Source organism: Somniosus microcephalus, chromosome 8, assembly GCF_052327205.1.
Source record: "Somniosus microcephalus isolate GS21.2 chromosome 8, FLI_Smic_1.0, whole genome shotgun sequence".
Classification (NCBI taxonomy): Eukaryota; Metazoa; Chordata; class Chondrichthyes; order Squaliformes; family Somniosidae; genus Somniosus; species Somniosus microcephalus.
The window spans coordinates 15,128,916-15,250,811 of NC_140994.1; the positions used below are offsets into that span (position 1 = coordinate 15,128,916).

The 121,896-nt window shown below is 46.7% G+C and overlaps 1 protein-coding gene across 1 annotated transcript; it reads left to right on the plus strand.

Moving 5' to 3' along the window:
* The first annotated feature begins 38,983 nt into the window (after positions 1-38,983).
* got1 (glutamic-oxaloacetic transaminase 1, soluble) lies at positions 38,984-117,933 on the plus strand. Its single transcript, XM_085994279.1, has 9 exons — positions 38,984-39,247; positions 54,842-55,023; positions 56,384-56,507; positions 59,824-59,936; positions 64,872-64,976; positions 70,217-70,367; positions 88,771-88,936; positions 97,386-97,528; positions 115,021-117,933. The coding sequence occupies exons 1-9, from the start codon at positions 39,127-39,129 to the stop codon at positions 115,164-115,166; spliced, it is 1,251 nt and encodes a 416-aa protein (XP_085850405.1). The 5' UTR covers positions 38,984-39,126; the 3' UTR covers positions 115,167-117,933.
* Positions 117,934-121,896: the final 3,963 nt, after the last annotated feature.

A 121,896-nucleotide genomic window follows, 5' to 3' on the forward strand; every position in this document is an offset into this window, starting at 1 on the left:
GCCCACCAGCCGTACATGTAGGGAATTTGGGCACACAATCTGCACAATTGTCTGTGGTCTCATTGAAAAGGAGGAATACCTTTATTCAGACATCAAAGTAGATTTAAATGAAGCCTAGTATGACTTTCCATCAAGTTCGGAGGGGATTGAGGGCAGCATGAATGGGTCTGGGGGATGTTCCAAGACTGATGCAACTCTTAACAGGGTCCAGGCTTGTTAAACCTTTTGTTTTTATTTTCCAGTTTTGCAGTGCATTTTTAATATTGGCTGCTGTTATTAACTCTTGTTGAAATTTTTGATGAAAAATAATTCCACCTGTTTATTTTTTGCCCCATCTGTACACAATATTTATCTGGAACCTAAAATAGCCGAACACTATCTGTTAACTCACGTGGAAACTCACTGTAATTAGAGCATTTACTGGACGAAAAAGAAGGGACTTGGGGAAAAGAACTCTTGCACTAGGAAACCAAAAGAAATCTCAGTGAAGAGTCTTGCTGTGGCCAGCCAGTCGAGTTTAGAATTAATGTGGGTGCTTGGTATTGAAGCACCAGACATACAGTATTATATTGTTGAAGTGATATTGCCAGGGAGATCACTAGGCACTAAAGCTGGACTCCTCACACGTGCCATTATGCCACCAACCACTTCTGCCAGCCTGACACACTGGCATTGATCATGGGGCACTGGCTCTGCTAGTTGGTCTGGTCAGCATGGAACCAGTTGCATATCTGCACTAACTACAGCAAGTACAAGTGGCAGTCACCTCCTCCTGCAACTATTTTTTTTGTTGCTCCGGCCACCCTCCAGGCTAGCACAGGGGTTCATCTGCCGCATTAGCCAGAGTGCTGCCCGTACAGCTAGAAAAGCAGTGCGTCGGCCAGCACTGAACAGCAACACCAGCGTGACAAGGCCCGCTCATTGTGCTGCCCGGCTGCATTTCCCAAAGTACAGGGGTCATTGATGGCGGACCGAGGCCAGCCTGAGTTCAGCAATAGCAAAGCTGTACGCAGGCTTAGCGTGGGCCAATGGTAAATGTGGAAACAGATTGGCAGGGCACCACCTTGTGCATGCGCACATAAACTATGTCTACCTGGTAAATGACACTGTTGGGTGGGCATACCTTGGCAGCTTTTTCGGGGACTATACACAGTGTTGACTCTGGCCACCATCTCCTGTCAGGCATGCTGTGCTGATATTCTCTGGATAGGATACCCTAGAGTGGGGAAGTAGGACAACTCACCTCACACCCATCCCGTTGCAACCAGACACCATCTACAACAACAACAACTTGCATTTATATAGCACCTTTAACATAGTAAAATGTCCCAAGGCGCTTCGCAGGTGCGATTATCAGACAAAATTTGACACCGAGCCACATAAGAGTTATTAGGACAGGTGACCAAAAGCCTGGTCAAAGAGGTTGGTTTTAAGAAGCGACTTAAAGGAGGAGAGAGGGGTAGAGAGGCGGAGAGGTTTAGGGAGGGAATTCCAGAGCTTAGGGTCCCAGGCAGCTGAAGGCACGGCCACCAATGGTGGAGCGATTAAAATCGGGGCTGCACAAGAGACCAGAATTGGAGGAGCGCAGAGTTCTCGGAGGGTTGTAGGGCTGGGGGAGGTTACAGCGATAAGGAGGGGCGAGGCCACGGCAGGGTTTGAACACAAGGATGAGAATTTTGAAATCGAGGCGTTGCCGGACTGTGAGCTAATATAGGTCAGTGTGCACAGGGGTGATGGGTGAACGGGACTTGGCGCGAGCGAATTGGGATTCGGGCTGCAGTGTTTCAAATGAGCTCAAGTTTACGGAGGGCGGAAGGTGGTTCAGGCGCTGCATCATTTACCCACAGACTCCATTTCCTGCCTTCACATTTATTTTGCCAGCTACTGTTTTTTTCCCAAGTATCTTGTTTGCCCCAAAGAGTCTTTGTAAAGGATTAAATGTATACTTTAAAATACCTGCAGCCTTTGTTAAAGCTGCAACGTACATAGGCGGTCATCTACCTTTAAGTGGCCACATCCGTTTAAATTTTAACTGCAGTCTTTCGATGGTTGTTGTCACGTGCAATTTCCCACCCTTATCCTCGGCGAGATCCCAGTGCCAGGCCCCGTGTGAGCCGGAGGATAATTCATCGCAGCCAGAAAGACGCAGCAGTTGAGCCAGACAAGAATATCTGCTACATCTCCAGCTTTTTCCAGTTCTGACGGAGGGTCCCAGACCTGAAACATTTAACTCTTGTTTCTCTCTCCACAGATGCTGCCTGGCCTGCTGCGTGTTTCCAGCATTTTTCTGTTGTTATTTCAGATTTCCAGCATCCGCAGTGTTTTGCTGTTTGTTTTAGTGTTTGGTTCACCGCCACCTCTCTTCCAGGAATGCCCACCTTGAAGAAGTTCTGCTCTTCTCTCCGACGGGGTTTCCGTTTGTCTCTTCAACCTTGTTCATCTTCATTGCTTTCTGCACCTGCTTAATATCTGTTACATCTCCAGCTTTTTCCAGTTCTGATGAAGGGTCCGTGACCTGAAACGTTAACTCTGTTTCTCTCTCCACGGATGCTGCCTGGCCTGCTGAATGTTTCCAGCATTTTCTGTTGTTATTTAAGAATATACAGGTTGAGCATCCCAAATCCGGTGTTCCGGAATCCAGACTCTGGGACGATTAGTGGCAGGGGTCCGGAATCTGTAAAATGTTACAGAATCCGGACACCCTGAGGGAGGCTTACCGAAAATGCAACCTGGACCCAGGCATTTCCAGACTTCGGAACGTGTTTCTGATGTCCAAAGTCTGGAAATATTGCAACCTGGGCTCGGGCGTTTCCAGACCTCGGACATCAGAAACACGTTCCGAAGTCCGGAAAAACCCGAAAACCGGCTCAGCCTCGGTCCCGAGGTTGCCGGATTCTGGACACTCAACCTGTATAGCATCTAACAACCCCTTGCTACCTCTCTGTCCATAACTTTCAAAAGGGAATTGGATATATACTCAAAGAAGAAACATTTTCAGGAGAGCGGGACTAATTGGCTAGCTCTTTCGCAGGCACAATGGGCCAAATGGCCTTGTTCTGTGCTGTAAGATTCCACGAATTTCCTGGAACGTTTTGGCGTAACTACGGTGTACGAGCAATGTTACGCCATGTTTTTCCGAGGAATCTCACGGGTAACTGATTTAAGCCGGTTTTACACCGAACGATCCTATACCTGTAAGATCCTATGATTCAAATCCTATCTCTTCAGCCATGTATTTGGTCTATCCTCCCCAACCCTTCAAGTCTCCATGCCCCTCATAAGCATATAAGAATGTAGGAATTTCTAGACGAACAAAGACCGAGGTCCATCCAGTTCACCTTCTCCCGTCCTGGCAGTTCCATGATCCCACGATAATGGAGTTGTTGACCAATCACAGCGATCAATCTCCATCAATGAGTCTACAACAGACCCAGACATGAGGCGAGGAAAACACCCAGTGGGGGGGAGCTTTGGGAACCAGAGGTCCAAAGTCTCCTGTTCCTCCCGAGCATTGCTACACTCACCACACGTCAGGCTGGATTTTCATTGAGGAGTCAGGTAGGAGGCGGGACTACAACTTTCGGGGTTGTAGTCCCGCCTCCATCGAGTTCTAGCCAACCCACGCGATTTTGACTTGATTGACCTTGTTGAGCCGCCCAGCGGGCTCAGCAGGCCAATTAAGGGCCACCCGGCAACAGGTGACGTCACAGATTGATATTTCATCTGTCAAGACCTTTTGACAGATGAAATATCAGCGTTTCACAGCTGTTTGAAGCTGTCAAACACTGACAATCTGTACTCCAGGTTAATTCCTCCCTCTCAGGCTGATTTAGAGATCTCTCCAGAACAGAAAGCTGAATGCTGCAGATTTTGACAGCTCGCGGCCATTCTGCTTTCTGTGCCGGTGAGATGAGGGACTCCCGAGACCTGAAGGAAGGAAGACTGTAAAAGTAAGTAAAGGTAAGTAAAACTTCTTTAAACACTTTAAACACACCAAACACACTTACCTTTGCACTCATGCACCCATCACTCACCTGAACACTGGCCATCTCGACCCCTCCAAGCCCTTCATCCCGACGGCCCGCCTCGCTAACTTGGCGTGGTTTGGAGCCGTCGGGAATCCCACACTTCAACATTAAAAATAGGGATTAGGCTAAAAACTGCCTGTTAACTACCTGTTAACAGGCAGTTAATTGGCACTAATCCCCTTCACCCCTCGGGGAAGCGGGTCCCAGTGCGGGTCGGGTATCCGCCTCCTTTGAAACTGGCATGGAGGCGGGTTGGGGGCGGGATGGGTACGTGCCCCCCCGATTTCGGGATTTTAACCCCCCACACGCCTCCAATCCCGCCTCCACGGCCCAATGAAAATCCTGGCCGTCATGTCTCAGATTACTCAGATACTGTGTCCCAAGATGTTATTTTCTGAAAGGAATCTATCTGATAAAGCGTTCCAAGATATTCTGCTAAGGGACGGAAATGGCAAAAATGCAAGTTGTTGTTGTAGTATTGGTCAACTTGACAAACACACAATTAACCAGGCCGGGGGCTGGGTGGTGCGAAGGATACAAAAAAGGCCAACTTCCTGCAGTATTTTCTGCTGTAAACCCTTTGCTCCATAGTGGCAGCGGCCTGTCCACACAAATACAGACAGCAGCAGGGTGTTCAACGCGAGTCCCGCCCTGTTTCGTACACCCAGGCAGCAAAGGGCTAGCACGGTAAAACAATGTTGCTGACTGGAGCTGGAAGCTTGGCGGTGAATATCTCCTAAAGTTTGTGGCTGTCTTAGTATTTGAAGCTTTGAAAGGTCAGGGGCCCTCCAATGGCGATGATGTTATTGAAGGTTCTGTGCATTGTGTACAGTGGTACTGGAGTTTTTCAAACGAGATTAAGTGTATAATCCTTCACTGAGAACTTAATACCAGCCCTTGCATCAGGCACCCAATTCAATTCAAGGTGAGCGCTGAGGTCACCTTTGCGGAATTCACAGCTGTGCAGATTCCCTTGGCCCCCGAGCGTTTGAGAACCTTTCATGGTTCTAGCACGGAACTAAACAGGATTATGATTGAGGAATCAAACACTCATTCAAGCATTGCCTTAAGTTTCACCCTATTAAATAAAGAAGGACTGTTTTCACTTTTGCTAAACGAGAAAGCGCAAATGAAAAGGTAAAAGCCTGCTGCTTTCTGCAAAGATGCATAAAATGCAAAGTGAAAGGAAAACGCTTCAAAATACAATGAGTTAATTTGAAATGTAAGTGACTTTTGTTACCTACCACCTCCAGCCCTACAACACTCCAAGATCTCTGCGCTCCTCCAATTCTGCCCTCTTGAGCATCCCCTATTTTAATCGCTCCACCATTAGCTGCCGTGCCATCAGCTGCCGAGGCCCCAAGCTCTGGAATTCCCTCCCTAAACCTCTCCGCCCCTCCCTCCTCCTTTAAGACATTCCTTAAAACCTACCTCTTTGACCAAGCTTTTGGTCAACTGTCCTAATATCTCCTTATGTGGCAAATTTTGTCTGATAACGCTCCTGTGAAGCGCCCTTGGGAGGTTTTACTGCGGTAAAGGCGCTATATAAATGCAAGTCGTTGTTGTTGTTGCTCTTCTTCCAAATAGTGTCAAGGGATCTTCTACATCCACCTGAGAGACAGGGCCTCAGTTTAACATCTCATCTGAAAGACAACACCTCTGACAATGCAGCACTCTCTCAGTGCTACGCTGGAGTGTCAGCCGCGATTATACGCTCAAGTCTTTGGAGTGGGACTTGAACCCAGGACCCACTACCTCAAAGGCGAGAGCCACAGCTGACACTGACAATAACTTACCACCACATCGTCTACTGCCCCACAGGCTCATAGCAGTAGCTAGATATGTATTAGATCCAATTTCATTACAGACATATATAGGAGTTGGACGCAGTTCAGCAGAGCTCGAGTCTGCCGGTGGGAATTCCTCTCATTTACACTGCGAGGCACAACTCATGGTGTTCACACTGAAACACCTACGCACAGAGCTGGCTCGTAGACAAACTATGGGTAGCAATTTGCAGCTTATGCACACACCAGGGGAGGTCCTAAACTAGCACACCCTCTAGCCTAGTGCTTTCTGGTTCCCATCAGCATAAAAAAGAATTACAAATTGCAAATGCACCTTTAAACTTCTTTACCCAGAGAGCGGGGAGAATGTGGAACTCGCTACCACAGGGAGTGGCTGAGGCGAGCAGCATAGATGCGTTTAAGGGACAGCTGGATAAGCACGAGGTTTTTTTTTATATTCGTTCCTGGGATGTGGGCGTCGCTGGCAAGGCCAGCATTTATTGCCCGTCCCTAATCGCCCTCGAGAAGGTGGTGGTGAGCCGCCTGCTTGAACTGTTGCAGTCCATGCGGTGATCATACTCCCACAGTGCTGTCAGGGAGGGAGCTCCAGGAAGGTGGAAAGGTATAGAAGGATGTGCTGATTGGGGTTGGATAACGGTGTTTGTGCTCGTGTGGAGCTTAAACACCAGCAGAGACCAGTTGGGCCGAATGGCCTGTTTCTGTGCTGTAAATTCTATTTAATTCTATGCAACAAGTGACGCTCCGAATCATTTGGACTGATAGTCTTACTGGCGCCGAGATGCTGCCAAAATACGCTTGAACATCTCATGTGCTTTCCAATGCCCGTGGGATGCATATGCAATGTACAAACTTCGGTTTGAGCACCCCATTAATCCTGCATTCATGTTACGGCGATGCCGCTGGATGAAGCTGATCAAGATGCTTCTGGCCACCAAGTTTCCACCTGGACCAGCGATGAAGCTACCAAATGTTGGGCATGCCCGGTGGTAGAACAGAATGGCAACAAGCAGCCTCCAGCGCCACTACCAGCGGGCGGGGGGTGAGGCGGGGTGCTGGGGCGGGGGGTGGGGGTTGTATTCTCCGTCCCTCCACCTCCGCAATGTGCAGAGTCGATCCAGCTCTTCAGGTAGGACTCTCTGCCACCGTGGCACTCGCACCACCTCATTTATATTACAGCAGGGAGGCTGAGCGGCCTCTGTAGTGGAATTGCAGCCTCAGTGGAGTCAACACCGTTGGATGTCCTTTGGGCCTTAAAAGCCAAACTGTGAGAATAAAACCCTAGAATTAACCCAAGTGTTTTGACGAAGCTTAATTAAGACATAGAGTTGAAGCTGAGCCTCCCGATTGCTGTAATTACTGGGGTAAATTCTCCTCTTCACCCCCATGGGTGGTCACCTGGCCGAGCGGATTGCCCGCCCGTTACACAACCCGCCATTGAAATTATAATCGGACGGGTTCTATAGCAGACGGGTAATCCACTCCACCAGATTACTGCCCGTGAGGTGAAGACAGAGATTGACCCCACTCAATCTCTATAGATGTTAAATTAGTTTCCTTTGCAGGATTGTTAGCTCCTTTCACAAGATAAACACGAACAAAGAAAATGGTTCAGTCCTATCTTAGATCATCCATCCAGAAAAAGCCACACTTCCCCCCATCTAATTTGTCTCTTGATCCATTTGTATGCTGTCACTTGTTTAGATCAGACTCTAGGAGCCAGCTCCCAACATTCACAACAATCAGCCTTGCTTGGCAACAGAATCATAGACCCCATTTTGTCCCCATCCTTTTTTTTCTTCCCCTCTGCCAGTTCCTGCAGCTGTTTTCCCATTGCCATTCGTCCATTTAGGCCCTACTACTGCCGCTACTGCCGCTACTGGTAGGCCGTCCCGCACACAATTCCACCTCCTTTGCTTTGAATTTCCACGTGTTCTTTTCTCAGTTGGGTCCCATTGCGCTGCCCTCCCAGGGCGCCGGTCTCCGCCATATTTCCTGTGCGCCCTGCTTGTCACAATCCCTCCACTGCAGCGCGCTCTCGTTACTGCGTGCAGGCCACTCCCTCGTTGCTTCAAGGTCGCTCATCCTGCCCTCCCGGCTGACGTTGAACATGTGCCTTTGACAACATGAAGCAGAGGCCAAGAGTCATACCACATGTTGAAAATCTTCTCGAGACTGCATGCAGTTTGGCTTTTTCATGACACGCAATAAGTATTTACATCTATTCCTCAGACAGTCCTTTATTTGAGTTGTGAAGTATATACAGTGCTAAATGCCATTTTGTGTTGACATACAGTTTGCAGCGTTTCAGTAGACCCAGATGTGAATGCTAGTGTTTAATAAAGAGGGTGACATTAGGACTGTGAGTATTAATTACCATATTATTAGTTAATTGATATATAAAATAGTTCCCATATATCTTTCAAATAAAACTGGCATGTTCAATATTTTGTGCTCAATTTGTTTGCCTCGCTCTATTGAAGAATGTGTTGCTTATCTTTAGCATGATTTTGCGATGATTTATAGAAATAAAGAAAGACTTGTATTTATGTAGCGCCTTTCACAATCACTGGACATCCCAAAGCGCTTCACAGCCAGTTAAGTACTTTTTGAAGTGTAGTCACTGTTGTAATGTAGGCAACGCGGCAGCCACTTTGCGCAAAGCAAGCTCCCACAAACAGCAATGTGATAATGGCCAGATAATCTGTTTTAGTGATATTGATTAAGGGATAAATATTGGCCCCAAGGACAACTCCCCTGCTCTTTTTCAAAACAGTGCCATGGGATCTTTTACGTCCACCTGAGGGGGCAGATGGGGCCTCGGTTTAACGTCTGATCCAAAAGACAGCACCTCTGACAGTGCAGCATTCACACTGGAGTGTCAGTCTAGATTTTTGTGTTCAAGTCTCTAGAGTAGGATTTAGAAACCACAACCTTCATTGACTTATAAGCAAGGGTGCTACCAACTGAGCCACAGCATACTATGTTTACATGGTTGAAATGAGTGGAATGGGTTCTGTAATGTGCTGATGCTCCCAGTTCTATGGGATCTATCCTGGACAGAATTAGCGGTGCGTTCCAGCGCCAGCGGCAATAGTGTGTGTGTGGGCATTGCTAAGTTCATTCCCAGTTGCTGGACCTTCCCTGATGATGTGGACTTGATGGGCCAGCTGATCTTTTCCAGCCCGGCATTTTTGTTTATGTTTGTATGTTGGATAGGCCTTAGGTCACTCTCGTTGTATCTTGTAGCTGACTGCCAGGAGGTCGCAGATCGCCCAGGTACGGGTGAAGTCCTATTCACGCATCACCCTCTGTGCTCGCTGACCTACATAGGCTCCCGGTCCGGCAATGCCTCAGTTTTACAATTTTCATCCTTATATTCAGATCCCTCTATGGCCTTACCCCTCCCTATCTTTATAACCTCCTCCTAAAGCCCTACAACCTGCCGAGATCTCTTCCCTCTTCCAACTCTGACCTCTTGCGCATCCCCGATTTTCATCGCTCCACCATTGGCGGCCGTGCCTTCAGCTGCCTGGGCCCTAAGCTCCAGAAATGGGTTTTTTTCCAGTGGAGTGGAGATGGTTAAGGAGGGAGGAGTCTAAAAGGGGCTTTCAAAATTAAGAAAGGTTTTGAGAGAGTAAATAATGAAAGTTTGGCCTGGGATTTGCGGCGGGTGATAACGGCGAATGAACTGCATTCGCTGTTATTACCCCCTTTGAAACTGACCGCAATTTCAGGATGTAGCGCATGGGCAACTAAATGAGGAAATCCTGAAGTTATTCACTGATCTTTGGAATTCTCTACCCAAGAGAGCTGTGGAGGCGGAGTCACTGAATATGTTCAAGGCGGAGATTGACAGACATTTGAACTACAGGGGAGTCAAGGGGTATGGGGAGAGAGCGGGAAAGTGGTGTCAGCCATGATCTTATTGGGCCAGAAATTCGGGTCCCCACGGATGAGTACGCGCTGTGTACTCACGCGTAGGGCCAACGAAAGTGCCGGTTTCGTGCATGCACTGTGCATGCGCTGGAAACCGGAACTTCCGTTCCCTTAAAGGAAGGGGTTCACAGGTCAAACACGTGCGCCGGAGAGGCAGCGCGTATGCCTGGAACTTCCGTTTTTCTTACAGGTTTCTCCGGGAGGGTAAGTCTCCAGCAGCTACGCTTTTAAAAAGCAGGCGCAAGGCCTGCTTTTAACAAGGTAAGTGGTGAATTAAGTAAAATTAAAACATTTTTTCCACAGGTTTATTATTTTTAAATACTTTAAAGAAAGGTAAGTTTATTTTTAGCCCCGTTAGAAACTGTAATTAATTTTTTCAAAAATTTTAATTATTGTTTAAAATAGTTATTTTATGTAATTTATAGTTATTTTAAAAATGATGTTTTTTTAAAAATGTATTTGAAGTTTTAGTTAGGTTTTGGGGCCGATCTCTATTCATAGATTTGACAGGTCTTCCTGTCAAATTTATGAATGGAGATTCCCTGCTACGATTGGCTCTCCATGTCCCACGTGATCACAGGGGACGCTTACATAGAAACATAGAAGATAGGAGCAGGAGTAGGCCATTCGGCCCTTCGAGCCTGCTCCGCCATTCAACGAGATCATGGCTGATCATCCAAACCCTAGCACCCAGTCCCTACACCGACAGCCATCCCACACAAGCCCTATCCCCGTAACCCCGTAACCCCACGTATTTAATCCCCCCTAACACTAAGGGCCAATTTTTTTATCATGGCCAATCAACCTAACCCGCACATCTTTGGACTGTGGGAGGAAACCGGAGCACCCGGAGGAAACCCACGCAAACACGGGGAGAATGTGCAAACTCCACACAGACAGTCACCCGAGGCTGGATTTGAACCCGGGTCCCTGGCGCTGTGAGGCAACAGTGCTAACCACTATGCCACCGTGCGAGCACTGCGTGCCGGCAGCTGGAGGAGGCCCAGGATCGGAATCCCACGCGGGCCCACAACACAACGGCCGGCGCGCTAGGTAAGTGCAGGTCGGGGGCTTGCACCCGCGGGAAGCCTCCGACCCGAATTTCTGGCCCATTGAATGGCAGAGCAGGCGCGAGGGGCTGATTGGCCGATTCCTTGCCCCTGTTTCTTATGTTCTTGTGTTCTTATGCTCTGACACTGACTGCGCTGTGGCCCTCCTCCCATAGCCGGCAATCAGTGTAATCAAGGAAATCTGTGAAACTGATGAAAACATGGGCTTTTCCGCAGTAATATAATTGTTAAACACCCCATTAAGTGTTGGATTAGGTGTAACAGGGGTTTTAGTAGCGTATTGACTGCTAAACAAACGTTATGGCCCTGAAAACCAAATTCTAATTTTGTGGAGTGTCAGATTTCTCCGTTATGATAAAAATTACAATGTGTAAGAAACTTCAAATAAAAATATATTTTTTTAGAAGTTTGTTCATCTTTATTGCAGGTTTGCCTTTTCCCCCATGTGAGAGCCCCAGTCTTTCTTTGCTGTAACATTTTTGAAAAGTCCGTCAAAAAGGAGCTTCTTCACTTCCTGGTTTCCCGGTCTGTGAGAATTCTGCATTGTGATTGGCTGCTTCGACAGCTTGTTGACGCCACAGCAGCTCCACGCCGTGGAATCCCCGCTACACTGCACTGACCTCAGTTGCATGGCCGAAAAAAGGCAAACTTCTTGCCACGGAGAGCGCAAGGTCTTTGTGGGAAGCTTTCCTTCGGGGGCCGGCGGCGGACGCCTTCGCTTCGCCGCTGACCGTGAATTCCATGTCACTGTTTCCACCGGTTGGCAAATCAGCAACGAGAGGGCACAGACTCAGAAGAATGAAGGGGGAAGTTAAAAGAAAATTTTTTTTGTACCACACAGAGGGCCATTAGAACATGCCTTACTACCAGTGACTATTGAGGAAGCAACTGGAACATCATTTCAATGGCAAGTACTTGGACAGGAAGAATATACAAAGGATATGGAAAAAGGAGTAGGAAAGTGGAACTGGCAAAGCCGCTGACGTAAGAAAACCACTAGGCACTTGGTCTAAGCGTTAAACAAAGCTTTAATCAACTGTTTTACAACATGGAGGTCTAGTTGTGCCCTTCACTAGTTCCTGTTAAGAATGTCCTGCGCAAGCTGGGCCCGTGCCCGAGTATTTATACTCTCCCTGGACAGCGCCACCGTAGGCCGCTCAGTATTATTTCATAAGTCTTTCTTTCATGAATGACTGATTCATGTCAGGCGCGATGGGCAGAATGGCCTCCTTCTGTGCTGCAAAGATTCGGTGAGTGACCCAGCGGCCCCTGTTGCGTTTGCTAGCCGGTTGCAATGGTGGCATTTGGTTAAAAATGGGCATCGAGCTCCCTTGGAACAGTGAACAGGACCGGCGAGGTGACCCCCAGGAACACAGGATCATCAAGTATTTCTGTCAAGAGATAAGAGACTCGAGGGCCGAATCTGCTTTGCTAATCCAAGTTGGGACAGCGCTATCAACTTTCCCCGGCCCTGACGTGTTGCAGAGCAGCCCCTGTTGCATGTGTCCAGACGGGCTTCCTTATTCCAGGGTCTATCAGTTAAACAGCGCTGACAAGTTGAGCGACACAAGAGGCTGGGAGACCAATACTGGCATAGGTGACATGCCATTCAGACAGCAGCGATAGCCTCGGAGGAGGGGGGGGGTGAAAGGGGGCTATGGCTTCTTTGACCCTATATATAGAACATTCTCAGCCAGTGCATGAAGAAAATATATAGAGGTCATATCAGTCCTGCCGTTCCCGGGTGCTTTTTGTCTCTGGTTCGAAGCCATCTTTGACTTGCAATGAAGGGTTTGGGGGCAGGATCGGGGGTATGGTCTCAGATATTGTGAGCCAAAACATCTAATGCAGTGAGCTATAAAATAGATGGTATGTAAAATGATGTCTTGTATGTATCTGTTGTGCTTCCCTGTTCTCATTCAGTTAGTTCAGTCATTTGGAAAGTGCAATTATTTTGAAAAACAAAAGCTGTTTTCATTTTTCGAGTGAATCCCACGCTTGTGATTTCTGACGCTCGCCGAGATATTTAAAAAAAAAATTATTCTGGCCTTTCTCCCTCCAGCCCTGCCCCCGCCCTCCCCCCGCCACGCACACAATCTGTTCAATTCAATTCAATTCAATTCAAATCGCTTTATTGGCATGACAAGTTACATCTTATGTTGCCAAAGCATCGGAAAACATTCATGTTTGTTCACAAAAATACAGATCTATCCATACAGTGTATAAACAGATATATCCCTGAGTGTATAAATATACTTTCATATAATTTATATATACTCTTATCTTATCTTTAGTGGTTGTCCCTCTGTTTATGGCAAGCTGTAACATAGTGTGCCGCTAGTGTTATGCAACTTCTCTCTTCCCCTAGTAGGTATGGGAGTTTTTGGTCGTCATTCAATTTTCTGAATTCCGGGCATATTTTTGTAAATTTTGGGTAGAAATTCTCCCTTATGCCCTGATATTTTCTACAAGCTGTGAGGAAGTGCATCTCTGTCTCCACTATTCCCTGACTGCAGTGAGAGCATATCCTGTCCTCTCTTGGTAGCCGGGTCTGCCTGTGTCTACCTTTTTCGATCGCCAGGCTATGTTCACTAAGTCTGTACATTGTCAGGATTTTTCTCAGTTTGCTGTCCTTTACCATGGTCAGGCAATCAGCTATGTTGTATTGTCTGTTTAGGGCCAAGTAGCAATTGAGTTTGCTTTGGGTTTTTGTTGTTTCTGCCCAATATGTCAGATATTTTTCCTTTTGCTTAGCGACGATTGTGTTGGGTCGAATTCTTTGTGTTACGCTGTCACTGTCCTGGGGCTGGTTATTGTTAGTAGTGTTAGTAGTTACTTCACTGAGTCCAAGGACTAGTTGACTGAGGGTATTCTTCTTTATGGTCAGCTCTTGGCATTTCAGGGCGTCGTAGTGATAGCATTGGGGGTTGCTCATTTGTAGGTGATTCCAAAATTTGGTGGCTCTTTTTTGGATAGTGATTATTAATGGATATTGGCCTAGTTCCGCCCTGCATGCATTGTTTACTGTTTTCCTTTGAGTCCGGAGGATACTTTTACAGAATTCTGCATGTAGGATCTCAATTGGGTGTTTGTCCCATTTTGCAAATTCTTGTTGTGTTAGCGGTCCCCATACCTCACTGCCATAGAGTGCAATTGGTTCAATTACTGATTTGAAAATTTTTAGCCAAATGCTAATTGGGATTTCTATTTGGATTGATTTTTTAATGGCATAGAAAGCCCTTCTTGCTTTCTCTTTCAGTTCATTCACAGCCAGTTTGAAGTTTCCCATAGAACTGATTTTTAAGCCCAAGTATGTGTAGTTAGTGGTTTGTTCAATTTTGGTTGTTCCTAGTGTGAAATTTATTTTGGGTCCCTGATGTCTGGATCTTTGCTGGAACACAAGGACTTTGGTTTTTTGGGGATTTATTGTCAGGGGCCAAGTCTGGCAGTACGACTCCAGCAGATCCAGGTTCTGCTGTAGACCCTCCTTAGTTGGTGACAGCAGAACCAGGTCATCTGCATAGAGGAGGAATTTAACCTTGGATTCATATAGGGTGAGGCCGGGTGCTGTAGATTGTTCAAGTAGTTTTGCCAATTCATTTGTGTAAATATTAAAGAGTGTCGGTGAGATTGGCGAGCCCTGCGTCACCCCCCGCCCCTGTGGGAAGTATTTTGTTTGTTTGTCTCCAATTTTAACTGCACATTTGTTGTTTGTATACATTGATTTAATTACACCATATGTTTTTCCCCCTACCCCGCTTTCGATAAGTTTCAGGAATAAACCGTCATGCCAGATGGAGTCGAAAGCCTTCTGGAAATCTATAAAGCATGCGTAGATTTTGCTTTTGTTATGGTGAACGTGTTTGTCAATTAGGGTCTGTAGGGTGTGAGGAGGCGCTGAACCTCAGAGCTAATGAAAGCTCTGTCCCCGGAGCTGTACCGCCTGCTCTTGGTAGCGACGGGTTTGCAGTCGGGGGTGAGGTTAGCGAACAGGGAAGGTGGCGGGACCTTGAGGGTGGATAGGCCGCAGGTGTTACGCGGTGGGCGATTTAAAGGCTGCTGGTTGTCGACTGTGAGCGGGGGGAGGGGTCCACCGTATGCTAGAGTGACGCTTTGGAGGTGGGATTGAAAATCCAGCCCTAGTAGGACGGCAGCGCATAGCTGGGGCAGGACGAGGAGTTTAAAGTTTTTATACTCCGTGCCCTTAACCGACAGGGTCACAACACAGTAGCCGCTGATGTCTGTGGCGTGGGACCTCGATGCCATCGAGATCCGGTTGCGCGTTGGCTGGACAGTGAGGGAGTAGTGGCTCACCGTGTCTGGATGTATGAAGCTCTCCATGCTTCCGCTGTCGAACAGGCAGGTCGTGGCGTGGCCGTCTACTTTGATGTCCATCATTGACTTGGACAGCTGATGCAGGCGAGCTTGGTCTAGTGTGACGGAGGCTAGTGTGTGGCTGAGCGGGTCGCTGTAGTCTGTAGGTGAAGCGGTCGTCAGGTCTGGAGGTAAGGTGGCGGTCGAGCGTGGTGGGTAAAATGGAGGCGCCCACGAGGTGGGGCAAAATGGTGGAGAAGATGGCTGCCCCCACAACCCACATGAGGCACTGCTGGCGTCGGTTGCCTGGATCAAAGATGGCCGCCCCATTGCTCATCTGTGGCCTTGATAGAAGATGGCCGCCCCCACAGTTCACATGAGGCACTGCTGGCCTCTGCTGCTCTCCCTCTGCAGGCCTTCGCGAAGTGGCCTTTCTTCAGGCAGCTGGAGCACGTCGCGTTTTTGGCTGGGCAGCGCGACCTCGGGTGTTTCGCCTGCCCACAGAAGAAGCAGCCGGCGGCCCGATCGCGGGGGTCCGAAGTCGCAGCCGGTACCGGGGGTGGCGGTCCCGATCGGGTCCGGGACGCCGACGCTGAGGTAGGTCCCGGGGGCGGCGCTACGAGGGGTATTACGGTCGGGGTCGGGCCCGAGTCCCAGAGTCGCGAACTGTACCTGGAATACACCTCGAGGTCCCGCTGGGTCACTTCTAGGGAGTAGGCCAAGGCTGCAGCTGTGTTCAGGTCGAGGTCCTTTGATTCCAGCAGTCTCTGCCGTGAGTAGTCGGACCGAAGGCCTTTCACGAAGGCATCGCGGATGTTATCTTCAGTGTTTTCTGCAGCCGATACTGCTTTAAAGTCACAGTCCCTGCCGAGTGTTCGTAGTGCCCGTAAAAATTCAGCTACAGACTCTCCTGGCTGTTGCGGGCGGGATCTTAGGAGGTGTCTGGCATACATGGAATTTACCGGGCTCCGGTACTGCTGTTTCAGTAGGTTGATAGCGGCCTCGTAAGTAGTAATGTCCTGGATGAGTGCGTATACTTTAGGGCTCGCTTGGGCGGTCAGAACTCTCAGTTTGGATCTCTGAGGGACGCCGGATTCTTCCAGGTAGGATTCGAAGCAGCACAGCCAGTGTTTGAAGTCGAGGGCTGCGTTTGTTGCTTGTGGGTTTAGATCCAGGTACGGTGGTTTGAGGGCTCGCAGCCAAGCCGGCTGCTGTGGCTGTTGTAGCTGGGCGTCTGGCTGGTCGTTTGGCTGCTCCGTTGACTGGTTGTTTGGCTGCTCAAGTGACGACATTTTAAAATTTAGTCAATAAAATTGATATACCTATCAATTCGTCCAATGAAAAGCGACGAGTTAAGAAAGTAACTATAGGTTTTTATTGACTAAATAACAGAGCCCACCCTCGTGGGTGATCGGATCCAAGAAGGAGGAATACCAGCCAGTCGACCACCTTTATACCCGGGCTGGTAGGTGGAGCCATGGGCGGAGTCGGCAGTGGTCAGCCCAGGTATAGCAGCGTGACAAGAGGTGACCTCGTACAGTGATACAACAATGTGAACAGTGATAACTATAGGGAAACGATCTAACAGTGATAACTATAGTGTAACGATAGTGAACGGTAAAAGTGGTTTACCACAGGGTGAAGATATGATCTGATGTTCTATAGTTTGGCAGGAATCCAATTTGGCTTTTACTCAAGACATTGTGCTCCTCAAGGAAGTTTATAAGTCTTTTGTTTATGATGTTACAGAATACCTTCCCCAGGTTACTGTTTACACAGATGCCTCGATAGTTATTTGGGTCGACTTTGTCCCCACTTTTGTAAATGGGCGTTATGAGTCCTTTGTTCCAGATATCAGGGAAGTAACCGACACTCAGAACCAAGTTGAAGAGTTTTAGGATAGCCAGTTTCATTTTGTCGTCTGTGTGTTTAATCATCTCGTTTAGTATGCCGTCTGTCCCGCAAGCTTTTCCTGGTCGCAGGTCCTTGAGTTTTTCAAAAAGTTCTTTTTCTGTTATTATGGAGTCTAGCGGGTTTTGGTTATCTTTTATGGCCATTTCTAGCTTTTCCAGTTTTTTGCATATTTGGTGTTGCTCTGGCCTTAGTGTGTTTTTCTGGTATAATTTTTCAAAGTGGTTTTCCCATGTGTCCCCATTTTGAATGGCCAATTTGTCGTGTTGTTTTTTGTGTAGTGTATTCAAGTTGTCCCAGAAACAATTGGAATCAATGGATTCCTCCATGGAGCTGAGTGTATTCTTAATATATTGCTCTTTTTTGGTTCTGAGTGTGTTTCTGTATTGTGTTAGTGTCTGACAATAAGTAAGGCGTAATTCCTCGTTTTCTGGATGTCTGTGTTTTTAGTTTGATATTTTTCTAAGTTTTTTCCTCATGTTATGGCAATCTGGGTCAAACCATTATTCATAGTTTTTTGTTCACCTCTTCACCAGAAACCAGGGTTCCACACAGCTGAGGCCCAACCGTGCTCTCTCACAGCTTCAAAAAACACCAACACGCACAAACTAGCAGGGCTCACCGGATAAGGAACGGGAATCCTGCATTGCCCGCATCCCCCCCCCCCCCAAAGTCAGGAGGCAGTCGGGATGGGATAGATCCTGGCTTTGTGCGATAGTGTGAAGCGGGGGACAGCGAATCGGTAGCCCGTTTTACATCTCTCCCGGTTTTTACTTCCATGGACTTCAATGGAGAGATGTGAAACGGGCTGCCGACTCACTATCGCCCGGTTTACACTGACACACAAAGTCAACGTCTGCCCCAACCACTTTCCAAACCTTCAGACCCACAAACTTCAAACAGGTCAAACCAACGAACAACAACAACACTTTGCATTCATACAGCACCCTTAACGTAGTAAAACGTCCCAAGGAGCTTCACCGGAGCGATTGTCAAACAAAATTTCAGACAAAAATGGGCCTACATTCTCTGGCTTTTAGAAGAATGAGAGGTGATCTCATTGAAATGTATAAAATTCTGAGAGGGATTGACAGGGTAGATGCTGATGGTCAGTTTCCCCTGGCTGGAGAGTCTAGAACTAAGGGTCATGGTCTTAGGATAAGGGGTCGGCCATTTAGGACTGAGATGAGGAGGAATTTCTTCACTCAGAGGGTTGTGAATCTTTGGAATTCTCTACCCCAGAGGGCTGTGGAGGCTCAGTCGTTGAGTATATTCAAGGCTGAGATCGATAGATTTTTGCACTTTAGGGGAATCGAAGGATATGGGGATCGGGCGGGAAAGTGGAGTTGAGGTCAAAGTTCAGCCATGATCTTATTGAATGGCGGAGCAGGCTCAAGGAGCCGAATGGCCAACTCCTGCTCCTATTTCTTATGTTCTTAAAATTTGACATCGAGCCACAAAAAGAGATAATAGGACAGGGGATCAGAAGCTTAGTCAATGAGGTAGCCTTCAAGGAGTGTCTTAAAGGAGGAGATGAGGAGAGGTTTAGGGAGGGAATTCCAGAGCTTCGGGCTCAGGCAGCTGAAGGCTTTATTGGGATTACAGAGACATGGCTCCAGGGTGACCAAGGCTGGGAATTCAACATCCAGGGGTATTCAATATTCAGGAAGGACAGGCAAAAAGGAAAAGGAGGTGGGGTAGCATTGCTGGTTAAAGAGGAGATTAACACAATAGTAAGGAAGGATATTAGCTCTGATGATGTGGAATCTATATGGGTAGAGCTGAAAAATACCAAGGGACAGAAAACGTTAGTGGGAGTTGTATACAGACCCCCAAACAGTAACGCTGAGGTTGGGAATGGCATTAAATGGGAAATTAGAGATGCGTGCAATAAGGGCACAGCAGTTATCATGGGTGTCTTTAATTTACATATAGATTGGGCTAACCAATTTAGTAACAATACTGTGGAGGAGGAATTCCTAGAGTGTATACGGGATGGTTTCCTGGATCAATATGTCGAGGAACCAACTAGAGAGCAGGCCATCTTAGACTGGGTATTATGTAATGAGAAAGGATTGATTAGCAATCTTGTTGTGCGAGGCCCCTTGGGGAGGAGCGATCATAATCTGATAGAATTCTTCATTAAGATGGAGAGTGAAGTAGTTGACTCAGAGACTAGGATCCTGAATTTAAATAAAGGAAACTACGATGGTATGAGGTGCGAGTTGGCTAGGATGGATTGGGGAACGTTACTTAAAGGGTTGACAGTGGATAGGCAAACATTTAAAGATCGCATGGATGAACTACAGAATTTGTTCATCCCTGTCTGGCATAAAAATAAAACAAAAAGGTGGCACAACCATGGCTAACAAGGGAAATTAGGGATAGCCTAAGATTCAAGGAGAGGACATATAAATTGGCCAGAAAAAGCAGCAAACCTGAGGATTGGGAGCAGTTTAGGATTCAGCAAAGGAGGACAAAAAGATTAATTAAGAGGGGAAAATAGAGTATGAGAGTAAGCTTTCAGGGAACATAAAAACTGACTGTAAAAGCTTCTATAGATATGTGAAGAGAAAAAGATTGGTGAAGTCAAGCGTAGGTCCCTTGCAGTCAGAATCAGGGGAATTTATAATGGGGAACAAAGAAATGGCTGACCAATTAAATACATACTTTGGTTCTGTCTTCAAAAAGGAGGACACAAATAACCTCCCAGAGATGTCAGGGAACATAGGGTCTAATGAGAGGGAGGAACTGAATGAAATCAGTATTTGTAGGGAAATGGTGTTAGGGAAATTAACGGGATTGAAGGTCGATAAATCCCCAGGGCCTGATAATCTACATCCTAGTGTACTTAAGGAAGTGGCCCTTGAAATAATAGATGCATTGCTGATCATCTTCCAAAATTCTATAGACTCTGGCACAGTTCCCATGGATTGGAGGGTAGCTAATGTAACCCCACTATTCAAAAAGGGTGGTAAAGAGAAAACGGGGAATTATAGACCGGTAAGCCTGACATCGGTAGTGGGGAAAATGCTAGAGTCCATTATAAAAGATGTAATAGCAGAGCACTTGGAAAACAGTGACAGGATCGGACAAAGTCAACATGGATTTACAAAAGGTAAATCGTGCTTGACTAATCTACTGGAATTTTTTGAGGATGTAACTGGTAGAATAGATAAGGGAGAACCAGTGGATGTGGTGTATTTGGACTTTCAGAAGGCTTTTGATAAGGTCCCGCATAAGAGATTAGCATGTAAAGTTAAAGCACATGGGATTGGGGGTAAGGTACTGACTTGGATAGAGAACTGGTTGGCAAAGAGTTGGAATAAATGGGTCTTTTTCCGAGTGGCAGGCAGTGACTAGTGGGGTACCGCAGGGATCGGTACTAGGACCCCAGCTATTCACAATATATATCAATGATCTAGACGAGGGAACTAGATGTAATATCTCCAAGTTTGCAGACAACACAAAGCTGGGTGGGTGTGTGTGCTGTGAGGAGGATGCCGAGAAACTCCAGTATGATTTGGACAGGTTGGGTGATTGGGCAGATGCATGGCAGATGTAGTATAATGTGGATAAATGCGAGGTTATCCACTTTGGTGGCAAAAACAGGAAGGCAGATTATTATCTGAACAGCAATAGATTGGGAGAAGCGGAAGTGCAACGAGACCTGGGTGTCCTTGTGCACCAGTCGCTGAAGGTAAGCATGCAGGTGCAGCAGGTGATTAAGAAGGCAAATGGTATGTTGGCCTTCATAGCGAGAGGATTTGAGTACAGGAGCTGGGATGTCTTGCTGCAGTTGTACAGGGCCTTGGTGAGACCACACCTTGAGTATTGTGTGCAGTTTTGGTCACCTTATCTGAGGAAGGATGTTCTTGCCATGGAGGGAGTGCAGCGAAGATTCACCAGACTGATACCTGGGATGGCAGGAATGATGTATGAGGAGAGAGTGGGTCAATTGGGCTTATATAGATATATATATATATTTGCTGGAGTTTAGAAGAATGAGAGGGGATCTCATTGAAACTTATAAAATTCTAACAGGACTAGACAGACTAGATGCAGGAAGGATGTTCCCAGTGGTGGGGGAGTCCAGAACCAGGGGTCACAGGCTAAAGATAAGGGATAAGCCTTTTTGGACAGAGATGAGGAGGAATTTCTTCACCCAGAGAGTGGTGAACCTGTGGAATTCTCTACCACAGAAGGCAGTTGAGGCCAATTCATTAAATATATTCAAGAAGGAGTTAGATATATTTCTTAAGGCTAAAGGGATCAAGGGGTATGGGGAGAAAGCAGGGACAGGGTACTGAATTTGGATGATCAGCCATGATCTCATAAAATGGCGGAGCAGGCTCGAGGGGCCGAATGGCCTACTCCTGCTGCTATCTTCTATGTTTCTATGTTAAGGCAAGGCCACCGATGGTGGAGCGACTGGAAGAAGTCTTACTCCAATTATATAGGGCCTTGGTGAGACCACACCTGGAGTACTGTGTACAATTTTGGTCTCCTTACCTAAGGAAGGATATACTTGCCATAGAGGGAGTGCAACAAAGGTTCATGAGATTGATTCCTGGGATGGCGGGACTGTCGTATGAGAAGAGATTGAGTAAACTAGGCCTGTATTCTCTTGAATTCAGAAGAATGAGAGGGGGTCTCATTGAAGCATACAAAATTATTACAGGGCTTGATAGGGTGGATGCTGGGAGAATGTTTCCCTTGGCTGGGGAGTCAAGAACCAGTGTCCACAGCCTCAGGGTAAAGGGTAGGCCATTCAGGACTGAGATGAGAAGAAATTTCTTCACTCAGAGGGTGGTGAATCTTTGGAATTCTCTACCCCAGAGGGCTGTGGAGGCTCAGTCATTGGGTATATTCAAAACAGAAGTCGATAGATTTCTGACTAGTAAGGGCATCAAGGGATATGGCGATAGGATCGGTGAATGGAGTTGAGGCAGAAGATCAGCCATGATCTCATTGAATGGCGGAGCAGGCTCGAAGGGTCTGTTTCTTATATTCTAAATCACGGATGTGAGAGGCCAGAATTGGAGATGTGCAGAGATCTTGGAGGAATGTAGGGCTGAAGGAGGTTACAGAGTTGGCGGGGGGGGGCGCGGAGGGAGGGAGGCGGGTGGCGAAGGCATATAAGAGATTTATAAGCGCAAATAGGACTCAGTTACCTCGGCTTTGAAGACTGAATAGCCAGGGCTCTCGAGCAGTACGTGGCCTGAGGGCCGCAGGGCGGTTTCCTGGTCGAGGTTCCCTTGTGACAAGTTCCTCAAACAAAGGTACCAGATGGTGACCAGCGTTCTCAGACCAGTAACAATGAGTCGACACCTCCAGGGAGGGAGAAGAGCTTACGCACGTTGCCATTTTATGACATCTACAGCTGTGCTTGCTGACGTTCTTCACTATGTTCCTGGACTACATGAGAACTCAGCCTGGCTGAATCACTGCTGGCAAACACGAGCAAGCGCTTCATGTGAAACGCTGCCTCATTCGGTACATAATACACTTTTACAAAGTGTAAGCGTTGTGGAGGTTTGCTAGACGCACACTGCACCTCGCCATCTGCAAGGCTTCAGGAATTAACCTTTGGCCTCAGTTCTTTGGAAAACTCTTTGGCATTTTTGCATCACGTCCAAGAATATTGCGAGATTACAATTTTCCGTCTTATTTCTCCTCTTTTTCGGAATGTTCTGTTTGTGCAGAGACACTAAAAGGGGAGTGGGCGGCACTGGAATCATAGAATCATTAATGTGTGGGGGAGGGGGAACGGAGGAAGATGTTCTGGCCAAGTTACCTCCCCTCCCCCCTCCCCACAACTTATCTGGGAATTTTTGGGAAGTGGTTCAAAGTTCAGAAAAGGACATTTTGATGTCTTTTTAAGGGGCTTGATGGGAAACATGCTACCAAACCTTCCCAGAAAGGTCTTCGTTTTCGCTGTAACACTGCCCTGCCTCAGTGTCTCTGCTCCTGACACCCTCAACCATGCCGTTATAGGCTCGACTATTCCACTGCTCTCCTGGCCGCCCTCCCATCCTCCATAAACTTCAGTTCGTCTGCTGCCCGTACTTGGTCCGGCACCAAATCTCCCGTTCACCCATCAACCCTACGCTCCCAGTCCAGCAATGCCTCAAATTTCAAATTCTCCATGGTCTCACCCCCCCTCCCCTCCTCATCTCTGTAACCTCCTCCTCCAGCCCTACAACCCCTAGGGACAGGGTACTGAGTTTGGATGATCAGCCATGAGCTCATTAAATGGCGGAGCAGGCTCGAGGGGCCGAATGGCCTACTCCTGCTCCTATCTTCTACGTTTCTATGTTTCTAACCCCCCCCCCAACCCACCCCGCCCACAGAACCCTGCGTCCCACCAACACTGACCTCTTGTGCGCCCCCCACGACCTTTGGTCCAGCATTGGCGGCCGTGACTACTGCCACCTAGGCCCTAAGCCCTGGGGTTCTCTCCCGAAGGCCCCCCCGCACCTCTCCATCTTCTTTAAGACGCTCCTTAAAACCCACCTCTTTGGCCAGGTTTTTAGTCACCTCTCCTAACATCTCCTTTGGTTCGGGGTCCATTTATATCTAATTCCACCTCTCTGAGCTCCTTGGGTTTTCCCATATTAAATGCGGTACATAAGTGCAAGTTGTTCTTGTTCTTTATTCATTGCTCCTGTCTTCTTTCTCCTCAGTACCTACGTCCTCCTCCTCGCATCCTCCCGGCACTGAAAACAAGACTTGTTATACTGTCCCTTCCTCTAACCCAGGATGTCAAAACAGTGAAGCCCCTTTACTAACCCAGTATTCACTTTGATCAATTTTGAAAAAGAGCAGGGGGGAGTTATCCCCGGTGTCCTGGGGCCAATAGTTATCCCTCAACCAACATCACTAAAACAGATGATCTGGTCATTATCACATTGCTGCTTGCGGGAGCTTGCTGTGCGCAATTTTGGCTGCCGGGTTTCCTACATTACAACAGTGACCACACTTTGAAAGTACTTCATTGGCTGTAAAGCGCTTTGGGATGTCCTGAGGTCATGAAAGGCGCTATAGAAATGCGAGTCTTTCTTTCTATCACCTGTGGATGAAACGCCCAATCTTTGGCCCATGTCCCATTTCCGGCCCACACCACAAAAACCCGGAACACTCAGTCCTATTTGCGCTGAAATTTCTCATTCGTTAGTTTGTCCCCGTTTGAAATTTGTGGCAGCTGGAGGTTTGGTAAAGGGCTGCTCGTAGCAGCATTGCTTCATTACTGGATAAACCCTACCACAGATCACCAAGGTCTGTTACTAGCGGCTGCTTGAAGTTAATTTAATGGGAATACGAATCCTTATATCTGCCATTCCCATTTACACCTCCTCTAGACCCATCTTTTTACTTGTCGCATTACCATCTCCCTTCACCTCGCACCATCACCCCTTTTGTCATTTAATCTCTCCTGCCTTCCGCCCTATCACAGAGCTTCCCTTTTGTTCTTTCCTCCCCTCCCCCCTGTAATGATATCAGCAAATACAGATGGTATTTGCCTGTTTGATTATGATGCCTTACCAGCATGTTTGCATGTATTGATTGCTTGTGCCTGACCAGCAGAGGGCATGTGACAGAGACAAGCAAGGCAGTTTAGTTTGGTTTCAGTTTCATTCTAGATGCATCACTAGCATGATATCTCCTGTAAATGCTGTATAAAGAGTTGAACAGACTTTAGATTAAAAGACATTCTCTTTCATAAATGTCTCGTCATTGAACCCACAAAGAAATCAATACACCCCCTTTCTTATCTTCTCTCTTGCTTCTTATAGCGTTGGTAGTGCAGTTGATTCTTCTCCTAGATTTCCCAATAAAAGAAAGTAAGGTTTGCATTTATATAGCGCCTTTCACAACCTCAGGACATCCAATTTACAACCAATTAAGTACTTTAGAAATGCGGCAGCCAATTTGCGCACACCAAGGTCCCACAAACAACAATGACTAGAACATCTGTTAAGGTACTGGCTGAGGGATAAGTATTGGCCAGGACACCGGGGAAAACTCCCCTGCTCTTCTTCAGAATAGTGCCATGGGATCTTTTACATCCACCTGAGACAGCAGACAAGGCTTCGGTTTAACGTCTCATCCGAAAGGCGGCACCTCCGACAGTGCAGTGCTCCCTCAGCACTGCACTGGGAGTGTCAGACTAGCTTTATGTGCTCAAAGTCTCTGGAGTATGGTTTGAACCCACAAGCTTCTGACTCAGTGAAAAAAAAAGCAAAAAAAGAAAGACTCGCATTTCTATAGCGCCTTTCATGACCTCAGGACGTCCCAAAAACACTTTACAGCCAATGAAGTACTTTTTGAAGTGTAGTCACTGTTATAATGTAGGAAACGCAGCAGCCAATTTGCACACAGCAAGCTCCCACAAGCTCAAACAGCAATGTGACAACGACCAAATAATCTGTTTTTTTGATATGTTGATTGAGGCATAAATATTGGCCAGGGCAACAAAAGAGTCTTGACATGAATCTTGTCAATCATGTGGAAATGACTTATGAAATGATACTGGGCGGCCTGCTGGTGGCGCTGTCCAGGGAGAATATAAATACTCGGGCATGGGCCCAGCTTGCTCAGGACATTCTTTTACAGGAACTAGTGAAGGACACAACTAGACCTCCATGTTGAAAAACAGTTGATTAAAGCCTTGTTTAATACTCAGACCAAGTGCCTAGTAGTTTTCTTACGTCAAGTGTCATGGGATCTTTTACGTCCACCTGAGAGGGCAGACAGGGCGTCAGTTTAACATCTCATCCAAAAGATGGCTCCTCCGACAGTGCGGCCCTCCCTCAGCACTGCTCTGGAGCGTCAGCCTGGATTTTTGTGCTCAAGTCTCTGGAGTGGGACTTGAGCCCACAACCTTCTGACTCAGAGGCAAGGGTGCTGCCCACTGAGCCACAGCTGAGATGCACTTACTGTGAGTGCTACTCTCCATTGGAAGCACCCGGTCGCAGAATCTCCCCATCATCAGTAACGTAAGGAAGCAAACATCACACATAAATTGTATAGAATCGTGCCAGCGTCAGACAGGACAGATTTCACCACAGCAAACTGCGAGCGGCGTATGTTTTTACAGGTTACTGTAGCACAGTTATTTTCCACAGAATCCCCCATATTGTCTCAGAGGAGGCTTAAAAGGAGATTTAATAAAAGTGATGAAGGGTTTTGATAGGCTGAATAGGGAAAGCTAAATGCCTCTTCTGAGGAGTCAGTATAATGAGGGGGTCTTCAATTTAAAATTGTCACTGAGAGGTTTAGGAGAAATTTCCTTTGCTGTTTCCTTTTTACTTTCACCCATTGTTCACAGATTTAAAGTATACTTTCATTCTGGCTGCAGGGCAAGAATTTGCATCTGACTTTGAAAGTCCAAGTCTCTGATTATCCTCACGGCAATTGCAGTGGAGAAGGGATCCTGTCCATTTGGTGGACTGCGCTGCCACCTGGTGGCCATGATGGATATTAATTTCGAGGGTCATTGCCATCCTGTTAAAGTGGCTTTGCGTGTCATTATACCACCTTTATACCCAGAAGGGCAAGTTCACCAAGGATGTGGTCCTGAAGTGGAGCCTCAGTAGGCAGGAGCACAGGTCAGAGAATGAAACCAAGAGTGTTGTAGCCCTACCTCTTATCTCCTTTCTCCGACTTGTGCTTCCATCGCGCCAGGCTCCACATCAGGGCTCACAGCCTCACTAACGGTGCCCTAAAGTGAGACAATTGGTAGGACAGGTGAGTTGTTATCACTCGGATCTGCTTGGAAACTGTGCATTTACATTTGCCGCCCAGACCTTTTTGGCAAAATGATGGTGCTTAGGTAGGAAATCGTGCTGTTCATGGAAAGCGCAGAGATCCGTAGGATGTCACATCACAACAAATCTATCACCCTCGGCCCCTAACATATTTATATATTTTTTATCTACACTTTTGGTTTGTGCCTTTTCCTTTTTTTCCTCTCTCTCCCACATGGCAGCTGTCTCTCACTCTGCCAGCGCATTTCACACTTCATCCAGAGCCATTGTTTGTCTCTTTACCTGTCCTATTACCGCCTCATCTCACCTTGAATATCTCTTAATGTCTCCTTACTTCTCACAGACCTTCCCTTTTGTTCTTGCATCCCCTCCCCCATTTACCAGCCCCCAACTTGCTTTTTCCTCTGTTTCGTTTCCTGCTTTTTTTCAGTTCTGTAGAAGGGTCTTCGACCCAAAACGTTAACTCTGTTTCACTCTCCGCGGATGTTGCCTGGCCTGCTGAATTTTTTCCAGCTTTTTCTGTTGTTATTTCAGATTTCCAGCATCCGCAGTATTTTGCTATCGTAAATCTATCACCCTGGTGATTTGTGGGGAAATTATTTTATTGCATCTCAAACTCTGTCCTGTGCAACAACAAAACAAAATCCAAATTATTAAATGGTCACAACATAGGAACAGGAGTAGGCCATTCAGCCCCTTGAGCCTGTTCTGCCATTCAATGATATCACGGCTGATCTATACCTCAGCTCTATTTACCTGCCTTGGTTCCATATCCCTTGATATGCTTACCTGACAAAAATCTAGTGAGCTCAGTCTTGAAAGCTCCAATTGGCCCAGCATCCACTGCCTTTTGGAGGGCCAGAGTTCCCGATTTCCACTACCCGTTGTGTGGAGAAGTGCTTCCTGACATCACCCCTGAACGGCCTGGCTCTAATTTTAAGGTTATGCCCCCTTGTTCTGGACTCCCCCCACCAGAGGAAATCGTTTCTCTCTGTATCTACCCTATCGAATCCTTTTAACATTTTAAACACCTCGATCAGATCACCCCTCAAGGGACTACAAGCCAAGTTTATGCAACCTGTCCTCATAATTTAACCCTCGAAGCCCCGGTATCATTCTGGTGAATCAGCGACTTCAAAGTAACTCATTGTAGGTGAAGCAATTTGAGATGTTTCAGAGGGATGTGATAAAGCACTGTGCAAATAATTCTTTCTTCTGATTTTCTCTTCCTGCATCCCAATCAAGATGATGCATGCATGACTTGCTTCTGCCGTGGCTGTTCTGAAGCCAGCAACTAGGGGGTGGACTGCAGCATTCCACAGAGAACTTGACTCCCCTCCTTGTGGGGAAAGCTGGGGCCTGAGGTTTCTCACCCCACGGTCAGGATTGGCGGTTGATCATACGGAGGCCCAGTGCCCTGGTGCAGTGCGCTAAAGCTTCAAGGTGCCTCTGTGTACACTGTTATCAGCAGGCCATCCTCAGTGTTGCCCTTTCCCCAGTTTCCCTGGCCCGCCTCCAGTCTCCTTGTAGCATCAGGCTATTTGCAGATGCATGGAATCCTGATAATGAATCTCAGCAACAGCTGCAAATGAACAACAGCAACTTGCATTTAGATAGCGCCTTTAACATAGTAAAACATCCCAAGATGCTTCACAGGGGCGATTATCAAACGAAATTTGACACCGAGCCACATAAGGAGCTATTAGGGACAGTTAACCAAAAGCTTGGACAAAGAGGTAGGTTACAAGGAGCGTCTTAAAGGAGGAGAGAGAGGCGGAGAGCTCTAGGGAGGGAACTCCAGAGCTTAGGGCCCAGGCAGCTGAAGGCACGGCCACCAATGGTGGAGCGATGGAAATCGGGGATGCTCAAGAGGCCAGAATTGGAGGAGCGCAGAGATCTCGGGGGGGTTTGTGGGCTGGAGGAGGTTACCGAGAAGCCATGGAGAGAATTGAAAACAAGGATGAGAATTTTAAAATTGAGGCATTGCCGGACCGGGAGCCAGTGTGGGTCAGCGAGCACAGGGGGTGATGGGCGAACGGGACTTGGTGCGAGTTAGGACACGGGGCAGCTGAGTTTTGAATGAGCTCAAGTTTACGTAGGGTGGAATGTGGGAGGCCGGCCAGGAGTGCGTTGGAATAGTCGAGTCTGGAGGTAACAAAGGCATGGATGAGGGTTTCAGCAGTGGATGAACTGAGGCAAGGGCGGAGATGGGCGATGTTATGGAGGTGGAAGTAGGCGGACTTGTGGTCGGATGTGTGGTCGGAAACTAATCTCGGTGTCAAGTATGACACCATGGTTGCGAACAGTTTGGTTCAGCCTCAGACAGTTGCCAGGGAGAGGGATGGAGTTTGAGTTCAGTTGGGTTCCATTTAAATGAGAAGGATTTCCATAATTAGCCTATAACCAAGGATTAGCATGAGTAGGGCAAGTGACTTGTTAACGCTCAGAGCTGCTCAGTATGTGCCTGTGCAACACTGTGATATTGGAGCAGCAATCTGCACCACACACAATGGCCCAGTAATTCCGGGCACAACGCGCGAGTACGGACGGGGTACTCACGCGTGTGCCCGGAGGAATTGCCGGTTTTCAGCATGCACAGCGCATGCGCTGAAAACCGGCATTTCCTGTCCTCTGACCCAAGGGGTTAAGAGGCAGAATGCGCGCGACTGCACAGGCAGCGCATGCGCAGTGAAATTCCTTTTTTTTTCAGTGTTGCCCGAGTGTAAAGGCCTCCGGTCTTTACACATGGAAAAACAAGACGTAAGTATTTAGTTTTTCAGGTAAGTGGGCTTTTAGTACAATGTAGACATTTTTTTTCCCACAGGTTTGTTATTTTTAAAGAACTTACAGGATGGTAAGTTTAGTTTTAGACCCTTTTTTTTAAATTTATTTTTTTCAAAAAATTGATTAATTGTTTAAAACATTTTTTAAAACTTATTTATTGTTAATACAATCAGTGGGATGTTTTTTAAAATTTTATTTAAAGTTAAAGTAGTGTTTTGGCAGCCCATACTTTTCATGAGTTTGACAGCTCTTACTGTCAAACTCATGAATGAGTTTCCCCTCCCCTGATTGGCTGCACAGTGCTCACCTGATCCCAGCCAGCACATCGCACTAACTATGCCGCTGGATCAGGTTAGCGCATCACGCCGACATCTGAACCGGGCCAGTGACAGGAAATGCAAGCAGGCCCAGGCTTCAGATGTCGGCGCACAGGGTGAGTGCAGATTGGGGGCTTGCACGTGCGGCAAGCCCCTGATCCTAATTTCAGGGCCAATAAGTGTAGGGATTCGTGGGATTTATTACAGGGAGTAGTACTGCCCCCATCCACCTGCCCTATTGGCGAAGCTTTATGACCACAGTTCCCCAGGGGATCAGTTCCAATCTCCGTCAGAAGGGATTTGGCTATGTGCAAAAAAAAGATGATCTGGTTGTAGGATTCGCAAAATCCAGAAAATACAGTCTAGATTGGTAAAACCCCTGAAATGGCCACATTGTGAGAACACAAGATGGAGGTGACAGTTCTCATGGCTCAGTTCAAAAGGACACACCAGCAGTATCTTACAGCAGCCTGAGTCATCACCGATTAGAAGATTCCAGAACTTACTGTTATTGATATGATAATATGGTTACAGCAGTAACGAACTCGTAAACAAAAGTATTTGCACCTGGAGGTGCGCTAATTGCTAGCAAAACGCAAACCCATCTCTGAAATCGCTGAGCACAGAAAAAAAACATTATCTGTACCAAACTCAGAGGGACACAGGACAGATCCCATCAGTTTCATTTACAAGACATTAAAATAAAGTACTTGCTTTTGTCAAAGCAGCCTGCCCATTACCTTGACAAAAGAAAACCCCTGATTTGGCGCCGAGATAAGGACAAGGAAACAGTATAACTGTTGAGGGAAAATCGACAGCAAGACTTTTTTTTCATTCAGTGAGATTCAGACAGATCCATCACAGATTCACACAGACACGAGGTCAAGGACAGAGCGAGGAGGACCCACAAGATTGTGCAGGAGAGCAGATTCAGAAGTTCAGTCCAGATCCAAGACCATCAGGAGTTCGAAGGCCGAGTGGAGAGGAGACGGTTCGAGGAGTTCGGAGGACTTTCAAGATTGTGCAGGAGAGAGATTCAGCCAGACTCAGACAGATCCACAAGATTCACCAGAAGCAGTGAAGTCCAAGTCCAGATACCAGCAGGAGTTCGAAGACCGTGCGGAAGAGTAGACGGCTCGAGGAGTTCGGAGGACTTCCAAGTTTGTGCAGGAGAGCGGGTCCAGGAGCCGGTCCCATAAGGAAAATTGGAGATCCCGGACGTAACAAGGAGTACCAAGGTCCAGGAGGGTTTTAAAATTCTGGTGAGCATAAAGGCCCAACTCTACCTAACTGACATAGTTGAGGTATATTTTAGCAACGGGAGGGTTTGTAACATTAAGGGTTTTGTAATTCAGGAGTGTGATTTATCCCTCGATGTGTCCGTGCGCTTTTCCCACCCCCGTTTTAGTATACCGCTGATTAAGAATTGTTGCATGATTTAAGATAGTCAAAGTTATTCCTTGTGTGTTAAATTTTAGTTCCCATTGGGAGACGTGCTAATGGTTTTTGTCTAAATTGATTCTTGCATTCTCTGTGTTTATTCTCCTTGAAAATAAAGATATTTCTGATTTAAAACTCACCTTGTCTCACCTGATCCATTTGTCTTCCGAGTCACGAGTTGGGCCACACATCAAGGTTGTCTGGCAATAAGCCCAGTGTCTAGAACCGGTGAGGGGGGAGTGCTTCGGAACCGCTCACGAGCAGTGCGAAATCAAAACCAATCTAGCACACAAGCTCGTTAAAACGACCCCTTACATGGTAATTATCACATTGCTGTTTGTGGGAGCTTGCTGTGTGCAAATTGGCTGCCATATTTTCCTACAATACATAAGAAATAGGAGCAGGAATAGGCCACTTGGCCCCTCGCTCTGCTCCGCCATTCAATAAGATCATGGCTGATCTTGGGCTCAAAGCCACTTCCCCGCCCGCTCCCCATAACCCTTCGCTCCCTTATGGGTCATAGAGTTATACAGCACAGAAAGAGGCCCTTCGGCCCATCGTGTCCGCGCCGGCCATCAAGCCCTGTCTATTCTAATCCCATTTTCCAGCACTTGGTCCGTAGTCTTGTATGCTATGGCGTTTCAAGTGCTCATCTAAATGCTTCTTGACTGTTGTGAGGGTTCCTGTCTCTACCACCCTTTCAGGCAGTGAGTTCCAGATTCCAACCACCCTCTGGGTGAAAAAGTTTTTCCTCAAATCCCCTCTAAACCTCCTGCCCCTTACCTTGAAACTATGCCCCCTTGTTATTGACCCCTCTACTAAGGGGAAAAGTTCCTTTCTATCTACCCTATCTATGTCCCTCATCATTTTGTACACCTCAATCAGGTCCCCCGTCAGCCTTCTCTGCTCTAAGGAAAGCAACCCCAGCCTGCCCAGTCTCTCTTCATAGCTGAAACGCTCCAGCCAGGTAACATCCTGGTGAATGTCCTCTGCACCCTCTCCAACGCAATCACATCCTTCTTATAGTGTGGCGACCAGAACTGCACACAGCATTCCAGCTGTGGCCTAACTAGCGTTTTGTACAGCTCTATCATAACCTCCCTGCTCTTATATTCTATGCCTCGGCTAATGAAGGCAAGTATCCCATATGCCTTTTTAACCACCTTATCTACCTGTCCTGCTGCCTTCGGGGATCTATGTACATGCACACCAAGGTCCCTCTGATCCTCTGTCCTTCCTAGGGTCCTACCATTCATTGTGTATTCCCTTGCCTTGTTAGTCCTCCCAAAATGCATCACCTCACACTTTTGAGGGTTAAATTCCATTTGCCGCTGTTCTGCCCATCTAACCAACCCATCTATATCGGCCTGTGGCCTGAGGCTTCCCTCCTCGCTATTTACCACTCCACCAATTTTCGTGTCATTTGCGAACTTACTGATCATACCTCCTACACTGTAAAAACAGATCTTGTAAAAATCTGTCTATCTCCATCTTAAATGTATTTAATGGTCCAGCCTCCACGGCTCTCTGGGGCAGAGAATTCCACAAATTTACGACCCTTTGAGGTAAGAAATTCCTCCTCATCTCGTTTCTAAAAGGGCGACCCTTTATTCTGAAACTATGCCCCCGAGTTACAACAGTGACTACACTTCAAAAGTGCTTCATTGGTGGCAAAGCACTTTGGAACGTCCTGAGGTTGTGGAAGGCGCCATATAAATGCAAATCGTTCAGTTTCTACTGGAAGGAAAAGCAATAGGCCAGTCAAGCAATGCTGCTCTTGTGCACCACCTAGTGGTAGATTATCGATCAGCATTACTACAAGCTGGACAGCAAAGTGCTTTCTCACCTAAGGCAATTAAAATGAGTTTCAACAAAATACACAAAGAGTTGAATGGAATTTTTGCATCTTTAATTGCTCGTTATCATCTGCTCAAAGAAGGATTAGACTCCGAGCCAAGGGTAAATTACTGAGCGAGAAAGAACTTGCATTTATAGAGCACCTCGTCACATTTCTCGGGCCATTCCGACGAGTTGCTTTTTTTGAAGTGCAGTCACGGTTGTTGTGTCGGCAAACACAGCCAATTCTGCGCACAGTAAGATCCCAGCAAATGGCGGTAAATGGGGTTGAGGTACAGATCAGCCGTGATCTAATTGAATGGCGGAGCAGGCTCGAGGGGCTGAAAGCAATGTTCCCTTTCATTGGATGTGCGGCAGCGTGGCCCATTCGAAATACCGCGCGTGCGTGGTTTTTGTCCCCCATTTAAAAGTCGGCGAGCCGGCTGCAGGGGAGCTCCAGAGCGCTGCGTGGCTGCGCAACTTAAAGGGAACATTGGCTAAAGGGCCTACTCCTGTTCTCATGTATATAGCACCCAAACATTAATTGAGAACAAACCCTTCCTGTTCTTCAAAGCCCGTTTTGAGAACGAGGAGCCCTGATGCCCACATGGGTGCCATCTGTACCACCTGCCGCCCAGTAAAAACTCCGGGCCCTGTTCGGTTGAGGCCTCCTTCGCACAGCGGAAGTGCTGAAGGTGTTACGTAGAATGACATAGTATTTACAGTATAGAAACAGGCCATTCGGCCCAACAGATTTTTTACCCCCTTCATAATCACCCTATGTGCATTGTGCAAATGATATAGTCCTATCCATGCTTGATGTGGCTGTGATGTCCTAATGGTGAGTTCTTACCTCCCCCAGGACAACTGACAATAAATTCTTCAAAATTAAAAGGTTTGCACCACACACGCACACACACACACATATATATATAGTGTCTAAAGAAAGACTTGCATTTCTATAGCGCCTTTCACGACCACCGGACGTCCCAAAGCGCTTTACAGCCAATGAAGTACTTTTTGAAGTGTAGTCACTGTTGTAATGTAGGAAACTTAGCAGCCAAATTGCGCACAGCAAGCTCCCACAAACAGCAGTGTGATAATGACCAGATAATCTGTTTTAGTGATGTTGGTTGAGGGATAAATAATAATAATAATAATAATTCAACTTTATTGTCATTGTACAATGCACAAGTACATGAACAACAAAATGTGATCTTGCAAGCTCCCATGAGTCCAGTACAAATAACATTAACATTAAACGTAAATAGCACCGTCCTGGGAGAAGCAAAGCCGCTGTGTCTGTGCGCGCCGCCATTCCATTTCCACCATTCCTCCTATCCGACAATCTTCAGCCCAACGCCCGGGCCTGCTAACCAGCCGCCCCTCCCGGGACTCCTTCCGTGACCTTCTCACCAACCGCCCCTCCTCGGGGCTCCTTCCGTGACCTTCTGCACCTGGTCTTCCCTGATGGTCACCCCTCCAGGTACTAACCAGGCCTGGCTCTAGCTTAGCTTCCAAGCCCTTGCCAGTGACCCTAGTCCCAGGAACAGGGCTAGGAGGCTGAACGTAGCTCATCACTGGCTTTGCTATCCAGTCAGATGTACTTGTAAGATGCGCTGATCCAAAATATCCACAATACCTAGACCAGGCATGCAATATGAAAGGCGACAACAATCCAGTACAATCCCTGAAATGAGCCACACTCTCCTGAAAGATTTTACCTGGGGGCCTGTGTATATATTAAAATCACTGTATGTGTCACATGCTCTATCCTAGGGATAGGAAATATATAATTTTAACTGCGTTTACACTACAACCTTTGTGTTGGTCTGCTTTACGCCAATTGTAAGGTGTGTAAATGCACCCTTATGTATTGTAATATTTAGTAAGTTAGGGGTTAACATTGGGCTGTGGTTTGTGTTAATTGGGGCTGGTGTTTCCCTCTCGATTGGACTCCCTGCAAAGCAGAGTCTACTCTTTCGGCTAATCAATTGGAAAGACAGAGTTGCATTTATATAGCGCCTTTCACAATAGATAGGTTAAGTGAGTGAGCACAAATTTGGCAGATGGAGTATAATGTGGGAAAATGTCAGGTTATCCACTTTGGTAGGAAAAATAAAAAAGCAAATTATTATTTAAATGGAGAGAGACTACATAATACTGAGGTACAGAGGGATCTGGGGTCCTCGTACATGAAACACAAAAGGTTAGCATGCAGGTACAGCAAGTAATCAGGAAGGCAAATGGAATGTTGGCCTTTATTGCGAGGGGGATGGAGTATAAAAGTAGGGAAGTCTTGTTACAACTGTACAGGGCGCTGGTGAGACCGCACCTGGAGTACTGCGTACAGTTTTGGTCTCCTTATTTAAGGAGGGATATACTTGCATTGGAGGCAGTTCAGAGAAGGTTCACGAGGTTGATTCCAGAGATGAGGGGGTTGTCTTATGAGGAAAGGTTGAGCAGGTTGGGCCTGTACTCATTGGAGTTTAGAAGAATGAGAGGGGATCTTATTGAAACATATAAGATTCTGAGGGGGCTGGACAGGGTAGATGCAGAGAGGATGTTTCCCCTCGTGGGGGAATCTAGAACTCGTGGGCATAGTTTTCGGATAAGGGGGCACCCATTTAAAACGGAGATGAGGAGGAATTTCTTCTCTCAGAGGGTGGTGAATCTTTGGAATTCTCTACCCCAGAGAGCTGTGGAGGTGGAGTCATTGAATATATTCAAAGCAGAGATAGAGAGATATTTGAGCTACAGGGGAGTTGAGGGTTCTGGGGAGCGGGCGGGAAAGTGGAGTTGAGGCCAAGATCAGATCAGCCATGATCTTACTGAATGGCGGGGCAGGCTCGAGGGGCTGAATGGCCGACTCCTGCTCCTGTTTCTTATGTTCTTATCTCAGGACGTTCCAAAGCACTTTTACAGCCAATGAAGTACTTTAAAAAAGAATACAGTCACTGTTGTAATGTAGGAAACACGGCAGCCAATTTGCACACAGCTCGTAATTTAACCCTTGAAGTCCAGGTATCATTCTGGTAAATCATAGGATTACATAGGATGTATGGCACAGAAACAGGCCATTCGGCCCAACCAGTCCATGCCGGCATTTATGCTCCACCCGAGCCTCCTCCCGTCTTTCATCATCTAACTCTATCAGCATAACCCTCTATTTCCTTCTCCTTCATACGCTTGTCCAGCCTCCCCTTAAATGCATCTATACTATTCACTTCAACTACTCCCTGTGGTAGCGAGTTCCACATTCTCACCACTCTCTGGGTAAAGAAGCTCCCTCTGAATTCCCTATTGGATTTCTTGGTGACTATCTTATATTGATGGCCTCCAGTTATGCTCTTCCCCACAAGTGGAAACATTCTCTCTGTATCCACTCTATCAAAACCTTTCATAATTTTACCTCTATTAGGTCACCCCTCAGCCTTCTTTTTTCAAGAGAAAAGAGACCCAGCCTGTTCATCATTTCCTGATATGTATACCCTCGCATTTCTGGTATCATCCTTGCAAATGTTCTCTGCACCCTCTCCAGTGCTTCTATATCCTTTTTATAATATGGCGACCAGAACTGTACACAGTACTCCAAGTGTGGTCTAACCAAGGTTCGATACAGGTTTCGCGTAACTTCCCTACTTCTCAATTCTATCCCATTAAAAATAAACCCTAGTGCTTGGTTTGCTTATTTTCTAGCCTTGTCGGCCTGTTAATCTATGCTGCACCCAGGCCAAGGCCAATTTATCCTGCCTGAGGTGGGGTTGCTCTATCAATGCCAGTTGTTGGTGGGAGCAAAGGGAAGACAAGTTGTTGTTGTAGAATAAAGACAGAAAATGCTGGAAATGCTCAGCCAGTCGGGCAGCATCTGTGGAGAGAGAAACAGAGTTAACGTTTCAGTTCGATGACCCTTCGTCAGAACTGGAAAAAGCTGGAGATGGAACAGGTTTTTAAGCAAGTGTAGGGGCGGGGAAAGGGGGGAGGGGAGGAAAGAACAAAAGGGAAGGTCTGTGATAGGGTGGAAGGTAGGAGAGATTAAGAGACATTAAGAGAGATTAAGAGATGGTGCAAGGCAAAAGGAGATGGTAATGGGACAAGTTAAGAAACAAAAGGTGGCTCTAGATGAAGTGTAAATGGCACTGGCAGAATGAAAGACAGCTGCCATGTGGGAGAGAGAAAAATAAATAAATAAATTTAAAAAAAAGGATAAGGGCAGAGGTTATGGTCTGAAATTGTTGAACTCTATGTTGAGTCCAGAAGGCTGTAAAGTGCCTTCACCGAAGCGTACAAGAGCATGGGCCTTACACTAAACATCCGTAAGACAAAGGTCCTCTACCAACCTACCCCCACCACACAGTACTGCCCCCCGATTATCAAAATCCACGACAAGGCCTTGGACAACGTAGACCACTTTCCATACCTCGGGAGCCTACTGTCAACAAGGGCAGACGTCGACGACGAAGTCCAACACCGCCTTCAGTGTGCCAGTGCAGCCTTCGGTCGCCTGAGGAAGAGAGTGTTTGAAGACCAGGACCTCAAACCCGGCACTAAGCTCATGGTCTACAGAGCAGCAGTGATACCCGCCCTGCTGTATGCCTCAGAGACATGGACCATGTACAGCAGGCACCTCAAAGCACTGGAGAAGTACCACCAATGCTGCCTCCGCAAGATCCTGCAAATCCATTGGCAGGATAGGCGCACCAACGTCAGTGTTCTCGCTCAGGCCAACATTGAAGCTTTGACCACGCTCAATCAGCTCCGATGGACGGGTCACATTGTCCGCATGCCCAATACGAGACTCCCAAAACAAGCACTCTACTCGGAGCTCCGGCACGGCAAGAGAGCCCCAGGTGGGCAGAGGAAACGCTTCAAGGACACCCTCAAGGTCTCCTTGGAAAAATTGCAACATCCCCACTGACACCTGGGAATCCCTGGCCTAAGACTGCACAAAGTGGAGGAGAAGCATCCGGGAAGGCGCCGAACACCTCGAGCCTCTTCGCCTGGAGCAAGCGGAAGCCAAGCGCAGGCAGCGCAAGGAGCGCACGTCAACCCAAGCACCCCACCCACCCGCCCGTTCAACCACCGTCTGCCCCCCCTGTGACAGAGACTGTAGGTCCCGCGTTGGACTCATCAGTCACCTGAGAACTCATTTTTAATGTGGAAGCAAGTCATCCTCGGTTCCGAGGGACTGCCTAAGAAGAAGAAAGTGCCTAATTGAAAGATGAGGTGCTGTTCCTCGAGCTCAGGACGAGCTTCATTGAAACAGTGTGAGGCCGAGGACAGAGAGGTCTGAGTGGGAGTGGGAGTGGAGCGGAGAATTAAAGTGACTGGAAGCTCCGAGTCACCTTTACTGACTGATTCTGCCGGTGCCAGTTGAGATTGGCTGAAAATCACAGCGCCTGGCGGGCGCTTACGGGAGCCGCGTGAAGCCGCGCCCCCTGCGACGTCAGCTAACCAATCAGGTGGCAGGTGGGGGCGGCTCTGCCGCGTGGATTGGTGGCCAGAGCTGTCGATCAAGGGGTGGGGGGGGTGGGACGTCAAAATGGCCGCACTGATTGGCGGAGGGGGCTGTCGGTCAGGCTGGGTTGCGCGTGGCTGAAGGTCACCACGCGCGGCGGAGGTTGTTCGCTCTCCGTCAGCGGCTGGACATCACCTGAGCCGCGGCGAAGGCCCCGCCCACTAGGACATGGGCAACCAATCAGGCGGGGGCTGAGGGGCGGCTGGGCCGCGCTAATTGGCGGAGAAGGCTGTCTGTTTAAGGGGGACCTACGTCACAATGAGCGGCATCAGGCTGCGGTGAGATTGGCTGAAGGTCACAGCGCGCGGAGCGGCGCAGCTCGGTTCGGTGGTTGCTCGTTCTCACTCAGCGGCCGGACCGTCAGCTCACCTCACCTCAGCTCAGCTCAGTGGCCATGGCCTGCGTCTCCTCGCTCTTTGCCGCCGTGCCGCTGGCCGTGCCCGTGGCCGTCTTCAAGCTGACGGCCGACTTCAGGGAGGACCCGCACCCCAAGAAGGTCAACTTGGGAGTCGGAGGTAAGGATCGGCCAGGGCGGCCCCCCCTCCCCTTCCCTTCCCCCGGGGGTCTCGGCTCACAGGCGCGGGTTGACGGGTGGGATTGGGGTCCGGTTCCCTCCCATTGCATCCCAGGCTGATCCCGGTCGCAGGCATTATAGATCAGCGGCGTAACTCCGGTTTGGGACCGGTGTCTGAACCCTGGGGAACGCTGATTGAACCCTGATGAGCAATGTCTGACCCCCCCCCCCCCCCCCCCCCCGAACCCTGATGGGCAGCGTCTGACCCCCGATGGGCAGCGTCTGACCCCCGATGGGCAGCGTCTGACCCCCGATGGGCAGCGTCTGACCCCCGATGGGCAGCGTCTGACCCCCGATGGGCAGCGTCTGACCCCCGATGGGCAGCGTCTGACCCCCGATGGGCAGCGTCTGACCCCCGATGGGCAGCGTCTGACCCCCGATGGGCAGCGTCTGAACCCCCGATGGGCAGCGCCTGACCCCCCGATGGGCAGCGCCTGACCCCCCGATGGGCAGCGCCTGACCCCCCGATGGGCAGCGCCTGACCCCCCGATGGGCAGCGCCTGACCCCCCGATGGGCAGCGCCTGACCCCCCGATGGGCAGCGCCTGACCCCCCGATGGGCAGCGCCTGACCCCTGAACCCCGATGAGCAGCGCCTGAACCCCGATGAGCAGCGTCTGAGCCCAGAGGAACCGTGCGTGGCCCCAGAACCCCCGGGGTGGGGAGTGAACAGTGTTTGACCCCCTCCCCCTTGGCTATGTCTGGAGGGTGTTTCGAGTTGTCCTGGGCTTGTGGCATTTGTGATTGGAGCAATTTTAAGTAATAGAATAAAAGCTGTCCATTGGGACAGCATTAACATAATTGTACTTAAGCTAATTCTGCTGACTTATTGGTGCCAATAAAAGCGAAATAAGCAACACTGCTTATTCTAACTGACTCCCTTGATTCTTATGAAATATCACTCCAAACCTATAGTGAATTTGCCACAGTTAGATGTTGGCAGTCACGTGACTCCAAGTCCGCTGACCTTGGGCTTTTCATGATAGCTGCTGATTGCAAAGACTATTCAAAATGAAATAACGTCCCTAGGTTTTATCAGAACAAACAAAAACTAATCAAAGGTGCATATGTGGTCACAGAGGGACTTTCTAGACAACAAAAGTAACTGCAAACTGTTGCCACCTAGACTTATTTGTGACTTGGGTATCTTGACAGATTCAGATCTGCCTTTGTGTTAATCTACCACATTCTGTGCTGTATTTGTTCTCAATGTGACTGTAGAATTTCTAATTAACTGTCAATATGCTTGATAAATTTGCAGTAATTCTGGCTATACCAGTTTCATATCCTATTTATTGCAATGATGAAGGCAGTATTGCAACATGTGCTGGTCCCTGTGATGCTGATCCATTTGAACAGTGGGTGAATTTGGCAACACATTGTCATGATTGCAGAAGCGTAGTTACCGACCACACCGACCATGTTTCCCGTCATTCTGGCCACGCAGCTTCCCTGATGTCAGGGGAGAAGGCCTGTGTAATCCAGCAGTGTGGAAATCACATTGTCGGGCTGTCACGTAGGCTGGGAGCTCAGCATGCCAGTGGCCAAAATCAAAATGGCAGACCTGACGCCACCTGAGTGTAGGTTGCAGTGATAAGTACGGATGGGGGAGTGCCATTCGGCCCATCTTTACCGTCCTATAGAAACCAAATGCCCCCCGACTCCCATTGCAGCACTTAATTGCCTCTTGGATGAACCCATAGTGTTTGGCCTCTGAAATTTCTTGTGTGAAGACTAATACTGGCTTTGAATTTGCCTGTGTACCCAAGCCCCTTGTCCTTTAGCCATGGTTTAACTTGAAGCAATGTCTGAAGGGTAAAAGGGGCATTCGTCAATACTGATCGCCCCTGACTGGTGTGAAGTGCATAAAACAGGTTATATGTTAAGTCAACCTAAGCACCCCACCCACCCGCCCCTTCAACCACCATCTGCCCCACCTGTGACAGACTGCAGGTCCCGCATTGGACTCATCAGTCACCTGAGAACTAATTTTTAGTGTGGAAGTAAGTCATCCTCGGTTCCGAGGGACTGCCTAAGAAGAGGAAGCTATGTTGCAAGTCTATAAAGGAATCATTTTCAAACGGTGATAATTCTTGCCTCCATTGGCATTGCGGCACCCAAGTTTAGCAGCAAGTGCCGTATTAAAAGCTTGTTCTGCTTTCCTTCAGTACTGAAATTTGTGGCTTCTATTTTGCTGCATTGTTCAGCAATTGGAGGTATAAGCAGAATACCTCCTGCTACCCATGCATCCAGCCAGGCCATTTGTGTCTACTGATACAGTTAGTACAGGATGATTGACATTTTTTTTCTATCACTTTTGACTTTATTTGTCAGCGTGCTAGTGGATTTTTCTTTCTTTCTGTAGAACCCAGTGCCTGTTTAGATTTACTCGCTGAATGCAAGTCATAGAAAGAAAGAATGCCTTTCACAACCACCGGATGTCCCAAAGTGCTTTACAGCCAATGACATACTTTTTTTTTGAAGTGTAGTCACTGTTGTAATATATAACAGTATGAAAACGTGCAGCCAATTTGTGCAGAGCAAGCTCCCACAAACAGCAATGTTATAATGACCAGATAATCTGTTTCAGTGATTTTGATTGAGGGATAAATATTGGCCAGGACACCCGGGAGAACTCCTGTTCTTCTTTGAAGTAGTGTGATAGGATCTTTTACGTCCACTTGAGGGGGCAGACGGGGTCTCAGTTTAACGTCTCATCGGAAAGACAGCACCTCCAACAGTGTAGCACTCCCTCAGCACTGCACTGGAGTGTCAGCCTAGATTTTGTGCTCAAGTCTCTGGAGTGGGACTTGAACCCACAACCTTCTGACTCGGAGGGGAGGGTGCTGCCCACTGAGCCACAGCTGACACTTAGTAGCAGATAGTAGAATGCAGCTGTCCTGATACTGAGAGTGGCAACTGTGCTCTTTGAGAAGCTGCCTTTAATTGCTAATTATAATTTGGGAACTAATCTGCTGATGTTGAGGAGGGGTGGTGTGTGGATGGGTGTCTAGTTTCCTGGCACTCTACATTGCACGCAAAAAAGTTACAAGGCATGACTACCAGAAGAATAACTGAATTTATTGTACCTGTGAAATGAGGGTCTGAATGCAGACATTAGGCGGTTGATTTTTGACTGCCTTTGCCTGCTGTTAATGGGGCAGTAATGGCCTCTAAATGGTGTCGGTAGCCTTACCGCCCTGTTAACACTGGCGATGCGACTGCCGCCATTTTAAAAGGGGCCGACCGCCAGATGCGCGAAGCGGCTGCTGGTTTCAGGTGATGGGCCTCTTTTAATATGGAAACCAGGGTCCTATGACGTAAATAGGATCCCCATCGCCATTCTAGGGTGGAACAGATCGGGGCCTGCGCAGTGCAAACTCTGACCACTTGTATGGGTGATAGAACCGAAGAGGCTTATTTATGTGGGCCCCGGAGGAGCATTGTCCAGGACCTACACAAATAATCTGGGCCACTGCCGCCCCGGAACCCCCACCCTCTGAGTTCGTGACCACCCATTTGTGAGCTGGCTGCGTGGCCACGCAGCTTAAAGGGAACATTGTTTGGTACAACTGAGTGGCTTACAGTTAAAAGTCTACTACCATGTTGGCGCACTGCTGGAGTCACATATAAGCCTTTTCCTTTTTCTCTCTCCCACACGGCAGCTGTCTCTCACTCTGCCAGCGCATTTCACGCTTCATCTCGAGCCATCCTTTGTCTCTTTACCTGTCCTATTACCATCTCGTCTCGCCTTGAATATCTCTTAATGTCTCCTCACCTCTCAGACCTTCCCTTTTTGTTCTTTTATCCCCTCCCCCATTTCCCAGCCCCCAAACCGGCCTTTTAATCCGTTTCATTTCCTGCTTTTTTTCAGTTCTGTAGAAGGGTTTCGACCTGAAACGTTAACTCTGTTTCTCTCTCCACGGATGTTGCCTGGCCTGCTGAGTTTTTCCAGCGTTTTCTGTTGTTGTTCCGGGTAAGGACTGCAGGTTTCCTTCCCTAAAGGATATTTCCGACAATCCGACAGCTTCATGGCTCACTTACTGATGCAAGCTTTTTTAAATTAAAAAAAAAAACCACTGAATTCAAATCCTTCAAATGCCACGGCGGGATTTGAACACACGTTCACTGGATTATAAATCTATGCCTTTGGATTGCTAGTCCAGTAATATAACCAGTACACTACAGTACTTTTACTAAAGTATCCCCCTGCTGGTTAATCTCTTCTGCACCGTCTCCTTGACCTTGACATTCTTCCTAAGGTAGGGTTCCCAAAACTGGACACAAATCATAGAATCGTAGAATGGTTACAGCACGGAAGAAGGCCATTCAGCCTGTCAAGCCCGTGCTGACTCTGTTAGTCCCACTCACCTGCCCTTACCCTGTAGCCCTGCAAAATGTTTTCCTTCAGATACTTATCCCACCTCCCTTTTGAAAGATAAGATTGAGTCTGCATCAGCCACATTTTCAGGCAGTGCATTCCAGATCTTAACCACTCGCTGCGTAAATTTTTTTTTTCTTACGTCGCCTTTGATTCTTTGCCAATCACCTTAATTCTGTGTCCTCTGGTTCTCGACCCTTCTGCCAGTGTTCTAGCTGTGTGTCTTAAATAATTTGTATAGGTTTGCTTTTGTACCGTGTTTCCCTATTTCTAAAAGCCCAGGATTGTAAAGAGGACCTTGTTTTTGCTGCTGTTACGATAGGTTTAAAAAATTATCCGTCAATATTGGTAGCACAGAAATGCCTCTTGCCACTAAGGTGCCTTCTGTGTCTTTGCAGTAACGTCTTTGCTAATGTGTCTTTGTGGTTGGAGTTTGTGGGAGTGCCTTCGTTCCATTTTTAACACATTGCGTAGCAGGTTCTTGTAACCGATTCACGTGGTTTGAAATTGCCATATCCTGTTTCATTTCATTGCATGCTACAAGAGAATAGCATGCACACCTGTCGCCGTTTAGATGCAAATATTCTGGAAGCTGGTTTACTCGCATGTGCTGCAGTTGAGATGCCCTTGGCAAGGGTGGGTGCGTGCCTGCTCCTGATTGCTAGCTGGAAAGTGTATCTGTGTAATGTCAGGTGAAGGCAGGACTGGGCTTGACTGTAATGCCTTCCACAGTCAAATAGCCTACAGCTACACTCTCAGCTTGCACATCGACAGTGGCCATTGGATTGAGGCATTGGAGAGCTGGAGGCATCTATAGGCAAGGTGGGGTTCAATATTCACATCTATTCTCAGATTTCAGTAATTTGGGAGGGGGGAAACATAGCAACATAGAAGATAGGAGTAGGCCATTCGGCCCCTCGAGCCTGCTCCGCCATTTAATGAGATCATGGCTGATCATCCAAATTCAATACCCTGTCCCTGCTTTCTCCCCATACCCCTTGATCCCTTTAGCCTGAAGAAATATATCCAACTCCTTCTTGAATATATTTAATGAATTGGCCTCTACAGCCTTCTGTGGTAGAGGATTCCACAGGTTCACCACTCTCTGGGTGAAGAAATTCCTCCTCATTTCTGTCCTAAATGGCTTACCCCTTATCTTTAGACTGTGACCCCTGGTTCTGGACTCCCCCGCCATCGGGAACATCCTTCCTGCATCTAGTCCATTTTGTTTCTGCTTGATATTTACATGACTTTTTACTTATTCGTTCACGGGGATGTGGGCGTCACTGGCAAGGCCAGCATTTATTGCCCATCCCTAATTGCCCTCGAGGGTGGTGGTGAGCCGCCTTCTTGAACCGCTGCAGTCCGTGCGGTGAAGGCACTCCCTCAGTGCTGTTAGGGAGGGAGTTCCAGGATTTTGACCCAGCGACGATGAAAGAACGGCCGATATATTTCCAAGTCAGGATGGTGTGTGACTTGGAGGTGGTGGTGTTCCCATGCGCCTGCTGCCCTTGTCCTTCTAGGTGGTAGAGGTCGCGGGTTTGGGAGGTGCTGCCGAAGAAGCCTTGGCGAGTTGCTGCGGTGAATCTTGTAGATGGTACACACTGCAGCCACGGTGCGCCGGTGGTGGAGAGAGTGAATGTTTAAGGTGGTGGATCGAGTGACAACCAAGCGGGCTGGTTTGTCATGGAAGGTGTTGAGCTTCTTGAGTGTTGTTGGTGAATGATGTTCAATCTGTGCAAAGATGTTCATCACTTTAACTGTCTAGGTGATTGACCAAGAGTGTCAAAGGACGAACCAAACAGCTGCCAGTTTGTGAAGCCAAAACCCCTTCGATTGCTGGCCATGTGGCGAGGATTTAAAATGACAGGATATTGCACCGTGCAATATGATGTGAGCCGAGTAGAACAGTGAAGCACCACATCCAGTAACGGCCAGGATTTCATTGGTCCCTGTTGTTTTAAACCGTCTTCTGTTTTTCACTTGACTAGTAATGAATTCAATCTTCTGTATTCCCTTTAATTTTTTTTGGGTGCGCGGCCCCTTTAAAGGACCGGGCAGCCCATTCAAAATACTGTGCATGCGCGGATTTTCCTAATTAAAAGCCGGTGAGCTGGCTGCGCAGGAGCTGCAGAGCGCTGCACAGCCGCGCAGCTTAAAGGGAACATTGGTTATAATCACTGTTTTAAAGTAGAAAAAAATCTAAAGGTGGAGTATAATTTCTTCAGAGTATAATAATTTACAAAGCAGAGTTATGACAGCAGATTTGAATGCTCAATTCTTTTAGGTTTCTCTCTTCAACTTAAAAGCTTTTTTTATACACTGATTCTCTATCAAATTGGAAATGACCTTGCCTTATATGGTAGTCTCTGGTCAATGCACGGTCCTTAAGCCGATTCTTACGCACACAAGTTTACATTTCTCTATAACATATGTACATCAACAATCTTTTTCAATGTACATCAACATCCTTTTGCGTAAGTTGCAATGTGCTTGTTGAACATCCTATTGGCAGGAATCACAGTTTCAGCCCCATGGTCCTGAAACTGGTCACTTGAACAAACTAACTTGCTAAGTGATCTCTTGCTCTTCAATGATGCCAATCACTTTTGTTCTCCATTGACTGAGCGAAACATCAGCAGCCGAATCAGCCGAGTTCGATGTACCAACCATCTCCACTTCCCTCCTTGTGACCCAAGTTGTGTTCCGCTCATTCACTCATCTCCACTATTTAAAAATTAACACATTCTACCAGTTTTCTCCGATGGCCTAGTGGATAAAGGCAAGGGGTGCTGTAGTACTAAAACTAGATCAGAAGGTTCGAGGTTTGACTCTCAGCCCGTGCCGAGCTAGCAGTAAGTGTGGTGCAGTTGATCTCGGCCAGGTTGGGTGGTGCACGTTTTGTGGTGAGGACAGGACTAGGCTCAGCTGTGACGCTTTCCATGGTCAAATCGCTTGTTGACTTTTTTTTTTGCTCTCTTCCCTCCCTCACATATGAAGTTTGGCTATCTGAGGTACCGGCTTGCAGCTGTGGAACCGTACCCCAGCATGGGTCCACACCTTCAATAAAGGAGAGGAGCAAACCGGGAGGGTGGAAGAGAACACAACCATTTCACTTTACTGACCAACCAATGCTTGAAACTGAAAGTGTCAGCTGTGGCCCAGTTGTCCAGTTCTGGCTGGGCTATGTATAGACTGTCCGTGGACACGATAAGAAGAAGTTGGTAGCACTCGTACCTCTGAGTCAGAAAGTTGTGGGTTTAAGTCCCACTCCCGAGACTTTGAGCACAAAAATCTAGGCTGATGCTCCCAGTGCAGTGCTGAGGGAGAGCTGCACTCTGAGGTGCCGTCTTTCAGATCAGACGTTAAACCGAGGCCTTGTCTGCCCTCTCGGGTGGACGTAAAAGATCCCATGCCACTATTTGAAGGAGGCGAAGGGGAGTTATCCCCGGTGGCCTGGCCAATATTTATCCTTCGTCCAACTAAAAAAAGAAACAATTTTTAAAAAAAATTATCCGGTCATTGCTTCCTAAACGACCAGCGTATTCACGTTGGTGTTAACGTCAACACAAGCTCACTGCTCTATCCTCTCGCGTGCAAGAAGTGTGTCTCGTACCACTTGCACTGTAAAGTGCGTTAGACAACAGCTTAGTGTATTATGTTTTTTTTACTGTGAATTATTGCCTTCTATCTGTTATTTATCCTTTAGCCGCGACATTTAAGGTTTGATATTTTAACGCCAAAAATCAAGCTGCTCCTGTATACAACAAGAAGTTGCATTTACATTGCACTAACTATTAACATAGTAAAATGTCCCAAGGTGTTTCACAGGAGCGTAGTCAGACATAAATTAACACATGAGATGGTGGGACAGGTGAGCAAAAGCTTGGGATTTCCAGAGCTTGGGGCCTCGGCAGCTGAAGGCACGGCCGACAATGGTGGAGCAAAGAAAATCAGGGATGCGCAAGATGCCAGAATTGGTTTTAAAATTGAGGTGTTGCTGGACCGGGAGTCAATGTAGGTCAGTGAGCACAGGGATTTATTACAGAATCTTTTCCCATTACTAGATAAAACTGGTAAAACTAGCAAAAGATGTTCAGTAATTGCAGCACATGGATTTTTCACAAGGGAGTGCTTGCAAAGATTTAGGGTGGAATTGTGCTATAATATTAGCATACAATGGCTTAAATGTGTGTGTGCATAATTCCTTTGCTACTTTGACTGGCTCAACAGAATAACAGTGATACAGAGCTATTTCATGGTTGGGGGGAATATAACCCAAATTCTCCCACCGCCCCAAACACCTTGGTTCTCAACTATGTGGAGCATACAAGATTGACGGGCATGAAAAGACTAGCTCGTCCATCAAGTATGCCTCACACTCATGATGGCTGGAACCAAGCATTTCTGCCCCCCCCCCCCCCCCCCCCCCCTTGCAGCCATGTCATTTCCTAGGAGAGGCAAAAAAACCAGGGCCAATGGTGGGGGGGGGGGGGGGGGGGAATACACTGGAAAATTCCTCTCTGATCCTCTCAGGCGAACGAAACCAGTCCAAAGTGTGTTCTCTCATTCTCTCTCCGCCTCGCGCGCTCATTCTCGCTCCGACTCTCGCTCTCATTCTCCGCCTCGCTCTCTCTCGCCGCCCCTCTCGCTCTGAGGAGAGGAGTAGTTGATCTGGTGCTCTAGCACCGTGGCATCTGGTCCACAACATTAAAAAAGGCAGATTCTACAACCCCGCCAGCTTACAGTAATTCTCCAATTGCTGTTACTTGAAGCAGCTCTATCGTATAAAAGGATTTCAGCTTCTGATACAGTGACAGCACTCCATCATTAGTGGTACAATGAGCCATGCTATTCCACAAAGTTCGTCTCTCTGAATTAGGTATAACTTAATCCTAAAATAAAATAGAATTACTGGCATTGCTTTCTTGAAATGATATCTTAAAAATACTGAGTAGAAAGCAGCATTCTGTCTCGGAAGGCCTTGAAAAATCATGTCAATGGGAAAACCATTTTTAAAAGTTGGCAACATTTACCTGCAATATCTGTAGGTGGTGCATGATTGGCACTTGCAGTGTTAAATATCTGTTGTATAGGTGTAAAGCCCATCACTGTATTGTATTCTGATCTTGAGTCAGATTGCAATTCCAGCACAAAGCCACTGGATGGCAGTGCAGGAATATGGTGGCCCTTACCAGAGGGTCCTAATGTGAGGGTTTTTTCAAGTGAAGTTTAAATAAGCCCAAAGTAAAGCCTCACTCCGCAGTGGGCAGGCCCAATGCCACAGCATGCTTCAACACCTGTGCAGTTGCCTGTGGCGTGTAAATGGTGTCCCTTGGATCATTCCTCACCTCCCCTCCTGCTGGGAGATTTTTCCACTTGTTCTCCCAATCTTGCTGTGACGTCTACTGTGATGCTGTTAATGCTTGTGCTCCAAACTCCCAAGTCCTGAAAAGATTCCTCAGCTGTCTGACCCTTTTTCCCTTACCCCCAAACAGGCTGCATTGGACCCCCTTCACTGATAAATATACAGTCCATTGATCACCTCTATCCCCCTCACTGGCCCCGCCTGTCTTTTTTTTTTTCTCCCCTCCCTCTCGATTTCTCCCTTCATCTCTATCATAACTGTCAGGAATGACTGAACAGGCTGGGGCTCTTTACGTTGGAGAAGAGAGGGCTGAGGGGGTGACCTAATAGAAGTCTTTAAAACTAGGGGTCATAAATATAAGATCGTCACTAATAAACCCAAAAGGGAATTCAGGAGAAACATCTTTACCCAGAGAGTGGTTGGAATGTGGAACTCGCTACCAACTCACTTAGATGCACTTAAGGGGAAGCTAGATAAACACATGGGGGAGAAGGGAATAGAAGGATATGCTGATAGGAAGTGAGAGGATGATCGTGTGGAGAATAAACACCGGCACGGACCAGGTGAGCCGAATGGTCTTGTGTGCTGTAAATTCTACGTAATCTTCCTTTCCCCCTCCTCCTCTCCAATTTATCCTAGTCCTTCAACCCTTCAGGACATGACTCTCCAATGTGCAACACCATGGTTGATCGACTAGTATATATAAAAAATCTTATGTAGGATGCAAAGTTCCTGTCCACAAACCTTGTTTTTGTGTCAGCTGTGGCTCAGTGGGCAGCACTCTTACCTCAGTCAGAAGGTTGTGGGTTCATAGACCCACTCCAGAGACTTGAGCACAAAAATCTATGCTAACAATCCAGTACAGTGCTGAGGGAGTGCTGCACTGTCGGAGGTGCCGTCTTTCAGATGAGACGTTAAACCGAGGCATCGTCTACCCTCGGGTGGACGTTAAAGATCCCGTGGCACTATTTTGAAGAAGAGCAGGTGAGTTCTTCCCGATGTCCTGGCCAATGTTTATCCCTCAACCAACATCACTAAAACCAGATTATCTGGTCATTATCACATTGCTGTTTGTGGGAGCTTGCTGTGCACAAATTGGCTGCCGCTTTTCCTACATTACAACAGTGACTACACTCCAAAAGTACTTCATTGGCTGTAAAGTGCTTTGGGACGTCCAGTGGTCGTGGAAGGCGCTGTAAAAATACAAATCTTTTCATGCTTTTCTGTCAGCATTTAGCATTGTAAATTGCTAAGTCAGCATTTGCTGTTCAATTTTGCCACCATAATGTAATTAAAGGCTCTGCTACTGAGTTTCAGAAGTCTCTGAATTCCAGCCCCATCTTTTTTTTAAATGATATTCATCAACTGACTGGGTAATTTATTACGATGTCTTGACAAAGGGTTTCGACCTGAAACGTTGACTCTATTTCTCTCTCCGGGGATGTTGCCTGGCCTGCTGAGTTTTTCCAGCGTTTTCTGTTGTTTTTTTGGGTAATTTATTAGTTGCTTATAAATATTAAAATCGGATTCTTAATACAGGTAGACTATCCTTTATCCGAAAACCTCGGGACCAGCCGAGTTTCGGATAAAGGAGAATTTCGGATTTCGGAAGGTGGGTCGGCGGGGGGGTCGTGCGCACGACTTACGCTGACGCTCAGCGTAAGTCAGTCGGGGTCGGGGCCGGCGGGGTACGGGGGGTCGGGGCCGGCGGGGTCCGCGGGGGGGTCGGCGGTTGTCGGGGCCGGCGGGGTCCGCGGGGGGGTCGGCGGTTGTCGGGGCCGGCGGGGTCCGCGGGGGGGTCGGCGGTTGTCGGGGCTGGCGGGGTCGGGGTCGGCGGGGGGTCGTGCGCACGACTTACCCTTTATCCGAACTTCCAAAACTGGAACCCTCTATAAAAACCGAAGGTTTTTTCGTTCGTACGCACGACTTACGCTGAACGAAAAAACCTTCGGTTTTTAGAGGGTTTCGGTTTTCGGAAGTCCGGATAAAGGGTAGTCTACGTACAGAAAAATCCACCTGCAGTCAGTTTCCTATTCCAGCCAAAACGCCCTAATGTTTACTTATCCCAGACTTGCATTGCAGGGGGATCATTATTTCGTTTTTCTTCCCTCCACTTGAAGATGCAGACCTACAATAGGGTATGTGTCCGTGCATGTTGGCTGCATTCCCCAAATGACCATCCTTAAAATTATGATCCTACAGAATGAGAGAATTGCAGCCAAGGCCAATTCTGGCCGGAGTGACTGGCGTACACCGACTGGCTCAGAACAGAAGGAGATCAAACTGGGGACCCTCCTGTTTTGTTGGACTAAATCGCATAGCGCGCAATTAATTTACCCATTTGGGTGCTATTCGGTGTTTTATTAACTACTGAGATCATGTTGATCTCCATGAATTATCTAAGTGTTTAAATCTCGGTACAATTCCAATTTATGATGCGCATGCATCGTTCCACGTTCTGTGGAAAATCACTATTTAGCTAACAGTGGCCCGGAATTTGCGGTCAGCGGCTAAGCGAAGGCGTTCGCTGCTGGCGCCGACGAACGCATCGCACGAGGATCTCGCGATTCCGGTGTCAAGAACTTTGGGTTTTCCCACCTTCAATTCAAATCAACGTAGGAGAGTGGGGATCCCCTTGTGCGAACTGCTGTGATGTCAACGGGCTGTCTAAGCAGCCAATCAAACGGCCAAATTCTCACAAACAGCAAACAAGGAAGTGAGTGAGTAAGCTCTTGAAATTCTAACTCTTTAAAAAATGTTAGAGAGAGCAAAAGAAAGATTGGGGCGCTCACATGGAGAAAAGGCAAACCTGAAATAAAGATGGACAAACTTTATATAAAAAAAAAGTAAAAACATTTTTTGAAAAGTTTCTTCATTTTAATTTTTATTAAAATAGACATTTCATACTGCACAAAATTAAAATTAACTTTCCAGGCCCTTAACGTTTGTTTAGCAGTAATAACGCTGTTAAAACCCCAGTTACACTTAATCCCTTTGGGTCTAACTTAATGGGGTATTTAACAGCGTACGCGCTGCGGAAGAGCTGAAGTTTTCGAAAGCTTCCCTGATTTGACTGATTACACAGATTGCTCTGTGTGGGGGGGGGGGGGAGCACAGCGCAGCTTGTGTCGGAGCTGTCAATGACAGACTGCAACTTCAGGATTTCCACCTGCGCATAACCATAACCACAATCAACTTTATTGTCATTGTTAGTGCACAAGTGCAGTACAACAAAATGTAGGCTTGCGGCTCCCGAGAGTGTACATTTAGATTAAGACATTTAAACATTCAACATTCATTTGGCTTGTAATACATTAACATAAACATAATAAAGTGCATTGGCAGATGTGCAGGCTTTAGAGTTTATTTGTGGAGTTCAGTAGGATGACAGCCCTGGGAAAGAAGCTGTTCCTAAATCTGGTCGTTTGGGTGCGAATGCATCTGTAGCGTCTCCCAGATGGCAGGAGGGCGAACAGACTGTGGCTGGGGTGGGTAGGGTCTTTGATGATGGTCCGTGACCTCCGTAAACAGCGTTTCTGGTATATGTGCTCTATGGTCGGTAGCCGGGTGCCGGTAATGCGTTGGGCAGTTTTGACTACCCGCTGCAGGGCTTTCCGGTCATAGTAGCTACAGCTGCCATACCATACTGTGATACAGTTCGTCAGGATACTCTCTATTGTGCAGCGGTAAAAGTTAGAGAGGATCAGGGGTGACAGGTTACATCCCTTCAGCCTCCTTAGGAAATATAGGCGCTGCTGGGCCTTCTTCACCAGAGAGGAGGTATTGAGGGACCAGGAGAGGTCTTCTGTGATGTGGACTCCGAGGAACTTAAAGCTTTCCACCACAGCCCCATGGATGTGGATGGGGGTGTGACTTCCGCCTTTAGACTTCCTGAAGTCCACAATGATTTCTTTGGTTTTCTTGATGTTGAGGGCCAGGTTGTTATCGGCGCACCACTTCACGAGATGCTGGACCTCTTCCCTGTAGGCTGACTCATCGTTGTTGGTGATCTGGCCTACCACCGTGGTATCATCCGCAAACTTGATGATGGTGTTGGAACCATGAACAGCCACACAGTCGTGGGTGAAGAAGGAGTAGAGGAGGGGGCTCAGCGCACATCCTTGTGGGGCCCCCGTGTTCAGGATCGGGGGGGGAGGTGTGGTTACCTAATTTGACAGACTGGGGTCTGTTTGTTAGGAAGTCCAGGGTCCAGTTGCAGAGGGAAGTGTTCAGGCCAAGAGTGTGGAGTTTGGTGGCCAGCTTGTTGGGGACGATAGTGTTGAATGCTGAGCTGTAGTCTATGAACAGCATTCTGATGTAGGTCTCTTTACCATCTAAGTGATTCAGTGCAGAGTGTAGAGCAGTTGTGATTGCATCCTCCGTTGATCTGTTTGCACGATAGGCAAACTGGTGTTGGTCAAGAGAGGCGGGAACACTGGCTTTGATGTGAGCCAGGACCAGTCTCTCGAAACACTTCATTATGATGGGTGTGAGTGCGACAGGTCGATAGTCGTTCAGACACGTCACAGCCGTTTGTTTTGGCACAGGAATAATGGTAGCGGTCTTGAAGCATGTAGGGACTACTGCCTGGGCCAATGACAGATTGAAGATGGCGGTGAAGACATCAGCCAGCTGATCAGCACATTCCTTGAGTACCCGTCCAGGGATGCTATCCGGTCCAGCAGCCTTTCGTGTGTTCACTCCGCGTAGAACACCCCTTACGTCGGAGGTCGACGGAGTGAGCACCTGGTCTTCCGGGGGTGGCAAGGCTTTTGTAGCCGGCTCCCTGTTGTCCCTGTCAAAGCGAGCGTAGAAGTTGTTAAGCTCCTCCGGAAGGGAGGCATCGCTGACCGGGGGGGCTGGTGTTTTTACTCTTGTAGTCAGTGATGGACTGGATGCCTTGCCACATGCGCCGGGGGTCCGAGTTGTTGTGGAAATGATCCTCTATCCGCAGTGCCTGTTTCCTTGTGCCAAATCCCAAAGTTGCCGTCCGTTTCAAAGGCGGAATGACAGCGAATGCTGCCGGTTTGCTGTCGCCCCGACCGCAAATTCTGGGCCATTCTACTCCTATCTCAGCCCATACATGATGGAGCTGTAGTGTCCAATCTTTTAGTGAGCAGTGCTAATCTGTGATAATTTCCCAATACTTGTTCAGTGTAACTGCACACTCCTGCACAAAAGTTATTTGGAGCTTTAGTTGGCTGTGAAAAGATTGTGAAATGCCAAGTTCTATCTTTCTAATGATTTTATGGTTTCCTTTCTTTTCACAGAATCACAGAAACCCCACAGTGCAGATAGAGGCCATTTCGGCCCATCGAGCCTGCACCGACACATATCCCACCCGATCCCCGTAACCCCTACACCAACACATATCCCACCCTATCCCCGTAACCCCACGTATTTAATCCCCCTAACACTAAGGGTCAATTTTTATCATAGCCAATCAACCTAACCCGCACATCTTTGGACTGTGGGAGGAAACCGGAGCACCCGGAGCACATTTGACTTGCAGTTTACAGCCTCACAGCTCGGCCTCTCTTCAAAAGTTACATTATGCTCAGATTGCAACAGATGTGACTTTAAACATTAACCCTGTTCCCAAGATAGATGTGTGATTACGTTACGTCTTTAAACATTCCTTTTAACCCAGTTCCATTTAAAATGTGTCTTGAATTGACAGGCATGTACAACAGGCAGTTGCAGTGCATTTGTGCTGCCATATCCTTTAGCTGTGTTCCATAATAAGTTTGTTCATTTGCTCGCCTTTCCTCCCGCTTGCCCTTTGCAGCTTATCGTACTGATGAAGCTAAACCCTGGGTCTTGCCTGTAGTGAAGAAGGTGGAACAACAGATTGCTAATGACGCCAGTCTTAATCATGAATACATACCCATTCTGGGCCTTCCAGAATTCACCAAGAGTACTTGTGAAATAGCTCTTGGAAAGGACTGTCCTGCCATTGCAGACAACAGGGTAAGTCTCCCAACTGTGTAGATCTGAACTTTTAAACACATGCATTGGGAAGTGGCGTAAGTATATAATGGAATATTTGAGATGTTTTTGGTGGTGCAAGGGGTTGTACCAAACCATCAGTAAAATTACAGCAGTGATTAACTTAATAGGTCTGTTTGGAGGTGCAGATGTGATTTATTTTCATCCCAATACGTTCATTTAAACAAGATCCAATTTCAAATGTGGCTCAAATTAATGAGCATGCACAGGGTTATATCTGTGCTGCAGAACTCGTGCATCGTTTAAGTGGAACTGCTGTTCTTTGCATCAATGCTGACTTTCTGCACCTCTAGTAACAGATTTTACACTGATCTGATAACGTTGCCAGAGCTAAGTGGGTAAGGCAACATTAAATAAGACCCCACTATGTTATACACCTGGTAACCAATGTTCCCTTTATGCTGGTCGGCGCTCTAGAGTCCCGTGCAGCTGGTGAACCGGCTTTTAAATAAAAAAAACCACGCATGCATGGAATTTTGAATGGGCCGCGCAGCCCCCCAAAAAATTACAGGGAACATTGCTGATAACCAGTTCCTTCAAAACTTGGGAGTGCCAGTCTGCAGGCAGCCAAGCCCACACCTGCACATTGACGCTCTGAATTTTGGACAAAAGCAGCAAAACCGCTTTTATAGTTACACCCAAAAGTTAGCTAAAATTAGCAAATGGAGGAAAATATGCACCAGTACAATTTTGACATGACATTGAGCTGTTTTGAAAGAATGAGGGAGAGCGCGCACAATTGGATAATCCAATTTCAAAGTTGTAACAAAAAACCATCTACAAAAAGACACACTGGTTGAGACGTGAATATTTGAGATGTTTTTAATGATGTATGGGGCTCTACCAAACCATCAATGAAATTACAGCAATGATTAATTTAATAGCCCTGTGAAGAAGGTGGTAAATTTATATAATTTAAATCCTACATTTTCATTAAAGCAAGACCCAGTTTAAAATGTGTCTTGAATTGGGGGACGTGCATGGCATTACATCTATTCTACAGTTTTCAGTTTTTGTATGTCCTCCCCAGTTGAGCTAGTTGGTACAGCGTGAAGTTGCTATTGTATTAGTGTGAGATTCTAAGGTTGTGTTGAGTGCTGGCATCTTAACATGCTCAGCTGATTGCTTTGCAAAAGAAAAATATAGACAGACACTGGAACTAATAGTGGGGAAGAATTCATCTACTTGTTTATAGTAAAACTAAAAAGCTGTTTTTTCTTGTTTCAAACCTCAATGATGACGTCTACCCACATACACTTCACTTTTTTTTACTGTTGGTCTATTTTGTATCTGAGATTGATCTGTGACTTTCCTGTGACAGGTTGGTGGCGTGCAGTGCTTAGGAGGAACTGGTGCCCTTCGCATTGGTGCTGATTTTCTACACCTTTGGTACAATGGAACCAACAACGCGTCCACGCCAGTATATGTTTCTGCACCTACTTGGGGTACGTGCTTGTCCTTTGAAATTTTGAGGCGTTTTTTTAAGGAATGTAACGCAAGAGTTCAGTTCTACCAGTTGCCTTTTGCTGATGACAGTAAGTTATCTTGGAGGTTTGAGCTAAAAGGCAAATGGGCTGATGTGACATTGGCTTGCATTTGCTGTCTTAAGGCATTCTGTAAATGGAACACAGCAACTCGTGATTCAAGAACACTTGGCAGGGTTTGGTTGCTATGTAACTCGTGAAGTGAAAGAAAAATGCAAATGTGGGACAAGAGAGCTTTAATTGAAGAAGATAAAAGCCCTAACTACTTGTTTAGTTACTTTTTTTTTTGTGATTGTTTATGCGTATCAAGGTGAGTGATCCCGATACTTCCACTCTTGTCAGCTTCAGGCACTCCTAGGTCAGCTAGCTGCAGAATAAATCTACTTTGACTCTGACCCAGCAATGTGTATTAAGACCAACTTCAAAACATTATCTAACGCATCAGTGTGATGTTTCTCCCCCCTCCCCCCTGAATCTAGTCCCAAAGATGGAAGAACAACGTGCTAGCCCACTCCAGTTTCTGATTCATGCCTTTAACATTAGCAAGTCGTGGCATCATTAATATTTCAGTAACTGGTTGTTGGGAACATGGTTTTTTCACATTACGCAGTAACTTACTGTGGGATTCCGGGTCGGTTTGATATTTCTTATTGTAGGTTATGAGGGCACAAACTATAATAAACCTTTATGTTGTGGCCTTAATTGTTACCAAATTGTCTTCCCAGTTGTGGAATCATGGAATTGTGGTTGAAGCAAAAAGTATAGATGCATTTAAGGGGAGGCTGGACAAGCATATGAGGGAGAAGGGAGTAGAGGGTTATGCTGATAGATTTAGATGAGGAAAGATGGGAGGAGGCTCGTGTGGAGCATTAACGCCAGCATGGACTGGTTGGGCCGAAGGCTCTGTTTCTGTGCTGTATATCTATGGAATTGATTAGGCTGAAAACTAATTGATTGGATGGCTTTGTGGCAAAGTATATTGGGGTACCGAGACATGGAGTTCAAAATGTTGTCAGCAGGTTTGATTTGTACTGCTCCTCCCCATCTCAGCCGCACTGTTGTGAGGAGATTGCTGAATGGGGAACAAGTGGTTCCTCACCGTGGAGGTAGAATCTATTACTCTTGGATATGACTCCTAGAGAGTGGTCCAAGCGTGGGCATTGACGGAGGCCTGGGAACAGACATCCCTGTTCAGCCCTTTCAACAGTAGGTGGTGTGTACACCAAGAGAACCAGGGAAAGGAGGGTGGCACTTGCTGTAGAAAAAAACAGGTTAACCCTCTTTGATTGGCTAAAAATACCTATTCACAGGTTGTATCAAATGAGCCAAATCGACCAGTAAGGTCTGTTTTGATCCCTGGTCTGTCCTGAGTTGATTGATCCTAGTTAATGCAGTGGCAGGAGTGCTACAATCTGCATGAGCAGTCCTAGGTTAGAGGGGAAAATCGGCCAATGTTCCTGCTCCTGATCGTTATCCAATGCAAGTGTGTGGACATGGGATGAAAGTACAATTGAGATTGGCTGTGACTGCCGCCACCACCACCCCCCCCCCCCCCCCCCCCCCCCCAAATTCCAATGGCCAAACTAGCCTGTTGACGCTCACTGTCAAGGCCCATTGTGATTAATGACTGCTTGAACCGTATGGAACTATACCCACAAAGAGTCAACACCTGCAGGGGAGTAAAAGGGGAAGGAAGGAACCGTAGTAAGAGGATATTCACCCAATTTTAGTGGTACCTGTATTCTGTGAATTGCGACTTCAGCGGGGTCAAGAAGGCAGTTCTCCACCACCTTTTTCGAGCGCAATTAGGGATGGGCAATAAATGCCAGCAACGCCCACATCCCAGGAATGAATAAAAAAAATTAAATGTTGTCATTTGTTTTGCCAGTGCAGACATAAATCCTGGGAAATTCTCTAGCCACACATTAAATTGAGCCATGTTATTCAGCGAGTGCCTATCACATTATTGTATCACTTGGGGTTATGATAATCTCGAACAATTCTAAACTCCCAATCCTTTATTGTTACGTTCTCCAGGCCATTGTGTCGCCTAATTGAAAGATCTTTGCCAGTGAGGGTGAAGTATAATCTCCAGAATTGTCTCTAGACCCTAAATATTATAAAAGGAGATTTCTATCACGATAGGGGGAATTCTGAGCAAAATCTCCTCCTCCCCTGCTTCTAACTGTTTCCAAGCATAAGCAGCAGGGACTAACTAAGAGTAAGTATAGCTTTCTTTTCTAATTAGGATTATATTTGCAATTCAGTAGATTACACTTCATCTTTCTACTTTTTGCCCAGTTAAGCTTTGGATTAAACTTCTGTTAATTTACGCAAGAATATCCCAGTAATCCTTTTTATTGCTGCCTTACTGAATTAAATGCAACGAATGCTGTAATGCCTCTCCTCGGCTGTCAGGCACTCCCTCTCGCTAACATGCTTGGGTTTTTTCACCCCTTTGTATTTTTTTTAATTCTGGGGTGCTGGCGGGACGACATTTACACCTTTCTAGTTGCCCCACGAAGCTGGCGTGCAGTGATTTGTACTCTTCAAACTGCAGAGGGCATTAAGAAGCACAGTTTGTGTCTGGGGCTACAGCCACTAGCAGGCCAGAGGAGGTCAGGGTGAAAGGTTGCACACACTGGTGAACCAGCTGAATTGTTGCAACAATCCGGCAGCTTTTGTGGTCACCTTTTCTGGTGCCAGCCCACAAATGATCAGATTACGGTGGAATTTGAAGCCACACCCTCTGGGTAACTAGTCCAGTACCATAACCACTACTGTATCCTATTCAGCAAGCGATTGATGATCAGTTCAGAATTGGCACTCCGCTTTTTAAACACATCCAGCCCAGCTCACCGCCTCGATACAATGGTGCAGAACCCCCAGTATTGTTACGATTGAAAAGAGATCCTTTTTTTGTATTGATGGAGACAGAGCTTACCCCACCTTTCTCAGTGAGAGAGAAATCCCTTTGTAACAGTGCTAATGGAGCACTTTCACATTTACTAGGCAGTGTGGGTTAAACTCTGCCTCATTAGCTAGAAGGTGACTCTCCATCTGTAGAGGAGAGAGGTCGATAAAGTAGACAAAACCGAGCAAGTAAAATGAGAGTGGGTGCCAGGGAAAGCAAAGCAAGTACTTCACATACCAGATGGTAACACCCACTACTCTTCATTCCCCGTCTTAGAGGAGTTGTCTTGTAACATCTTCACACGCAGAAGCTTTAAGGTTTGAATACCAGTGCTTAATTACAGCGGTAACATTTTGTTCACAGAAAACCACAATGGAGTGCTCACTGCTGCCGGGTTCACCAACATTCGCAGCTATCATTACTGGGACCCAGCCAAGCGTGGCCTCGATCTACAAGGACTTCTGGACGATATGGAGGTATGCTTCGTTCATGCACTTTTTATTTCAGCCATTTATCCAAATTTGCTCTGCGTAAAACTTGACTCTTTTTGATCTTTCACGTGCCGGGTTTATGGCAAAACCTCTAGTGAAGGCTGTGCTTGTGGGCCCGGGTGCGGTCTGCCCCAGCAGCCCGCGTGCAATTGCCTTCTTGGTACATCTTTCTGTGATAAAACCGCTGTTCTTATTCTCGCCCCCCCTCGTTCTGTGGATAAATCAAGAGATTAAAACTAAAAGGGGATGCACACGATAAAACTAGGCTCAACAATAATCAAGAAAATCATGAGGAATATAGAAAGTACAGTGGGGAGTTGAAAGGCTCGAAGGGCTAAAAGGAAATATAGAAACATAGAAGATAGGAGCAGGAGTAGGCCATTCGGCCCCTCGAGCCTGCTCCACCATTCAATGAGATCATGGCTGATCATCCAAATTCAGAACCCTGTCCCTGCCTTCTCCCCATATCCCTTGATCCCTTTAGCCGTAAGAAATATATCCAACTCTTTCTTGAATATATTTAATGAACTGGCCTCCACCGCCCTCTGTGGCAGAGAATTCCACAGGTTCACCACTCTCTGGGTGAAGAAATTCCTCCTCATTTCAGTCCTAAATGGCTTACCCCTTATCCTTAGACTATGACCCCTGGTTCTGGACTCCCCAGCCATCAGAAACATCCTTCCTGCATCTAGTCTGTCCAGGCCTGACAGAATTTTATAGGTTTCGATGAGATCCCCTCTCAATCTTCTAAACTCCAGTGAGTATAAGACCAATCGACACAATCTCTCCTCATACGTCATTCCTGCCATCCCAGGTATCAGCCTGATGAATCTTCGCTGCACTCCTTCCATGGCAAGAACGTCCTTCCTCAGGTAAGGCGACCAAAACTGCACACAATACTCAAGGTGCGGTCTCACCAAGGCCTTGTACAACTGTAGCAAGATATCCTTGTTCCTGTACTCGAACCCTCTTGCTACGAAGGCCAACATACCATTTGCCTTCTTAATCGCCTGCTGCACCTGCATGCTTACCTTCAGCGACTGGTGCACAAGAACACCCAGATCTCTTTGCACTTCCCCTTCTCCCAATCTATTGCCAGTCAAATAATAATCTGCCTTCCTGTTTTTGCACATTGGGCAGAAACATGGCAAATGCACTACAATCACCCAACCTGTCCAAATCGTACTGGAGTTTCACGACATCCTCCTCACAGCATACCCTCCCACCCAGCTTTGTGTCGTCTGCAAATTTGGAGATATTACATCCAATTCCCTCGTCCAGATCATTAATATATATTGTGAACAGCTGGGGTCCAAGGACCGATCCTTGCGGTACCCCACTAGTCACTGCCTGCCACTCGGAAAACGACCCGTTTATTCCAACTCTTTGCTTTCTGTCCGCCAACCAGTTCTCTATCCAAGTCAATACCTTGCCCCCAATCCCATGTGCCTTAATTTTGCACGCTAATCTCTTATGTGGGACCTTATCGAAAGCCTTCTGAAGTCCAAATACACCACATCCACTGGTTCTCCCTTATCTATTTTACCAGTTACATCCTCAAAAAATTCCAGTAGATTAGTCGAGCATGATTTACCTTTTGTAAATCCATGTTGACTTTGTCCGATCCTGTCACTGCTTTCCAAGTGCTCTGCTATTACATCTTTTATAATGGACTCTAGCATTTTCCCCACTACCAATGTCAGGCTTACCGGTCTATAATTCCCCGCTTTTTCTCTACCACCTTTTTTGAATAGTGGGGTAACATTAGCTACCCTCCAATCCATGGGTACTGTTCCAGAGTCTATCGAGTTCTGGAAGATGACCAGCAATGCATCTACTATTTCTAGGGCCACTTCCTTACGTACCCTGGGATGTAGATTATCAGGCCCTGGGGATTTATCGGCCTTCAGTCCCATCAATTTTCCTAACACCATTTCCCTACAAATACTGATTTCTTTCAGTTCCACCCTTTCATCAGACCCTATGTTCCCTGGCATCTCTGGGAGGTTATTTGTGTCCTCCTTTGTGAAGACTGAACCAAAATATGTATTTAGTTGGTCTGCCATTTCTTTGTTCCCCATTATAAATTCCCCTGATTCTAAACTGCAAGGGACCTACACTTGACTTCACCAATCTTTTTCTCTTCTCACATATCTATAAAAGTTTTTACAGTCAGTTTTTATGTTCCCTGCAAGCTTACTCTCATTCTATTTTCCCTTTCTTAATTAATTCCTTTGTTGAATCCTAAACTGCTCCCAATCCTCAGGTTTATTGCTTTTTCTGGCCAATTTATATGTCCTCTCTTTGGATCTTATGCTATCCCTAATTTCCCTTGTTAGCCACGGTTGAGTCACCTTTTTTGTTTTATTTTTATGCCAAACTGGGATGAACAACTTCTGTAGTTCATCCATTCGGTCTTTGAATGTTTGCCATTGCCTTTCCACCGTCAACCCTTTGAGTGCCATTCCCCATCAATCCTACCCAACTCGCTCCTCAGACCATCGTACAGGAAACTTTGTGCTATCCGGCACCCATGGGACCGAGCTACTGCCGTTTTTTTTAAAAGCTCCGGATAGACCAGGGTCAATGTTATCAGATAGGAGCTTTTCATTGCCGTATCTGACCACAAACACTGTTGCTCAGCAACAGCTTGTAAGCACTCGGCCTGTGGCTTGGAAGTGTCTCTGAAGCTGTTGCTAAGTGACAAAGACGCTTTCTAGAGCCTGCCTGTGAAAAGCAGAAAAAAAACCTAACCAAAACGGCGGCTGATTTCTGCCATTAGATCAAAGTTGCCGGACATTCAACTTCCGGATAGCACAAAGTTTCCTGTAGTTTCCTTTATTTAAATTGAGGACCCTAGTCTCTGATTCAACTACTTCATTCTCCATCTTAATGAAGAATTCGATCATATTGTGATATGAAAAGAGCTAGCAGATAGTAGTATAAAATGAAATGGAGCTTCTATAGGAATGTCAAGGAACGGGTAGGACCACGCGGGATGAAGGGGGAAAATCTAGTTGTGGAAGATGAAGGTACGGCAGAGATGGGTGTTCAGTAAATCTTTTGTCAGTTTTTACAAATGATGCTGGAATAAGAGATCACAATTTTGAGATTTCCTGATGACACAAAAGGAGGTTTGGCAAACAGTGAGGCAGGCTGTAAAAGACTTAAATGGGAAGATACTGAAGTGGGGGGATGAACAGTGAGAGCTACAGTCTGAAATACTTAACTTCTTGAAAGCGTGAGTGCCGATAGAGTACTGGTAGCTAAAGCCGTAAACATTCCCGTAGCATTTTAGGTTTTATAAGTAGGGCCATCGAGTACAAGAGCCAAGGGATACATTTGTACATGGCAATGGTGAGGATACAGTTGGAGTCCTGTGCGTAGTTTTGGGCGTCCCAATATAGAAAGGACATTTAAAGCCATAATGGCCACTCTTCATGCAAGAGTAGGTGTCAACTGAGGAGAGGATTAGGCTCCATTGCGATGCCACCCTGTAGTCACATAGCTTTGCTGCTCCATGTCCAAGCTCCTGTGGGACATGTAGCCACTTGAGTGAATTACTGGATAGCATCTGGCACCTGTGGAGCTACGAGTCACCACCAGGAGAGGGCGGAAGTAAATCGGGGAAAATGACTTCAGCTATACAACAGGCGATGAGAAAGTGTCTGGTTTTTAATCTGTGAATGGCACACTCTGATCTGCTTGGAATGGCGGAAATTCTGCGGATCCTTTTGTTGTCAAACTGGGCAAGCTGAGGATCGACAATATATCACAGTGCAGACTAACGTATGCTGCAGCTTCTCCTGAACAGTAACATTGTTATGGCACTTCACTCAGTGTATTGTGTGTTATACAGTGAGGAGCTCAGGAGGCAGGACTTTCCCACAATCAGCAGCTGGCAACAGCTGTACCAGTGGTGACAGCTGTAGCTGCAGCTAGACCTTGGAGATAGTCTGGAGCTGGGGTGAACAAGCTTTTGTCCTTGTGGGCCGCATAGGTGCGTCGTTCAAGAGTAACGTATGAAGTTTAAATCCACTAAATATGAAGTTTAAATCTTGGTGGTCAAATTAATTTCTCCATCAGTGAGGCAACCGTGTTAAAAAGCGCCTTGTCCAAACCTCCAGGTCAGTGAAATTCAAACCGGATAAACCAGAAACAAAAAAAGAAAGACTTGCATTTATATGGCACCTTTCACGACCTCTGAACGTCCCAAAGCACTTTACAGCCAATGGAGCACTTTTGAAGTGTAGTCACTGTTGTAATGTAGGAAATGCGGCAGCCAGTTTGCACACGGCAAGCTCCCCACAAACAGCAATGAAATAAATGACCAGATAATCTGTTTTAGATGTTGGTTGAGAGAGAAATATTGGCCAGGAGAACTCCCCTGCTCTTCAAGTAGTGCTGTGGGATCTTACGCCCACATGATGGCAGACAGGGCCTCGGTTTCAAATATTTGCACAAAGACAGCCGAGCTTCGGTTGCCGTGCTTGGGGACCACATGGCCCTCGGGCTGCAGATTAGGCATCTCTGGACAGGAGCATTGACTGAGGAGAGTTTAGAACTTTGGTGATTGTGTAGATTGGGGAGTGGGAGTGAAGCGGTGTGGTGAATTGATCATTGTAGCTGGTATCAACATTCCCGCTAATCTGCGTGGCCGCGCTGCTGTCTAGAGGTCACGCACAGGCCGCTTTCCGGCTTTTCAATGGGTGATTTTGCGCATGTGCGAAATTTTGAATGGGCCCCACGTTCCGGGGACTGCGCACACAAAAACAAAATTAGGGTAACATTGGCTGGCACAGAAATTAGTAGAATGGCTAGCCACCTATTATTTTTTTTAAACCTGAATTAACCGTCCATCCTCCTGCTTGTATGTACATAAGACAGATTTTAAGAGTTTCTTTTCCTCTTTACCACTAGAAAGCTCCAGAATTTTCCATTTTTCTGCTGCATGCGTGCGCGCACAATCCAACTGGTACAGACCCGAGTCAAGAGGAATGGCAGGAGATTGCCGAAGTCATGAAGGTACAGCAAGAGCCGTTTTTAAAGTCTATTTAGTGACGGGCAAAATAAACTGGATGCTATTACCATTTACTTAAAAGGGTACCTTTTGTGTCCTGAGTATTAGAAGTGAACGTGGGGAATTTTGTGTACGGCGGCATTAACCGTTTACATTTAATCATATCATCTAAGCTAGCTTGAGTTGAGTTTTATCTTCAATGTGTCATACCCCGGTTAGCCTGTAGGTGTGTAAAATCATGAAAAATTGGGAAATACAAGATTGACAGAAACAGTCCCATACTTACTATGGATAGCTGTGAACTTTGTACTGTAATGCCCTTGATTTGCATTTCTAAAGGGTTTGGTAAATATTTCACAATTCTGCTTGTGTAGAAGTAATGTTTGATTTACAACTGCTTAAATATTTAAACTTTGTCAGGTGGCTTTAAATTTACTTTGCACCCAGTCTGACATTGTACATCATTGAATTGAATTCAGTTCAAGTGACTCATGATTTCTTGCATCGTCATCATGCAATCTGCAAAACCTCAGGAACATTACGTTACTGGTCTGGAATCAAAAGTGTCGTCGTCTTCTTAGGCAGTCCCTCGGAACCGAGGATGACTTGCTTCCACATTAAAAATGAGTTCTCCGGTGACTGATGAGTCCAATGCGGGACCTACAGTCTCTGTCACAGGTGGGGCAGACGGTGGTTTAAGGAGCGGGTGGGTGGGGTGCTTGGGTTGGCATGCGCTCCTTGCGCTGCCTGTGCTTGGCTTCCGCTTGCTCCCGGCGAAGAGACTCGAGGTGTTCGGCGCCTTCCCGGATGCTTCTCCTCCACTTTGTGCAGTCTTGGGCCAGGGATTCCCAGGTGTCGGTGGGGATGTTACACTTTTTCAAGGAGGCTTTGAGGGTGTCCTTGAAGCGTTTCCTCTGCCCACCTGGGGCTCTCTTGCCGCGCCGGAGCTCCGAGTAGAGCGCTTGTTTTGGGAGCCTCTTATCGGGCATGCAGACAATGTGACCCGTCCATCGGAGCTGATTGAGCGTGGTCAAAGCTTCGATGCTGGGGATGTTTAGACTGGGGATGTGTAGACTGAAGCTTTCTGTCGCTTTTAGTAATGTGCTGGACTTGCCTTCTTGACTGTCGAGCTCCAGCCCAAGAGGAAGTGAAGAAACAGGCATTCGGAGTTGGCGGGGGGGGGGGGTGGGTGTAACTTTCCTGACTCCCTTTGCATTGTTAACTTCCTCACCATCACCTTCTGAATGTTGTACTGATGGTTTGAAGCATCAAATCACCAGTATAAAATACTGACAATAAACACATGTCCATCCCACTCTTGCATAATTGTAAAAACTAATAGTTGGCTCAATACCTGAAGGAGAGGAGACTGGGACTTTGTAAATACTGTGTGTGTTTTTTGTGTATGGTGAGGGGTGGATTTATAAAATTAACCTGCGTTGCCCCTTTCCACAACCCTTAACTAGAAATAAAAGGTCTCTGTTTCTTTTTGAATTTTGTTTTATAACTTGCAGAAATTCTGCATCATCCACAGACCACAGCATTGGGCCGGATATTCTGATCCCTACAGGTGGGTACGTGCTGTGTACCCAACCGTAGGGACATCGGAAATGCTGGTTTTAGGCATGCACTGTGCATGTGCTGGAAACCGACATTTCCGATCTGTCAAGAAAGCTCTTGACAGATCCTCCGGCTACCCTGGAGAAGGGCCTCCGCAGGCCGATAGTTCTGCTTTTTGGAGACCCTCCGCCCACAGAAAACACTTACTGCTTTTACCAGGCACAAGAATTGTAAGGCCTGCTTTTACCTGGATAAGAGTTGAAAAAAGTTTTTTTTTTTTTTTTTAATTCCACTGATTTATCATTTAAAAATACTTTAAACAAAGGTACGTTTATTTTTAGCCCCGTAAAAAACTTTAATTATTTTTTTCAAAAATTTAAAGTTTTGTTTAAAATTGTTAATTTATTGGACTTTCAAGTCATTTTAAAAATGATGTTTTTTTAAAAATGTATTTAAAGTTTTACTATGTTTTGGGGGTGATCTCCATTCATACATTTGACAGGTCTTCCTGTCAAATGTATGAAGGGAGATTCCCTTCTTTGATTGGCTCCCCATGGCCCACGTGATCCCAGGGACGCTGGACCTGTGCCTCTGGGATATGTGGGCCCTGCACACTGGCAGTTTGGAGAGGCCCAGCAGCGGAATTGTGCGCCTCCCGGGAGCCCTCTGGTAAGGGCACAGATTTTTCCAGATATCAGTCCTCCGCCCGCGGGAGGCCTGCGATCGGAATATCTGGGCCATTGTAGTCTAGCTTGATCGGTTCTAGGCAACCATGTGCTGAGCGTACTGAAAAATACTGCACACTGTCTTCGACTTCCATGTTATATAAACCCCAGGACCTGTAGCAGTTCACTCTTCAGCTAAAGGCTGATTGCTTATTGTCTTGGACCCCTCTACCAAGCCTATCTCCAGAAATAGGTTAAGTTACTTCACGTAATGTATTGCAAATAAATTATTTGGCCGCTTTCGGGATATTTTGGATTGCTTTCCCGGTTTCCTAGAAGACTTAAGTTGCTGGCACCGGACACAAATACCAAATATCGTACTAGGCTGTCTGTTTCAGGACAAAAGCCTATAAAAAAGAAGAGTGGTGCTGTTTAGGTCGTGTAGTAACATCACTGACCGATTCCATCCTCTCTAGTTGGCCACAGAGAGCAAAAAAATGAGTATTAGCATACAGCGTACTAAGGCACAAATTGGAATTTTACACTCGCTATCGACAGTGTACCCGGCTGGATTGTGATCGCATGGTACGGTATTCAGCACTGACTAGTCATGGTCACTGATGCCCCCAATTGTTGCATAAAATGCTGAGGTTGTTTCCCTTGGCTGGAGAGCCTAGAACTTGGGGGCATAGTCTCAGGATAAGGGGTCGGCCTTTTAAGACTGAGGTGAGGAGAAAATTCTTCACTCGGGGTGGTGAATCTTTGGAATTCTCTACCCCAGAGGGCTGTGGATGCTCAGTCGTTGAGTATATTCAAGGCTGAGATCGATAGATTTTTGAACTCAAGGGAATCAAGGGATATGGAGATTGGGCGGGAAAGTGGAGTTGAGGTTGAAGACCAGCCATGTTCTTATTGAATGGCAGAGCAGGCTCGAGGGGCCGTATAGCCGACTCCTGCTCCGAATTCTTATGTTCTTATATGATGTCTGCTGTTGTACATCAGCTGTATTTAAAATATAGATTTAAAAAAAAGAAATTAAATTTTCTTAGTTTTTCTGGTTTTCTCTTATGTCTTTCCCATAATCCCATGTGTATGTCCCAATCTTTATTTTGCTTCCTGTGCAATGATTTAAATGTAATTTTATATTTCCTGTTTTTTACTTCCTGCTTTGCAGTCTGTGAGGATTCCTCAATCTGATTGATTGAAGAGCCTCCCTGCTGCTTGTCATAGAATCATAGAAATTTACGGCACAGAAGGAGGCCGTACGGCCCATCGTGTCTGTGCCGGCTGAAAGAGCGATCCAGCCTAATACCACTTTCCAGCTCTTGGTCCGTAGGTTACGGCACTTCAAGCGCATATCCAAGTACTTTATAAATGTGATGAGGGTTTCTGCCTCTACCACCCTTTCAGGCAGTGAGTTCCAGACCCCCACCACCCTCTGGGTGAAAAAAGTTCTCCTCAACTTCCCTCTAATCCTTCTACCAATTACAGGAAACTCTTTTTTTTTATCCGGCACCAACGTGGTGCCGGTTGATCAAAAAATTCGGATTATCAAGGTACGAGAGCCCCGTACACGGCCACTGGTGCAGAAGCCCCGGTTACACGGCCACAGATCCAGGAACCCCGGTTACACGGCCACTAATATATAGTAAAACTTACCTGAACCTACTCCTGAATTTTGCTGGTTGAGAGATTTCCGGATATTTAGGTGCTGGTTAAGAGAGTTTCCTGTACTTTAAATCTATGCCAACTGGTTATTGACCTCTCTGCTAAGGGAAATAGGTCCTTCCTATCCACTCTATCTAGGCCCCTCATAATTTTATACACCTCAATTAAGTTTCCCCTTGGCCTGCTCTGTTCCAAAGAAAACAACCCCAGCCTATCCAATCTTTCCTCGTAGCTAAAATTCTCCAGACCTGCTCACAGGCGCCACAGATCCTCTAGAGGACAGCGCACTGGATCAGATGCCTGAAAACTAGAAATCTCCGCTGACCAGCCTGCGAGTAGTCTCTGGGCACCTGTATGTGAGGTAAATGGCAAAAGCCGATCCTTCGCCGCTCACAGCAAAAGCCGGGCCAATGTTAAATCGTTAGTTTTATGCTTAGTTTTTTTATTGGCAAATGGCACAGTGATAGAGGTCCTGGGGCTTAATATGAAACAGGACTAGGAGACCACATGTAATACCGCTTGCCTGTACTGCCATGAGTGGTCAGTACATGGTTTCCCAACAATTATTGAAGGCAGATTATACTGTTACACTGTGTGGAAAATCTTTGTAATTTGAAGAATGATAGACTATACGAGGTAGGTAGGTAGTTTTATCTGTATCCACAATGGGACTCTGCTTCTGAATCAGCTAGAGTCCTGAGATCACAGGTAGATTTTTGAATAACAAGAAACTGACCTGAAAGCGTCCGACATGGACACACGAAGCCTAGTGGGCATTGAAGAAATGCTGATGCTGAACTATACTGGACTTGGTAGTAACGACATTAGTCTGAATTTCTCCACATTTAGTTTCTTTTGTCGGTGCGGGAAACCTTAAGGCACAGCACATGTAAATTGTTCGTACAGTGAGTACTATTGAGCATTCTGTACCTCCAGTATCCGATTCAAAATAATGGCATAATGCACCAGAGCTGTTCCAAATTCAATAACTCCAATTGGCAGAAAAATGGATAACATCCCGAGTAGCAGCTGTGCGTCTCTGGTGACCTCTCCCACCGCCACCTTTAGGAAACTGGTGTACTGATGGTCTGATGTACGGTGCTGGCATCTTCTAATCACTATTTTTGAGTCTGATGCTTTGAGCGAGCTGCCCATTGTGGACTCGATCTACATTTGTTGTCCCTTTTAGAACTGTAGGAATAAAGAACAAATTAAATGCATAGGTGAACTTGCTGAAAGTGCCAGGAAGTCTGGAGGCGTGCACTTCAACCGTGAGCCAGAAGTAATCCTTTGAATTTTTCGCTCTCTTTCTGTTTTGTATCTTTATGTCTTTATCTTCTGTCCATTTGCAGAGGAGGTCCCTTTTCCCATTCTTTGATTCAGCCTATCAGGGCTTTGCGTCCGGAGACTTGGATAAAGATGCCTGGGCTGTTCGTTACTTTGTGAGCCAGGGTTTCGAGCTCTTCTGTGCGCAGTCCTTTTCTAAGAATTTTGGACTATACAGTAAGTAACAGCTTCTACTAACTTTTAGAATGTTTAAAGAGCCGCACACTTACACACTTAATAGTGAAGGAAGGAAAGTGACAAAGCAGCAACAATATCTCCTGATGTCCTCTATAATCCTAAGAGGGGTGAGAAGTCTGCAACCCATTCTACTGCCCCTGAGTAAATAAACTTGCACAAGAATAAATGGGGCCTAAACATAAATGCATACATTCTAACACAGAAAGCTAATAAAAGCTGACACCACTCCAAATAAGCTGACAAATCGAGGACAGTCCTGAATAAAAAGTTATAACGTGTGAAAGCAAGTAATTGGACTCAAAGTGCATGTAAGGCTTGTAACTTAAGATGTGTTTGTACCCAATTGTTGCAAATTTGAGTCTGCTATGGATACATTCTGGGGTTCATTGGCTTCACATGCTCCCTTAAGCGGACTGAGCCTCTTTGTTTTACGGGAGTTGGTTCTTACTACCCTACTCGTATGATAGTATAACCCACAGATGTAACAATAGCGCCCTGCAGTGATCTTTCATGCGTATATCTCTCCGTAGGACCATATTGAGACTAGAGGCGGAGAAGATTGGTTTTTGAATCATCAAAAGGCTTTATTCTGTAGTAAGGTGAAACGTATGGGGAAATGGGTACGATCAGAGTCTCTGTGTCATTGGTACAACTTGTATTCGCAGAATGACACAAAATTATACAAAGCCCTGCTGCGATTGATCCGCAAACAGCGACATGTACCTGGAACGCTGAGTGACTGACTGTCAACCGTGCATAGTTCTTAATGTACTGTAATTCCTATTGCTCTTACTAGTTACTTTCCCCTCTCTGCTAGTCATCTCTTCCCCCCCCGCCCCCAGCCATCTCCCATGCCAAAATATCTTCAAAAACAATTCCATTGCTAAAGGACTTCCCACTGCTGTTCTGGAGCTGGCACCTCCGGAGTTGCTTGAAATAAAGGGTTCTGATGACTACTTCCCTCCTCTCCCTCTCTTCCTTTGCACTCTCTCTCTCTCTCTCTCTCTCTCTCTCTCTCTCTCTCTCTCTCCCCCTTTAAAGAAAATGCATAGCTCAGCCCCCAGACGGTACAACCGAGCTCGAGATGAAAGAACGCTGTACAAATGCCACGTTGACATCTGCCATCCACTTCAGGGCTTGTGATTGTTTAGAAAACTGGCACCTGCGCTGCCGTCAGGGGAGGGGCAGTGAGGAAGAAACGTCTGGCTTGGTAGGCATTTGAATGTTTAAGCATTTAGGAATGCTTTCATAATGATTCGGGCAAAATATCACTGGCCCTTTAAAAATGATGGGACGTTATGAAGATTGATTTTACAATTCCAGCTATCTGTATCATGTATACATGCAGAAGAATTCTACAGCAGAAAGATGGGCCTCGATTTTAACTGGAGGGGGCACGTCCAGGACGGAAGCCCCCACTGGGGATCACAGCGTGAGATCTTCTGGGCCCCATTTAAATAATCCAGGACAGTCTGCCGCCCAAAACCAGCAGGACTAACGTCGGGGTCGGTGGGTGGGCAGGAAATCCGGATCAGGAGCCTCCGGTCCCCAGGGACCCAAGTGAACGGTCCTTGGCATGAAGTTGGCGCTGGGCAAGGACTTTGGCAGCCAGTGCCTAGTGGGTGAGTCAAGGCTGGGTTGGGGAGGCCCAAGGACTCCTTGCTGGGCCTGGGGAAAGCATCCCTGCTCTGCCTGGCCCACATGGATTTCACAGAAAAGTATTTTCTGGTGGGTTTAACCCCCCGGGCGGATCTCCCCCAGAGTCGTCGTGAAAATCGCATCTTCATCGGAGCACGACATTTAAATTTAACTGAAGCCCTCGCCTGGCTGCAGTGGGAGCCTCGCCCGGCTTCAAAGTCGGTAAAGATAAGATGATGCCGAGCGGAAATGGAGCGGCCTTAGGTTGGTAAGTGGGCTCTGCCTGATCTGAACCTCCCCCTCCCATGCACCATTCTCGCTCGGGGGTGGGGGGGGTGGTTAAAATATAGGCCAACATGTGTACTAAACTGAGAGGGAAATTTTGCTTCTCAAAAGTCATCAAAGTTCCCAGGTGTTTTGCCTTAAAACCTCACTTCTCCCCCTGGTGATGGGTGTCTTTGTAGCAATAGGAATTTACTAGAATGGTACCAGGGATGAAGGACTTCAGTTATGTGGACAAGCTGGGATTGTTCTCCTTTAGAGCAGAAAAGGTTAAGTGGAGATTTAATAAAGGGTTTTGATCGGGCAGATAGGGAGAAACTGTTTTCATTGGCAGGAAAGGTCAGTAACCAGAGCACACTGATTTAAGATAATTGCAAAAGAACCAGAAGGGAGATTAGAATTTTTTTACGCAGCACTGCCTGAAAGGGTGATTGAAGCAGGTTCAATACAGGAAACTTTGGTTTATCCGGAGGTTGTATGTCTGGAAACCTCGATCTAACGGCAGAAATCAGCAGCCGTTTTGTTATTTTTTTTAAACAAAGAAAAAAACCTGCTAGAAGAAAAAAAGTCAGTCTCTGGAAAGCCTCTCTGAAGCTGTTGCTAAGCTACAGAGACGCTTCCAAGGTACGGGCCGACTGTTTACAAGCTGTTGCTAAGCAACAGTGTTTGTTGTCAGATACGGTCTGTCCGGAAGTTTTCATAGATCGGCATCACGCCGGTCCCGTCGGTGCCGGATATCGCGAAGTTTCCTGTAGTAACTTGCAAAAGGGAATTGGATAAATACTTGAAGGTGAAAAAATTGCAGGGCTATGGGGAAAGAGCATGGGAGTGGGACTAATTGGAGCTGGCGCAGGCATGTTGGGCCAAATGGCCTCCTGTGCTGTATGATTCTATGAATTAACAGTCTGTCAGTGCAATGCTGCTAAAAATCCAGAAGATGGCAGGCGGTGAGCATGAGTGCAGCAGGGTGTGTAACACTATAGATACGTAATAATTTGCACCTGTTTCGGTTTCCTAAAATAGATCAAAGCGATTGCTCAAAGGCATGTGATGCTCAGAAATACTTGTGTTTTGATTTTGTTCTTTTGGGCCCTGAATTAGCAACTGGTGTGTGTATGTATGTGTGTGTGTTTTTAAAAAACAATATTCTGGAACCTTTTTTCCCCCAAGCAGATTCTGTAATTATGCATCAGGCTGCACACCATTAGGAACTTATTTTAAGAATCATTCTACTTTGCTATGAATACATACTGAGATTTGTGTACTATGGGGTAGAGTTTCCGCTTTGGGAGCGTTCAGGAAATCGCGCCCGAAATGCGTGTGAAATTGTGTTGCTTAGGTTAGGCTTCGGGGTTCCGCTAAAATTAATTTGCATAATCACAAGCATAAAATGAACCAGCTCAATCAGGCAGCATAGTAGAATGTAATTGTTTTAAAAAGTATTCCATAATGGTTTTAAGAGTGGTAACCTGGTGCAGTTTGAAAATGGGTTTATCTTCAAAAAATAAGCATCTTCAATAATGGTGTCCAGCAAGGTTCCCTCTAATTTTTTTCCCCCCTGCATGGGCCCTTCAAATTTGCTGCAGCAGCCGCGCATGCGCAGTATATCTTCTAGTGGCAGCAGCTGGTGAGCGGTAGGCGCGGGACCTTACGATCGATGCGCAGCCGCACACCTTAGGGGGAACATTTACGTCCCATCCTCCACCTGTGAGTAACCAGATTTAAAATCACTGAAAATGACAAAAAAAACTATTTAATAGTTTCACTGGTGTTTCTTAGTAAATAAAATATTTTTTGATATGGAAAAACTCTTAAAACATGCCTGCGTGCCTAAGAAAATTAGCACAATTTAAAGATCCTTCTCAAACCAGCGGATTCGGTGGAATCTCGCAGTGTCAACTTGTGGGCAAAGTGGGGGAGGGCGTCACCTAGCCAATCCTGCCATAGATGGGCACAGTTTTCTCTATAGTAACCTGTGCCCTCCCCTTCCCCGTAGTAACGGATTACGTGCCAATCACTCGGGCAACGCTCTCCAATGGAAAACTTGGGTCAAACTAAGTTTGACAAAAATTGAAATTCACCTGTTCAAAAAAATTAAAAATTTGGAATTAATTTTAAAATTGATAAGTTCACAGAATAAGTTCATTAGAAATGAATGGGTGCAGTATTAAAAATTGATTCTTCTGTGCACAAATGCTAAACTTTGTACATTTAAAGGAGGTCTGATATTGATGATCTGTTGGACTATGGTTCCCCCTTCACACAAAGTTAGAACTTCTCATTTAATTAGAGAAAAGAACTCCCCTGAACACAGAATTAATGTTGGGCTGTGGTCAGCCTTTTATGTCACATTGTGGAAGCACCTTTTTTAAATTCCATGGATTTTGTACCCAAAGCATTGCCGTGCAGAGGGGTTAACCCTTCAATACCAGCTATAGAGCATTGAAACTATATTTCTGTTAGCATTCTGTTTCTTTATGCTGAGCCTCTCCCCCCCCCCACCTCACTCCAATAACTTACCCTGGAGTAAGCTGGCTGACTCTTTGATTTTGGCTAGAGGCACTAAAGCCTTGTACAGGTACTGTAAGCCTAGATAGGCCAGGGATCTAATGCAGGAAGTTCCCAGCCTGCATAGCTCATTGCTGCATTAAGCGACACCACTGCTTGCGTTTAAAAACTTCAATAAATCTCGTACCCCAAGTTGCTTTGCTGGGTTGACTCAGAATGCGATGGGTTTCATTTTATACGGAGTTTGCGATTTTTAAGCTGCTGCCAAAATTCCTACTGAACTACGTCTGATCATGTATTCAGCCATTGGGGGATTTTTTTTGATTGAAAACTGGCTGCTTTTAGAATATGGGGATTACATGTTCGAGTTTTTCAAACTTGCACTCCCAAAGGGAAAAGAAGAATTGCGTTTTATGTAGCACTTTATCGCATTTTGGTTGGCCGCTGTTAAGAGCGAAAGTGTGGCAGCCATTTTGTGAACAAACTGCAATGAGATGATTGACCAGTTAGTTTGATTTTGCTGTATTGACTAAGGGTGAGCCGTTGGTCAGGACAACCTGCAAACCTTTTAATCAGAACTGGCAGTTAGTACCACCACTAGAGACAATCTAACTGCCCAGTTAGGTGTTCTTGACCACAGCTGGATGGCACCGTACACTTCAGAAAATGTGAGTGCGCTCTCAATAGGGACAGCTGTTCTTGTTCTTTTATTATTTTCTTTTGAACAATCAGTGCGATTTTACATCTGCTTGTCATTCCAAGGCTGCACTACATACTTGATCAGATGTAGTTCAGTAGGAATTTTGGCTGCAGCTTAAAAATCGTGAAATCCATATAAAATAAAACCCATCGCATTCCAAGTCAACCCAGCAAAACAACTTTGGGTACGAGATTTATTTAAATGTTTAAACGCGAGCAGCGCTGTTGCTCACAGTAAGTGGGGTGGGTAGTATGTTGCTTTATAACAAGGAGTGTCTGCCCATGTAACAATATTCTTTATTTTAAGCTAGAAGGACACAGTCTAATTGCCGTTAGCAAGCACAGGCCTGAGATCAATTGGCGTTTAATGGCTAATGGTAAGGAAAGTTTGTAGATTGGTGAATTCTTGTAAATTTCCAGTCCAAGTCAATGTGGAAATTTCCCCTCAGCAACAGGAAATATCTCTCATTGACCTCAGCGTGAAACAACTGCAATTCCCACTTAAAAAAAATACTTTTGACAATTTGAAATTGCCAGGTTCTCTTAAAACGTTTTATAGACTGTCACATTTTGGGATTTTTGATTTTATTTTCTTCACAGAAAGAGGTGTTGGATTGAGTTAAAAAAGAACCCTTAGATATAAAACAAAGCCAATTTGCGCAGGTTTAAAATGAGTGGCTGTAGGCATTGAATATGGGTGTTGAGGTCAGATGGGGTGGTTTACGGAATTCACAACTGATGCAATTGGTGCTCTTGTCTTATCCCAAGCCCATTAGCCAGGATGACCCTCAGCTCCCCCCCCCCCCCCCCCCCACTCATCTTGAGAATAGCAGGAGCTGGCCTCTTTAAACTCACACTCCAAGGGGGCAGAAGAGAGGTAACCAGTTCTATTGACTGGCCTACTGGTGAATCACGACAGGGAGTAATTCCGTGCCACAGGCCACGAAAGGGACTCATTGGCAGACACCAGTTTTTATAAAAAAAAATTAAAAAAAATGAGACTGACACAACCCTGGGCCTGGAGCTAGAAGCTGCAAAATACAGATGGTCATTTAGAAGCCGTCTGAAAGAAAGATAATGCCAAAACTAAGCCAGTCAGCCCACGTGGTTTAATTTTCTTTCCATTTTTTCGAAGAGAGAGGTGCGATCGAACTAATTAAGTGGACTTTGCGTTGATTATTACTCTGTGCTCACTCGCTGAGCGGGAAATAAAGCATCTTAAGAATTGGTATCTGGCCTCTCACCAACTGGTTCAGTCCACCTTTGAACAATTGGAGAAGGACACGTGCAAACAACACGATATCTAAAGGGTTCAATTGAGGTCAGATTGCATGGACTAGGGCTTGTATTCCCTCGATTATAGAAGATTAAGGGGTGATCTATTTGAGGTGTTTAAGATGATTAAAGGAGTTGCTAGGGTACTGTAGACAGAAACTATTTCCTCTGGTGGGGCAGTCCAGAATAAGGGTGCACAATCTTAATATTTAGAACTAGGCCGTTCAGGGGTGATGTCAGGAAACACTTCTTTGCACAAATGGTAATGGAAATCTGGAACTCTTCCCATAAAGATGCTGAGGCTGGGGGTCAATTGAAAATGTTAAAACTGCGATTGATAGATTTTTGTTAGGCAAGAGTATTTCGGGTTATGGAACCAAGGCAGGTAGCTGGAGTTAAGATACAGAGCAGCCATGATCTAATTGAATGGTGGGATAGGCTCGAGGGGCTGAATGGTCTACTCCTGTTCCTATCTAGTTTGGGTCAAGGGGATTCTGTTAGACCCCTTGGCTATGTAATGGTATAGTTAGACATTGGATGGCAAGGGCATACCCCTAAATGTAAGCTGCTCAGACCACTTATTAGAGTGACCAGTACCGCTGTACCCTAGAAAGTATCTAAGGCAGACTCTAACTTGTATTATAGATCCTGGAAGGGAGTTGTTAAACTTTTTATTCAATTTTTACTCAACCAAATCTGAAAGATTTTCTTCAGTCACCAAAAGGTATTTTGTAGTCTCTATCATTTAGCTGTGATGATGACTGCTTGCAAGCAGTTGTCTTGTTGTCCTCAAAAATCATTCTTGTTTTGTGATCGTAAGGTGGCTGCCAAAATGACTTGATTGAATATAAACAGAAGGTGCTGGAACTGTACAATAAGTATGTCAGCCAGCGTCTGAAAGAGAAGAGAGTGGATTTGGTGTCAAATGACGTCTTTACAAAGGAGCTGGATTGCTCTCCATTGCGAAGGCAAAACACTAAATTATTTTTCTGGGGCGGTTGAGAAGAGAAATTTATGAAGATCAACAGGTGCTATGGGCGAGGGTAGTCCATAATTGAATAATTGTACATGGTATCTCGATGGAGTGGGATTGATGGGTTGAATGACCTTTTCTTGCTCTGGATTTTTTTGTTCTTGGAAAGATTAGCATTGTGTCTATAAAGACCCTTTTAATCTGACTGGAATAGTTCCCTTCCAAGCCCCTTTCTCACTTCCAGACTCAGTTACTCTAATATTCTCCTGGTCAGATTTCCATCCACCTATCTTCCATAAACTCCAGGCCATCCAAAATTTCACACAAAGTCTTGCGTGCCCATCAGTCACCCCTCCACCCTTGTCGTCTTCTTCCTACATTGACTCCCGGTTCATCAACACCTCAGATTTAAAATTCTTATCTTTGTGTTTAAATTCCTTAGTGGCCTCAGCCCTCCATATCTCTGTAACCTCCTCCCAGCTGTGCTTACATTCCTCCCACCGCTGGGCCCTCAAACACTCTGTTCTTCTGACTCCAGAATCCTTTGCCCAGCACCAGCGGCCATGCTTTCAGCCACGTTGGTCTCGTTCTCTGGAATCCCTTCTGCCTCGCTCTCCTTCAAGACCCTCCTGAAAGCTCACCCTTTTGACCAACCTTTTGTTTACCCCATCTACTCTCTCCTTTGGCTTGGGGTCTGTTTTTTCCTCATTCCTCTGAAGTGCCATGGGACCTTTTTCTACTTTTAAAGGTGCTATTTAAATACTAGTTGTTGTGGTAGTCATATTAATAACATGAATATTTCCAATCACTTGGAACTAGTGCATTGAATAAAATGTACAGTAGATGTCCTGAGTTAATGTCTATAGGAACTCTGTTGTGTATTTTGAATGTGTATTAGAATTGTCCCACATGGGATACCGTAGTGGTGATTTGCAATGCACTATGGGAAATGTAGTGCATTGAGTGAAGAAGCACATTGTAAATAAAATGGCCGTTAACTAAACTCTCCACCCCGGAGTCCTTCTTAATTGCTATATAGGTAAGGGTATAAAACCCCTTGAGACACAACAAAACTGGCGACGAGGATGACGGACTTGCGCATCACTTTGCACTGGAATCGGTGATGCTTAAAGTAAGAAGTTCCTGTCTTTTCTTAATGGCGCGCCCGCAGTTTAGTGCTGATGCAATTGCCTCGTAAAGGCGGCGGTTCGTGTGTTACACAAATAAAGAAGGGGGAGAGTAACGATACAGTGCAACGAAGTGGAGGAAAAGGACTGTAAAAATAAATTTTAAAAAGTGGAGGAAAAGGACTGTAAAGATTTTTTTAAAATAACAAAATGGCTATTGTTGTGTATGTACCTTTAAGGGAATAACTGGTCTCGGACTGCAGTACTGGCAGTGACCACCCCTGTATAAAAGGCCCTAGCAGGCTTCTGTAGTTTCAGTTTCCAGGTTGTCTCCATTCAGTAAAGACTTGTTATCAACTCCTGCAGTCCGTGTCTCAATTAAACACGGACATAATACTGGCGACGAGTAAGAAACGAACTTACCTGCAACTCGGCAGCACCTCGGACGACGTTATTGAAGGTCGAAGCCAGAAGAAAGAAAAAAAAAAAAAAAATAATGATCCAAAGAAACTTGAGAAACGGGCGTTGACCGTGGGCAACCGCCCTCCAAATCATCGAATTGAAAAGTGCAGGAGAGACTGTCGAGAGCCAGGCTTGGTCTCCGGTCTGTGGTTTCCCAGCTAATCGGGCTGGTGGCAGGTAGTGCACTGATCCTTCCTGGGCTGCGGCGGGCTAGAGCTCGATCGGGTGGCTCTGCAACGGGGCCGGGCAGCGAGCCGGGAAGCAAAGAGAGAGAGAGAGGGTGGAGCACACAGGGCGCGGCCGGTGCTTCGCAGCCGGGCAGCGTTCGGACCTAAGAGGAGGGAGGGAAGTGTCCCAGAGGGTCTGCTCCACGACGGGAACGGTTCTTCAATTAACGGAGCAAATATTGAAGCGCGATAGAAAAATAAAAATAGAGCGGCGTTGGCAGCAGCAGCAGTGGCGGGAAAGCGTGGGAGGCGCCATCTTAACTCGGCGGGGAAGAAGGAAAAGTGCGGGGGGCACCATTTTGATCCATCGGGGACGAAGGCAAAGCGCGGGAGGCGCCATCTTAGATTTTCAAGATGCCAAAGACTGGCGATATCACTGCCTTCGATAATGCAATAGAAGACTGGACCACGTATGTGGAAAGAGTCGAGGTATATTGCAAGGCAAACGAAATAGCCGATGAGAAAAAGGCATCGGTATTGCTAAATTTAATGGGCGCAAGAACGTACGGCCTATTGCGGGACCTGATTACTCCAGCCAAACCGAAGGCGAAGAGTTTTAACGAAATTGTTGCTATCCTACAGGAACACCTAAATCCTACACCGCTGCTGATAGCAGAAAGATTTAAATTCCACAGGAGAAATCAGCATAAAAATGAGAGCAATGCTGATTACCTTACGGAACTACGCAAGCTATCAAAGCACTGCCAGTTCGGAGCAGGACTGGCAGATACCCTACGGGACAAATTTGTCTGTGGACTCCTGAGTGAAGGAACCCAGAAGAGGTTACTCTCCGAGAAAGAGCTGACGCTAGATAAGGCTTTCAGCGTGGCAGTATCATACAAAGCAGCAGCAAGGGGAGCTGCGGAAATACAACAAAAGCCACAGGAATACGGCACCCACGAAATGACACGGGGATTTGCAAAATGTTATCGCTGCGGCAGAACAAACCATGACCAGAAGGACTGCTGGTCCAAGGACAAAATATGCAGGCAATGCGGAAAGATGGGACACATTGCACGAGTTTGCAGGTCTGGGAAGAAGACCAACGACAACAAAAAGGCTACTAAGGAACCGTACAGGAAAGTACAAAAGATGACGGACAGTAGTGCCGAAGACCAGATGAGCCATAGTGAATCCGGGAACAAGAGACTAAGCTGTCTCAAACTTCACAACGTAATCGCAAAAGAGGATCACCGAACCATTTGGGTCACCCTCACGATAGCAGGGTCCCAAGTCAAAATGGAATTGGATACAGGATCAGCTCTAACCGTCATGAATCGACGAGACTACGAGCGGCTATTCTCACACATACCCTTGAGAGAGACATCAATTGTCTTGAGGACGTATACGGGGCAAAAAAGTATACCCTAGAGGAAAAATAAGGGTGCCTGTCGAATACAACGGCAAGAAAATACGGAAATTGTATCTCTACATTCTGCAAGATGGTGGACCACCGTTATTGGGACGTGAATGGATCAGAAAGATAAGTTTAGACTGGCACTCCATTCAGGCACTGACGGTGGCTGGTGAAAAGGATGACGACGTCACTCCTGGACGATTGTCAACAATCTTAGCTGATGCCAAAGAGGTATTTCAACAAGAACTGGGCACTCCTAAAGGCGTAACCGCCTCGATAAAAATAGAGGAGAATGCAATTCCCAAGTTTTTCAAAGCAAGACCGGTACCATATGCAATTCGCCCAGCCGTCGAGGCAGAGCTGGAGAATCTGGAGAAGGCAGGCGTGTTATCTAAGGTAGACTGGAGCGAGTGGGCAACACCCATCGTTCCTGTCATGAAGAAAACGTTAAACAATAAGCCTGAGGAGCCAAGGAAGGTTCGCATCGCATCTGTGGGGACTTCAAGGTGACGGTGAACCCAGTCTTTCACACAGTACAATATCCTCTTCCAAGGATAGAAGATATCTTCGCCTCACTATCTGGAGGGAAGCGTTTTACAAAAATTGACCTAGCACAAGCATATTTGCAGATGGAGGTTGAAGAATCCTCTAGGAAGTATCTCACGATAAACACTCACAAAGGTCTTTACCGGTATAATTGACTGGTATTCGGAGTAGCATCAGCTCCGGCGATATGGCAAAGAGCGATGGAACAAGTCCTGCAAGGGATTCCGGGGACTCAGTGTTACTTGGACGACATCCTAGTGACAGGTGAAGATGACAGTGAACACCTTGCCAACCTAGAGCAGGCGCTCACTAGACTACGTGAACATGGGCTACGAGCCAATCGCCCTAAGTGCGAGTTTTTTAAGAAACCGATATCGTATTGTGGCCACGTGATTGATGAAGAGGGGTTGCATAAGTCCCTTGACAAAATTGAAGCGGTAGTTAAGGCTCCAGCGCCTGAAAATGTGTCGCAACTGAGGTCATTCCTCGGATTGGTGAATTACTACCATAAGTTTTTGCCGAATTTGTCCACAATTCTGCATCCACTGAATGCCCTACTACGAACGGGAGTAGCATGGAAATGGAACGATGAATGTAAGCGGGCCTTTCAGAAGAGTAAGGACCTAATCACTTCAAGGGAAGTATTGGCCTCACTGCAACCCATCACTACCGAGACTGGCGTGTGATGCGTCTCCCTACGGTGTTGGGGCGGTACTGTCACACAAATTCCTTGATGGTTCAGAGAGGCCGATAGCTTTTGCGTCACGCTCGTTAACTTCAGCCAAGCGTAACTACGCCCAGATCGACAGAAGCCCTCAGCCTGGTGTGGGGGGGGTGAAGAAGTTTAATCACTACCTGCACGGTCAGAAATTTACTCTACTAACTGATCATCAACCTCTCGTCTCCATTTTCAACCCTCAGAAGGGCGTACCGATAATGACAGCACAACGGCTACAGAGGTGGTCCCTTTTCCTAGGGGCACACCAATATGACATCGACTACAAAGGAACTAAACAGCATGGGAATGCTGATGGATTGTCGCGCCTACCGTTGCCGACGGTGGAAGAAGAACTGGCAGTGGATCCAGTGGAGTTATTCCACTCGACTATAGTCGAATGTCTCCCTGTGACGAATGCAAACATAGAAAAGGAAACCCGAAATGACCCGACACACTCCTGGGTCTATGATTTAACGGTGAAGGGATGGCCAGCACATGGCGAACCACTGCTGCCAGCATTTTCGCCGAGAAGAGGACAGCTGTCAGTGTGCAGAGGAACCTTGATGTGTGGATCCAGAGTAGTAATTCCACCCAAATTGAAGGATAGAGTGCTCAATGAGCTTCATGAGGGTCATCTGGGAGGGGTAAAAATGAAGAACTTAGCCAGAGCATTTGTGTGGTGGCCGGGAATCGATAGAGAAATCGAAGAGATGACCAAGAGCTGTACAGGATGCCAGAAGGTCCAAAACGCCCCACCACAAGCCCCTCTACATCCATGGGAGTGGCCCTCATCTCCATGGTAAAGGGTGCACATTGATTTTGCTGGTCCCTTTATGGACTCGATGTTTTTAATTGCGGTGAATGCACATTCAAAGTGGCCAGAGGTAATAATGTCCTCAACCACCACAGGAAAAAACTATCTCAGTCTTACGAACCATATTCGCCAGGAATGGGCTGCCTGAACAGATTTGCTCTGACAATGGACCACAGTTTGTGTCTGGAGAGTTCCGGAGGTTCTTAAAGAACAATGGTGTTAAGCATTACACATCCGCCCCATATCATCCAGCCACTAATGGATTGGCCGAGAGGTTCATTCAAACATTCAAGAAGGCTATCAAGGCAATGTGTAATGAAGATATACCCCTACAACACAAGGTGGATAACTTCTTGTTTGCCTACCGGAATGCGACACATGTGGTTACCAACCAAACTCCAGCCATGATGATCTTCAATCGAAGACTACGATGCCGCTTGGATTTGGTTAAGCCAAACGTCAGAAGAGATGTGGAGAACAGGCAGTTTCAGAATATGAATGAAAGGCCGACCAGGAGTTTCAAGATAGGTCAACCAGTTTTGGCCCGGGACTACCGCACAGAGAAATGGCAGCCAGGAACGATCTGTACACGGCAAGGACCTCTAATGTATACCATTGACATTGGAGAGAGCATTGTAAGACGCCATGCTGACCAGATTCTAGAGTCACTGGAAAACGTCAACTCCACACCACGATCTGATACACCTGGCGATGAAACCGAAGTACCAATTGCATCTACCGCAGAATCGGTGATATTGGAAGCAGACGAACCAAACAACGACATTGATCCCGACTCAACCTTGCCAGAAGAACCTGATATCCCAAAGAGGCGTTATCCAGACAGAATCGGGAAGCCTCCTCAAAGACTGAACTTATAATTGCTTAACTTGAACCAATGTATCTAGCAACCGTAATTGTAATTAGTTATTATTTAGTTGTTAAATGAATGTTATGTACTGTTTATCTAAAAGGGGAGGAATTGTTGTGTATGTCCCTTTAAGGGAATAACTGGTCTCAGACTGCAGTACCGGCAGTGACCACCCCTGTATAAAAGGCCCTAGCAGGCTTCTGTAGTTTCAGTTTCCAGGTTGTCTCCATTCAGTAAAGACTTGTTATCAACTCCTGCAGTCCGTGTCTCAATTATACACGGACATAATAGCTATGCTAACCGGAGCGTTTGGACCATTTGATGAAACGGCGGAGCAATGGAGTGCTTATACAGAGCGTTTCGGATTTTTCGTGACTGCAAATGGCATTAAAGATGATGTGAAAGTGGCGACGTTCCTCTGTGATCGGAGCAAAAACATTTGGCTTGTTACGGAGTTTGATGCACCCGGATAAGCCCGGCGCTAAGACATATGATCAGATTGTGGAAGTTTTGGAAACACATTTTGCACCCAAGCCGCTGCTGATTGCCGAGAGGTTCAGGTTTCACAAACGAAACCAAGGGGAGGGTGAGTCCATAGCCGAATATGTTGCAGTGATAAAGAAGCTAACTGAGCATTGTGAGTTTGGTGAAACTCTAAATGACACTGTCCGTGATAGGTTTGTGTGTGGATTAAGATGTGAAGCAACACAGAAGCGCTTGCTCACGACTGACAAATTGACGCTTCAATCAGCAGTGGAGCTCGCTGTGTCTATGGAGTTAGCAGCTAAAGATGCACAGCTGTTGGGGGCTGCAACAAGAGTGCACAGGGTAGCAGCTACACCAGATAAGCATGCAAGGGGCGCCAGAGAGTGTTACAGATGTGGAAGGTCAGGTCATCAGCCATCTGACTGCTGGTGTAAAGACCTGACCTGTCGGAAATGTGAAAAGAAAGGACACATTGAGCGTGTGTGTAAAGGGCAAAGCAAACAATTCTACACCGAGACACACAAAAACAAACAAGGAAACACATCCAACTGGCGTTCTAAAAAGAAAAACCTACACATGGTGAAACAAGAACCGGAAGACAGTGACACAGACTCTGATGGGGAGCTGAATCTCCATGTGTTAACGGTGAATGGAGGCTCATCAGGCTATGGAGTCACTCCACTACTAGAGGGAATACCGGTCAAAATGGAGCTGGATACGGGGGCCGCTGTCTCCTTGATTTCAGAGAAGCTATTCAAAGAAAAACTGAACCACCTATCACTGACGCCGGCCAAGCTCACCTTAAAGACCTACACTGGGGAAACAGTCCCAATGCTGGGTAAGACGGAGGTCAAGGTGGAGCTTAATGGACAAACCGTGATGCTGCTAGTTTACGTGGTCAAGGGTGACTATCCATCCCTGATGGGCAGGCCATGGTTGGAGAAAAGTGAATGCGGTGTCAGTCGAAGAGGCGGGGCTAGCGGCAGTCTTGACAAAGCATGCGGCTGTCTTTGACGGAGAATTGGGGAGTATGAAGGGGATTACGGTCAAACTCCAGGTGAAGCCTGACAACCAGCCATGATTCCTGAAGGCCAGGAACATTCCCTACGCCCTCAGACCAAAGGTGGAGGCTGACCTGGAGTGTCTGGTCAAGATAGGGGTCCTGGTGCCGGTTTCGCACAGTGAGTGGGCCACGCCCATGGTACCAGTGATGGAGTGACTGCGCGGTTCGCTTATGTGGAGATTTCAAAGTAACAGTGAATCCTGTGCTCTCAGCTGAACAGTACCCCCTCCCCATCATTGAAGATCTTTTTGCGGGTCTAGCAGGCGGTCAGAAGTTTAGCAAGATTGATCTATGCCAAGCCTACTTGCAGATGCATGTGGAAGAGGACTCACAGAAGTACCTCACCATCACCACCCACAAGGGCCTCTACAGGTACTGCCGCCTACCCTTTGGTATAACGTCAGCACCAGCATTGTTTCAGCGGGCTATGGACCGGATCTTAAGCGGCATTCCAGGGGTACAATGTTATCTCGACGATATCCTTGTCACAGGAAAGGACGACAACGAGCATCTGCAGAACCTGACGAAGACACTGGGAAGACTTGAAGAATATGGCTTGCACGTTCGCAAGGACAAATGCGAATTTTTCAAGCCATCAGTGGAGTACCTAGGCCATGTCATTGACGTGGACGGCCTACACACAGCACCGTCAAAAGTGAAAGTCATTGCCGACGCTCCTGCACCTACAAATGTCGCCCAGCTGCAGTCATTCTTGGGTCTCCTGAACTATTACGGAAAGTTTATTCCACAGCTGGCATCACTGTTGAAGCCATTACATGAGTTGCTGTGTCAGGGCAAGGCCTGGGCGTGCATTCAAGAAAGCCAAAGCAGCTTTGACTGACCCCAGAGTGTTGACGCACTTTGACCCGTCGTTGCAGATTCAGCTGGCCTGTGACGCTTCGCCTTATGGCGTCGGCGCGGTCGTGTCCCACATCTTTCCCTCAGGCAAAGAGAAGCCGATTGCATTCGCGTCAAGGTCCCTGAGCAAGGCGGAGGTGAAATACCCGCAGATCGAAAAAGAGGTTTTGGGCATCATCTTTGGAATCAAAAAGTTCCATCACTACTTGTTCGGAAGGAAATTCACCTTGCTGACGGATCATCGTCCTCTGACATCGATCTTTGGTCCACACACAGGAATACCCTCCCTGGCAGCGTGCAGGATGCAGCGCTGGGCGCTGATGTTAAGCGCTCACAATTACATCAAATACCGGAGGTCAGCAGCACATGGCAATGCGGACGGATTGTCAAGACTTCCGCTGCCTGTGCCCTCTGAAGGCTGTGAGCAGAAGATTTTCTACTTTGACATGGTGAGCAATGCCCCTGTCACGGCCCGGCAGGTCAAGAAAGAGACCAGAGTGGACCCTACGCTATCCAAGGTGCTGGATCGGGTGATGCGAGGAGAAGGATCACGGGTGTCAGACACACCACCTGAGCTCCTATCTTACCTGTCAAGAGGGAAGGAGTTGTCTGTCACGTCAGGATACCTCCTTTGGGGCATGCGAGTGATCATACCACCAAAGCTGCGGAAACATGTCCTCAACGAGCTGCACTCAGGACATTGTGGTATTGTCCGGATGAAGGAGCTGGCACGAAGCTACTTCTGCTGGCCCGGTCTGGATCATGAAATTGAAGTTGAAGCAAAATCATGTCCATGCGAGACAACCAGGGATACGCCAAGAGCAGCGCCACTGCATCCATGGGAATGGCCGGTGACACCGTGGCAACGGATCCATCTGGACTTCGCGGGACCAGTGGAAGGAGCGATGTTCCTGGTCGTGGTGGACTCCCATTCCAAATGGCCGGAGGTTGCAGTAATGCCCACTACCACTATGGAGAAAACCATCGAGACTCGGAGATGTTTGGGCGATTTGGTCTGCCGGAGCAGATCATAACCGACAATGGAACACAATTCACATCCCAGGAGATGGAGGAGTTCCTCAAGAGCAATGGAATCCAGCACACGTTCTCTGCGCCTTATCATCCATCCACGAATGGATTGGCGGAGAGATTTGTCAGAACGCTGAAATGCGCGTTGCAAGCGGCAAGAAGTGATGCTCCTCTAAAGCAGCACCTGAATGCTTTCTTGCTGAAATACCGAAACACACCTCATGCTACGACTGGAGCATCTCCTGCTTACCTACTCGTGGGAAGGCAGCTACGGACACGCCTTGACCTGCTGAGGCCAACGTCCACAGAAGCAGTGGTGCACGCCAATCAGCAGGATCAAGTCAGCAGACGAGCTCGGAGGTCCAAAGAACGACACTTTTTGTGGTGGGGGGGGCAAAGTCCTCACGCGTAACTACACCACCCCGGAGCGGTGGGTCCCGGCTACGGTCATTCAAAAGACGGGCCCCGTTTTATACCGAGTCCGCACCGGAGACAACCAAACATGGAGACAGCATGTAGACCAGTTACTGCCAAGACAGTCGCCACAGGTAACCCAAGAAACAGAGGATCAAGGACCTGCTGGGGGCTCTAGCAGGGACTGGTCGTCCGACCCTGAGACGGTGGCACCATCCACTCTTGTGCTATCGAGGGGGGAAGCCACGCCTGCAGGGTCACGGGAGAGCCAGCCAGAGCCTGCTCCTGAGACTAGGCATTACCCCCAAAGAGAAAGACAGCCTCCAGAGCGCCTCAGCTACAGTTAGTGCTCACCTGTGTGCATGGGGCAGAATAATCCCCAGGGTTAGCGGAATGTAGAGGCAGTCTACCCTCTCTTCCAAAGTTATAGTCATTTTCAGTTATTCTGTTTTGTGGACATTCTATTTTAAGGGGGAGGAAATATGTTGTGTATTTTGAATGTGCATTAGAATTGTCCCACATGGGATACCGTAGTGGTGATTTGCAATGCACTATGGGAAATGTGCATTGAGTGAAGAAGCACATTGTAAATAAAATGGCTGTTAACTAAACTCTCCACCCCGGAGTCGTCCTCAATTGTTATATAGGTAAGGGTATAAAACCCCTTGAGACACAACAAACTCAATCTTTGGATAAGATTTAGAAAGCAAAGCAAGTCTCGGATGAGACATCTGCTCAGTAGGAAACTTTATTTCATTCCACAACCTCCTAGTCCTATTGGGGCCATTCAAAGCCTATATCCGACATTTATAGCTGGCTTTTCACCATCAGAGTCTTGAACATCACTGTCCTTTCTTGGTGTTTTGCCATGGTTGTGTATTTCACAATGGACTAGAGAAATGATGAGTTGCAGTCATGGAAAAGCTTCTGGCGCCATGACCATCTTAACTCCAGGTAAATTTGCCTTGGACACAAGAAACTTGTAGTTCAATGTTAACGGAATGATCCATTTTTTTTTTTTCCCTCCCTTGTTTTTAGATGAACGTGTTGGGAATCTGTGTATTGTGGCCAAGGACAATGACAATTTGACCAGGATTCGATCTCAAATGGAGAAGATAGCTCGTACTATGTGGTCAAACCCTCCAGCTCAAGGGGCTCGTATTGTAGCCATTACACTTAATAACCCACAACTCTTTGCTGAATGGTGAGAGACTGTTGATATATGAGAAACGTTTTAAAGAAGCACTCCGCAATAGTGATGCTTAAGCCGCCTTAAACAATAAATGCACCCACAAGTTTTTAAAAATTTAACTTTTAAGCCTAAAATCATTTTCAAGACTTAACTTGTTGCTGACTGACTGGAGCAATGAGTGGACACCAAACCATGGTGCAGGAGTTAGGAGTGGTAACCAAAACCTTACTTCAAAGATGGGTTTGGCAAAAGGTGGAGAGAGTGAGAGGGCTGGGAATTCCAGAGACTTGCACAAAAGGCTAGAGGAGGAAGACTGAAAGGTGACAGTCAGGCAGAGACCTGGCAAAAAAGCATTTTTTACAGTGTACTTCAGAAGAAATATTAAACATGTGGGACCTTCACAGTTGTATCCTTGGAGCCTAAGCCATCTTCTTAGGTTGTGATGTTTGAGTTTTAGCATTTTAAACTCTGGGTACTCCTGTAGAATGCCTATGGTTTTCTTGTGAACTTTGCATGCCCAAGTCAATCCTGGGAATTCTAACCCTTCTCGTACATATATTCCTTTTTAATACTGTGCGTTAAAGAATTATATTGAGGAAACAATTCATCACTCGTGGGTTGGCAATTTGGCAGATATTTCCAATACTTTCATAGTCTGTTTGATGGCCTAGCTTCAAAAGAACTTGCATAGAGTAGAGTCTACAGCACAAACAGGCCATTCAGCCCAACTGGTCTACGCCACCATTTATGCGCCACACGAGCCTCCTCCCACCTCTTTTCATCTCACCCCATCAGCTTATCCTTCTTTCCTTTCTCCCTCATGTGCTTATCTAGCTTCGCCTTCAATGCGTCTAAGCTATTCACCTCAACCACTCCTTGTGGTAGCAAGTTCCACATTCTTACCACTCTTTGTGTAAAGATGCTTTGCCTGAATTCTCTATTGGATTTATTATTGCCTAGCTTATATTTATGACCTCTAGTTTTGGACCCCCCCCCCCCCCTCGTGGAAACGTTTTCCCTAAGTCTACCCTTTCATAATCTTAAAAGACCTCTTATCAGGTCACCCCTCAGTCTTTTCTTATCTCGAGAAAAGAGTCCCAGCCTGTGCAATCTTTCCTGATCGGTATATCCTCTCAGTTCTGGTATCATTCTAGTGAATCTTTTTTGCACCTTCTCCAGTACCTCTTTTTTATAATGTGGAGACCAGCACTGTTCACAGTACTCTAAGTGTGGTTTAACCAAGGTTCTATACAAGTTTAACATAACTTCTCTGCTTTTCAATTCTATCCCTCTAACAATGAACTTAAGTGCTTGGTTTGCTTTTTTAATGGCCTTATTAACCTACTTTGCTACTTTTTATGATTTGTTTATCTGTACCCTTAGATCCCTTTTGCTTCTCTTCCCAATTTAGACTCTTGTTATCCAAGCAGTATGTGGCCTCCTTATTCTTCCTAACAAAATGCACCACCTCACACTTGCCTATATTGAAATTAATTTGCCAATTACAAGCCCATTCTACAAGTTTATTAATGTCACCGTGTAATTTGTTGCATTCTTCCTCCGTATTAACTACCCCGCCCCCCCCCCCCCCCCCCACACAATTTGGTGTCGTCCGCAAATTTTGAAATTAGACTTCCGATTCCCAAATCCAAATTGTTAATGTTGCATTTATATAGCACCTTTCACATCCTCAGGATATCCTAAAGCGCTTCACTATCAATTAAGTACTTTTGAAGTGTAGTTACTATTGTAATGTAGGGAAACACGGCATCCAATTTACACACAGCAAGGTCCCATAGATAGCACTGTGATAAATGACCAGATAATCTGTTTTAATATTGATTGAAGGATAAATGTTGGCCAGGAACATTGGGAGAACTCCCCTGCTCTTTGGCACCACGCAACCTTTTTATATCCACCTAAGGGGACAGATGGGAACTTAGTTTAACGTCTCGTCCAAAAGATGGCACTTCCGACAGTGCAACACTCTCTGTCAATGTACGTTATGTGCTCGAGTCTCTGGAGTGGGGCATGACCCCACAGCCTTCTGACTTGAGAGGTGAAGAGTGCTGTCACCGAGCCAAGGCTAACCCCTTAGCTGAAAAGAAGTATGCCCACCGAGATCTGTATTCCTGGATCACCTGTGCCTTGTGTTTCACCCATATCACTTTCCAAATCTTCCAAAGTTCTTGTAAGAATGATGCAAGCATGGGAGGTGGCAGTTGATGCCCTGGTAAATGGGTACTGTGTTTCTGGTAGACCGAGGCTGCTTTCTCCTCGTTCTAAGAGCTGATGGCAGTTTGAGTATCGAAGCATTCGCCTGCAGATGAGTAGTGCAGTGTAACTACCTGCCCATTGATCAGTGTGTAGGCATGTTCATGTAATATCTGAATAACATATTAAGCACTCCTGCACCTGCTTGCTTACACTTCCTGGTTACAAAACCTTACTACTGTTTGTCATGTTCTTGTTGCATTTGTGTCAACTTTTGCCATTATAAATCCCTATGTTCATCTTTATAATGGAAGCTGCCTATTTTTGCGTTTGCAAAGATAATCCAGAGACCGTCAGTGAGTTCAGTTCATGCTGCTTTTAATATGGCTGCCACACACACACACACACACACACACACACTCGAATCCCTCTACACAATACAATGATCACAGCACTATCAACTCCATGTGCTCAGCCCAAGGCAATCGAGTACCGATCACCAGATGTCAGACATAACATTTCCTCCCCCCTCACAGAATTTCAAACATGAAATGTAGTGACCAAAGTCCTGTAGGTGGCCAGGGCGAGAACGTGTACGAACAGGCCGAGGTGTGGACTGGTGAGGAGCAGGCTGAGGCACAACATCTGCTTGAGGGTTGGCTGGCTGAGCCACATGTGCATCCCGCCACTCTTGGGGGTTAGGTCCGTATAATCCCGCATCAGGGGGTGCTGGCACCTTCCAAAGGCAGCTGGCATGCCACCGAGAGCCGTCTGAGGCAGAAAGTGGCTGGTCCAAGTTGGCGGCTGATTTGGAGAGGGGAGGACCAGAATGACGCCATCTTATTATTGCGGTGAGGCCTGCGGACTCTGACCCAATCGGAGACTGAGATGTTGGGCGCCTTGGCCCTCTTCGACTGGTCGAAGCGGAGTTTCATCTTTTCCTGCTGTCTAGCGACTGTGGCTTGAGCCGGTGGAGCAGGGCTCTGAGCTAGCGAGGGGCGGAGCCTGCCAAGGGGCAGCATGAGCTCACGGCCTAGCATGAGGGATGCGGGTGAGACCCCTGTCGTGGAATGCTGGGAGGCTCTGTAGTGCAGCAGTGTGTGGAGGAGGGCCTTGTCCAACGCACACCCCTGGGATAGGTGTGCTCTGAGGCCATTTTTCAGAGTCTGGTTAAAACGCTCCCCCCCCCCCCCCCCCCCCCCCCCCATTTGACTCTGGGTGGTAGTACGCTGTGCGAATGTGATGGATGCCCTTGCTCTCAAGGTAAGAGGAGAGTTCCAAAGAGACCATTTGGGGGCCATTGTCTGTGGTGATGGCCTTTGGATGCCCCCAGCGGGAGAAGAGGGACTCAAGGATATCAATGATGACCCGAGAGGTGACGGAGCCCACGGCAGTGACCTCTGGCCATTTTGAGTGCAGGTCATAGGTCACCACTAGGAACCGTTGATGGTGGGGGACACCATGGATCTCCCCGCAGACGTCCAACTGCAGGTGCCCCCAGGGCTGAGCGGGCCAGGCAAGGGGTTGCAGGGGTGGGGGGGAGCTTGGTGGCCAGTCTTGCCACTTACAAGGCAGGCTGCACAGTCCTTGACCAGGGCCTCGATTTCCCTGTCGATACCCGGCCACCACACTAGGTCTCGGCATCGTTGTTTGAGCTTCACTATGCCCAAGTGGCCCTCATGCGCCATGGATAAAACACGCGCACGAAGGGCACTTGGGACCACAGTGCAGAGCCCACGTGCAACACAGGAGTCATTCCAGCAGGAGAGCTCCTCTTTAACTCTGGAGTAGGCAGACAGTTCCTCAGGCACCTTGCGAGGCCAGCCATCTCTGATGAAGGTGCACAGCTGGGAGAGGGCCGGATCCTGTTCAGAGGCCTCTTTGAGCTCCTGGAGAGAGACTGTGGTTTGGAGAGGTGTGTGCAGCATCTGGACGATATCCTGTTCCACTTGTTCAGACCCGACGAGTGGGGCTGGGGCAGAGACAGTGCGGGAGAGCAGATCTGTAACAACATTGTCACGTCCTGGTGTGAACTGGAGACTGAAATTGTATTGGCGGAGGCGGTCAGACCAGCGGTGTAGACACAGTGGTCTGTGGCCCGTGCCGGATGTCGACAGCAGGGCAGTGAGAGCCTGGCTATCGGTTTGCAGGGTGAAGGCACGGCCATACGTGTACAGGTGCCACCGCTCACGCCCAGACGCACGCCAGCGCCTCACGCTCGCCTACTGAGTACTTCTGTTCGGTGGGGCTAAGGGCTCGGGAGGCAAAGGCGATTGGTTTCTCCACTCCATTCTGTATCTGCGATAACACCGCCCCCACAGCTGCAGCGGACGTGTCACAGGTGATGAGGGTGGGGCTGGCGACGTCAAAGTGAGCCAACACTGGAGGCGACATGAGCTGCGATTTGAGGAGGCGAACAGCTTCTGTAGAGGCTTGTGACCACACCCAGGGCTCATCCTTTCGCAGGAGCTGGCGCAGTGGGGCTGTGGTGGCTGAGTACTGGGGCAAAAACTTCAGGTAGTACCCAGTCATGCCAAGGAAGGAGGCAACCTGTGCTGCAGAGCTGGGTTCTGGGATGCTGTGAATGGCATCCACGTTTGACTGGAGTGGGGATATACCGTCAGCTGACAACCAAAACCCCACAAATTCGATCTCTGAAACAGCAAAGACACACTTCTCGCCATTCAGTGTGAGCTTGTGTTTTGCCAGAGCTGTGAAAACTCTGAAGGCGTTCGTCGTGAGTGGAGGTCGAGGGCCCATGCACGACGATGTCATCCAGGTAGATGGCCACCCCAGGAATGCCCGCGAGCACAGAGGCCATCACCTTTTGGAAGCAGCTGGGTGCAGAGCTAAGTCCAAATGGCATCCTGGTGTACCGAAAGACGCCAGCATGTGTCACAAAAGCAGTGAGGTCCCTGCTGCTGGGGTGGAGGGGAACCTGTAGATAGCCCTGTCGAAGGTCCAGTTTCGAGAACAGGATGGAACCATAGAACTGCGCTGTGAGTTCCTCTGACGTGGGCAGTGGATACTTGTCAGGGATTACGGCCTTATTCACTGCTCGAAGATCGACACAGACGCGTAGACCACCTGACTTTTTCGTTGCGACCACCAGGTTGGAGACCCATGGGGAGGCATCAACTGGTTCGATGATGCCAGCTTCCAGTAGCTGCTTTAGTTCAGCTGTGACCCCGTCACGGAGAGCAAGCGGGATGCGGCGCAGTGGCTGAATGACAGGGGTAACGGTGGAGTCAACCATGGGCTGGTGGGTGAAGGCAGTCAGGCAGCCCAGACCCTCGAAGAGTGCTGGCCATGTTTGGCGCCACGGTGAGGCGACGTGCAGAATCGCAGACCCGCCAGTGTCCAAGAGAGAAAAACCCAGGTCAGTGAAAAGATCCAGTCCCATCAGGTTAGCTCCTTGGCGTGCCACATGAAAACAAAAATCTGGCAAAACTTTTGTTCCATAGCGTACTGTGAGGTTGACTGAGCCCACTAGTCCAATTTTCGAATTACCATACCCGCAAAGGGTAATGGAGGGCGCAGTGTGTGGCAGGGAGCTGAAAAAGTGTTTGAATGTGTCCACATTCAGCAGTGAGACGCTGGCACCGGTATCCAACAACAGCGGGATGCACACATCATTCAGGTTAATTGTGCATGATTTGAAAGCCACCACTGGCCCAGAGCTCACATTGTGGATTATAGTGCTTGACGACTGAGTGTTCATTTGTAGCAACCGGGGCAGAGCGGCAGACATTGGCAAAGTGATTTTGTTTTCCACAATTTCGACAGGCTTGGCCGCGCGCGGGGCAATTCTGCGCTCTGGTAGCATGTGAATGAGATCCGCAGTTTCCACACTGTTGCCGCGGTAGCGCGCGTTGCTGCCGTCGCGCGAGCATTACCGTGTCAGAGCTGTCGGGGCCGAGGGCGCTGTCACTGGGTGTGTGTGCTAGTTTCGTTGCACATTCGGCTGCAGACTCCACTTGAAAGGCAATGTTGACTGCCTGTGACAACGACAGATCGTCGGACTCGAGTAACAGTCTTTCACGCACTCTCACATTGTTTGTGTGCTCTATTAGTTGATCACGCACCATCTCATCTTGTAATGCACCGAACTTGCACGAGCTAGCTAACCCCCTCAAATTAGCCACGTATTGATGCACTGACTCGCCGAGGAGTTGGTGACGCTGTCTAAAAATGAATCGCTGCAGGAGGGCACTTTGTGGGGCAGTGAAGAGTGTGCTTAACAGAGCCACAGCCTCATCATATGTTTGGATTGAGTTTGCTGTGCATAATGTCCCAAGAACACGCTGGCCCTCCGCTCCCAAGCAATGGGATAACCGTGCCTTTTTCCAAGCCGTACTCAGTTTTGTAGTCCAAGAGCAATGAGATAGGTTTCAAAGGACTGTAACCAGCGAACCCATGGGATTGGGGGCTCACCTGGTAGTGCAAGGAAGGGAGGAGGTGGTGGAAGAGAGATTTCAGCCATCCTTGTCGCCAAATGTTGCGTTTGCAAAGATAATCCAGAGACCGTCAGTGAGTTCAGTTCATGCTGCTTTTAATATGGCTGCCACACACACACACTTCCAGGCACAAGCAATCGAATCCCTCTACACAATACAATGATCACAGCACTATCAACTCCATGTGCTCAGGCCAAGGCAATCGAGTACCTATCACCAGATGTCAGACATAACACCTATGTCAACTTGTCACGTTGTACTTACACCTTCCTCTCAGTGGGTGGCGGAGTGGTGCATCATGCAAGAAAATCGAGACATGGGATGGTTGGACCCACACACACTGGCTCCAACTTTCCCCCCATCTAATATGCTGTGTACTGTAATGTGCATAGCCCTGGTGTTTTTAATAGTGATGGCTTACATACTGCATTCTGATTAACATTTATCAGTGCCAATGTAGCAGCTTTGCTTAATTTCTTTTACAACAATACAGATTTCTACCGGTGTCTTTTTAATATATGATCTTCCGCTCATTTACAATTGTATATTTGTGCCATACTTTTTTTTTGTTGCTGTTTTCACTGACTTCCTTCCTTTAATATTAAGTTGATATTCTGAGGCACGTCCTCCAACAAATTCTTGACTTATTTGTCATCACTTTGCCCACCGCCGTTATCCTCCTCTCCATGCTCTACCACTGCACATGCAGGAGCTTGCAGACTTGAACTCCAAAACTGGTTGTCCTCCTTTCTCGTTAAGCCACTATTGCAGCCAAGTGTGCACTTCACAGGTGCGTTAACAGCCTGGGGGAGATCTGTAGTGGATTACCAAGCTTGTTACCAGCTTGAAGATTCCGAAATGATCTTTCTTACAGGTACATACTAACTAGTGCAGAGCTCATGTTAGTGCTGACTGATGCATTTCACTGGAAGTGCACCAGCTCAACATCTTTCATAGAATCATAGAAATTTACGGCACAGAAGGAGGCCATTCGGCCCATCGTGTCTGTGCCGGCCGACAAAGAGCTCTCCAGCCTAATCCCACTTTCCAGCTCTTGGTCCGTAGCCCTGTAGGTTACGGCACTTCAAGCGCATATCCAAGTACTTTTTAAATGTGATGAGGGTTTCTGCCTCTACCACCCTTTCAGGCAGTGAGTTCCAGACCCCCACCACCCTCTGGGTGGAAAAAAAAGTTCTCCTCAACTCCCCTCTAATCCTTCTCCCCATTACTTTAAATCTATGCCCCCTGGTTATTGACCTCTCTGCTAAGGGAAATAGCTCCTTCCTATCCACTCTATCTAGACCCCTCATAATTTTATACACCTCAATTAAATCTCCCCTCAGCCTCCTCTGTTCCAAAGAAAACAACCCCAGCCTATCCAATCTTTCCTCATAGCTAAAATTCCCCAGTCCTGGCAACATCTTTGTAAATCTCCTCTGTACCCTCTCTAGTGCAATCACATCTTTCCTGTAATATGGTGACCAGAATTGTACTCAGTACTCTAGCTGTGGCCTAACTAGTGTTTTATACTAAGTGTTTTTGATCCAGTTTGTTCGTTAACGGTTTGAGATTTCCTCCAGGAAAAAGAGAGGCTCTAACAGTTGCATCTTCTAACCCAGGGACGCCCAGGTCAATTCCAGCACCTCCATCAGCCCTAGTCAAAATCCGCTCCCTCAGCGCAGATCAGAAATTAAACCTGGGACTTGCTGAGCTCGTTATCACACCAGGCAGCACAATTGCTCACTGATCCACTGTAGTAAACTATTTTTTTTAATTTCCCCTCCCCCCAGGAAAGATAATGTGAAGACCATGGCTGACCGTGTGTTACTGATGAGAGCACAGCTGAAGGAGAAGCTGCAGAAACTGGGGACACCCGGCACGTGGGACCACATCACCCAGCAGATCGGAATGTTCAGCTTTACAGGACTTAACCGTACGTATATAGGGTACAGGACACCTGCCTGTCCCGTTGCACGATCAGGGAGCGTCCAGGCGTCACAGACACTGTGACTTCTTTAAAATGTGTCTGCATTTGATGATTTTTTTTTGTAAAATTGTGGGGGATTAACGGACAGCACTTGTCAAGGATTCAGCTCATCAGAGTTGAGCTGCTCTGGTAATTGTACTGCCGTTTAAGTGAGAACTAAGGAGCAAGTTTAAAATGGGAGGATAATGTCCTGGCTTTGCACCTACTAACACACTCTGGTCAAGAATGGCATGAATACTAAAAGAAGACGAAAGCAGAACTGTATTGCCTGTTCCCCACACTCTGTCCTTCTGTGTCCTCCGTCTTCGACAGTTTAATGTGTAGATTTATCCATCGGGGATGTATTGAGGTGGCCTAACTAGTTTCACAGCTGTAAATAGGAATTAAAGAGGATGCCATTATGCCAACTATTTTGATTATCCCAACTACCTGGTCTAGAAATCATGCTACAGGAAACTTTGTGATATCCGGCACCGACGGGACCGAGCTGTTGCCGTTAGATCAAAACTGCCGGACATGTTGAAACATACGGAGATTTTCAGCTCCGTGTGAATCAACAAACCCTGTTGCTTAGCAACAGCTTCAAAACAGTCGGCTGCAGCTTAAAAGCATCTCTAGCTGAAGCTGTTGCTTAGCTACAGACCTTGCAGAGCCTGACTTTGGGGGGGGAAAAAAAGCAACGAGAAGTAAAAAAAACTTATAGGAAACGGCTCCTGAATTTTGCCGGTAGATAGAGCTTTCCGGACTTTTAACCTCCAGATAAACCAATGTTTCCTGTACTTAGTAGATTTACAATAGCAAGGAATACGTATTTCTTATGGAGTAGATTTCTGCTTTTTGGAGAGATCGGCAACCTTCTCAACACTTTATTTTTATTTTTCAACAAAAAATTGTGTGTATAAAACTCCCATTTTCTAAAGTACCTCCCTAAAGGACAGGTGGTTTGAACTACTGAGCACATTGGTCACATTATGACTCCCAAGTGTCTGAATGAGGTAGAAAGATTTGGCTCGGAATATATACGGTAGAGTCTTCATTGACTTAGTTGGCTAAGTCCTCCATGGACGGGCTCAGCTGGCGGTGATGACAAATTCGTATTTCAGATAACCCCAACCTTGCGTTTAGAGAAGATGATGTAGATTATGCGGGTGAGACCAGAACTAGGGGCCATAAATATAAGCTAGTCACTAATACCTGCTCACTGATCCACTGTAGTAAACTTTTTTTTAGTTAGGTACAGCAAGTAATCAAGAAGGCAAATGGAATGTTGGCCTTTATTGCAAGGGGGTTGGAGTATAAAAGCAGGGAAGTCCTGCTACAACTGTACAGGGTATTGGTGAGACCACACCTTGAGTACTGCGTACAGTTTTGGTCTCCTTATTTAAGGAAGGATATACAGTACTTGCATTGGAGGCAGTTCAGACACGATTCACTCGGTTAATTCCAGAGATGAGGGGGTTGACTTATGAAGAAAGGTTGAGCAGGCTGGGCCTATACTCTTTGGAATTTAGAAGAATTAGAGGTGATCTTTTTGAAACATATAAGATACTGAGGGGGCTCGACAAGGTAGATGCAGAGAGGATGTTTCCCCTCGTGGGGAAATCTAGAACTCGGCATAGTTTCAGAATAAAGGGTCGCCCTTTTAGAACTGAGATGAGGAGGAATTTCTTCTCGGAGGGTCGTGAATCTGTGGCATTCTCTGCCCCAGAGAGCCGTGGAGGCTGGGTCATTAAATACATTTAAGGTGGAGATACAGATTTTTGCAAGATAAGGAAGTGAAGAGTTATGGGGAGCGGGCAGGGAAGTGGCTTTGAGCCCATCAGCCATGATCTTATTGAATGGCGGAGCAGGCTCGAGGGGCCAAGTGGCCTATTCCTGCTCCTGTTTCTTATGTTCTTATAAATCCAGTAGGGATTTCAGGAGGAACTTCTTTACCCAGAGAGTGGTTAGAATGTGGAACTCACTACCACAAGGAGTGGTTGAGGTGAATGGCATAGATGCATTTAAGGGGAAGCTTGATCAACACACGAGGGAGAAAGGAATAGAAGGATATGCTGATGGCGTTAGATGAAGGGGGTGGGAGGAGTCTCGTGTGGAGCATAAACACCGGCAGAGACCTGTTGGGCCGTTCCTGTGCTGCAAGTACATTGTAATACTTTTGAGCAACCTAAGTGAAGGGCGAAGGCCCACGGTGCAGGATTTTGAATTTTAAAAAACGCGTGCATCATTCACTTGAGTAGTAACAAAGTCAGCTTTTGGTTCTGGTTACATTGTTATTCTTGCTTCAGCACACACAGTGGCTATACAGACAGGGTACAATTACATGTAAATGTGCGCTCCTTACATTGTACCATCTATCGATAGTGGGTGTAAGCTATTCATACATTTCCAATGTGGGTGTTGCAGTAAGTCCTTTCTGTCTCCTATTGGTCCCTTTGTATTATTGCAGCACCTTGAATGCCACTCTCCCTTTAGTTGCTTTTGACTTGCCTGGACTTGTCTTTTCCTTTCTGTCCCTGTATCAACACAGGACACCACCAGAGTTGGAAACAGTAGATGAGACGTGCATAGAAATTAATTGGGTGACGCCAAGCTTCCCAATTTTAGATATAAAGCACCAATCTCACCACATTCAACATTGTAACCTTTAGTCCTGCCCAGACCAGTCACCAGAGTCACAAGACAAGTACCAATCCAGATCAATACTGACCTCGCGCTCTGCATTTTGCAAGTCCTCTTCACCCCCGCCCAAGAAACCAAAGTGTGGTGTTCTCCGTCAAATGAGCTGTAGCCTGGAAAATGGCATAAAGGGGCAGGGGGAAGAAAGGGCTCAGCCAGAAGGAAATTGAGCATGGTGTTAGCCATGGCTCATTGGTAGCACTCTCGCCTCTGAGTCCGAGGTTGTGGGTTCAAGTCCCACAACAACTTGCCTTTATATAGCGCCTTTAACATAGTAAAACGTCCCAAGGCGCTTCACAGGAGCGTAATCAGAGAACATTGTCACCAAGCAACAGAAGGAGACATTAGGAGGTGAAAGAGGCAGGTTTTGAGGAGCGTTTTAAGGTTTCAGAAGAGCACAAAATCTAGCCTGACACTCCAGTGCAGTCCTGAGGGAGTACGGCACTGGTCGGAGATGCCGTGTTTCGGATGAGATGTTAAACCGAAGCTCCATTTGCTCTCTCAAGTGGATGTAAAAGATCCCATGGCATTATTTTGAAGAAGAAGGTTGAAATTCTCCCCGGTGCCCTGGCCAGTATTTATCCCACAAGCAACAGCACTAAAACAGATGATCTGGTCATTATAACATTGCTGCTTGTAGGACCTTGCTGTGCACAAATTGGCTGCCGCGTTTCCTATATGACTTTAATGACTGGATTTTAAAAGTATTTAATTGCCTGTAAAGCTCTTTGGAACGTCCTCAGATCGTGAAAGGCGCTATAGAAATTAGTTCGGTCTGTCTTTTTCCTTTCAAATTTGCAACTTATAATTGAGGTTTTATTTTGGACGTCTAACAAGTACCTTCTAGACTTTTTATGGTGCCAACTATTGAAAATATAACTCTGGGAGCTAATGAGGAGCAACACTCCTAGCTCTGCGACGGGAGTTTGCTGTAGGCGGGTTGTATAGGAATCCGCGCAGGCCTCCTGCAGCATGTGGTGCTTGAGATCTCAGCAAGTGCCAAGTGCCTGCTATAGTTTAGACTCCGGGATCTTCAGCTGTTCCCAATTCATGTGACAGATACCGAGAGTAGCCCATTCCTCCTCTGTGCACCTGGCAAATAGCTTGGAAATTTTTGCAGCTTTTCATTGCAGCATTTATTGCCGGCAGCTGCAGTGTTTGCACAAACCATTATAGAATGTGCCTGGGGTCGTCTCTGTTTATTGTCAGTCTAATTGTGTTGAAAGCTCTGGGCAGCCAAAAGAGACCCTACAAAGACCTTCCATAATGTTGTTGCCAAAGCATCTGTCTTGCAGGAGTCTCTGAGCAACTGAGCTCTCCTATGATATTTCTCCCAAAGCAGGCAGGATTTTTCCCAACAAAAATCATTCTATCTGCTAGAATCGCCCTTACGGGTCATTTGCAATATTCACACTGTTTGGTGCAAGAGTTGGCATGTTGGAGTGGGTAGAGGGAAATTCCTTGACCGAGATTTACCACCCAGGCCCTACCCATTTTTCAGTGGATCGGGGGGGGGGGGTGGTGTCGGTAGTTCATGGGCACACTTCATCATGTCCCTACCCCTCCCATAGAAACATAGAAGATAGGAGCAGGAGTAGGCCATTCGGCCCCTCAAACCTGCTCCGCCATTCAATGAGATCATGGCTGATCGTCCAAATTCAGTACCCTGTCCCTGCCTTCTCCCCATATCCCTTGATCCCTTTAGCCTTAAGAAATATATCCAACTCCTTCTTGAATATATTTAATGAATTGGCCTCCACTGCCTTCTGTGGTAGAGAATTCCACAGGTTCACCACTCTCTGGGTGAAGAAATTCCTCCTCATCCCTGTCCTAAATGGTTTACCCTTTATCCTTAGACTGTCACCCCTGGTTCTGGACTCCCCGACCATCGGGAACATCCTTCCAGCATCTAGTCTGTCTAGTCCTGTTAGAATTTTATAAGTTTCGATGAGATCCCCTCTCAATCTTCTAAACTCCAGCGAGTATAAGCCCAATCGACCCAATCTCTCCTCATACGTCATTCCTGCCATCCCAGGTATCAGCCTGGTGAATCTTCGCTGCACTCCTTCCATGGCAAGAACATCCTTCCTCAGATAAGGCGACCAAAACTGCACACAATACTCCAGATGTGGTCTCACCAAGGCCCTGTACAACTGCAGCAAGACATCCTTGTTCCTGTACTCAAACCCTCTTGCTACGAAGGCCAACATACCATTTGTCTTCTTAACCGCCTGCTGCACCTGCATGGTTACTTTCAGCGACTGGTGCACAAGGACGCCCAGGTCTCGTTGCACTTCCCCGTCTCCCAATCTATTGCCATTCAGATAATAATCTGCCGCCTTGTTTTTGACACCAAAGTGGATAACCTCACATTTATCCACGTTATATTGCATCTGCCATGCTTCTGCCCAATCACCCAACCTGTCCAAATCATACTGGAGTTTATCGGTATCCTCCTCACAACACGCACGCCCACCCAGCTTTGTGTCATCTGCAAACATGGAGATATTACATCTAGTTCCCTCATCCAGATCATTAAATCATTAATATATATTGTGAATAGCTGGGGTCCAAGGACCGATCCCTGCGGTACCCCACTAGTCACTGCCTGCCACTTGGAAAAAGAGCCGTTTATTCCAACTCTTTGCTTTCTGTCTGCCAACCAGTTCTCTATCCAAGTCAATACCTTGCCCCCAATCCCATGTGCCTTAATTTTACACACTAATCTCTTATGCGGGACCTTATCGAAAGCCTTCTGAAAATCCAAATACACCACATCCACTGGTTCTCCCTTATCTATTTTACCAGTTACATCCTCAAAAAATTCCAGTAGATTAGTCAAGCACGATTTACCTTTTGTAAATCCATGTTGACTTTGTCCGATCCGGTCACTTTTTTCCAAGTGCTCTGCTATTACATCCTTTATAATGGACTCTAGCATTTTCCCCACTACCGATGTCAGGCTTACCGGTCTGTAATTCCCCGTTTTCTCTCTGCCACCCTTTTTGAACAGTGGGGTAACATTAGCTACCCGCCAATCCATGGGTAGTGTTCCAGAGTCTATCTAATTTTGGAAGATGACCCGCAATGCATCTACTATTTCTAGGGCCACTTCCTTAAGTACCCTAGGATGTAGATTATCAGGCCCTGGGGATTTGTCGGCCCTCAATCCCATCAATTTCCCTAACACCATTTCCCTACAAATACTGATTTCTATCAGTTCCTCCCTGTCATTAGACCCTATGTTCCCTGACATCTTTGGGAGGTTATTTGTGTCCTCCTTTGTGAAGACAGAACCAAAGTATGTATTTAATTGGTCTGCCATTTTTGTTCCCCATTATAAATTCCCCTGATTCTGACTGCAAGGGACCTACGCGACACCCCTTGTATATGGGTGGGGAGCATAGCAGTACGGCTTCTGCTCTGGTCCAACAATGGGTGCGATAGCCACCTGTTAAGCCTTGGTGCCTAGTGTTTAAAGATTGGCGAAGGGAGGGAGAAGGATGGTACCAGCGGCAAGGCTCTGTTGTCTGGCTTTCCAAGGATTGCCACGCATGGGCCCAAAAGAAAGAAGTAAATTTTGTTTGTCCCAGCAGCACTGAGGCTGCTAGCACTGCCACGCTACAGCAGGTCTCCGCGGCCTTCTGGCTTCCACCGTGGCTCTGGCAGGACTCGGCAGCAGAGGCTGGGAAATCCACCTGAATTATGCTTAATGGCCTGTCAGCTGGAAATTTGTCCAGGGTCAAGGCGGGCGGAAGTCCCACCCCAGCGGAGATACCCCACCCTCCCACTTGTTTCAGGAAAAACTCGAGCCTTTGTGTTGCTTTTAGACGGACCTGTCCTTGTGGCTCGCATGGCCCAAAGGAAATGTAGTGGCTGGTCTGCTTGTCAGTTGTTAAATTGTGATGGACAGATCACTTTTTGAAGAAGGCAACAATGTCTTTGGGGGAGAGAAGAACAAGTGACCTGTCACCCGGGCCTGTACACCACCATTTAGGTGTAGTGCTGAGTGTGTCTGGAGGTATCAGCAGATTGAGGACTAGGGTGGCGGGCCCAGGAGAAATGTATATTTTTTTTAAAAACTGAGAAAGAACTTTACTATTCATTCCTGCTTTAGTCTGGAGGACGCATAGATCATATGGACTGGCCTTTTCTGCAGTTGCTGTCAACAGGTACCACTTTGGAGACAGAATGACCTTCTTCTCCCCACTCAAAAAGCCTGTATATTTATGTGGTGTTCTGTATAGTAGTTCAGACACTACTGTAGACAGCAGAGTTTAAGTGTGGTCATGGCTAGTGTTTTCTGTCTGGCCCGCCACTCGAGCAGCTGTCCCACAACAGCGATAATAATTCACGTTCCAAAATTCAATCCTGTTCCCTGGACAGGCACTCTGTAATTCTTCATGTTGATTGGCCAGCAGGTGCTAGGTTGACACCATGTGATTGAGATGAATCCCTGGACATCCCAATAGTCCAGTTTTTTGGGGGGGGTCATGCTGTCTGGTGTTTTTTTGTTTTAGTTGTTCTTGGGATGTGGGTGAGGCTGCATTTACTTGCTTTGAAAAGGTGGTGGTGGTCCCCCTCCTTGAACTTCTGCAGTCCTTATGGTGATTGCGCCCCCTCAGTGGTGTTAAGTAGGGAATTCCTGGATTGTGACGCAGGAACAGTGATGATATGCTCGTCGGGATGGTGTATGACTTGGAAGGGAACTTGTAGTTGATGGTGTTCCCGTGATATTACTACTCTTGACTGTAAAGTCTGTGGGGCTGCCTGATGCTGTCAGAGTAAGTTTGGTGAGTTGCTGCAGTGCGTCCTATAGATAGTAATATACTGCAGCCATGGTACACCAGTGGTGGAAGAGATGGATATCGAGACCAGTGGACTCGTCAATCAAGTGAAATATTCTGTCCTAGTGTTGAGCTTCTTGAATGTTGTTGCTGCTGCACCCACCCCGGCCACTGGCTAGTATTCCATCCCACTCCTGACTTGAACCTTATAGATGGTGGAGAGGCTTTGAGGGGTCAAGAGGTGAGCCACTTGTCACAGAATTTCCAACCTCTGTCCTGCTCTTGCATCCAATGTTGATATGGCTTGTCCAGTTCAGCTCCTGGTCAATGATGATCCACCCCCCCCCCCCCCCCCCCCAGCATCCCAAACCTCCAGGAGGTTGATGGTGAGACTCAGCGATGGTGGTGCCATCAGTCAAGGGGAGGTAGCTGGGCTTTCTGTTAGAGATGGCCATTACCTGCCACTTGCAAAACCAAGCTTGGATCTTCAACATCTGTCCAACGTCTGTAGACTGGCATAGGCTTCTTCATTATCAGAGGAGTTGTGAATTGAACTGGTGCAGAGGATGAACTTGTACTCTTGCAGTCTGCTCTTTAGAGGTTCCAGCGTTGGGAATTCTTGAGTTTAAACCAAAGAATCTTGGTTGCAGCAGTACTGAACTTGATCCCACAATCCATTGGCATCTTCTAGTAAGTATGTTACTCAAATTCACAGCACAGTTTCCATGGGTAATGTCGTGTTGCACTAGTTATGAAAGTATTTAAAAGGCAAACTGTCAGAAAAGCACAACTTTAAATTGGCCTTTCAAAAGTATGGCCTCCATGATTTTGTGCTCCATTTAAAGGGAAACTTGGTTTGGGGAAAAGTGATCCTGGTTTCCAGCTTTATTTTCGCGTTGCTTTAAAGCTGCAAGCTTGGCATCCAGGACTGGCTGGCAGTGCCCATCAGCACCCTTCTGAGAAGAACTTCTCACTTACTGACTTGACAGTATGCACCATCATGCCATGAGCTCTGATGTAACATGTCTCCAGTAAACTGCTGGCGAGTGATGCCACTTAAAGCTTCTCTGCATCGGGAAAAGAATATAGACTGACTTTTTTTAAAAAAAACACACAAGTGATGGATCACTTTCAGATTGAACTCTGCCATCACCCAAAATATCTGGGTAGGTACGCCAATCCAGTGAGGAGATGCGCACGGGTTGGAGATAGAATCATAACGCTAGCCCTGGCTCCCCAACCCGTGCTCCCTTCGAGCACAGCTCCCCGTAGGAGTGCGGGATTGGTGAATTTACTCTCTGACTGAATGAAAACCGTAAACTATTTTCCAAACATACCCGATGAAGTGTCGTATCTGAAATCTTGACCTTCTGTTCTTGGCTACTGATTGACCGACTGGTTTTCATTTGCCATGTGCTCCTTCTTGTCTTCACTCTTGTCAAGTGAATGATTCTTGCTGTTAGGTGTTCATGCCCTACTGCTATGTATAGAATTTGTCTGTTTTTCGGATGAGACATTAAATTAGAGTGTCTGCCTTTTCCTTTTGTCTCGGGAGGTTGATGCAGATCCTGTGCCACTATTCAAAACAGAGCAGCAACTTCCCTTGGTATCTTTGCCAACATGCCTCCCTCAAATAACAGTGCCAAAAACAGATCCATTGTGGCCATTCAGCTCACGCTCTCCTGGCGGAATCTTGCTGTGCGTAAATTGGCTACTGCATTTTGGCTGCATAAGTGACTAGCGTTCAGAAGTAACTCATTGCACATGAAATGCTTTGAGGCCCTTCTAACTTTACGCGTCGCCTCCACCATCTCAGCAGCCTGCAGCCATTACTCGTCCTTTATATTATCATGATGTACAAAATTGTTTCATGTCTTAGGAAGCTCTCCGTTTTACTTATTTTAAAAAAATACACAGCAGATAACCCTCCACAGTTTGATACGAGTGTCCTCAATAAAAACTGTAGCGGGTCTGAGGTGTTGGTGGAGCCTTTTGTCAGCACACATTATTCACGGCTACATTGGGTTTCCTATAGCCCCTGTTAAGTTTGGTTTTGCTCTTGCAGGCCTTTTAATACGAAACAACTGCACTAATTGATCCGCATCCCTTTGTCCAGTAAGTCTTTGTACCATACAATACTTAAAGCAGTAATGCCATCCAGCTGTACCGCCTGTATGTTTTGTTTTGGATAGTTGCAGATTCACAAAGGGCTTGAGAACTTTATATTTTAAAAAAACAAGGAAGAAAAAAAAACCTTTGCATCATATTTTTATTAATGGGAAGCAGACTGTTTGGCTTAGCGAAGGATCTTGTGCAATTTGAGAGTCTGTTGAGAGCGTCTGTTTTGGTGCCCTGAAGGAGTCAATTAGATGTACACATAACATACCACCAGGGTCTTCTGACAGCTGCCAGGCGGTATCTCTTTCTCTGTAGCAAAAGACCCCAGGTATCCAGGTAGCTGATAAAGAGCCATGTTAAAGAATCCGCTCGAGGACCCTCCTCTGCTTTGCGAAAGAGGACCTCTGAGAATTGAGCTGCTTCTATATCGGGCTGGGTGGTGAGCCAGGTGCCCCTGGCTCCCGACTCGCAACCCCAAAATCAACCTGTTGGATCTGTTAAAGCACGACACTGGCGAGACCCTCTCTCTGTTATTTTGTGGTCGGGGCCTCCCAGGAGGCTGCTTTTAGCCAATTTCATTGTTTACTTTGGGGTTGTCATGTGCTGACAGTGTGTGTGTGTCTCGCTCTTCAGAGCCAACGCCAGTTTTTAATGTTTTGTTTCCCTCTGGTTTGTGGCACCTGAACAAGTCGCAGTCCATTTTTATTCCAGGATTTTGACGGGTTTTTTTGGGGGGGCGGGGGGGGGTGGGAGATCTGATTGTGATTGTTCACTTTCCTTGGCGGTGGAAAGCCAGTGGCCTTGCTTCTAATGGGCAGAGGCTGCTATTTGCTGCTTCGCATCGGTGGAATAAGTCAGGATTTCAGGATTTTTTTTTTAACTAACGTTTTGTGAATCCCGTTCCACCTGTTTTCCAATAAACCAGGCAGTGGCTTTGGCCATTTGCTTGCGGTTCCCCAGCGCAGCCATTGTCCAGTACTTAGCCCAAGTGGCTGTTTGTCACCCGTAACACTAGATGGTGGGGCGATTTGACCAAGGGGGTTTCGAAGCTGAGCCCTATACTGTCCAAGTCAGAGGTCCACACACAATATGCAGTGAGTGTCACCTGGAGCACAATCTGGAATGGAAAGCCTTGCTGAATAGGGAAGCAAGAAAAAAAGATATAATCTTTGTGTTCTGCCTCTCGTGTTTCCACTCTGTCACTTTCGCGCTCTTTCTCCCTCGATCACACTCTCATTCTTTGACACTCTCTCTCTCCTTGTTCCTTTCTCGCTCTATCACTCTTACTCTAGTTCTCACTACATATACTTTCTTGCATTCTTGCTGTTCTTTTTCTGCCTCTTGCTAAATTCTTTATTTTTAATATAGATTACTGTATATTGTTTGCAAGTTCTTGCTTAATGGAGTTTTTGTACTGAACAGATGACCTCACCCTAACCACATACCTGAAAAATAGACTCCAGGATTCTCTAAAGTAGATGTATATTCCCACTAATTTAGTATCTTTACTGTGCAGTAGTTTTGAGTTTGTTTAAGTTTCCCACCCCAGAAACGTGTAATGTTGTGGGACAGCCCTGAGTTTACTCTATTCTTGTTCACAGAAAAGGTATATTGAAAGACCAGTGTGGGGAAACTGAGAAACCCCTTTGATTCCTTTTTAATCATCTTTTCTCTCGTGCCTGGGAATCCTGAGGTTAACCAACTCGGCCCAGACCAGGGCTGAAACCTGTGCTCTTCCTGCGCTGTAAGGCTCAGAGCCACTTTACCCAATGCGCTTGCTAACTGAATGATTGATTTATTTAGGGGACAGAGAATTTTTAATTACTGCCTTAAATATAAACTATTGGGACATTTTTGAAGAAAAAAATGTCCACGTATATAACACCTTTCGTATCCCCAAATCTCCACAGCCAAAGAATTGCGTTTGAAGTGTAGCTACTGTTGTTATTTAAAACGGAGATGAGGAGTTTCTTCTGAGGGTCATGAATCTTTGGAATTCTCTATCCCAGAGTGCTGTGGAGGCTGGGTCATTGAATATATGCAAGGTGGAGATAGACAGATTTTTGAACGATAAGGGAGTCAAGGGTTATGGGGAGCGGGCAGGGAAGTGGAGTTGAGGCCAAGATCAGATCAGCCATGATCTTATTGAATGGCGAAGCAGGCTCGAGGGGCCGAATGGCCCACTCCTGGTCCTATTTCTTATTACTGTATTATGTAGGCAAACATCGCGACCAATTTGCACATTAGCACGGTCCCATAAACATCAAGGACAAAAATGATTGGTTGAGGGATAAATGCTGAACAGGAACTCCCCAGCTCGCTGAATAGTACCATGGGACTCTGAGTTCCACCTGAACAGGCGCACTGTGTTTAACAGCACCTCTGACAGTGCAGCACTCCCTCAGTATTCACTGAAGTGTCAGCATAGACTATGTGCCCCAGTCCTACAGTGGAGCTCGAGCTTCTAACTCCTAGGTCTGAGTGCAGCCACGGAGCCAAGGCTGACATGATCAAGTTTGGTCTAATTTATTAGACTGGGTGCCCAAAGCCCCAAGTGTGGTTGTCTAGTTTGAGCTGGGTAGTGGTCCCTTTAATTCAGTTACCATACCAATGGAGCTTTAAAAACCAGCTGCATTCAAAAGTCACGTTGCCAGCCAAACCCGATTACAGACTTTGCGAAGATTTGTTTCAGTTGTCTCCAAGACTGGATAACAAGAGAAAGCAAAAGCACATTCAAAACAACGCTGTGATTCACTCAGTTTTATCTATAGCCAGTGATTACTTTAGATTTTAGCTGATGGCTATTCAAGTCCATCTTCTTCTTAGGCAGTCCCTCGGAACTGAGGATGACTTGCTTCCACGTTAAAAATGAGTTCTCAGGTGACTGATGAGTCCAATGCGGGACGTACAGTCTCTGTCACAGGTGGGGCAGGTGGTGGTTGAAGGGACGGGTGGGGGGGGTGCTTGGGTTGACGTGCGCTCCTTGCGCTGCCTGCGCTTGGCTTCCGCTTGCTCCTGGCGAAGAGTCTCGAGGTGTTCGGCGCCTTCCCTGATGCTTCTCCTCCACTTTGTGCGGTCTTGGGCCAGGGATTCCCAGGTGTCGGTGGGGATGTTACACTTTTTCAAGGAGGCTTTGTGGGTGTCCTTGAAGCGTTTCCTCTGCCCACCTGGGGCTCTCTTGCCATGCCGGAGCTCCGAGTAGAGCGCTTATTTTGGGAGTCTCGTATCGGGCATGCGGACAATGTGACCTGTCCATCGGAGCTGATTGAGCGTGGTCAGAGCTTCGATGCTGGGGATGTTGGCCTGAGCAAGAACACTGACGTTGGTGTGCCTATCCTGCCAATGGATTTGCAGGATCTTGAGGAGGCAGTGTTGGTGGTACCTCTCCAGTGCTTTGAGGTGCCTGCTGTACATGGTCCATGTCTCTGAGGCATACAGCAGGGCAGGTATCACTGCTGCCCTGTAGACCATGAGCTTAGTGCCAGGTTTGAGGTCCTGGTCTTCAAACACTCTCTTCCTCAGGCGACCGAAGGCTGCACTGGCACACTGAAGGCGGTGTTGGACTTTGTCGTCGACGCCTGCCCTTGTTGACAGTAGGCTCCCGAGGTATGGAAAGTGGTCCACGTTGTCCAAGGCCTTGTCGTGGATTTTGATAATCGGGGGGCAGCACAGTGTGGCGGGGGCAGGTTGGTAGAGGATCTTTGTCTTACAGATGTTTAGTGTAAGGCCCATGCTCTCATATGCTTCGGTGAAGGTGTTTACGATGGTTTGGAGTTCGACCTCCGAGTGAGCGCAGACGCAAGCATCATCTGCATACTGTAATTCGATGACAGAGGATGGGACGACCTTGGATCTGGACTGGAGGCGACGGAGGTTGAACAGTTTCCCGTTTGTTCTGTAAATTAGCTCCACTCCAGTGGGGAGCTTACTGAGGGTGAGATGGAGCATTGCAGCAAGGAAGATCGAGAAGAGCGTTGGTGCAATGACACAGCCTTGCTTGACCCCGGTTTGTACGTGAATTGGGTCTGTGGTGGAACCGTTGGTCAGGATCACGGCTTGCATGTCGTCGTGAAGCAGGCGGAGGATAGTGACAAACTTTTGAGGGCAGCCGAATTTGAGGAGGACACTCCATAATCCCTCACGGTTGACAGTGTCGAAGGCCTTTGAGATCAAAGAAGGCCATGTACAGCGGTTGGTGCTGTTCCCTGCATTTCTCTTGTAATTGACGTGCGGTGAAGATCATGTCCATTGTGCCCCTTAGTGGGCAAAATCCGCATTGCGACTCTGGGAGGAGCTCTTCAGCCACTGGGAGAAGGTGATTGAGGAGGATTCTTGCGATGACTTTCCCTGTGGCAGATAGCAGGGAAACTCCTCTGTAATTACCGCAATCGGACTTGTCACCTTTCTTGAAGATGGTCACAATTACGGCGTCTCTGAGATCCCCTGGCATGCTCTCCTCCTTCCAGATAAGAGAAATTAGTTCATTAATTCGCGCCAGCAGTGCTTCTCCGCCATGCTTTAGTGCCTCGGCGGGGATTCCATCTGCTCCCGAGGCCTTGTTGTTCTTCAGTTGTCGGATGGCCTTCTCAACCTCATGCCGGGTTGGGGTTATGCTGAGATGGTGGCGGGTAGCATGCTGTGGGATGGAGTTGAGGACACTCATGTCGAAGACAGAGTCGTGGTTAAGGAGATCTTCAAAGTGCTCCTTCCAGCGGGCACTGACTGCTTCCCTGTCCTTGATGAGTACCTCTCCGTTCTTGGCCCGCAGTGGGGAAGGGCCTTGGGTGCTTGGGCCGTATATGGTCTTGACTGCGCTAAAGAATCCACGCACGTCGTGGTTGTCGGCTAGCTGCTGGATCTCCTGCGCTTTCTCCACCCACCATCTGTTCTTTAGGTCGCGAGTTTTTTGTTGGACCTTGGCCTTCAGGCTTCTGTAGAGCTGCTTTCTTGCTCTCGAGTTCTGTTGCTGTTTCCAGATCAGAAATGCCTTGCGCTTGCGGCTTATTAGCTCCTGGATCTCCTGGTCGTTCTCGTCGAACCAGTCTTGGTGTTTCCTGGTCGAGTGACCGAGCATCTCTTCACAGGTGCTGATTATGGAGGCCTTGAGTGCAGACCAGACGCTGTGGGCACTCTGTGTCTCTGCATCACTGGGAGTCGTCAGGTTGTTTGTGAGGCACAGGCTGAATAGGGCTTTCTTAGCGGGGTCTTTGAGTGCTCCAGCGTTAATTTTCCTGCGGCATTGTTTCTGTTGCCGCCACTGTTTTGGGACTATGTTGATGGAGATGACAGAGCGGATTAGGCGGTGGTCTGTCCAGCAGTCATCAGCTCCTGTCATGGTGCGGGTGATGCGGACGTCCTTGCGGTCCCTCACTCGGACGATGACGTAGTCCAGCAGATGCCAGTGCTTGGAACGAGGGTGCTGCCATGAAGCCTTGTACTTGTCTCTCTGACAGAACAAGGTGTTGGTTATGATAAGGCCATGTTCTAAGCATTTTGACAGGAGGGTACCGTTGGAGTTGGCTTTCCATACCTTCTGGTTAAGTATTGAAGACTTTTCAAATCATTGAGCCAGTGTGGAAGTTTCACAATTGTAACGCTAAGGGAAAAAAGAATAACTGCATAAATAAAGGTTAACTGTAAAATAATTTAATGTAGAAATTGCGAGCATTTATGATTTTAATTTCCAGGGTCTTGTTTAGTATAATATCTGCAGGAAATATCTCACTGTTTGTTCGCTTCTTCACCTGTTCAATAAATTCCCTTGCCAGTTGTTCTGAAGCGAGATCTGATGTGGTGCTCTGCTGGTTTTCGAAGGTGTGCGAAAGATCCTGTGGAGGTACAGGATAAGGACATTTTAAAGAGATTTTCTGTTCGTTATCCTGGACCCGTTACAAAACTTAGATAGTGAAAGTACTCATGAATGTAAAAACCACTTGTGAGTGGTGTAAAATATATAAGCTGAAATGTCTAGAATAAAAAAGGGTAAAATAAAGTCAACATCTTAAGGGGCTGTGCTGGACTGACAATCCCGCTAATGAGTTTTTTTCAGCATTGAGCGATAACCTTTTCCATCAAGATTTCACTTTTTGAAACAAAGTGCTTCTTATAAACTTGCAGTAGTGTTTAATCGTGTCCTTCAGTACTGGAAGTTTCAATGCAAAAGTTCCCAGTTCACCAGACCCCTTTAAAATGAATAAATCTTTGAAAAACATACCAGTGCCTGTATTGAAAATAAATACACTGCATGAACAGACTGAGTGGGAGATTTCTGTATCGTACCAGTCCTTGTGGCAAGTCATTGAAGTGTAAGCCCCATCTAGTGGTGTGTGTGTGTTCTTAATCTCTCTTTCTGAGGAATTTTCAACTGTCTTAACCCTCATATTAGATTGAATCTCCAGCATTAACCCTTGGATCACCTTACTATCACTTTTGTTTCCAAACACAGTACTGTATCTAGAATTTTGGATGGCTGAAACAAGTGTAGTGAAGTTATAACTTTAAGCAGGAAAATTCACATTCAAGTGGTTTACAAAACTTCAAATTCTTGAGATTTTATTCTCCCAACCCTGTCTTTTTTTTAAACATTCTATCATAATCATAATCAACTTTATTGTCATTGTTAGTGCACAAGTGCAGTACAATGAAATGTAGGCTTGCGGCTCCCGAGAGTGTACATTTAGATTAAGACATTTAAACATTCAACATTCATTTGGCTTGTAATACATTAACATAAACATAACCATAATAAAGTGCATTGGTAGATGTGCAGGCTTTAGAGTTTATTTGTGGAGTTCAGTAGGATGACAGCCCTGGGAAAGAAGCTGTTCCTAAATCTGGTCGTACGGGTGCGAATGCATCTGTAGTGTCTCCCAGATGGCAGGAGGGCGAACCGACTGTGGCTGGGGTGGGTAGGGTCTTTGATGATGGTCCGTGACCTCCGTAAACAGCGTTTCTGGTATATGTGCTCTATGGTCGGTAGCCGGGTGCCGGTAATGCGTTGGGCAGTTTTGACTACCCGCTGCAGGGCTTTCCGGTCATAGTAGCTACAGCTGCCATACCATACTGTGTCCTGACTACGCTATCTAGGTAGAAATGATCCATCCTGTGCCACTAGGACTGGTTATTCCCCCGGATTGGGGAGGTACCTGCTCTCTGCTGTGTAACTGTCCCAAGATGAAACTACAGGCATCGACCTGCACCGTGACACTCTTGTGAAGGACAGGCTTCAGCCACTCACAGGTCCTGGGCTCCGTCGATTCCAGGGTCAGCCTGGGTGCTGCGCCACGTGAAAATCAACTTGTGACGGAGTACCCTTGGGAGGTTCTCCTAAAGCTTGTGGGGCGGAGCAGAGGTACTCGGCTGAAAACCCTCTTTTTTTTCTTTTTCTCGAATAATGCCCCGGGGGCTTCGATCTGACGTCTAATCTGAAAGGTGGCACCTCCCGCCCTGCCACAGTGAAGTGTTGGCCTAAGCTCACTCTGTGCTCAAGTCATGGGGTGGGCCGCAACCCCATAACCTACCGACTCACAGATGTAACTAACTGAGCAAAGCTGATGCCAAAGAATGGGGAGAAAGTTCCACTGCCAGCACTGATATCCTTGTTGAAAATTCATCGTGTGAAAATTTATAACTGAAGCCAACTTGAGATTCTTTTTTTAATGGTTTTCTTAAAGGTTAATACAGTAGGAAGATTATGTATCTCCAAGTTAACTGATGGTGGCTTATTTCTGAGATCTTATTAACCTAAAAAGCAATGTCCATTCAGCTTCAGAAAGGAGCAAGCTAATGGCAAACTCCCACAGAAACAGATGCTGACCCTTTTTTTTTTTTTCCTTCTCCTGTTTTGTTTTACAGCTTCCCAGGTTGATTATATGATTAAGAAGAAGCACATCTATCTCTTGGCCAACGGCCGCATCAACATGTGCGGTCTAACCACTAGCAACTTGGATTACGTGGCCGAATCCATCAATGAAGCCGTGACGAGCGGCCAGTGCCAGTAATCTCGCTCACTCACTCGATGACTTTGTGACCACTGAAGCAAACAATTTGTAGATGTGATTGTGTGCGTGCGTGTGTGGTTCTTTTCTCGGAGTTGTGGATTCACGCCCGCGCCCCCCCCCCCCCCCCCCAAAAAAAAATTATATAATGAGTTAAATTGGCAGAGATGCCCAGAAATTGCTGTGTAATGAAACCACAGGAACTCATAATTGAGCTTTGCTCAGTATCCAACCACCTTTTTTGATATTTATCTTCACAATTGCAGTGCACTTTTATAAATGTGCGTCAAGTGGTGCCTGTGAATTTTTATAGAAGCCACAGCTAATGCCTATCCGCATCTACAAACATCGTGAAGCTGGCCTTAAAAAGCCAGCTCCTGTGACCGTTATCTTCTTGTTCCTCATCTGTATTATGTCTCTGTATTTCTGTAAGTGCGTAACAAGACACTTGGAGGTCGGGCGGGCGGAGGAAAGTTCAGATGTAAAGCCACAAGAGCAATGCTGGGCTGGTAAACCCTGGGTTAGATTGCTGTGTCTTGAAACACGTTAATTATCGTCCATTAAGACAGAAATGGTCTGGGGCAGTGAGCGTTCTGTTGTGCGGCCCCCCCCCCCTTGTGAGATTAACGCATGATTCAGACCAAGGCCCTATAACCCTGTGAAAGCATCTGCAGAACTTTTGCTTGATGCAGAACAATAACTTGCCTTCAATGTGCTTGTAGGGTAAATATACTGCAAGGAACCCCCCTCCCCCGCCAACCAATTCGTCAGTGCAGCGGGTCTTTTCTCTGCACCCCCTTCATAAGCTAGGCTTTTCAGTATTCGAGTGTGGAGCTGAATAACTAAATGTAAACATTTGTCGAAAAGCAGCCAGTCACTTCATGTGTATGTGATTTTTATTTTTTATTTTAAACGGTTCCCTAAGGGCAGCTTCACGATCAAAAACGGTCTCCCTTTCTATGTAAACAAAACCCTAGTAAAGACCCTAATAAAATGCGACGTGTTTTAATTCCCGTTTCCCAGGCAAGACCTTGGAAAAAATTAGATCTGAGTAAACTGAGAGGGATTTTACTTTTCTTAAATTTAAACTGGAATGATGTTCCAATAAACTTTACCACAGGAGTGGTAACACGGTGGGGAAGGGGGGAGCTTGAATGGAACAAACATGGGTGTGAGATGTTGTGGACACTAAGAACAATGTCTAGTCTACAAGCTGCTATTTGCTTACTGTAATCCCATTTCAAGAAAATGGCGTCTGTGAAAGTGGGTTATATAACCTACAGTTGTGTCTGGAAGGCAGGATTCCTGCAATAATTGATGAGAACCATAGAGCCATCCAGTTCAAGAAATGTTTCTAGTGACTGTGTGTGTGTGTGTGTGTGTGTGTGTGTGTGTGTGTGTGTAGGACATCCTACAGCACATAATTTTCAAGATGCAATTGCTGAACGAATTCCGTTGTGTCGAGGCCTTTTTATCGTGATCAGATCCTCTAGTATTGTGGCCACCTGGAACAAGCCTGTTGTCAGTAACCAGTCCATTCTTGGGAGAGCTGGAGCCTGGCCGAGGCGAGGCAAGGCGAGAGCAGAGCTGCTCCACACAGTCATGCTGTTGTAAAGTGGCTGACTGGCTAACTAGATATTTCTTAAAAATGTTTCTTTAAGTATTCTAATGGAAGCAAGAACAAATGAAGGAGATCGATATTACAGGGAGAGAAGTAATTCCAGGCTTATTTGCTTGTCGTGTTTGGTTATGAGGTGCCACAATCGTACAGCCCTAATGAGGCCAAACAGAGTGACAGTGTGGTTCCAGCCACAACCTTTTAACTAGTGGCACTGAAGGATTCGTAGAGAATGATTAATTCAACACTACATTCAATTCTAATTTATATTGAAGGTGCTTTGTAACATAGTGAAGGTATTAAACTGCTTGATTCAGAATAATCTTGAAGGTACCATTCCCATCCACAGGTCTTTGTTACAGGTGAACTGTATCAGACATCCCTGTAGTTTTGCATGATATTCATAGGGACTGTGCAGCGCCTAGTGGGGCCAAGGCAGACAGCTCTTGCCTGGAAATACAGTATTTGTGATGCGCACTGCATTAACAGTGTCTGGTCTTCACCTCTCCCCTTCCCTGTAAAGCACTTTCGAACCCAGAACTCTGCTGACTAGTAATCTTGCTGTGAATCATTTAGCGGAAGATAGCAGGCTATGGTAATGCCAAATAAGAGTTTATAATCTTACAGATAATTAACAGCAAATGAATGTAACCAGGTTGCAGTTGACTCCACATCATGCCACCAAACTGGCAGTTTGAATAGGGAAGATTCTTTGTCGTCTGGGCTGCAGTTTACATACAATAACACCCACTTTATTATGGGGATTAAATTAGAAATAGCAAGCAGATTTTCATTTGGGTGAGGGGGGTGGGGGGTGGAAGAGGGAGAATTCTGCCTCCACTGTTACTTGCCTGTGGTTGTCTGGTTACATCCCAAAGCGTCTGTTCATTTCATCGATTTGTCACATTTGGTGATATAATCAATACCCGACTGGCAGGTATCTGCAGGTCATATAGCAAGCACACTAGTGATTCGGTTCCAGTATATGTACTTGCTATAAGCTTCTTGTAGTATAATCAGAATATCTAGAAAATAATATATGGGATGTATAAGTGTGGATAACTGGCTAATCCATCCAATTAATATATATAAATGTAAAAGGTCACATCAAAAAAACCACACAATATAAAGAAATAAAATTTTTAAAATGTATTCTATTTTCATTTATTCTCTGGCTTCAGGTCATGCTGGCAAGGCCACAATTATTGTCCATTTATTGAGAAGGTTGGTGGTGTGCCTCCTTGAACTGCTGTACTCTGACCCAGAATCTGCTGGAGTGGGGCACCTTGTGATGAGTACTGAGAGTTGGATTATTTTCCTCGCCCTTCAGCTTGAAAAATGTTTGCGCCGCAAATTCCTGGAGGTGTCGATGGGCAACTGGGACCTTGGTGAATGATGGGACCAATAGTCTATCTCCTTAACCAATGAAATTTAAGGATTTGAATGGTTAGCAAAGCCAGCAATTTGTGGTGATTTACAACTCCGGGCATATCTCTTCCACACCACAAATTACTGATTTTTTTTTTTACATGCTAATACTGGCGTACATCTTTACCTTGCTGTTATTTTGCCAGCAAATTCTGGCCCCTTGTGATGGTGCTCCCACAAGGGTGTTGGGTAAGGAGTGCCAAGATATTGACCCAGTGATGATGTAGGATGGCAAGTGACTGGCGGGAACTAGGAGGCAGCGGTGTTCGCACGACATTGCCACTCTTGTCCTGCTCGGTGCTAGAAGTCACAAGGGAAGGAGGTACTGACAAAGTAACCTTGTTGAGTTCTCGCAGTGCATCATACACTGCAGCCGCTGGTGAAGGGGTGGATATTTAGTCCAATGGCGGGGACACTGAACAAGGTTTAATTTTATAGTTTTAAGGTTTTTTTTTTATAGCCTTATCTACTTGGAGTGATGCATTTTAATGACCTGAAGTAAACTGAGCTTAGGAGAGACAGATTATTGGAGGGAGGTGGTGCTGGCACTGTGCCATCTGTCATCTCCCTCATCCCCAAGATTGCAAAGCAGTGCAGAAAGATGTTCAATGACCTTGCCAGGTAACCCCAAAGACACTCTTCCTTGCTCACACTGGGTACCCGTACACTCCTGCCCCTCTTAATACAACACTTGCCCAACTAAACCTTCACAATGCATTTTGGTTAAGGGGTAGAGTAACTCAGCCTCCCTTGCACAATGGCTACCCAGCTCCCCCAGTAGCAATTACTTACATGCACAACCCTAAAATCTCTCCCTCTTTGGTGAAATGCAGTCTCCTCAGCAAGGTCCTCGCATAACCTGTACATTCTAGGGGGAGAGTAATATTTGGTGGTTAGCTTCTTTCTTAAATGCTGCACGAGTCCTTTGCTCCATCCTGTGCTGCTCCTCCATGATAATGGAATGCAAGGGTATGCCCTTGGGAATGCCATAGCTGCACCTGAGAAGCCCTCACTGCAGGTAGGGGGTGTGAGGGGGTCAAAAATCTGTCGGTGGTCTGACACTGTCGGAAGCAGTGAGAAGCAAGTCCAGGCGTCCGTAGGCAAAGCAGCAAAAAAGAATTACATAGAATTTATAGCATAGAAACAGGCCATTCGGCCCAACACTCGAGCCTCCTCCCATCCTTCCTCATCTCTTATCAGCATAACCCTGTATTGCCTCCTCCCTCATATGCTTGTCTAGCCTCCCCTTAAATGCATCTATATTATTCACTTCAACCACTCCCTGTGGTAGCGAGTTCCACATTCTCACCACTCTGGGTAAAGAAGTTTCTTCTGAATTCCCTATTGGATTTCTTGGTGACTATCTTATATTGATGGCCTCTAGTTTTGCTCTTCCCCACAAGTGGAAACATTCTCTCTCTATCCACTCTTATCAAAATCTTTCATAATTTTAAAGACCTCCATTAGGACACCCCTCAGCATTCTCCAAGAAAAAAGAGATCCAGTCTGTTCACCCTTTTCTGATAGGTATAACCTCACAATTCTGTTATCATCCTTGTAAATCTTTTTTGCACCTTTATAATTATAGGTTATTTTTAGCCCATTTAAAATGTTTAAATTTATTTTTCAAAATATTAAATTTGTTTAACTTAATTGTATTTTAATTAATTTTGAACGTGTAATGATTTATTTTTATTTAACTGGTGTGTAATTGTGCTTTTCTTTAGGGGATTCCTATTCATGCGTATGGAGATTCCGTACGTAAATGGAATCCCCGTAAGCATAATGGGGCTCCTCCTTTTTGATTGGTTGGTCCGGCCCACGTGATCCCAGGGGTGCTTGCGAAACGCCTGCGTCCCAGGGATGCGTGGGCCTTTATGCAGGCGTACACGTAGATGCCCAGGACAGCAAGTCTACAAACCTCAGGGACCATCAAGGTAGGTTCGTACTTTTCTTGCGGCTGGGAGGCATTCGCCCGCAGGAAGCCTCCGACTGCAAAATCAGGCCCAATATCTTTTAGTTAACTAGGCCAATAGTTCAATGTGGATAAATATAAAATAATTAATGTGAGGCAAGGAATCAAAAGGTGTTAATTGGAACAGTGATCCAGTGCGCCAACTGTGAAAGATTTGCAAGTTATTGCAGCTCGGTCTATGAAATTATCAGCAGTGTAGTTACTGATTACATTTGTGAAATTGCTTGTATGTTCACCTTGCCTTTGTTTGTTCCTGGCTAATCCACTTTACCCCTGGAACAGTGAAATTGTCCCACAATATTTGTTTGATTCTCTGCAGCTGTCCTCCCTTACCTGCTTAGCCATCCGTGCAACAGCAGTTTTCATTCTTTGGTTGCCGCTGCTGATTTCTATAAACTATTTCTGCCATCTTCCCTTCTGCTGTTAATCTATTTAATAAGGGACATTATACATCTGACAGCTCGGTCAGTAAAGCACTGGAGTGAGGGGTAGCAAGTCCTCGAGTTTGAATCCTGGCAGTTCACTCAAGCCTTTCATCCTGCCAAGGTGGGTAAATGAGATCTTAGGATGGGCAGGGGATAAAGCAGTAGATTGTGCTCGACCCACTTCTAGCTACTTTTCTTTGGCTCTCAGCTGTTTGGCCAGTGGAAATTAAACAGTTAACAGGAGGAGGAGGCTCCAAAAATATCCCCATCCTCAATGATGGTGGAGCCCAGCACGTGAGTGCAAAAGACAAGGCTGAAGCATTTGCAACTATCTTCAGCCAGAAGTGCCGAGTGGATGATCCATCTCGGCCTCCTCCTGAGGTCCCCAGCATCACAGATGCCAGTCTTCAGCCCATTCAATTCACTCCACGTGATGTCAAGAAACGGTTGAAGACACTGGATACTGCAAAGGCTATGGGCCCTGACAACATTCCGGCAATAGTACTGAAGACTTGTGCTCCAGAACTAGCTGCGCCCCTAGCCAAGCTGTTCCAGTACAGCTACAACACTGGCATCTACCCGGCAATGTGGAAAATTGCCCAAGTATGTCCTGTCTACAAAAAGCAGGACAAATCCGACCCAGCCAATTACCATCCCATCAGTCTACTCTCAATCATCAGCAAAGTGATGGAAGGTGTCGTCGACAGTGCTATCAAGTGGCACTTACTCAGCAATAACCTGCTAACTGATGCCCAGTTTGGGTTCTGCCAGGGCCACTCAACTCCTGACCTCATTACAGCCTTGGTCCAAACATGGACAAAAGAGCTGAACTCGTGAGGTGAGAGTGACTGCCCTTGACGTCAAGGCAGCATTTGATCGAGTGTGGCATCAAGGAGCCCTAGCAAAACTGAAGTCAATGGGAATCAAGGGGGAAACTCTCCATTGGTTGGAATCATACCTAGCACAAAGGAAGTTGGCTGTGGTTGTTGGAAGTCATTCATCTCAATCACATGACATCACTGCAGGAGTTCCTCAGGGCAGTGTCCTAGGCCCAACCATCTTCAGCTGTTTCATCAATGACCTTCCCTCCATCATAAGGTCAGAAGTGGGGATGTTCGCTGATGATTGCACACTGTTCACCATTCAAGACTCGTCAGATACTGACGCAGTCCGTGTCCATATGCAGCAAGACCTGGACAACATTCAGACTTGGGCTGACAAGTGGCAAGTAACATTCGCACCACACAAGTGCCAGGCAATGACCATCTCCAACAAGCGAGACTCTAA

Excerpts from the sequence above, each read along its gene's own strand:
- got1 (XM_085994279.1), top strand. The coding sequence starts at position 39,127 with ATGGCCTGCGTCTCCTCGCTCTTTGCCGCCGTGCCGCTGGCCGTGCCC. Across the intron at positions 39,248-54,841 it reads GGTCAACTTGGGAGTCGGAG|CTTATCGTACTGATGAAGCT; the intron begins GTAAGGATCGGC and ends TGCCCTTTGCAG. Across the intron at positions 97,529-115,020 it reads CAGCTTTACAGGACTTAACC|CTTCCCAGGTTGATTATATG; the intron begins GTACGTATATAG and ends TTTGTTTTACAG.